A 126880-nucleotide genomic window follows, 5' to 3' on the forward strand; every position below is an offset into this window, starting at 1 on the left:
TCACACCGGACACGAATAGAGCGTCTAGCGCGAGTGATTTCAATGTTAAGTCGATGCAAAGACGTGTGATGTGCGTAAAAAATTCCTGGGGCGAAAAAAGAAAAATTCCTTTCTTTTTGTGCATTCACGCGTTTGTCGCGAATTCGCGTCTGCCTCCCGAGTTGAAAAATCTGAACTTCTGCGTCGATTTGCGCCGCGTTAACCAATCAGGAGCCAGCTTGCTGCTGTCACGTGGTGAAGTAAATATTTTATCACATAAAAATTTGATTTTAATATACGAGACATTAATTTTGTATGCTATTTATTCCATATCTAATCTAGATTATATGAATCATTATTATTATTATAATGTAAAGAGAACCAACATACTTTAGTGCAAGAACATAGTTCGTGTCTGGACAGTGTTGTGTGAGGGGGGAAAAATTCACAGGACAGTTTAATCACTTTTGTAGTAGCTTATGCTGGCTCCATTTATTATCATCAAAACAAAAATAAATTACAGATTAGGTGGGTGAGGGCGAGGTTGATCCTCGCTCCAAAGCAGGACAACAGGTCATCAAACTGGATGCGGGACAGCCGGAAGTACCGCTGAAAGCGGCTGTCATCCAGGCGCAGCTCCTGGAGCAAATGGTGAAACTCGCCAAACTGGGTTCACCTCCGAAGGGTCTGGTGGACCCAAATACGGCGACGATTATCCCTACGCCGCTGTTCTGCTCTCCAGAGCAAATACAGAGCTGTGACTCTCTCGATGAATGCTCGATCAACATTAGCCATCTTGTAAAAAGATGGCCGCCTACAGATTTCGCCTCCAACGCACGTGAATTTCACTCTTGACACAAATGGATTCAAAGTCTACACGCGTATAACTAGATGCGGCAGGCGCGAATTTGATGCTCAATTCGCGTCTGGTGTGAACGCACAGTTAGGACTGAGAAGCATCCAAAAAGACAGTCCCTTGTTGTCGCCACCTACTGGCGTAATGATGCAACCTGCAGAAACAGTCAAAAAAGTAATATTTCAAGTTAGGCTTGCACAGAAAAATGCACAGGTGAACTTGAACCAAGTTACAGTCTCTCTATAATTTCTTGTTTTAATTTTTTTTGCATAAATGTTAATATTAACGTTAAATTTTAACATTTTTTTTTTGAATTTTTACTTAGAATTTTTGTTTGTTGAAAAAAAAGAATCATTGCACATTTTGTAATTTTTTGCTCAAAATGTTATTTTTGTTGACAAAAACGTATGCCATTTTATTCCAACTAAAAAGAGTAAAATAAAAAATATGATAAGATCAACATTTACAATGTTAAGCAAAAAAGTAATTGTCTAAAACCCACTAAAAAATCATCAACCTCCACTTGAACATTTGACAGTGGTTACGCAGGTAACAACTTCATTTTATTCAATATTCCAAAAAAGGTAGCTGAGGAGTTTCCTTCATTGTGCCATGAAAGGGGATGTGAGACAGTGAAGTGACAGCATGAGTCAGGATCTCACCTCATGTGGGCACCGGCTGAGAACAAGTTAAGTTAATTCAAACTTCTCTTCCCTTAACGCCCACTCTGCGTTGACAAACTTTGATCAAAAACCAGCTTTTCATTACAAAATTCTAATGATAACCACTCTAGCCAAGATAGATAACTGACCACAACCAAAACCCCCACCATCTACTTTGATGTTCTCCATCTATAGGTGTCATTGCCTTTACACCTAATGGTCATTTCACTTTCTACAGTTGGACATCTTTGCTTAATAAGATGAATGTGACAAGCAGATAAAAAAAAATCTTTTCATGTAATATGATCATTTTAGCACATGGGCCCACAAACCTGTAATAATGAATTTACTTTTCTACTTCCCAAAGGACTGGATACATTTGCAAACCTGTTACTAAGGCAAGATAAAGCAAAATAATAAATAAAATATAATTTAATTTAATGATAAAATTTAATTTATAAAATAAACAAAGGCTCGCTACTGAACAACCAGTGTAGTATCCAACTAATGACTCAGGTTGTTTCTTTTTAGTGAATCAAACACATATAGCTACAGTTTACAACTATGCATAGCTTAAATCAGAGTAGCTGACTGGTTGTTGAACGTGTAGTTAAAGATACATATAAGGCTATACAATTAAATTACATAAAACATTGTCAATATTTTTGAGACCCCCCAAAATTTCACAAATCACGTTTTCAGGGGAGCCCATGTCTTATTAAGGGGCGCCGAGCCCCCCCCTAGCTCCCCCGTTCGCACTCTGTTTGTGATGGTATTTTCTATAGATATGCTCAGATGGCAGTCTACTAATAACATTAGAGCGACAGCACTAGGAACGCCCACAAGCTGCTTCACAGTACAGAGACTAGCGACATGTAGCGACAAAATCGCTGGCGGTGTGAACGGGGCTTGACTGTGCGGATGAATGTGACCCTTCACAGTAGATAATAAGATAATAATAAGAATATATAAGAAATAAGAATAATAAGAAAATAGATAATAACGAGTGTCTTTCAGACATACAAGCAATATACCATAAGTGTATATATATATATTATTTTTATTTTTTTAAAGATTTATTTTTGGTGTTTTTGCCTTTCATTAGGATAGGACAGTAGCTAGACAGGAATTGAGGTCTCGGGATCGTAAAGGTCCACGAGCCGGGACTCGAACTCGGGTCTCCCGAAGCACAACAGCGAACAGTTGCAATGATCATTTCCAGCACACAATTAAAATATACCTCAAATATATTTGTAATAAAATGCAAATAAATACACTTTTAAAAAATAAACTGGATTTTCACTTCAAGTATATTTTTCTAAAAATATATATTTTTTTAAATAAAATATAGCCTACTAAAGTACAATTATTTTAAAGTGTGTTAAAAGTTGTATTGTGAAAATAGGTAAAAGCAGACTGCTAATATACTTTTAATATATTTAAAGATAGTAAATTTTTGTTAGTATATTTGCAATGTACTATTGAAAAAGGGAATATATTTCAAATACAATAAAGTATACTTTTTTTCACTAGGGGTCCTATGCCATACACACGTCGAAGTACCCGGAGCAACTTTTCTCTTCTTACGGAAATATGATGAGACACGCACTGGCGAGTGACGTATGTACCCAATTTCCAAAACTATCCCGTCAGGTCTAAAATATAAACACTTATAAGACTTCCACGAATGAATCAGGCTAATGATGTATTGACTAATTATTTAAATTGTATTAATTTGGAACAAAAAAAATCATAGTGTTCATTTAAGTTCTTGCTGGTTCCATCCCTACTAAAATCACTCAGAAGTCCAGAACACATAGCCAACCCCCTGGCAGCCAACCACAACAAACTATATGGTTTCAGATACTATAGAGGTTTGATGTTTTATTCCTTTACACTATACAGAAGCTGAGCTGTATGGCCGATCAAAATCAGTCTAATGAATGATTTCATCATTCATTTGATCACCTCTAAAGTCATTCATCATACACTTTATCGGATGCATTCTCAGAGTCTTGCTTCATCCAATCCGACTTCATCAGCCTGCGGCCTAATTCACAATTCCATTCATTAAAGCGGCAAAGTAGACAGAACACTTTGAGACACCGAAATAGAAAGATAATATCTGACATTGTGACATTATCATTATCTGCCCAGAAAATTTTCATCTTTGAAAAGGAGGTGGGGTGTAGAGCGAGAGAGAGGAGTCATTCGTAATGCCTTGTCTGCAGCCCAAGTTAGTTTCTCTGCATATGTGTGGATTTATCCAGACACGTTCCATTTCATCCTGTTAGTTATTAATGAACTCTCTCCATCATCACCATGGCGACAGCACTAACAATCCAAAAAGTAGACAGAAAACTAAATCAGGGCCTAAAGAAAGCCCCTCTTTGAGCATTTCTAAGCATGTGTTGTTAAGTTGAACCTATAAACCTTCATAGTGTAATCTGTAACTTTCATGTCAAGCCGGTTCTGACCCTGGCACTTTCACCCTGACTGCAGCAAGATAAAAGCAAAAATTTAGGAATGCTTCAATCATACTCCTACTGTCATATGTTGCGTGTGTTGCCAGCAGAGGCTGCAGAAGGTGGACTAAAATCATCCTCTATATTTATAGCAGCTATAAAACCTCCTAACCCTGTTGGTAACAAATGTTAGCATGCAACTCATCCCATTTTATATGCATGTTTGTGCGCTTTAAAGATACAAAATCAAGTCTCGCCCTACATTTTTTTCTTGTTGAAGAAGGCTTTTCACTCAGAAATACGTCACAATAGGGAAGAAAGTCTATCTCAACTTCCGTTTCATGTCGACTTTAAAGAGCTCTAGATTTTAAAGTGCCATTGTTGTGGACGCAAACATAGTTATCGATTTTGGTGTGAATTGGACTTATATTGTATCTAAAGCCTTGTTTATTGAACTGTTCTATAAAAGCTAGCTGTTGGTTGTGATTTGTTTTTTAAAAGTCTGTAAGTAAACACTGGGAACTCAGCTGTACTGAGCTGAGCAGGGAGTACATTTATTTTTCTCGCCAAAGGTATAGAAAGAACGTGTTATCATAGCTCAGTATAAAAACAATATGATTTCATGGAATTTCTCCACTATGATTTAAACAAGCATGTGTACGTGTGCATCGCTGCATGTGGATGTTTTGATATCAGTAAGTAATGTGCTGAATTGGGGCTTCCCCCATGTCATTAAAGCACTATCACTGCTGATCCAGCCAAACCACACTCAGCATGCTTTCCTCGCACACTACCTCCTGCACGCATGCACACTATGATAAAATAAACTTAAACAATAATAGCCTTTAGGGCCGGAACAAGCAATGCTGGTGATGTAATCATCCATATTACAATCAATGTAGCTGTTGTGATGATGCTTATGTTTGATTTGATGACTGAGATCAAACTAACTTGTGACATCACAGAGATTCTGTTGAAAGAGACCATGAGTGACTAACACAATAGCCTTTGATGATGATTTTCATAATTGTCCGAATAATTTACGCCACTCAACATTCAAGTACTGTGTCTATGTTCAAAGTGGTTCTAAGTGCCACGTTATATATGAAGGTTTATACAACAATTTGCTTGGGATTTGGTTTTCATTTTGTGTTTTTAGGTTTTATTGACAAATGTTTCTGATCCGACCACATTATCAGTAATAATGGTTTCAATAACAATAATTCACAACCTACCCATCACAGAAAACTTTCTGCATTTTTACATGTTCAAAAAACATCAATTAGTTTTACTTATAAGCCGTTTTCCTCATGGGGACTAAAAAATGTCCCCAAGGACAAGGATTTTGGATATTGCCGTCTTTTTGGGGACATTTTCTCCCAATAATGAAGGGTTTACGAGACCGCACGCACACACACACACACACACACACACACACACACACACACACACACACACACACACACACACACACACACACACGCACAAATTGGTGTAGCATCTACTTTTAAACAATTTTCACTCAGAAATTGCTAGTAAATTTCACAACTAATTACAAACAGATGGCAAGTAACACTTTGAATTATACATGAGATTTTGAAGTAGAAAGACTTGTAAAACATACTCCAATCATCTTTTATTTACAATATTTACCCATTACTCTGTGCAAAATATAGTTAAGTTTAGTCAATGTTATGGAAAGGGCAGCTTGTTAAATGATAAGCACTAAAAGAGGAACAACTCAAGAGGTGATCTGACACTGAAAACATTTCAGTGTGTTTCTATGGGTTTGTTTGGACGCTATTTGAGGACGCTATTTAATATAACGATCCTCTTTCCTTGGTTCTGAATTACACACTTTCAAAATTGCATCCTTCCATCTTCCTTTCTCTCTCATTCTCTCACATCTCGCTCTTTTCTGACTGATTTGATTTGGCCTTATTGGCCCTTACCTGCGTCATCATGTCTTTTTGAAGAGATTCCCATCTGACTTTTAGCTGAGACACGTTGTCAAACACAGACAGCCCTTCCGGAAGGATCTTTGAGACAAACACGGGCAGTCACATCTAATGGGATTTCCAATAGTCAGAGACCCCGGAGGCCCTAAAAATATCACATGCACGCTGAGAGAGTTTACCTACCTTTATGTAGCAAAACATCAGAAAGAAATAAGTCATTTTATATAATGAAAAAAAAATTCCAATGGTAAGCATATTTCGCCATATACAATTTCTAGATGATTATTAATTAATTCTATAATTAACTGATTTTATTTTGAACATAAACTAGCTTGTTAACTAAATGGTTAGTTCATCCAAAAATTAAAATGAACAGAAGCTCAAGCTTGCTTGACGCACAAGAACCAATGAGGTTCATTCTTGTGTTACGCAGCACGTTTGAGCTTTAGCAAGAACCAATGAGGTTCATTCTCGTGTTACGCAGCACGTTTGATCTTTAGCAAGAACCAATGAGGTTCATTCTCGTGTTACGCAGCACGTTTGAGCTTCCGCAAGAACCAATGAGGTTCGTTCTCATGTTACGCAGCACATTTGAGCTTCCGCAAGAACCAATGAGGTTCGTTCTCATGTTATGCAGCACGTTTGAGCTTCCGCAAGAACCAATGAGGTTCGTTCTCATGTTACGCAGCACCTTTGAGCTTCCGCAAGAACCAATGAGGTTCGTTCTCATGTTATGCAGCACCTTTGAGCTTCAGCAAGAACCAATGAGGTTCGTTCTCGTGTTACGCACTAATACGCAGCTTGTTTGAGCTTAAGCAAGAACCAATTAGGTTCATTCTCGTGTTACGCAGCACGTTTGAGCTTCCGCAAGAACCAATGAGGTTTGTTTTTGTGCATCAAGCAGATTCCATTTACTATTTTTGAATGCTCTATGTATGTTTGTTGTCAAATGTTTATATGCGAATAAAAGCCTAAATGAATCTGTTCATCAAAGTGATCTTCAGAAAAACATCTCTTCAGAAAACTTGGATTAAACCACCTTATTCATAAGGATTTGTTTTATGATCTCTTTATGAATTCAAAATTAATCTTTCTGATTTTATTAAAAATATCCTCATTTCTGTTTCGAAGATGAACAAAGTCTTATGGGTTTGGAATGACATGATGTTGAGTGATTGATCACAGAATTTTCATTTCTGGGTGAATTATCGCTTTCAGACATTGAGCTGTTGCAATGATCTTGCAGTTGAGCCGTATTGATTTGTCCCCGTCTCATATTTGCAAATGTATCTGATTTGTCAGCCAGTGACTCACTAATCGTATAAGCAGTAAGTTACTGCTGACCACTCGCTGCCCTTTGCACTGACCTCTCTGAACGTGTGATGTCATTAATAAGAACGGTCTGTGATGACACACACTGATGACATCATATGCTGTCATACCACAACACAAGCAAGTTATTGTGTAGTACATAATGCATAATTAATGCATATACAAACTAAAAAACTCCGTAGATACTACAAAGAAAGAAAGATACTACAAATAAAGCTTGCACATATGGATTTGCTGCTTTGTGTCAAGAGTTTGTTTGTTTGTATTATTCATCATCCCAGCATGTTTCTTCTGTGACTAAACTTGGCAAACAAAACTATTTATACACATCATACATCGGTCATGTTGTTGATACAATCAGAGAGGGACGAGATAGAGAGGAAAGGTAATTAATAAAATATAAAACTATCAATATACAAGCATAGAGTGTGGAGAAGGTCGAGTGGGAAGCCACATCCTGAACGGAGCAAAACTACGCTCAGAGTGGAAAGCATCTCTAAACTTTTAATTGAGGTTCAGTTCTAGTGGCAAAAAAACCCTAAATTTGAAAACTGAGTATTCTCTGTATTTATTTGAAAGTTGTTTGACTGAAAGAAAAAGGTTACTCATATGTTTCCCATGAATGAGTAAAGCTCCTGAAAGCCAATTCAAATTTTGTTGAGAGAAGCTGGAATCGCATGCATTTATTTACAGTGTAGTCGAAGACAGTGATAAAATTCATAAAAAGTGTTTTTTATTCTGACGCTTTGGTCACAATTTAATCTGTTTTAACTTAACTTATAATAATGAAATTATGTAATAAAGTTATACAGCACTACTATTGATGAATCATTTGTGCTTTCTGGCACAAAAACAAAATACAAAACGGTGCTGTTTATGTGTCCCCATTAATACATCATTGAACTTCTTTTTGTATAAAATAAAATAAAAAAAGAATACATGTTCATATGAATATCAGAAAATTATCATTATCCTATTCATTGGCATTAAGTGCGTAATATTTTTCCTGAAATTTGTGTGGAAAACATTTACATTTAAAAAGAAATAATTCAATGCTAATATATGTATATATACACACAAACACACACATACACAAAATATTGTAATCTGATACATTCGTCAAATGATTCTTCAATTATTTCCACCGTGGTTGATGCAGCTCACGATGCACTGCGCCATGTCCTGTCAAGAACATGTTTGGAGTAAGAGGAAACGTTGTGTTTATCAGATCATGCATTTTTCATTCATGTTAAATACATTATTAATGCTCTCATAACATTTACCCTACTTCCTGAACCATTGTTTTATTTTTCACCCCTGGTTTCACATTAATTAAACATTTTGTTTTATTTTTGCATCAACGCAGCCTTGCTTCTGTCATAAACTGTGATGTGATCAGCCATTCATCCTAGACATGGCTCTATCCCAGAAAAGCACAGTTCAACATGACTGAAATGACATGAAATGTTGCGCAGACACTGTGATAATTCATTTTAGGTAAAGTTTCAATTATTGATAAATTGTCTCACCAATCAGATGGAGAGCTACTGAAAACAAGAACAGCTTATATTTTTTAGGTTTGATAGCGTAGAGAAATATGGATCTGTGACATGAATGATTTTCAGTGTGTTTGCTTTATTACCTCATATGGTCTTGATAACGTCTTGACAGCGAAAATGATTTAGGCATCTCTATATCCGGAAAGGGCTCAAGTCTAAAGAAATATGAGCAGATAAAGCTTAAATAATCACACAGTAGGTTTTTAACACGCACTATATCATACGCTCAAATCCTAAGCTATGTTTTCCTCCAAACAAATGAATTGCTTATTTTAATGATGAATTACATTCAATGTACGTAAAGAAAATTGGGTTTTTCAAACTTTGTGATGCTAGGACCTCTGTGTGTGTGTGTGTGTGTGTGTGTGTGTGTGTGTGTGTGTGTGTGTGTGCGTGCGTGCGCGCGTGCGTGCGTGCGTGCGTGCGTGTACGTGAGATTGTGAGGTTTTTTTTTAATCAGAGACTTCAAAGAATGTTTCAACTGCTTTTGTCCATATGAAATGATTTGACCAATGGAAGTCAATGGAGTCCAAACTAACAAACCCCACTGACTTCCATCCCAGACAGCAACATAGTGTCTAGATCCAGCCACATCTGGTACATGTGGATTCAACCCGTATCAGATCTGGGACAACACTATGTGTTTACTATTGTATGGACAAAAAAAAACAAGAATTTTCTTTGTTCAAAATATCTTCTTTTGTCTTCCACCTAAAAACAGCCATACAGGTTTGGGACGACATGATGAGGGTGTCACGGTTTTGGTTCTTTGTGTTTAGAGACTCTTAATGACCTGTTATACTCACAGCGAAGTTCTGTTTCACTCTTTGTTAAGGGTTAAAAATAAGTTTAAAATACCTTTGCAGTGATATACTGTTAGTGAACATCTTGACTTCGCGCACATTGCTGAGAGCGACGTTTAGATGAATATGCAAATATGTGCGGCGCACTTTCCTCTCAATAACAAAAATGACAGCAGTGAGAAAAGCGACGTGAAAGTTCTGCAATTTGGCACTCCAGTCAGTAAAGTCACATTTATTTATATAGCACTTTATACAATGAGATTGCTTTAAACCAAACAGCTTTACAGTATTAAACATCAAAAAACAGTGTCAATGTTGCTTTCAATTAAAATTACACTGCAATTTCTTCTATAAAGCGAATCTCCAGTGTTTATGTTTTCACTTGTGGACATCTGACCTTGACGTACTTAACCGAGGAAAGGAACAGGAGAAGAAGGCGCTTACCTATTACGTAATGGTCCTTTATTTTGTTCTGTTTCTTCTAGTTTCCCTTTGCCTATTTAGTTCTTGTTTCCTCGGTTGTCCTGGTTTCTGAGTATGTTCTCATGTGTTTCCTTGGTACCTGATTATGTTTGCCACCTTTTTTTGTTTAGCTCTCATTGTGCCTATTTATAATAATAATAATCAGATAGCTATCTGATTAATCAAAAACGATTCCATTTACATCTGGTCACATAAATGTGTTTTCGCAAAACGGATATAAATCCGATCTTCAACACGCTATATGCAGATTTAACATTTAACGCTATATGCAGAGTTCATGTCACCGAAAGCAACAGATATCAGCTAATTTCAAAATCAAAGACCGCAATAGGAGAGAGCAGCTAGTAAGATCACTTAGTTTCTTTGCATTTAATGAAGATGATTGTGTGTTAAGCGTCTGCGACTTACTTTCATTTTGATTTGATAGTTTGCATGTTGGCTTGATGAATAGATGCTCAGCTGCTCTTCTGCGGTTATGCGTTCTGCAGTAGCGCCGTCATATCTGGCTATAACATGACATATAGCCTATAACATGCTCTCAAATGTTTAGTTTTTAGCATTGTTGGGATGAGTAAAATTTACATATGTGGTTTCAACAACCATGCATTTACAGTTGTTCAGTTTCGTCTGGAATGGTGGCCCAGACCACATCCTAATGTGGTTTGAGTGATCGGATTTAAATCCGTCTCGAATTCGTTTCGGAGAGCATTTACACCTTCTTTTCACGATTGGATAGCTATCTGATCACAGAAAACAGATCTAGTGACCAGGTGTAAACAGCCCCAAAATGTCTTGTATTAAAACCTTCAGTTTGTTCTGTGTTGTCTTAGTGTTAGAAAGCTGTCACGGGTCCTGCACTATGGATTATCTTCTTTGTTTTTTCTTATGATTAAAGTTTTGTTGCTGCAAATAGATCCCTTGCTCTTCGTCTTGTCTTACCAGTTGTGACAGAGATGATTTTTAAATGATAAATGATTTTTGGGTGTACTATCCCTTTAAGTAAAATATATTTGAAAATAACATGTAGTTTCCCAAATGAAATAACTGGCTTTTATACTTTTAATTGTAATCATTAAAAAACGACCTAAAAAATATGTACTGTATTAAATGACAGTGTACATTTTGTCTACTCATTATTATTAAATGTATACACACTTTGCTATTTTTCCCCCTTTATAACCAACTAACGCTGTCATATTGGCACCTGTTGCTTTCTCTAATTTTCTCTCCTTTTCTCTCTCCTCTCATTTTTTTATAGTGCCCTTTTTTAGAAATACTTCTGTAGCGTGGGATGATAATCTGTTATAATTGTTGACAGCATGCTTTGCTCTTCAGGTTGAATAAAGACCCATCTTCTCTTTCCTGTTTGAACAAAATTTGAACAAGAAGTGCGTCCATGTGTATTGTTGCACAGAAGCAGTGTCATTAGCGTCCCTTCTTAAGCCTTTAAAGTGCAAATGGAGACACCCACTAAAGTGTTCTCCTCAAAGATATCACATATACAGTCAGCCTACACACAATGCCATCCTGCCCGAGATGTTCCTCTGCGATCTCTAATGATGTTTTCTGGGGGAGGGAAGACACGCTGCCCTTTAACATGATGCAGGGCAGAGAATAAGTTTAGATATAGGGAGGAGTCGGAGAGAAGGTCAAACCTTACATCGTCTGGTGGCCAGATCCTAGGAAAAAGACTGACAAACCCACTTTCTTCCCTCCCATGTGTTCGAAAAGGAGGACACTTTACACACCCATGTCAACCGCATGTTTTCCTGCATCTCCAAACAACTTTGGAACTGTCTTTGCTGGCTTGGGAAGCCAAAAACAGAGAAAAAGCAAGTGTTAGATTGCTGTTTGGCTCTGGAATGTTCTGTTTCTTTCCTCCCCAAAAGAAAATAAATCCTTATATAGCCTCTGCCAAAGTAAAGAAAATAAAGGTTAAACTTCAGAAGCATAAAAGGACAATGAGACCCTTTTTTTGTCAAAAAGATGTTTTAATGTTTTTGAAAGAAGTATTTTATGCTCACCAAGGCTGCATTTATATGTTCAAAAGTATTTACAATATATTTAATAGTATTAATGTATCTAACATTTTAATTTATTCCTGTTGCGTTGCAAAGCTGCATTTTCAGATTACTCCAGCCTTCGGTGTCACATGATCCTTTAGAAATCATTCTAATATGCTGATTAAGTATGGTTATGCTGGTCAGTATTTTTTTTTTTTTAGAGAAATTTATACTTTTATTCAGCAAATACTGTAAATGCTGTTCTTTTGAACTTCCTATTCATCAAATAATCCGGGAATGGTTTCCACAAAAATATTAAGCAGCACAACTGTTATCAACATTGATAATAATAAGAAATGTTTCTTGAGCTGCAAATCAGCATATCAGAATGATTAAATTAATAAAGGAATAAATTACATTTGAAAATATATTATAATTATACAAAAAGTATATTACTGTATTTTTGATTGAATAAATGCAGTCTTGGTGAACCTATAGGTGACTTTCAAAAACACACACACACACACACAAAAACTCTTTGTACAGTATATTTTATATTCCTTCAAAGTTGCTTTGGATAAACATGTCTTCTGCAAATGTAAGCTTCAGTTACCAAGCCAAATTAATTGAGTAACACCCAATCAATGTGCTAAAAACCTCTCAGAACAACAACTATCGCCCTAGCATTGTGATATTGCCTTTTATAGCAAGTGACTCACATTTTCTTCAGAAAAAGCTCTAGCTGTAGTGACAGCATACTCTGTTTGATGGAGTCACGACATTGCAATGCACTTGACAGCAACAATTCAATGAAATTGAATATAATTCATGCTAAGAACAACTTTCTGTCTCATCTTTAATATCTCATGGCTAACCTTCTTTGCCTGTAATGTAAATATATCCACATTCACACATCCATCAATCCATTTTTTTTAGTCTTTTTTTTAGTCATCAGCCTCAGAATTAAAGAATAAATTCCTGCTTTCTGGAAGATCTGGGAGTATTTGTAATCACCGTCATCATTTCCTCTAAGTGAACATATCCCTTACATTACGATAAGTGCTGTGGTGCAGTTCCTGTTAGCACCATGGTACTTCCTGCATTATTAGTGGAGATCTATCCAGATATTCTGCAGGCATCAAAACCTTGACATAAACTCTGCCAGTCAAACCAATATTACGCAACAACAGCATTTGTGATGCTTTCAAGGAAATCATTAATAGAGGTTTTCTGACGTCTAGACGGCATGTGCGTTTAAGTGTGTGTGGTTCATCTCCGGTTTCTCTGGAAGAATCGCACTGACACACTCTGCTCTATGATGGGAAAATGTGGCGTTTGGGTCATGTGACTGGGCGGAAGTGGGATGCAGTCAACGTCAGGGATGCTGGGAAAAGCAAAGACCTCTGATTAGTTCTTAGCAGCTCGTAGACAGGCAGCATCACTGCCCTACTGAGCTGATAGACTTCAACTAAACCATCACACAAGAGATCGATAGCGCTGATACGTGTACAGTAAACCATGGAAGGCACAAAGACAGAGACAGCAGTGACACTGAGACTATCAAAGAAAGATTTGCTCTTTCTGTAAACATTTACATGAATCTGACCACTTGAACATTGTTCAAATTCACTGCATGTACTACATTTTGTTTTTAGATACTCACCAGAAAGAAGTTGTAACCAATGATAAACTTAAACACTGAGTAGGGTGTAGTTTATGTGACACGTTTACATCACAGCCATGATTTACTACTTGCTTATACCACTCTGAGGCAAGTGGTATTAGCAACTGGAAAAATTCATCTTAAACCAGTCTAAGCTGGTTTGTTGGTTTTGTTTAGTTTCCCAACCCAGTCAGATTGGTCTGATGGCTGGTTTTATAGTGGTTACACTTACTCTAATGAGAGTTAGTCGACATGTAGGTGCAACGTGACATATAGTCAACAGATTGTCTAAAGGGGACCATTAAAATTAAAATTCAAGTGCCCCTGTAATCTTTAATCAAAATAATGATTAGCAGTTGCTCATTATCATTTAAAGAGACATGCACCGAAACGGGTCGCTATGAACAGAGCTGTTTTTGATGAGGTAAAAAGGGTGTTGTTTTACACAACCATTGAGGAATTTTAACCAAAGTATGTTACAAACTTTACATAAAGACCCTAAAGATTCATACCAACTTGTGGAAAATGGGCATCCGATGACCCCTTTAAGTATTAATAATGATACATAATTTATCCAGGATTTGAAGAAAGTAGCACATTTTAAAGCTATCCAATGTGACCCTGTGGAGGCTGAGAAAAAGTTTGACGATGAAGGAAAGATGTGGATTTGTATTCTTTCTTTGTAGTTTTAACTTGCTTTCTTGGCTATGTCGAGTGCCAGGAGTTTGTAGTCGGATAGTTTGCAGATGCTGCTTGTGAAATCCTATAAAACAAAGTGATCCACAGCTGTGAAAGATATTTTGATATCATCACCATGTTTGAATTAAGCTTACGATTAAGAACAATGATGCACCTAAGCTGCATTATACAGTTTGCCAGACATTTCTCATTTAGGAGAATTTTTTCTCTTTTTCTGATAAACATAGCTCTGCTATGATTTTTGAAGTCTAATATCTTGTTGATTTAATAGTTTTGGCTCACTTTTGCACCACAAAGGTGGTGAAATTAAAGAATGCTCTAAAGAAAGCAGCTGGAGGTTGCACTGGATACTTATTCTGTCAGAACATCACAAATCCTCTGACGTCCTAAAACTCATTTATTTTCCTCTTAAGTACACAGAGGACAGGGCTTTGACATCTCAGCACTCCCCAGGAAGCATAAGCTTTCCAGGAAAGCAGAAATCGCCTGTTTCAGATGGTTCCTGTATAACTCCTCTCATGGTTTGTCCACGGAATCAGCATGGAAATCAGATGAAAACTCACAGCAGTGAAATGCAGAACCAAAGCCCAACTTAACAACAGCTCACTCACTCTGAAACACATGAACGTTCAAGCTCAAGACCCTTGAGGAGTATTGTTAGTGTTGCAATCTTCCAGAAAATAATATAATGTAACCTCACACCTATATGAAACAGAACACATTTTGGAATCCAGAGCTAGATTTCAGCTCATCCGGCGCATTCACTTTCCCATAGAGAGAGAGAGAGAGGGTTGTGATTGATTGAGAATGAAAAGTAAATAATCCTGGGAAGTATGACTTCATGCAGCCTCAGGAGGAAGGTAGTAACTTTGAAGGTTTGCCACTGTTGGTCTCTAAGTGAAACGTGATATCCTCATAATCAAACGCCATCAAAATCACCAATGTTGCACATCAAAAATTCTAAATCATTTTGAGGCCAGAATTATTTGATGAATTGTATAATCCTGAACATCTTCAAAGATGCTTATTATAGACCAATTATGCACACATGCTCCTGCTCAGGACTAGCAACACAAAACAGAAAGCAAGGAGGATCAGAATAATGGCTATGCCGAAATAAACTGAAACTTCCCAAACCCTACCCCACAACTTGTTGTCAACAGATTGTCTAAAGGAGACCATCAAAATAAAGTGTTACCTTTTTGTGCCCCCAATCTTTAATCAAAATAACTTTCCCTCCCTCCGCCAGTGACATCTCCTCTTCTCTGATCACGTGTTTACTGGCGCGAGGGCGAGACAATCTGACACTCATTTGAGATTGACCAATAGCAATCCACAACCATTCAATTAATTCCCCATGGACAAAATCAAGCCCCGCCCTACATTTTTCTTTTTCAAGAAGGTATACATCATATTAGGGAAGAAAAGACTATTGCAACATATGTTTCATGCTGGCATCCCTGATTCATCAGGCAGCATTAAAAGGGTTAGTTCACCCAAAAATGAAAATTCTGTCAGTATTTACTCACCCTCATGTTGTTCCAACCCCGTAAAACCTTATTTTTGATTAAATCTGAGAGCTGGATCACTCCTCCATAGGCTTCTTAAGGGATTGAAACTTGCCAGCCCCGAAAAGTTATTAAAGACATCGTTAAATAGTGCAGGTGACAAACCTGGCTCAATCTTAAGTTTATCAAGCGACGAGAATACTTTTTGTGCGCAAAAAACTTTTTTTACAGTCTATGGCAAAACCCCCCAAAAATAACGACTTTATTTCAACTATTCATTTCCTTCTCTGTGGGCCTCGATTTAGTTCACGTAGTGTAATAGCGCAGTGCTTTTGTGTTGTACGTCACACGTAGGCTCACTATTGCCCAACGCTTCATGTGTGTGAAGCGTGTGACGCATCACTTGGACTATTTTAACAATGTCTTTAATAACTTTTCGGGACTGGCAAGTATCAATCCCTTAGAAGCCTATGGAGGAGTGATCAAGCTCTCAGATTTAATCAAAAATATCTTAATTCGTGTTCTGAAGATGAACGAAGGTCTTACGAGGTTGGAACAACATGAGGGTGAGTAAGTACTGACAGAATTTTCATTTTTTGGTGAACTATCCCTTTAAGTATATATATGTGGTATTAATGATAGGGTACATCCTTTATCCAGGATTTGAAAATGATAACAGATTTTACAGCTATCCGTTGTGCCATGGGGAGGCTGAGAAAAGGTGTGAAGAAGGGAAGATGTGAATATGTCGTTTTAACTGGACTAATTGTAAAGACCTTTTGGCACCCGCCCATCTTTCGTCACAGCTATTACTCCAACCTGCAGATACCCACACTTGCCCTGGGGAATCGGTGTACTTCCCCCTCTACTGGTTAAAGGAAAATACTTCACTCAGACTTTTGGATTTGTGCATCTGATGTAATTGGTAACAAACATCCAAAAACAAACACAATGATATCTATAAAAAACAAACAAAAAAACATTCAGTTTATTCCCATAAATACACAATTTACATGTCCGGCACTCGATAACAAGGATTTTTATAGAAACCATTCAATGGTAACAATAAAGAAATAAGCAAAACCAAGCTCTGGGATGGTCTATTTTTATGTACACAAAGCAGTTGCATAATACAGTTGATGGCTTTGTCCAATAGGTTTTGGATAAGAACAAGTGCCATGGAACGTTTGCTAGTAGGTCGAGTAATCATCCATCAGTATCCTGAAATAAACACTGAAGAACCTTCACCGCAACTTTTGTTTTCACCTCATACTAACACCATGTGTGTCCTCCACCTCTGGGAATTATAACATTAGGAAATGGTGCACGTCCTGTTCACGTCTTCTATTGCGTTTTCTTGTGGTTCTCTCTGGCAGCTTTTCTCTTTAACTGCAGAATCTTCAATTCTGTCATGGTGGAGAAGGTCCTCCATACCCACACAGCCTAAAACACAGAGACTGAGTTTAAATCAAAATCTTAAACATACTTTGTAAACATAATTAGATGAGATACATATTTTAGTATTATATATGAAGAAGAATATTCTTAAAGGAAAATATTACCACAATAAGAACTGTGTTGAGCAAGAGCGGTACAGAGTATACTAGTGATATGAACATTCCTTTTGAATCAAAGTATTGGAACTTTGAAAAAGACCTAAAAACAAAATGCAGACACATTCAGTATATAAAACCAAATACATAACATTATGTCGGTGGGTTTTGGTGGGTGTATAATTACCTACCTCCAATTCATCGCTGCCAACTCATTCAGGTATTCTGCACTGTAAACCATTGTGACTGCAAAACATGAAATACTATGTTATCGGTTGATCACAACATAATATAAAGTGCCTAATATATATACGCGTGTGTTTTATGCATGTATGTACATACATACAAACACATGTCGATTTGACAGCACTTATATATATGGTGGGATAAATATATAATCATATATTTAATATCATTAAATAAATATAAATCAAATTATGTTTAGGGTGCTTTCCCAGTCTAACCACACAAAATTGTTAAAAATAAAAATGTCGTCTTGTAATTTTCGGAAATTTAATTTTGTGTTTCACTATAATTTTCTACATTTACCCTTAACAATTTAATTATTCCAGAAACTCACCCATCAAGAGAAAATGACAGATCTGAAGGCGGTAGTATTTGCAGGACAGGATTGTGAAAGCAAAACAGAAGACATGGAAGGCCAGCAGACAAATCAGCCAGGATTCTGTCCAGTCAACCTGGAAACAAGTTTACATGATGATTATAATTACTAGTTCTTCTAGTAAAAAATCGTTTTCTTTATTTAATTCGGACCACGTGACCTCGGATGTACTGAGAAATAGCGACACAACTAACGTTAGATTATCTTTATGTCTAAGAGAATCAAATGTTGCTGTAAACTTACAGACTGTAGAAAGCTCCATAATGATGTGACGCGAACATTGCTGAATCCATCGATTGGAATGGCGCTGATATTTTTAGCTTTGGACTCAGTCATTTTGTTTGACTACACACCACCAAAGCCGTCTCTGACACCACTAAACCACGTACAACGTAAACACTTCCGCATTCGTCACTTTATTTCTCTCGCGACACAACCTGAAGCTCACCAATGGATGGCGCTATTACGCTTCTTAAACATGTAGTTGATGCTAAGAGCAGTTTATTCACAAACAGTAACATTAAATATTTAATATTTATTGTCAAATAGGTTTTTTCTACATTTTATATCGAAATAAAATAGAATGCCTTTAAATAACCCGCATCGATTTAAAATGAAGAAAAAGAAGATATGTAGGAACGGTTATGTCAAAATAAAAGTTCTCTGCAAAGCTTTATTTTGCAGACAGCTGGGCGCCATGGCAAGCCTACTTACAAATATTATGACATTAAAATAAGATATCAAACGGTGAGAATGTATATGATTATCATATGTATAAAAAAACAGCAGATGTTACAATGTATGGTCAAAGAGAACTATAGCTAGTTCTAACATGTGGTTCTCACTGATGCTGTGTGCATGATGAGGACCCCGTTTATGATTAAGTTTTTATTACTTTTTTAAAAAAACTTTGGCGACGCATTTTTTACACAAATATAGATTTAAGTCTCCCACCTGTTTGTAGTATTTAATAATACAATTTTTAAAAATTTATTTAAGTATTTATGACTTGTGTATGTTTTCTTTAAAGGTGTCTGGTTTATCGTTATTTCCAATTAAATTTTTTATCTAGTTTTAAAAAATCACTTATTATCTGCAATAATTTTATCCCTTGGCGTTTATTTAGTTATTTTTTTACATAGGAAAAGCTTGATTTGTTAAAACCAAATTGAACCTAAATTATTTTGCATGAATCTATATTTTATATATAAGTTTTCTTGGAAATAACATATCCTTACATTTGGATGGTTCAACTGTTTATTGTAATGGTCATTGCAAATACCTACTAAACTGTTCATAAACTGTTTTATAATTATTGTAATTTATATTATATTTACTATTATAGATGACTTATAATTTATGCCTGCATTTAGAATAGAAATAAAGTTTGGTTCATGTTTCGATTTTTTGGTTCATGTTTGTCGCATTCCAGCCAGCGATGACGCGCTTCCTGTGACGCAGGGAGATTTTAAAACATTGTCCTTCTCAGTAATGGCGGCTACGTTCCCTTCGCCTTCGCTAAATAACAATAAATGGTACTTCACGCGCGAACAAATCGAAAACAGCCCATCTCGCCGAGCGGGACTTGATCCCGACAAAGAGCTCTCGTACCGACAGCAAGCTGCTAACCTGCTGCAGGACATGGGACAGCGGCTCAACGTGTATCTTTTTCAGTTTGTGAGGCGTCGTTCTCGGCATCTGCTGACGCCGGTTTGGGCGGCTTGTGTGGCGTTGAGTTTCAACGTTGTAATGACCTGAAACAAGTCTACCAGTAAACACGCCTTTTGTATTGTGAAACGTGTGAATTAAGGCGAATGGAATAAACGATTTCTGTCCCAGTTTTCTGTTTTTTGGGGGTTAGTTTAGGCCTCAGGGCCTAGCTTGAGGTATCTCTCCTACTGAACAATAGCACAGCCGGTGTCATTGCTTTTCCCAGTCTCCGGTGTCCACTATTTTCTTCATTATACCATTTGTTTACACTCCAGTTATAGACTTATATGTTTATGCAATTCCAAAATATGTCTGTTTGTATTGCAATTAAAAATATCCTGTCGGGGTGAGATTTGCCCTGTCTGATACAGTAACAGGACATATAGTAATTGGGGAGAGATTATGAGTTGTCCCGATTTATTTCTAGATTAATTATGATTATCATTCAATTAATGGAGAGCAGTTAAATTCTGTTTTTCCATTTTTAGGAGTGGGTGCTTTCAATCTCCATTTGAATATTGTCAAATATTAATGATTGTTGTTCTAATTAATTAAAATACAAGAATTGGATGTGAATGACAGGCCCATACCACTTTGGGGCGGATGTGTCATTCTAAGCTATGGTGGTTATGAACCTGTTGAAATCTATGGTGGTTATGAACCTGTTGAAATCTATGGTGGTTATGAACCTTTTGAAATACTGCGTTTGTTGATTTGAACAGTAATGCTGTTTCAACATGAAACTGAAGTCGCAGTAGTCTTGTCCAAACGTCTTCTCGAACAAGAAAAAAATGTAGATTGGTACTTGATTGGATGGTTGTGGTTTGGTATTGCTGTGATATCATGTGACTGACAGGTTGCCCCGCCCTCGCGCCAATAGAAACATCATCAGAGAAGAGATTTCGCTATAAAAGGGAGGGGGAGTTATTTTGATGAAACATTACAAGGGTAGGGTACATGAATTTACAACAAAAAAAAATGCACGTATAAATAAATTACAATAAATGCAATATTCCATAAAGAAATCATTTTTGATTTCATGGTGACTTTAAATGCATGTAATGTCAGTGCCATCCTTAACTTTGGACGATCAGGTCACAACTTACAATTAACACTGCCATTGTGTATATGCATCGGTTCTACATGATCCAGTCCTTCACCCGCTTCCACCGAAATGTGTGTGTCTTATCCTTCGACAAGCTTTTTGCTAAAAGTTCATATGAAACAGCTGGCTGGATTGGACAGGAATCTAACCTCTTTGTTAATGTCATGTGTTGCACAGGTGATTGCTCCTGCAGCTCTCTTTTTAGCTGCGAAGGTGGAAGAACAGCCTCGCAAGCTGGAGCATGTGATTAAGGTGACCCATGCGTGTCTCAATCCTCAGGACCCGTCTCCAGACACCAGGAGTGATGTAAGTAATGATAGAAGTTATGTCCGATTTCTTTAAACGGTCTGTGAGTCATTGGTTCAATGTATTTGCTTTGTTTAAATGTAACCTATTAGCAAATAAGTTCTTTTGCAGCAACATTTTTTTTAAAGGAATAATTCACCCATAATGAAATTAATGGAATTTTCCCTTTTTTGAGTGAAATACTTAAAGAACTTTTTTTTTTCCAGAGTCCTTGATGAATGGTGGATTTTCAGTTTTGTTTTTTTATAACCATCTTTCCTGTAAAATTAACTGTTTTCCACCCTAACTAGCTTGACAAAAATTCTTTACCAGCCTTTTTAACTCAATCAGTAATCGTTTTTAGCATATAGGGCTGGGTTAAAATATAGATTTCTCGATTTTAAGTGATTCTCGTTTTGATGAATTGATGTACTTCTTGAATCCCAAGAATCGATCTTATGACAGTTTTCAGTTGATGAATAAACAAAACTTTGTAGCGTGCCTCCCATCCAATAAATCACAATAAGCTTTGATATGAAACAGTCTCAGCTTTCAAATTATGTCAATTTAATTATGAAATTCAAACAATAAATATGTTTTGCCACTCATGAATGTGGTGTGACAGATCGCTATAGTGCAGCTCAGTTCAACTGACCATTTCTTACACATTACTACAGTACTAGTTAAAGCAAATAATCATGAATGAACATCATAAGGTACACCTGAAAGATACAGTACAGCTTACCAAAATCCGCTTCGTGTCTCATGTAAACGATTAATCAGTGTTTCACCAGCGGAAATACGTCATTTAAACAGCTCGTAAACAATGTCATGTAATGTTACATTTACCTCCGAAAAAACATTCAATGTCCATTAACTCATTAGTCTTCTAGAAAAATTTACTCCAGAGAGCAGCATTTTGCTAAATATATGCAATATATTGCATATTCATTTTATTTCTACTTAACCTGTTCAAGTACAGGATATTTGAATATCCGTTATGTTTTGTTAACGGATATTTGATTCCGTTATGTTTTTATGACAGCGACCATTTAAATTTTAATATTTTAAAATGAGTAGAAACAATTGTTATCAAAAAGTTATTATAACATTATTATTATGAAAACTTCATTTTGTGTAATGTAAATATAAGTAGCCTACACAAATTGAAATTGTTACCTTTAATATTATAGTAATATACTTAATCAATATCGAATTGAAATCAGAATCCAATTGCAAGCTTGTGAATCGAAATGAATCGTGAAATTTGTGTCAATACCCAGCCCTAGTATCAAATGTCAAATTTAATTGCAGAACCACAGCATCAGACAAAACATTGCTTTTATTTTGAACAGGTTGTGCAAGCCACAGTTTTCTTATTTCTATATTTTCATTTTGAATCAAAATGATCTCAATTTTTTTTCTCTTAGGTTGGATATGTATAATCTTCTTTCTTCAGTCTTTATCTGTTCTGTTAGTATTATGCATATGCCTCTCACTGTCATATGTTGATGAATTGAAGGGGCATAGCTTGTATAATAAGGTGCTGATTGGCTTGGCGCAAAAAAAGGGTCATCTTAATTTGACGAGAGCGAGTAAACGTGTAGTCCATGACCAAGAGAACATGTGAGTAACCTGCCTGTCCTCTCAATCTCAGACATACCTGCAACAAGCCCAAGACCTGGTCATTCTTGAGAGCATTATACTCCAGACCCTGGGTAAGTTTGGAAGGGCAAGAATGGGTCAGTGAATCACCATACTAGAGAGATGTACCAAATAACCACATTTATTCTCATTCACTGCTAATTCCCGGGAGTCAACAGGACTATCACAATCTCTTAATTAAGAGTCATTACTACTCTCACCTTTTTCATTTCTATTTCCATGTCAGTCTGGCAATGCACCCTTCCTGTGTGTGGTTTATGATGCTATCGATTTTGTATGCTGATCATATTTTGATCTTGAGTACAGTGGTGATGTCAAAAGTACTGGTACTAAATCAAAAAAAAATTAACTGTAACAATCTTTTTGCAGTACCAACCTCAGTCCTCTTGAATGCTTGGATTTTTAGTGCAATAGCATATTAATTTTATAGCATATTAAATCAGGAAATTTCATTGGTAATGGTATCAACTACTGACATTTGTTTATCGGGATAACCCTGGTGTAAACCGTCGTCTGTGTCCTGCTTTGCAGTCCTCCGCTTTGGAAAATTCTGTTCTTGTGCCCATAATGGTAATTTGTTTTGAAAACTTTGACTATAACCAAATCGCCCTACAGGCCACTTGCAAGGAGCTTGGCTCAAAGATATCTCACCAGTCAAGCACAGGAAGCCCCATGTTTGTGATTCACTCACTCATCATGTATATTGTGTGTGGGGAACTTCACCTGTATGAAGAGTCAAAGCACTTCACTGCAGTACAAATAAAAAACTAAGTCTCTCTCTCTCTCATCTCCTCTCTTCCCTTCAGCTTTTGAGATCACCATTGATCATCCTCATACACATGTTGTCAAGTGTACACAGCTTGTGCGAGGTGAGAACCAGCTGCTCACTGTAAACTGTCCTTCGTATTGCTCGGTAATGAGTACTTCTAGCCCACCAAGCTCACAGATTTCACATCTGATCACGAGCTTTCCTTTTGTTCCAGCGAGTAAGGATTTGGCTCAAACCTCATATTTCATGGCAACAAACAGGTATGTTCAGATAGCATTACTTCTGTAGAAGATACCTTACTTGTGTAGAAGTTTTCTCTGTGTACACTACCAGAACTATGTGAGGTTACAGTTACATCAATCTTTAATCCAAGTATGATGAATGAATCTGGAAATAATGTCAACTTGACTTTTTATTTGATGTATTTATTTGAAATACAAACATTTTGTAACATTATAAACATATCACTTGTGATAAATTTAATGTGTCCTTGATTACAAATGTATTAAATTCTTTAAAAAAAATCTTACTGACCCAAAACTTTTGAACGGTAGTTTATGTATGTATTACTGTAGCAATAAATGGTTTCTAACAAATATTTGTTTCTTCTCCTGTGTTTTTGGGTATCTCTGGGTGATCTCATTGCTGCAGTCTCCACTTGACTACATTCTGCCTACAGTACAGTCCGCCCATTGTAGCTTGTGTTTGTATTCATTTGGCCTGTAAATGGTCCAACTGGGAGATTCCGGTTTCCACAGACGGCAAACACTGGTGGGAGTATGTTGACCCCACAGTGACCCTTGAGCTGTTGGATGGTATGTAAATGTAGCTATTGTGTGTCTTTTCAAGTGATTTTCTTTTGAAATGGTTGTCTTTTTAATATAGAGAGAGTTTAATTCTAGAGATCTGGAAACTATGTAATTACTTATCTGTTCAGTGTTTCATTAATGAATGCATCGTGGTTTATTTAGTTCAGTTTACATTTAAAGGCAGTTTTACTAAGATTTTTAGGAAGTAACATTGGACAAAATTTTGGGATTTTAGCCGGGACAAGAAACGATATAGCCATTTAAAGAATTTCTCAAGTAATGTGTGATTTTGCCCCAAGTTGCCCTAAAGATTTTTAATAATGATTTCACAGAGCTCACTCATGAGTTCCTTCAGATCTTGGAGAAGACGCCCAGCCGCTTAAAACGCATAAGAAACTGGAAAGTAAGTCAGTTTGCATCCATTTGAATTATATCTGGATAATTGCAAATACTGTGTGCCTACAAAGTACAGTAGTCAACATTTAAAGTGGATCAAAACCTTTCATCAAAGTTCAAATACATGAATTTTGAACAATATCTATTCTTGTCTTAGGACAACTTTGGTGAACTTTTTTGATCCACTTCAAATGTTGACTACTGCATTTGGCCACTTAAAAGACTTGAAATATTAAATTTTATTTTATTGCATTAAATATCTACTGTAACCAAGTGGCTGTTTTTTTACATACTGTCATTCAGAATTTTGGGGGTTTTCATTCAAGTTTTTTAATGTTAATGTCCCCTATGCTCACTAAGGCAGCATTTATTTGATCAAACATACAGTAAAAATATTAATTTGTGAAATATTAAAATTTAAAATGATGTTTTTCTATTTATATATATATATATGTATATATTAAAATTTCATTTCTTCCTGTGATGCAAAAGTGTATTTTCAGCACCAAAAAAACATTTTTTATTATCAATGTTGAAACAAATTGTGCTGCTTAATTTTTGTGTGGAAACTGTGATACGTTTTTCTTTTTCTTTTCTAGAATTAGGATTCCAGTTCAAAAGAACAGCATTTATTTGAAATACAATTCTTTTGTAACATAAATTCCAAATTCACTGATCGATTTAATGCATCCTTGCAGAATGAAAGGGTTTGAATGAACTGTGTTTTGACTATCCAAATTGCATCCTCATAATCTTTATTTTTGCTTTAGGCTGCAGGTCAAACTGCCAAGAAATCAAAGGTGCAAGATGGTGATCAGTCAGAAGCCATTATGAACATGATCTCAATGGCATCGTCTGACAGCACGTTGGCGGGACTGATGAGCCTCTCCGCCCCTCCCTCCGCTTCTTCCATGGACTCCTCAGCAGATGATCCCAGCGCTGCAGCCTCATCCCAACACTGGCAGCCTTCCGGCAAGGAGCTACCCACTGCTAATGAACTCCATGCGCCTGCTAAGGTCTCTCTGAGTGAGTATCGGGCCAAGCACGCGGATGAACTGGCGATGCAGAAGCGGAAGTTGGAGAACATGGAGGCAAGTGTGAAACAGGGATACGCCACTGCAGCACAGGCCCTCATGAACCAGCAGAGGAAAGAGAAGCACCATCACCACCAGCAGCCCAGCTCTAGTTCCTCCGATCTGAGCAACCCCTCACCTATCGTCCTGAAGATCCCACTGGATGAGCGAGAACGCAGTTCCATAAAGACGCGCTTCCCCGTACGGGGCCAATCAGACGGCGGGGGGCACAGCAGCAGTAGCAGCAGTCGTGGATCCGAGCAGGACATTAAAGTACGGATTCGGGTTCCAGAAAGGCGAAGTGGGTCCGGAGAAGACGGGAAAAGTCGGGAGAAGCACAACAGAGATCGGTCAAACCACCACCACCATCATCACCATCACCACCACTCCTCCTCTTCCACCACTGGCTCTTTATCTGCATCGTCTTCCTCATCCTCAGCACAAAAACACTCAAGTTCTGCCAGCACCTCAGGAAGTAGCAAAAAGGTCCCTGGTGACTCTGTGCGAACGAGCTCTTCGTCATCGTCGTCTCGAAAAAGGACCCACTTGCCAGATCCTTCCACCGGCACCCACCCCTCGAAAGTCAGCAAATCGTCCAGAAACTCATTTCAGTTGCCGACGCTTTCCGGAGTGCCCTCCCACGCGATGGGGCACGGGTCTGACATCCTGAGCCTCTCGCACCATCAGGGAAACTATTCGCACTCCAAGGCGGACAAAGCCGACACGAATGGCCACAATTCGGGCGGCCAGTCCAACGAGTATCAGGACACATTTGACATGTTGAACTCGCTGCTCAGCGCGCAAGGGATGCAGCCGGCGCAACCTCAGATATTTGACTATCGCGCTCAGTACGGAGAGTACCGGTATAGCAGTAGCGCTCGCGGAGGAACCCAGCCGCCACCTTTACCCTCAGAACCACCTCCACCTCTGCCACCCTTGCCCAAATAAACCCGTTCATCCCCCTCCCCACCATTCATCCGTCCACATACACTGATCAGATCAGTCGTCTTTGGGAGTCCTGGGTTCCTTTTGTGCGTCTAACTTTCTGTGATGTTGAGTTTGACAGCGGAGTAATGTAAGGCAAAAAATTTACTTGTATCGTTTTGTGCGGTTGTGTGCGAGCGAGTGTGTTCACAACACCCATCTGTGGCAATAATGTTAAAATAGAACAAAATATTGCAAAAAAAGGCAAAAAATGTTATTTATTAAAAAAATGTACATACTATTTTTGATGTCACTCAGTTTTATATCAGCGCTAACAGAAAAACATAATGGAATTAAGGGTATGTATTACAGAATGAGAGGGACCCATTGTCCTCTTTAAAAAGTGTAACCTTGAATGCAAAAAGAAAAATGTTTTTGGTTTATGTATGGATTTAAGACCTTGCTAACAATATATGTGTCTTTTTTATTGATTATGGTATTTATTATTAGCATTTTAAAACCATAGTTCTTAGCAGTCGTTGCTTGAATGCATCAGGTGATATTTGGATTTTATTTTTATACTGTTGTAACCTGCTTCCCAGTCTGTATTTACTTGATTGATACGTCATGTATGTTTTGAGAATGAACATACGAATCCCCAATATTTGCATCAAAATGTATGTTTCTAATATACGAGTAGTAACTGAAGTAACATTTTGATTTTGTTTGGTAAGTATTTGTGGTCTTTTTTTGTTTGTAACTTTCAGCTTTGTATTCTGTAAATGACGGAAAATTGACACAAATTATTTTTACAATTTTTTTCCCCAAAAACAAGGATATGCCTAATTTGGGAAAGTATGTCTGGTAAACCTACAATTCAGAGCCAGATGCAGTCATTGTTTTAAATGGTTGTAGAACATCATGCTCATTTATAATACACTATACACAACAGTATGTCCAGCTTGTACTTGTTTCATCTTTTACTTCTGTTTGTTAATAACACAAACCCAAACGGTGTTAGACACAGGCTATTTGTCATACTACGATGTAACTGGCTTACAGTGAATATGAAGCTGCGATGGACAAAAGTACAATCTGATAAAAACAAATATTCCACCAATTTTCAGTTGAACTAATTTTTTTTTATGCTTCTTTGGTTGAAACAATGATAGTGGGCCATGCAAATATTGGTTAACTAACAAACTGGTGAAATTCATTCTGTGTGCATTTATGAACTGGTGGTACTTTTGTCCATCATACCCTTTTTTACATCATATTAAAGTGAAAGCCCCCCCCCCCCCTCCTATTTTCTCTGCCAAAACTATGATTTTCTTTGGTAGAACACAAAATATATTTTGTCTGTATAGTCAATAGGGTCCACTGTTTCTTGATCCCCAACATTCTTCAAAATATCTTCATTTTTGGATGAACTATCTCTTTGAATATGGCGTCCATTTTATGGTCTGTTAGGTTTGTATTTCTATCTGTCTCAGTTTAAACACTCAAATCAGCACTTATAGATTGAATGGCGAGCATACTGACTGCTCATGTTTACTTGTTGCAATACCTCCATTTTTGTTTAACATTAAAGTGCGTTTTCGCCATGTTGTAATTACCGTAATTACGAGATTTTCAGCTCAAAATTGCAGCTTGGATGGGAATTTTCTGAGAGCTCTTACTTGTACCATGTGACAGCTGTACCACCTTTAGGCATTAATACTTTTGCCATAGACATGCATAATTCCCAGTCCGAGGACGTGAACAGCTCTGAATAGAACGTCACGTGTTGTCATTTCGAGATTACGGTAATTACGACAAAGCGTGAAAGCTGCATTATAACCGTAACAAGGTCATTTTAGTGTTTTCAAGTGATAAGCCATGCAATCCTGATTTATGAAATCTTGCATGAACGATACAGTGCACATTAAAACTGATAGGGTTTTGAGCCAATCGTTTTTTACCTTTAACAATATTGTCTCCATATTCATATCTTGCTTGATCATGTTTTTGTATGCAGTTAATAGCACAATAATGCAGATTACTATATGGATCAGTCTCTGTAACTTTCCTCCTCTGATTAAATGGCATGACTTTCATTGATCAATTTACAGACAAAAAAAATGGAAGCATGAAATTGAGTTTCTACTGTGAGTAAATTTTACTTTAATAAATGTTGCGTTCTTTTATTAAGATGTTAGCAGGGATTCCTCCATAATTTGACCCCTTTCCTGATTGTGCCTGTTGATGATGAGGAACATTTCAGGAATGTTGTGAAATTAAATGTAACACTATAAGCTATAAAAGACCTGTCACAGTTTTGGCATATATTCCTTATATGATGCACTCCTCATGTCCTGTCCCTGTTTTATCATTTCTAAGTGTAATTTGAAGTTTTAACATGTTTTAGTTTTGTGTTTGCTGGTGTCTAGTCTGCTTCAGTAAGACTAAAGAGAAGGCGTTTTGTGGGTCTAATGCAATCCATGTCACCACTGTATTTTCTATGTACCTCCATTCTCAAGAATATAGCGTTTTATCAAATGTATATACTGTTTTCTGTGTTTTAGTGGTACCACATGAACTCTCAGGTTTTGAATTGAATTGTTGGGGTGTTTCTTGTCAGAAGTTAAGGTTTGCATTTTTGTGAACTCGGTTCCTTTTTATAAATGTGGTTGATGTATAATAATGTTTTTTGAGAAACATACTTGTGGGTGTTTTTCTTACCGATTGCAGTGTAAATTGTTGTAATGTGACGGACGTTCTACTCAAGCTTCTGCCGTAAAATTCCCTTTTCCGATTTTTATACGACAACTTGACCAGTTTTGCTTCCACCTGATGTCAACAACACCTTTATGGTTTGCCTTTGAATTCAGTGCTGGAATAAAGAGATACAAGAATAAACCAGGAATGTTAAATGTGGCTATTCAGAACACAATTTTGAAAATCTGAAACCATTCTGAAAAGCCGAAAATCTGGGTTAACCAAGAAGTCACAAGAGCTGTTGTAATCCTGATTAACTTTCCATTCCAGGCATTGTTGTCTAGATGTAATGTGTAACTTATTGTTTTATTGACGCCTTATTATTGAACATTATCTGGATTAGTGGCATAATTCAGATTTTATATTTCACCCCAAGATCAAAAGAAAAATTATTAAAAATTTTTACATTTATAGTATAATGTACCAGTAAGACATTTTCCCCATCCTTATAAGTGCAATTCAAAAAATGTGCTACAACTATTTCACTGAAATTTAGTGCTAAATTGAACCTGTTAACCTCTGTGCATTAGTATTCACGTAATGTAATGATTCTTGCGGACTTCACAGTGAATGAGTGCCCAGACCTGAACAGACTCTATTGTTCTTGGAGTCAGCATCCTTGATCTCGCATGACTCACCAGCCGCCTACAGCAGGTTTGACACAATTTACCCTTCATTCGCATTTAGCATTGTTTCTCATACACATCTCAAAACGAACACTTGCAAGCTTATCTTACCAAAACTCATTCTATCGCATTTGTAAGGATTGGTAAAAAAAAAAAAAAAAGGCAAAAAAACGTAAGATGCTTATGGCCACTGACCCAATTAAGAAAGAAAGCCTTAAAAAGCGTCAGATTTCCAGCCACATGCAGTGCTCCACTGATATCACATGTAAGTATTCTCAAGCTTGGTTCCTCATTAAAAGAAGCTCAGCTTAGAAAAGAGCTTGTAATCTCAATGTGACTCTTAAAAAGAAATAAGCCTCAATATATCAAATAAAGTATTTTACATTCTTAAACAAAAGGTTGTTCAGTGGTTGTTTGCAGCGCTTCTTTTTATAGTTCTTTTTATCTTTTACATTTGAATATTATTTTTTTAAATCTATGGTTATTGATGTTTTCTTACAAGTACTTCGAATCTATATTTTGGTTTTAGGTTTCCCCTTATATTTTTAATAATAAATTACTTTAGGTTCAAAGTGGAACCTTTACTGTTTTTTAAGTGCACATGCACGGCTGATCAGTATAATTCATAAATGAGTTTAATCAATTAGTGCAAGTAATATTTAATGGAATTGTAATCTGATAACTCTTGCACAGCATCACTGACATGCACGTCTGTGTGTCGTATCAGCATCCCCGACACCTAGAAGCTTAGAGCCGATGACAAGAAACTCGAAGCTAAAGACAAAGAAGCCCAGAGCTGACTACACCTTTGATTGAAAGTGTGATTATTATTTTTTATACTTTAATATTGAAGTTTTATTTGCCCTAGCACTTTCGTTTATTATAAAAAGAAAAGTAACCAATTAAAATAAATTTAATTGATTACAAAAACTGCTTACCGAGGCTTTGATTTTTATTGTTTAAGACTTGAGGAAAAGCATACCACCGAGTCTTCTGATTAAATTGTAACCATTTTTAATGCTTATAATTTAGGCCAGACTTGAATTAGGCTACTTTACCTAACCTGAGAATAAATAATAAGGTTAAAGGTGTTAAGATGAAAGTAGCCTGTGAAAACTGTGTGTGTTTGTGTGTGTGTGTGTGCATGGTCTTAAGTTATGGGAGGGGCTATTCAGCCACAGATGTATGATGTGGCTTTATAAAGAGCGATCCTTCTGAAGCCGAAAGTCATTAAGGTGCCAATAACAAAGTGACACAATGAAGCTACTTTCAAGAATACTGATAGTGACCTGTTTGTCTGTGGCTTTAACAAGTAAGTAAAGATTATTTCAATATTATTTATATTTATTGTGTTTGATTAATTAGACGCAGCACCATGTTCTTGTGTATCATACTTGGAATTGTGTTTACCAGCATTTATATTTAGTGGAGGTTTTTTTTAACTGCATTGAAAAAAGAACACAGGTTATCAGGAAAGTCGAAAGAAAATTAACTTAATAGTTCACTATTTCAATGAATGTTGCTGGAGGGTATTCTTTTGTCTTTGCTGGACAGTTAAAACCTTCCCTAATACAATTCCTAAACATTAGATTGAGATTTAATAATGGTAGATTTAATGCTGCATGACAATGTGCTGATCTCCTTGACCCCCTTATATTCATTAAAAGTATGTCTTGCAATTTTCCAAGATTAGATGCAATGTGCATTAGCTAATCAGATCAAATAGGAAATAATGTATCCTATGACTTAAAAATACAAAATGGCCCACAAGCATTACTGTAATATGACAAGTCTTTTATACCTATAATGTAATGGTTTTGATTGGCACAGGACCAGCTGTTTCTTCGTTTCAATCATTCAAAATTCTATTGCATTTAGATTTTTGAGTTATGCTATTCGCTTTGATCGGAGAGCAAGCCTGTCATTTATGCAGTAAAACCAAAAGTATGGTCACATGTACAGCTGACCATCACATGCACAGGATTTGGGGTCACATTGCAGAAAGTGTGCTAAATATTTTATCCGGTCACATGCCCAGAATCTCATTCTCTCAAACAATTGTAGACTTTAAAGTTTGTAAGTAAGGCAGTCAGTCATTTAGAGTTTAAGGGCTTTCAAAGCCTTTTCTCTCAAATCATTTTCAGTTTCCACCAAAAAAGTTCCCCAACTTTTCATTTCTGCATAAGGACAAGTTGACAGAAGCAACTCGAAACCCAGATTCAATCAATATCAGACATGGAATACAAAACAGTTCCCAGTGTTGAAAGAAGGAGACCCACTCAACAAAAACAGCTGGACAGGTAATAAAACTCAGTCAAGAAATATATTTTCTACATCATTACATCACACACTTAAATCAACATGTTAAAAAAAAAAATTTAGTGTTCTGTAGCTCAAATGGTAGAGCATGACGCTAGCAACCCCAATGTCATGGGTTTGATTTGCATTAATTGATAAAAACTTATATTTTGAATGCAATGCAAGGTGCACTCTTAAAAATCAAGTGAAGCATCAGTTCTGGCAGGTCACGTTAGTCAAGCTCACATCAGCTGACACTCAGCTGATCCACGTCTACCTACAGTATGGAATACTACGCCTATCACTGTATTCATATATAAGCTCCTACAGTATTATCAACTGCTATCGCGTTTCTCAGGAGCCAATTCCCTCCTCCATCCCCAGCTCCTCCTCTCGTCAGTCAGGATTTGGCATTCTGATTCCCCCTGAATCAGACTAAAATTCTCTAATTATGTTCTACATTAAAATTAATGAAATGATATCTGCAATATATGTTGGTTCTGTTCTGTTAACCCTAAGGGGGGTTATTGCTGCTCTTACGTTCTTGCCCAGAACAGAACCATACCGCCAATCCAAACTGTATGCTAATTGACAATCGTATTAGACGATGGTGGTCCTGACAGAAATATAGGTTCTTTATTGGCATCTTTGGTTCCATGAAGAACCTTTAACATCCATGGAACCTTTCCATTCCACAAAAAATTCTTAATAGTGCAAAACGCTTCTTTAAATTATTAAAATACTCTTCACACTAAGAAAAAAAGGTTCACTAAAAGGTTTGAGGAACCTAAAATGGTTCTTCTATGGCATCGCTGTGAAACCCCTCTTTGTCAAATGCATAAATGTACATTTCTACAGGTGGACAATTGAAGTTTGAAGTGGGAAATGATGCACCCACCTTGACCGGTGCCAAAATCACCTTCACCATTGACATTGTGTTCCCTCACAACCAGAAGGTCCTGCCAGATGGACAAGTTGTTTGGGCAAAAAACGGCACTATCAACGGTATATTTCTATGATCTTTATCTCACCCTATTTACAAAGATGAAAATGTATATTCTGCTGCCAGTACTGTGACCAACAAAAGTTTAGTTGTATTAATAATAATGCACAATTATGTCAACTTTCTAATTAAGGCACACAGTTCCATGAAGGAGAGCCTGTCTATCCTGAGGAGAACTCTGTAGATGCATGGAACGCTGTGTTCCCTAATGCTCCTCTCCTTTCCAGACAGGCGGACAAGCAACCTCCCTATGTATTTGTATGGAAAACCTGCGGTAAGGAAAGAAGCACTTACTTTACAGTAATGTGCAGTTATCTCACCTACCTGACAATCCGCTTTTGCGTTTGACAGGTAAATACTGGCAAGTGCGAGATGGCCCTTCCTCATCGTTGACCATCGGCACTGATGATGTTCCTCTTGGCTCTTATATGATGGATGTTGTCATCTATCACTACAGGCAAAAAGATAAATTCATCCCTATTGGATATGCATCCACACAGTTTAGTATTACAGGTAAGCATAATGTAAACAGAATGTCGATCTTTTATTTAGTTTGGTTTTCAGATTTAATTAAACTATTTTATCCCTGTGTTTCTAGACCAGATTCCCTTTGCGGTTTCCCTGACTCAGGTAAATGACAAAGATAAAGGCGATCGGAAATTTATCCAGAACAGAGCGGTAGCCTTTAGCATCACCCTTCACGACCCCAGCCAATACCTGAGCAAATCTGACGTGACTTTTAACTGGAATTTCGGGGATGGCAGTGGCACTGTAATCTCCAGGGAACTCACCGTCACGCACACTTACATGGCATCTGGTGCCTTCAAGCCTCAAGTTGTCGTACAAGCAGCTATTCCGGATTCAACTTGTGCAACTCCACCAAACCTTCCGACTGAGATTCATCCCACTACCAACACCCTCACCTCTGAGAGCCTCATTGTCCCGACTGAACACATCACTACAGGTGCACAGCATTGTTCTATGTAGTGTGTGTGCACACGTTTGTCTATACTTGTGAGGGCCAAATGTCCTCACTTTTATAGTGAAATATTATAACAAACCACATAATATTTTTTTTTTCTTTTGTACGACATTTTACTGGTCCTCAGTTAAAAAGGCTTATATATTGGTCAACACATGTGTTTATTTAAATTAGTGTTTCGCACGTGTTTCTGTGTGGGTTATGTTTGGGTTAGGCAATAGAAGATATCATTAACCTGACATAAAATCAATGGAAGTCTATGCAATGTATACTAATATAATATAGTGAAATGTGTGTGTGTGTGTGTGTGTGTGTGTGTGTGTGTGTGTGTGTGTGTGTGTGTGTGTGTGTGTGTGTGTGTGTGTGTGTGTGTGTGTGTGAAGAGATTCTAAAATACTACAGACAGACAGACAGATAGATAGATAGATAGATAGATAGATAGATAGATAGATAGATAGATAGATAGATAGATAGATAGATAGATAGATAGATAGATAGATAGATAGAATCGTCAACTAGTCGTCAGCATTCAAGTAGCCTATTTCAAACAGTAGGCTAGCTTCATCAGCTCGGACTGTCGTAGGCTAGCATATTTATTTCACTACTAACAACTTGTCATGTAGGCTATAGGCTACTTAAAATAATTTAAAGTTAGTGACTTACTTTTTCGCGGAATCAATAGAATACTCAAGCTCTGGGGATCACATACCGTTTCTTGGCTCGTTATCGAGACCAAATTTGGAGAGAGACTCGCTCCGACTATTCATTGAATCAGTGAATTGTCGACTGTCTGCAATCAGATCACTGTAATTCGCTATAGTTCCCCGTGATTATTGAACATCTTTAACAGGTTCCTCGAAAGTACTGTAGGTCGATTTTAAGAGATTCGTGTGTTCACATGAATCGAACATCTCGGTTTCGGAGCGATTCGATTTCTTTTGTTCGAAATAACGAGAAACGAAACGATTTATAAAATGTAGTAGAGTAACAGTAAAAAATTATACTGTAAAGTTAAGATTTAAGAAAAAATGTCAATAAAAATAATATCCTAAGTTTGTTAGCTACTGACCACCACTGTTTATTCTGTGTGAAATACGGAGAGCATAGAAAAACATCAGTGATAGTTCTGGCCAGAGTAAAACTCAAAGTAATTATATTTATATTTATGAACAGATCATGCTTTCAGTCAGCCTTCAGCTCCCATTCTGAAATCCACTCCTGCTTCTACAATGAAAACCATTCCACCTGCACCTACAAATGATGTTCCAACAAGACCCAGCCTTGAGAAGGTCTTTAACCTCCGATCTGGATCTAAGATAACATTGAATACTGTGACAAAGACAACACTGAAGACAACTAGTGAGTTGCAGTTTTCTCATTTTTTTAATATTCAGAGATATTTTGAATTATAGCTAGTTAATTATATTAATTTAATATTAACTATAAATGATGTGAATATATATATATATACATATGAGTTTCCAAAACATCAGCTGCTAACATGGAGGCGATTTTGGACGAAGACACAACTGACTGTGTGATTTACCGTTATGGATCCTTCGCAACAGATATTGAGATTATCGGTGAGATTCTTTATTTGACCACTTGTACTTTAATATGATGCATTATAGACCTTCATTGAAGAATAATGTATGTTTGTATCCTCAGAGGGCATTGAGAGTGTGCAGATCGTCCAGGTGGCTGTAGCTAATGGTTTTCTGCTAACAGAGATGGAGCAGAATGCTGTTGATTTCACTGTTTCCTGCCAGGGAAGGTGAGGTCTGGCAAAGCATGAAGTTGGAACCACAAACTATAGCCTGATGGAGAATTCATGACCTTACCTGCTCTTTTTAGCCTCCCCACTGAAGTGTGCACTGTAGTGTCGGATGCAGACTGCCATATGCCAGTTACGACCATCTGCAATGCTGTGAGCCCCTCATCAGACTGCCAACTCATCCTTCGACACTTCTTCAACGACTCTGGGATCTTCTGTATCAATGTGTCTATGACGAATGATGTCAGCCTGGCTGTCACGAATGCCAGGGTTAATATTAACATAGGTGAGTTTATTCACTATTGAAATGTCATGCATGATGAGCCAGAATGAGAACAGTTCTTCAAAAGGCTCATAGAATTATTGTGCTATTGAATCATCTTGATGTCTCAATCTTGGTGCCAAATTTGTCAGGTTCTAGGTTGACATCTGCAGGTGTCGTTGCCCTGTTTTTGGGCATCTTGACTGTTGCATCAGCATTGGGTGCAGTGGCTTTTGCATATAAGTGAGTCATTTTAACACAGCGTAATATCCATGCACTGATTTATTTAGCTGGCATGAATCATTCATGAATTATTATTAAGTATTCAAACTGTTCCTTTAGGTTTCCTAAAGCTTAATCAGTAATCAAATTGGTGTGAACATTAACTGGTAAAACTAGTTGGAAAACAATAAACTGGTCTTATTTTTCCACTTTTCTAGACGTCTTAAAGGGTATCAAAGGCTGACTGAGGTCCCTGCATGCCAATCCAACAACACTGGCGTGAGCTCTGTGCCAGCGCTCTTCTGGAGCATGATGAACCAGCAGACGGTGGATCAGAAAAAAGGAGTAGTGTGAATTTTACTTTAAAACCAATTAAAATTGACCTGAAAAAGAAATGTTATGTTAGCACTTTTTTGAAGTGTAAAAGCATCAACCTTTTTTACTATTTCATTTCATTTTTTTAATCTTTAATGTTTAAATTTAAATTTGTATACACATATTTGACCCCAAATCATTTTCTACAAAAACTTGTTTTTAATTATAGCATTTGTGTAAAATTTTGTACTTTAAACTTGAAGAGGAAACAACTGTCATTTGAGCCAACAAAGCATATTTAACAACATGTTGACAGTTAAAGGATCTTTGGAACACTATCCATGCATTTTTTTAACACAATTGAATAAAATATCAAAAAAGCTGCCATTACTTTCTGGCCTCATTATCTTTGATATTGGTGTCTACAATCAATTTAATTAAGGTTTTTCACTATGAGACCTTTTAATATCATAACCTGCTTTCCTTCTTTCATGCAAGCATACCAATGCCGTAACTCATTTGCACCTCCCTAAAAACCTAGAATGGCCTTAATACCGACTGCTGAGTGACTACTAATCTACTTTTCCTTCATCTGAAGTTGTTGGAAGCCAAACAAGCTTAGTAAGCAGATTACTTGTCTTGAATGCCCAGAATGTCTTAAAACCAAAAGCCTATGTTAACCTCCACAAAAAAAGATTTTTAAAGCATTGCACATAGACAGATTTTTGATCACCATCAATTTATTCAGTCAAAATTTGGCAAGCAAATTCCACAAATAAAAGTCATACTGGCCATATAAATAAAACAACTCATCAAGAATGTGTCTCTAACATTTAGGAGTAGACTTTACACTTGATACCTCATGTATATCGTTTGTAAATTAACGGTCTACTGTTTTCAATCTTAGACATTTAGTGACCATTTTAATACTCCTCGCCCTCTTCCTCTCCTTCACCCTCGATGGAGTCGACACCGACCTCCTCGTAATCTTTCTCCAGGGCAGCCATGTCCTCTCTGGCCTCTGAGAACTCGCCCTCCTCCATACCCTCACCCACATACCAGTGCACAAAGGCACGCTTGGCGTACATCAGATCGAACTTATGATCCAGACGAGCCCAGGCCTCAGCAATGGCTGTTGTGTTGCTCAGCATGCACACGGCCCTCTGCACTTTAGCCAGATCACCTCCTGGAACCACAGTGGGAGGCTGGTAGTTAATGCCAACCTTGAAACCAGTGGGACACCAGTCCACAAACTGGATGGTGCGCTTGGTCTTGATGGTAGCGATTGCAGCGTTCACATCTTTGGGCACAACGTCACCACGGTACAGCAGGCAGCAAGCCATGTACTTGCCGTGACGTGGGTCACATTTCACCATCTGATTGGCCGGCTCGAAGCAAGCATTAGTGATCTCAGACACAGAGAGCTGCTCATGGTAAGCCTTCTCTGCGGAGATCACTGGGGCGTAGGTAGCCAGCGGGAAGTGGATACGAGGATAAGGCACCAAGTTGGTCTGGAACTCGGTGAGATCGACATTGAGGGCACCATCGAACCTGAGGGAGGCTGTGATGGAGGACACAATCTGACTGATCAGCCTGTTGAGGTTGGTGTAAGAAGGACGCTCAATGTCGAGGTTCCTACGGCAGATATCATAAATGGCCTCATTGTCTACCATGAAGGCACAGTCAGAGTGCTCTAGGGTGGTGTGGGTGGTCAGGATGGAGTTGTAAGGCTCTACCACAGCGGTGGAGACCTGAGGAGCAGGGTAGATGGAAAACTCAAGCTTGGACTTCTTGCCATAGTCCACAGACAGACGCTCCATCAACAGAGAGGTGAAGCCAGAACCGGTTCCACCACCAAAGCTGTGGAACACCAGGAAACCCTGGAGGCCTGTGCACTGGTCAGCCTGAGAAGAAAACCTGTTGGTCAGTAACACAACATAATATATAATTCATTTTATGATTGTTTATTTACAACTACTTACCAGTTTGCGAATCCTGTCCAGCACCAGGTCAATGATTTCTTTTCCAATAGTGTAGTGACCACGAGCGTAGTTATTGGCTGCATCTTCCTTTCCTGTGATGAGCTGCTCAGGGTGGAACAGCTGACGGTATGTCCCAGAGCGCACCTCATCTGAACAGACGGGTCATGAGTAAATGTTTAGTAAACTGAGTACTCTGACACACAATATCACAGATAAAATGAAGTCTTATCCTCTTACCAATGACAGTGGGCTCCAGGTCTACAAACACAGCCCTGGGGACGTGCTTTCCAGCTCCAGTCTCACTGAAGAAGGTGTTGAAGGAGTCATCGCCTCCTCCGATGGTCTTGTCACTGGGCATCTGTCCATCCGGCTGGATGCCATGCTCAAGACAATAGAGTTCCCAGCAGGCATTGCCAATCTGGACTCCAGCTTGACCAACGTGGATGGAGATGCACTCACGCTGTAGAAGGGAATGGGGAAATAATTTTTTATAGTTTTTATAGTTAACAACAATAAGCCACAAATCTTTTCATAAGGTCGCTGGCTCTCAAGCGATGCTGAAAGGCTTTCTTTTGCTCATTCTGTTGTTATTTGAATGTGTTCAATATTTAGGTACAACAATGGACATCTGACTGACATTGCATCAGAAATGCACCACCATAAATGCGCTGTAAAAACCCGCTTGAACAATATTTATCTTAAGGACAGACATACAATAAGTGAACTGGCATAGTAAAGACTTAGGTTACCAAAAAGGAAGAACAAAGAAAGCAGTCAGTTCTCTTTATTCAAAGGGAATGAGGCAGCAGAATGGGAACGAGGCAAATGCCCCACCCACACAGAAAAGGCTTGCCAGACCATGTCTGACTAGCCGTTAAAAGAGAACAATAAAAATGATGACAGAAATCTACCTTTTCCCATTTATCTGTCATCTTAATGGTCTAAGAAAGAGTATGGATTTAAATTTTGGGAGCATTTATTAAGGTAGGCTTTTAGATGCAGAAACTGAATGACATTTTCTCAAGGGCTGTGTCCACTATTTTATGGGAATTCAGAATATTCTTTGATTAATATGGATTTTTAATGATCAATTCTTGAATATTTATATTTGGTCAATGCTATCTCGAATATTTGGTTGAATCGTGGAATTTCCCTAAAATTCCACGATAAAAACTAAGGCAGTTCCCAGATAGGCTATTCAATAAAAACAACATCAGCAAAATAATCAAATGCATGAAAACATTTAATGTAAAATCTCAATGGAGACAATAACAGCTGTGGAATAGAACAAGAATAGAAATCCAGTCATCTGCTGCACAGGCCTGACATGAGCTTCTGCAGACAGCTGCAGTCCCCACCCAGTTTACTCCTCATGCAGATGGGAGGAGGGGTGGATGCAAATTTCAAGAAAATTCTGTTAATATCTGATGGGGGAAAAAATCAATCTATTTGTGCATTTTTTGTTAAGACATCATTTAAGTCACATGTATTAATTAAAATACATGGTGATTTAAATTATACAGCAATTGCAAAATAATACATATTATATCGTATATAATATATAATAATTGAGACAGAGATAACGCACACTGTTTTGAAAATCATATTCAATGCATAGGCTACGTAAAAAATAAATCACTTCATCATGTCAGATGGTTTTGGAAATGCACCCTCAAAACAGGTGTACTACTAGGCTAAATATTATTTATAACCAAAAAGGGTTTGTGCATCATGCAAAATTGATTATGTTATTTATAACGGCATTCGACCATCAACGCGGAATTTCGAGCATATTCTGAAGGCACCGTTATGAATGAATGAATTGACGAATGGGTGAATTTTATCTGGATGGCGTTTGCAAGGGCATTTATAAACTAGATGTCAGTACGATTAACATTTTTATAATAACATTTTTAACTGTAGCATTCTTTACATTACATCATTTCAGATTATTTGCAAAAATAAATCTTTGCAGGCGTCACGTCGTCGCAATGTCGCGAGCTTTTCCTCCATTTTAAGGAAAGGGCGCGCGCTGAATGACAAAGAAAAGCCGCTCGAGCCGCTTTGAAGATTACCAGATGAGCATTAAATGACAAGCACATTTGGGACGAAACCCTTTGCCGCGTCAATGTTTGAAAGGGAAAGAAAAATAATTATAGGGTACTCACCATTGTTCTGGAGGGGATGGAGCGATGAGGAGAATATCAGAAGGCAGGCAATTGCTTTTTTGGGGAGTATACTGTGAGTACACTGTCCAAGATTGAGTCAGTCAGTTGAGGATGAAGGGGAGGAGTTGAATGAGCATGACGACGGAACATGGAAAAGAGATTAAAATGTAGCAAGTGTTTTGTCCAGTATAAATCAGTGCAATGCGTATCAGATATTGCTTTACCGACTAGTGCATTTTCTAGTTTTGACATACAGGAATATGAACCTGTTAACATCATTTAGCCTTGTAGACCTGCACGTTTCCTTTCACACATGCAATCAAAACACAAGATTATTGTGACATGTTTAGGAAACATTTCAAAACAAAATAGAATGATAATCGTTTTAATAATCATTGAATTTACAGACAATGTAAGATTCATGTTTCAAAACGTCCTTATATCTGCTGAATGAAAACTATCAGTTAGGACACATTTATACATTTATTGTCTATTCAATGTGTTATTAAACCTATGATAAATGAAGATATGAAGCCATTCTAGATATCATATTGTAAATGATAGGCTACTGTAAAATCTAATTTGATGTAGGCTAGGCCAACACAGAAATGCTATGTACCATTTACTACTGTATTGTATATCATACCTTGTGACTTATGCCTGCTACAGACTGGGATTTTGGCAAACCTATAAAATCATTACAAATCACACAGAACGACATGGATCATACACGTGGTGTAACCAGAATTTCATTTGGGAGGTGGGCCACTATATATATATATATATATATATATAGGTTTGCCAAAATCACAGTCTGTAGCAGGCATAAGTCACAAGCTATGATATACAATACATATATATATATATATATATACAGTGGTTAAATTGGGCCGGGGCTCTCCGGGGCTCAGCCCCGGCACATAAGCCTGCTTGTTTGCAGTCAATTGCCTACTGGAAATTATGTCACATAAAATTTGATGAAAGTAATGCTTTTGAAAACATATTTATGACAATAAATTAAAGATTTTTGAAATGGCATGTCTATTTTGTCTCGGCGGAGCTGAGAACAATCGGAACACGGCCGTGTTCTTGTTCAGCTGCTTAATCTCGTTGTCAGTCGACCATGATCGCGCACCGCTCGCGCACGCGCATCTAGGTGACACGGATAAATGTACGCAGCAATATATAATGAATATTCCTGGGAGATTCGTAGTTGCGCGGGAAGTTGAAGCACGGAAAAGTTCCAGAAATGTACAAAAAGTGCTCTGGCCTTGAATGACAAGGTAATTAAATAACCAAGACTAGGTTGACCATGTGATTTTTCTCAGGAGATGTTTTGAGCATTTTACTGAACGCACCTGATTATCAGCAAACTGCCGAGAGAACTGCTAGCAGGCTACTCAAAATAAACTAGCAATATATTCAGTCGGCATATTTGTATTTGATCTGTGTGAATTACATAAATATAAGACTTGCTAGACCTACATTTAGCTACCAAGAAACCTTTCCACAAGGATAGATTGATTTTATTTTTGTGTCTTGTGCATATCTTGATGAGAAATTATGCAGAGTAGGATGAGTGTGTGTGTTTTGTTGTAGTAGTAAAGAGAGAGAATGGGAGAAGGAAGTGTGTGTGAGGTGGACCTGGTCACCACAGACCCAAATCTTCTCAGCTGTTGCTACTGTCATATGCTGCACTGTCTCTTCATGTGGCACATTATGTTTGGCACATTGTATGGGTCACTATATATCATAACAAGGTAATACAATATGTAATCAAGTGATGACTGATTAACAGTAATGTAAATGCTAAATGTCCTAATACCTGTTGATACTACAACAATGCAAAGTATATGCTCTTAACCTTGCAGTTTTTCACATATCATGTAATACTCAATTTCTCCATATCTTTGCACAAAACTCTCCAGAAAGTGCTATTTAATGTTTTTTTTTTTTTTTTAATCCACGAGGGGGTATACCCCCAGAGCCCCCTAGGGAGAGCACCCCCACATGATAAATCCCAATTTAACCCCTGTATATATATATATATATATATATATATATATATATATATATATATATATATATATATATATATTGCTCTATCTTTTTCTCTGTCTTTTGTAGATTAACATTGAGGACAAAGACAGCCGTAGGTTTATTAGGCTGCTGTTACTTTAAGAGCTGCATGTGTTCAACATAGGCCTACTGTTACACACGAGTTATCCTTTCAACTGTTTACATTCACTTAAAACATAACCGACTATGTTTCACATGGATACTTACGGAGCCCCTAAAGGGACGCGGTGGTGAAAAAAAATTAGGATGGGAGAATTTTTTTTAAAAATCTTTTGCGTTGCCCCGAGAAACTTTGCATTCCCTCGCAAAGATATTTTCTTCCCACTCAAAAGTGTTGCATTCCCACACAAATGTTTTGCGTTCCCTCGCAAAGTTATTTGCGTTCCCTCGCAAAGATATTTGCGTTCCCACGCAAACCCTTTTGTGAGCTCGGACAGACACTTCCTGTTTAATGTCCCGCTGGCAGTGCATCAGAGCTCCGTACGTTAATGGAGCGTTTCATAGTGTTTGAACTTGGACTCAAATATAAAGAAATGCGGTCAGTGTTTAACTCAAGGAACTTCCCGGATCAATATTCTTGAGCTAAACCTTGTTAAAACACAAACGACACCTACTTACAATCCCAGTAACCTAGACAACGAGCTACAACCCAATTTTCTTCAAAACGAGCTTTATAATATAGGCTAAATGGATCTTGCAGGCGGCTGAGAGACAAGTCAAGGGACCATCTGCAAAGTGGAATATAACCCAACAAACGACTACGGCATCAACTCATATTCAAAAATACAAAAATAGTCATTAACTTCAATGTTACAAACTGTAGTGCCACCCAATTCAGCTTACACATCAATGGTGACCCACCATTACATTCTTACATTCTTATGAGTTCTTGCTCTTCCCTGGGAATCGAACCTATATGACCTTAGCATTGCATGCACCAACGCTCTACTGTTTGAGCTACAGGAAAGCTAGTATGGGAAGTAATTGCACATAAAAAATAAGTAGGGTTATTATTTACACAAAATTATATTGGTACTGTGTGCAGCTAGTTACAATCATAGCTTATTCATTATATCTGCTTACTGAATTTCGATGGCATTACACTGTATAACAGTGTGAAGTTATTGATTTTATTTAATAAAAAATCATAACAACCATGTTTTTAAAAAAAATCAAACTAAGTATTGTAGTATAACCAGCAGGAGAGCGGTGATGTGTGAACTGAATTTGGCCACAATGTCATAGTGAAGCTATAGAATATGTTTAATAATATAAAATGTGCAGATAGGTTTGGGATTTGAACTTTGCAGACGGCCCCTTATTTGGACTTGTCTCTCAATCGGCTGTTTAGAGATAAATTTATATTATGAGGAGAATTAGCTCGTTGTCTAGGTTACTGTGATTGTAAATAGGTGTCGTTTGTGTTTTAACAACGTTTAGCTCAAGAATATTGATCCGGGAAGTTCCTTGAGTTAAACACTGACCTCATTTCTTTATATTTGAGTCAAAGTTCAAACACTATGAAACGCTCCATTAACGTACGGAGCTCTGAAGCACTGCCAGCGGGACATTAAACAGGAAGTGTCTGTCCGAGCTCACAAAAGGGTTTGCGTGGGAACGCAAATATCTTTGCGAGGGAACGCAAAACTTTTGCGTGGGAACGCAAATAACTTTGCGAGGGAATGCAAAAGTTTTGCGAGGGAACGCAAAAGATTTTTTAAAAAATATTCTCCCATCCTAATTTTTTTCCACCACCACGTCCCTTTAGGGGCTCCGTAGTACACTTGCCTATGCAGGCATTTTGACATCATTTTGTGTGAATTTGTCCGTTCAAGCGCTGAGAGGCAGCTTTCTGAGATCCGGATCCGGATGTTTGTGCACAGAAAACTTCTTGAAAATGTCAATTTAGTTTTAGTTCAAATGACGCATTTGTGCTAAGCGAGTGATCATCATGCAAGCATGGTAAACATGATAAACAACATAAAGTGCGCTCTCTCTCTCTCTCTCTCTTTCTCTCTCTCTTTATCATCAGTTAACGTTACTAATATGTGAATAAAAGCCTACAGTAAATTCAAACTGTTCATCATAAATGATTGTCTTTTCAGAAAATTTGGACTAAACCTCTCAATTCATATGGAGTAGTTTTACAATCTCTTTATGAACTTTTTGAAGCATCAAAGTGGTAGTTGCGTAGCTGTCAATGGAGGGACAGAAATTAAATTAAATTAAAAATATCATCATTTGTGTTACGAAGATGAACGAAAGGCTTATGGGTTTGGAACATAACGAGGGTGAGTAAATTATGACATAATTTTAATTTTTGGGTAAACTAACCCTTTAATGCATCTACTGTAGCTTGACATTACATTAATGAGAACTGCATGAGAACACAACAGTGTGAGATGGCTTACAGCAGGGATCACGTTCATACAGTCTGACAAGCAACAGTGTGCACCCAGCTTTAGCCTACTGTTTGAGAAAATATTGCATCATGTTGATACCAATAAATATTATTTTTGACCAATACTGAATAAAATAATAATTGATTAGGTTAAGAGACCAGCACATAACAGCAAATACCATAGCAAACCATATTGGATTTGTTATTGTCAACAGCGACATATTCAACAAATTTTTTATATTGCCTTTTTAAAAAATTGACTTTTTTTTTGTACAGTGTTGAGTTTGTCAAGTCAAGTCAAGTCATCCTCATTTATATAGCGCTTTTAACAATGTAGATTGTTTCAAAGCAGCTTTACAGAGATAAACATATAATTTAAGGTAACAGAGATTGGTTTGGTTTTACAGTGGTTCTTGAAAAATGTTTTTTCCAGCTAAAGTTAGTTTTGATTGATTCACTTTCGTCTAAATGATCATTTGTTATTAAATTAGGGGCCGCTAAGACGACACCGTTCTCTCTAAACAGACTTTAAACGTGAACCTGTGATAGACGCTGATGGCGTTCTCATGCGCATTTAAGAATTTATTCTATAGTTATGTGCGTTTGAATATATGTGCGCAGGTTTGTAATTCCTTACAAACCATGCCTAAACAAACTACTTGTCTTGTCTATAAATTTTGATGCAGAATTTTATTTTATCTTATCACTTTGGGTAGGTACGCGAACCGAAAAATTCCACAACGCTTTATCTGTAGAGTGGTATAGGGATCCTCCATAGGGAGAGGCTAGTTGGCACTTCAGCACTGCATTGTCATCATTTGTGAACGCTACACTTTAAAGGTGCAGTGTGTGATTTTTAGCGGGATCTAGTGGTGAGGTTACGAATTTGCAACCAACAAAAGTTACAGTGGCCGACAGGAAAATATGTCATTGTCTGAGACAGCAAAGAATAGCCAGTTCAGCAATGAGGTTCTTTACAAGGATAAATTAAGATACTATGTTTACTTAATTATTCAGTAAAACTATATGTTTTTGCGAATATTATTGTTACTTGTTCATCATTGTGTCAGTGTTTTATTCGCTGAACTAAGCTTGCTTCCTTGCACGAAGAGCAACATAGTAACGAAACGCGTTTGTCTATTTAGGGCTACTGTGGAACATGTCGGCACATTTCATTGTAAGGGGAGCCGCGGTGTATGTAGATAGAAACTGCTCATTCTAAGGTAATACAAATATAACGATTCATTAAGTAAGGTCTTTATACACCCCTGAAAACTTATTTTTCAAGGTAGTGACGAAACGCGCTCTGTAGCGCTGTTATTTCGCTGTCGGCTACAGTAGAAACATGACGACACAATATGTCGACCTCCATAGAAGGGGGTGCCCACGGTTATGGAGATATAAATGTCTCATTCTAAGGTAATAAAAACATAACGGTTCATTATGCAAGGTCTTTATACACCACTGAAAACATAGTTATGGATCTTATACTGCATTTCTGTCAATAGATCCTCAGAAATATTGAACAATGCACTTTTAAAGTATAAAATCTCGGAATGTAGAAACAGTCACACAGATGCTATCAGACTGGGCCTAGTGTTGCATGGTACCATGAACCCTCTCACTGTCCTGCTTGCAGTCTCTCCTCCCTCTGTGTCCTAGATTTTGTTGAAATGATGTCATCGTATTTGTCACGTGGGCTGTCAATGCCAGTGAGCTGTTCACATCTGCTGGGTTTCTGAAAAACTGGAAGTCTGTTTGTGTCTGAGTACAACCATCGGTTTGAACCTGCTACTACTTCCCCAACTGAGTCTTATTTCCTTATGTTTAAATACATGTCTCCTCAGGGGTGTGTCCTTTCACCTCTCCTTTATATTCTTTATTCTGACGATTGCCGCAGCCAGCATGAAAATAGACACATTTTAAAATTTGCAGATGATTCTGCTATTGTCAGTCTCCTCTCCAATGAGGAAAGTGATCATAGTCCTGTTGTGGATGATTTTGCACTCTGGTGTGATAGGGCATTCCTTCAACTAAATGTTGAAAAGACAAAGGATATGCAGATTGATTTTAGGCGTAAGTCATCAACTCCTCAGACCACTATTATAAATGGGAAGAATTTGTAGAAACATATAAGTATCTAGGCAGTTTGATTGACAATAAGTTGAATTTTAATTCGAACACTGAAATGCTTTGCAAAAGAGGCCAACAAAGACTGTTTTGTCTTCGCAAACTGTCAAAATTTCGTGTAGATAAGACTCTCATGACCCTTTTTTATAAATCATACATTGAGTCTGTTTTAACATTCTCATTAATTTGCTGGTATGGTAGTCTCACTGTCAAGGCCAAAACGTCTCTCTCCAATATAGTGAAGGTCAGCAGTAAAATTATAGGTGTCCGGCAGAGTAGCCTCTCTGACCTGTATGATAGACAGGTAGTTAGGAAGGCCAATGCAGTTATCTCTGATAGCTCCCACCCCCTTCATTCTGAGTTCCAGATATTGCCTTCCGGGTCTCGGTACAGATTACCTCCAGTGTAGAATAACAGATACAAGCATTCATTTGTCCCGAGAGCCATCATGTTCATTAATTCAGCCCGGAGGAGTAGACAGACTATAACTACTAAATAGTGATGGGGTTATTACTATTATGATATGTATAGTATTGCTTGTTTTTGATGATGTTGCTGCTGAAATAGGGATGGTTATGGAAATGTTGCTTTATTATGAATTGTCAGATGTTATTTTAACAATGGTTTTATTGGTCACAATTATTTTTCTCAATACTCTGTTTTATATCCAGGGCCTGTTTTTGTCTTGTATTTGTGCATCTGTGACTGTCCTGTCTTTATCTTGCTGAAAAACCAATTGCCCTATGGGGACAGAATAAAGTCTAAAGTCTAAAGTCAGAATACATATATAACGGTACAACCTTTAACTATATCAGTTAATATAATCAAACTTTCATTTAAATCACATATTGTTTCCCAATTCGTACGTGTGCTTACAACATAACAAAAATCTTTTAAAAAAAGCGAAGTATTCCATTAGAAAGTGAAGTCCTATTGGCTGGAAAACTGCAGGGAATTCTCACAGCTGAGAATAGGATGGGAGGGACGGGTCTGTGTGCAGTTGCCAGTGGTGAGCAAACTTTAAACATAAACCAGTAACCCTATTTGGCATTATGCCATTGGCTATGTGTACTTAATGTCAGTCTGTAACTCATAATAAATGAGTCATGGACTTTTTTACATCAGCTAAATGCTTGCAGTTCTCTATACACATGAATACAGTATTACTGCTTTTGTTGTTAGTAACAAGACTCCATACTTTTTAAAGTCATCATAACATCAAAACTGACCATTCTTGTTTTTTTATGGAATATTGCAGTATTTATAACAAATTATTTATCCATGCATGGATAGGCATAATTTGTGTGCCCTCATAATCTTTAACTAAAATAACTAGCCTTTACATCTTCTCTTCTCTAATGACGTGTTTACTGGTGTGATCGGGGGACAACCTGTCAGTCACATGAGATCAAAGCAATACCAAACCTCAACCATCCAATCAATTTCCCATGGACAAAATCAGGTCCTGCACTAAATTTTTTCTTGTTCGAGAAGCCACTTTACTCGAATACATGTCACAATATAGGGAAGAAAAGACCAGTCCTAGCACCAGGACAAATGACTTGGGCGGGCTTTTATAATTCTCAGGGGGGCTTGTGTGAAAATCGGGAGAGGAGTGTAATTTAGCCTACTTGTTTATTTATTCATTTATTTAATAATTTACTTGATTTTATTATCATGGAATATGACGCGCGCGAAATGTGAACCATCATTTTGCGAGCAATTGTTGATTAAAAGAAAAAGAGTTGAGATCATCATGGGGATAGCCTGGAAAAGATTATTGCAACTTCCATTTTTTCCCTCAGTCTTTAACTTCAAGATGTTAGGAGGTTATTAATCCAATAAATAGCTTGAGAAAACCTTAAGAAGAGCATAGTTTACTTTATGTTCACTGATAGCCTATTCTATTCTGTTTACACATACATCAAGTGACATAAATGAAGTATCAATAATCTGTCTAATCTTTATTTAAACTCTATTGTTCAACTTCTGATATCAAAATGTAGCAAAGGTGTAGATAGCAGTTAACATCTGGAAGTAAATGTGGAAGAGAAGCTCTTAATCTAATGAAAAGATAATCGTATCATGTCTGTCAGTATTTGCATATCAATTTGCATATCAGTATTTTATCTTCCTGTTATACCCCCTTGGTCATGCAGGATAGCAGTAGCCCTTTTTTACGCCTGCGTCATTGACAATATTGATTTTTGGTTCTTGTCTTAATGGGTTGTGCACTGCAGTGTGCAGGATCAGAAATTACGCTGAAAAAGCAACAGAGATGCAATCTGTCTCAGAGCAGTTGATTGTATATGGCATAAAATCTTGCCTACAAAAATTGCTAAATTAAAGGACTATATATATATATATATATATATATACATACCTACATACAATAATGCAAATGTTTAAAAGCATAATCACATTAAGAATGAGTCATTTAAAAGAATACCAATAGGTGTATAAAATACTGAAAAAATGTAAGAATTAAAGAGAATTCCTAGCCTGTAGGAAAGCATTATTATTCTAAACATGTACGAGGAGCAATGTGAGACTGGTAGGCATATTGTTTTCACTGTTCAAATGTTGTTAGCAACCAGCTTATAAACAGTGAACACTCATGCATAAAAAAAGAGAGAGAAGAGAAAATGTAAGAATAGGCTAGTGGTTTTATCTATAAATAGGCTAAAGTAAGAATTTTGCATTTATCAATGACAATTCAATAAGTCTAAGAGGTTATATGCATTGCAGAAGTATGACAGCAGAAAAAATGCATGCAGGTAACCATGGCAGAAGACAAAAATCTCCTGAGACGATCACCATCTTTCAAAGGCCTACGACCATGTCTGGCTCATAAAATATATTGAAACTGGAAAACATAATCTTTTGGGGCTCGCATGAAATATATCAGAGGAAATGTACCTTTATCCTCATAATATTGCATTTCACTGTGTTTATACTAACCTAACTCTCAATTTCAGTGTTTCACTGTCTCCTATACTGCCAGTCGAGAAGAGAATAGCTGAAAATATTTACTTTGGGCCACTTGTATTTAAGATAATATACATTTCATCATTCATTCATAATTTATTGATTCTCCCTAATTATAGCCTCCACTTATATCAGAAGGTCTTCTAGTTATGTGGAATTCACAAACAGACCAGCCAGTCAGGTGGCTATAATTAAGAGACAACACAGCATTTATCATTTAACTTTTTCTCAGGGTTTTCTCAACATTGCATCGAATCAACTCCTAATGAACACATTAAATATTATTTATATTATCACTCCGTGAGTCATTTAACCATAGTGTTATGTCTTTGGAAGGCTTTTGTCTTTCAAATAAATTTTTAAATTATTATTTTTAAATTATTATTTTTTTCATTTTACGTTTCTATGATTTACATAATTATAGCTTTTCATTAAACTCACAAACCCCCTGGACTTCAATCACAAACCCTATAGGAAACACTAATGTAGTGAACTTCATAGTTGATAACAAAGACTGGGATATATTTTCTTCATCTATGTATTTTTATATCAATATGGTAAAGATTATCCTATTAAAAAATGTGTAATGTAATGGATTACATTACTAACTTGTCATAATTTGGAATCAGTAATGAGCACTTTATATACATATATATATATATATATACAGATCAAAAACATTAAAGGATTAGTTCACCTCAAAATGAAAAATTCCTAATAATTTACTCACCCCAATGCCATCCAAGATATCCATGTCTTTCTTTCCTCAGTGGAAGAGAAATTACGTTTTTTGAGGAAAACATTTCTGGATTTTTCTTCGAATAATGGACATCAATGGCAACCAACGTTTTGAAGTCCAAATCAATGCAGTTGCAAAGGTTTTTGAAGCGCTTCAGCTGACTGTGCTCGATCGCAACTGAGGAGGAGGGTCTTATTTAGCGAAACAATACGTAATTTTCAAAAAATAAAATTATATATATACTTTTTAACTACAATTGTTCGGATTGTGCTGATCTGCAACGCGCCGGGAACTACGACATCACTTTGAAAGGTCACGCTCAATGTCGCCGCCGGAAGTACCGCCCCACTGGTTACAAAGCGACTGTGAGAAGGAGGATAGTTCAAATTGTATTGTACGTTGAATGACATATTTATGTTTTTTTGTCATATTATTGTTTAAAATGGTCCTTACGTGTGCGTATCCTGGGTGTTTAAATCTTTTAAGGGGGCGGTACTTCCGCCGGCGCCGGCAACATCGAGTGTGATCTTTCAACATGATGACGGCGCGTTGTAGATCAGCTCAATCCGAACAATTGTAGTTGTTTTTTTTTTAAAATGACCTATTGTTTTGCTAGATAAGACCCTCTTCCTCAGCTGCGATCGTGCACAGCCCGTTGAAGCACTTCGTAGACCTTTGAAACTGCATTGATTTGGACTTCAAAACGTTGGTTGCCATTGAACGTTGGTTCATTTTTCGACGATTAAATGTTTTCCTCAAAAAACTTATTTTCTCTTCCACTGAGGAAGAAAGACATGGATATCTTGGATGCCATTGTGGTGAGTAAATTATTAGGACATTTTCATTTTGAGGTGAACTAATCCTTTAAGGTTTTTTTAATGTTTTTGAAAGTAGTCTTCATCTCACCAAGGCTGCATTTATTTGATCAAAAATACAGTAAAGAAAGTAATACTGTGAAATATTAATAGAATTTAAATGAACTGGTTTCTGTTGTAATATATTTTAAAATGTAGGCTAATTTATTCCCATGATCAAAGATGAATGTTCAGCATCCTTACTTTCATTATTCAGCATCATTACTTTTGGCCAGTAGTGTGTGTGTGTGTATTTATATATATATATATATATATATATATTTATATATATATTTATATATATATACTCTGCTGACAGAATGTGGTATTGCTGTAACTAAATAGGGCCAGATGGAAGAGTGGGTATTAAAAAGGATGGGCCATCCCCTCATTCCCTGCTGGGGCAGCTGCATCCTCCCCCTGTGTGCTGCTATTCAGATTCAGGGTCATGTGATCTACACATAATGGCCGTTAATGTAGGCTTGTGTGTTGGATACTAGTCAGTATCTAAGCAACTCAGTTATTCATCGCCTATAGCAACGGCTGGAGGATGGGAGGAGGGAATGGGGGGGGGGGGGCTTTGGGTGTCCTAGTCCCATCATGGCCTATATTCTTAACGCCTATGCTGGGTCATTTCATCCCATATGACTCAACATTTTTAAGAAAATATTCAAATGCATTTGTATTCCTTTCCTGAAGAGGAATACTGAAGGAGATGCTGAATAAAGGCTGCTGATTTTCATAAACTATAGACTATTATTTCTTGAGTTAGTGTGTGTGTTTGCTACATCCTGTAAATCCTTTATATTTTGACACAAAGCCTTACAACTTCCTTTTTCACCCCAGGTTATCATATAGTAATTTCAGCCCATTTCTTATTTTAATTTGCTAAATTGCACCTTGGATAGGCTATATACAAAAGTCCCTAATTTCGGTCCTTTTCTAAGCACAATTTAAAGAATGGGAAAAGAATATGTGATTACTCACTCCAAAATTTACCCTAGGCTAATCTCCTAAAAGGGGCAGAAGGTGTCAAAGAGAACAGATGGAGAATGGGTTGATCAAGTTACACAAAGTTGCTTGTACATAAAGGTTTATGTATACAAGGTGTTCGTCAAAAATTATTTATAATGTAATATGATACAAGTGTTTTAGAGTCATTAAAAGCATAATGGGAGAGGTAAGGGAGAACAACAAAACTTGATACAAATTTTAAAATCATAATTTCACAATTTCTAGCAGCTGAATACAGCAGTGTTCCTTAGACGTGATAGTTGAATTGAAATAAAATCTTTGATTCCTGGACAATCATGTATTGGATTAAAACGTTATTCAGTATTTCAGATGTATTGGGTGAGGTTCTGGGAGGTGTCTCGCTAACCCTAATCTTTCTGACAACCAATAGAAAGGAGTCTAGCCTTCTAAACTTGGCAGAACTCATCGCGTCTGACCAATCAAATGTGAGAAACGTAGTTGCCAGGACAGCACGTATATAAAGTGAGGTCAGTCCGTTATAACGTTATTATTCTTACATCGACCCCTAGTTGTCGAACTGTAAGATCTCTCCGTTGAGAATCTTTCTCGCCCGAACAAGCAACACTTCCAGAAACAATGGTGAGCACAATTTCATATACCTCATATTGCTTATTTATAGAAAAAATAATTTTCATTCAACGCATTTACTGTGTAATGTAGCCTATTGTGCGTATATTAATATGTCGGGTATAAAATAGAATATGGAACAAGAAAATACACCTTTATACGTATTCTGCAAAAAAAAGCGGTAGGCTACATTCTCAAAAATGATTTTGTTTTGTAAATAATGTATTTAAAGGTTTTTTATTATTATGCTAATGTATGTATTTAACTGTGTGCATTTTACGTGTAGTCATTGATGCATTAATAACCAAAGAAACAATGTGAAAAATAAGAGAGGTATTATTAGGGATGTGATGCACGCTAGATCGAGACAACAAAGAGAATAGAGCCGCATAAATGATCTGGGTGTAGGCGTCTCCTCCATACTGTCCGGTATGGTGTCATTTTGAGTCATGGACAAAAAAATAGATTCAGTGCCTCCCACATGATATGGTCATTGGTCACTTATTTATTTATTTATTTTAATCATATGACCTAAAAGTTTATTCGAGGGACGAGTAGTGCGATTAAATTTAAAGTGATAGTTCACCCAAAAAATGAAAATGGTGTCATCATATAGCTACTCACCCTAAAGTTGTTCCAAATCTGAATTAATTTTTTTAACCAAACAGTTGATGGGCCCAATTGGGTCCATCAACTGTTTGGTTAAAAAAAAATCTTTTTTTTTCCCATCAACTGTTTGGTCATACCACATTATTAAAAATATCTTCTTTTGTGTTGAGCAGAAGGAAGAAATTCATACAGGTTTGGAACATCTTGAGGGTGATAAATGATGACACAATTTTTGATTTGAACTATGCCTTTAATTATTCTCAGAAATCGTATCAAATTTCAGGGCTGTTGGTGAGGCTGTTAAATATTCATGCTGATGCCTGCAGCATCACTAATGCAGCTGATGGACATTACCAGTAAACCAGCAGTTAAGGGTGTAATGTGATCTAACGATATCTAACATGATATCTCACTGGGATATGACTGCACCGAAACAAGATATACAGGCTGTGTAGCCTTAGAAGTTTAGATGTGAGATGAAATAAATAAAGCTTCGCTTCACAAGTCAGTTATATTTACATGTTTTTTTCTTTAGTTAGATTTTATACTTTGCCCTTTCCTTCACAGCGTGAGTGCATCTCGATCCACGTTGGTCAAGCTGGAGTCCAGATTGGCAATGCCTGCTGGGAACTCTATTGTCTTGAGCATGGCATCCAGCCGGATGGACAGATGCCCAGTGACAAGACCATCGGAGGAGGCGATGACTCCTTCAACACCTTCTTCAGTGAGACTGGAGCTGGAAAGCACGTCCCCAGGGCTGTGTTTGTAGACCTGGAGCCCACTGTCATTGGTAAGAGGATAAGACTTCATTTTATCTGTGATATTGTGTGTCAGAGTACTCAGTTTACTAAGCATTTACTCATGACCCGTCTGTCCAGATGAGGTGCGCTCTGGGACATACCGTCAGCTGTTCCACCCTGAGCAGCTCATCACAGGAAAGGAAGATGCAGCCAATAACTACGCTCGTGGTCACTATACTATTGGAAAGGAAATCATTGACCTGGTGCTGGACAGGATTCGCAAACTGGTAGGTAGTTGTAAATAAACAAACATAAAATGAATTATATATTATGTTGGGTTACTGACCAACAGGTTTTCTTCTCAGGCTGACCAGTGCACAGGCCTCCAGGGTTTCCTGGTGTTCCACAGCTTTGGTGGTGGAACCGGTTCTGGCTTCACCTCTCTGTTGATGGAGCGTCTGTCTGTGGACTATGGCAAGAAGTCCAAGCTTGAGTTCTCCATCTACCCTGCTCCTCAGGTCTCCACCGCTGTGGTAGAGCCTTACAACGCCATCCTGACCACCCACACCACCCTAGAGCACTCTGACTGTGCCTTCATGGTAGACAATGAGGCCATTTATGATATCTGCCGTAGGAACCTCGACATTGAGCGTCCTACTTACACCAACCTCAACAGGCTCATCGGCCAGATTGTGTCCTCCATCACAGCCTCCCTCAGGTTCGATGGTGCCCTCAATGTCGATCTCACCGAGTTCCAGACCAACTTGGTGCCTTATCCTCGTATCCACTTCCCTCTGGCTACCTACGCCCCAGTGATCTCCGCAGAGAAGGCTTACCATGAGCAGCTCTCTGTGTCTGAGATCACTAATGCTTGCTTCGAGCCGGCCAATCAGATGGTGAAATGTGACCCACGTCACGGCAAGTACATGGCTTGCTGCCTGCTGTACCGTGGTGACGTTGTGCCCAAAGATGTGAATGCTGCAATCGCCACCATCAAGACCAAGCGCACCATCCAGTTTGTGGACTGGTGTCCCACTGGTTTCAAGGTTGGCATCAACTACCAGCCTCCCACTGTGGTTCCAGGAGGTGATCTGGCTAAAGTGCAGAGGGCCGTGTGCATGCTGAGCAACACAACAGCCATTGCTGAGGCCTGGGCTCGTCTGGATCATAAGTTCGATCTGATGTACGCCAAGCGTGCCTTTGTGCACTGGTATGTGGGTGAGGGTATGGAGGAGGGCGAGTTCTCAGAGGCCAGAGAGGACATGGCTGCCCTGGAGAAAGATTACGAGGAAGTCGGTGTCGACTCCATCGAGGGTGAAGGAGAGGAAGAGGGTGAAGAGTATTAAATGACAGAAAGAAGTGTGACATCTAGGAACCATGAAATGGGAAAATTTTATGAAATGAAGATTAAATGAAAATTAAAACTCACAACCAATAAAAATCATGTTGTTACAGTTCTTTTGGACATCTGAAATAAACCTTCTTTCAAACTATTTAAAGGGTGTCTTGTGTTAAATTGTTGTGTATAATTATATGAATAATGTATAACAGATATAGCAATGGTGTTTTAAAGATCAACCATCAAACAGGTGAAGTATAACTTTATTAAAATGTATAAAAAGTATTGAGAAAAAAAAGTGGGAAAGCATGCTTAAAGGAGAACTCCAGCGCAAAATGAACCTGGGGTGTAATAACACATTGGTACCGAGTCGACTGTTCTCTGGGATTTGTTTTCATGATAATCGAGTGTAAAGAGTTTTATCTCTAAAAACTGTTTAGCTTATAACGCTAGTATATGGGGCATATAATAAGTAAAAAGAGATCGCTAGTTAATACCACTAACAAGGCTCAAAATAGCCCCACAATAACAGGATAGCTTAATGAGGGTCTCTACATACAAACCGAAGCACTGAGAACTTTGTAAGTGTACAGACAGTTTAATAATAATATGCTTTATAAAGACAGTACCATCGCGTATACAGGCAGGAGCCATCTTTGGGAAACAGCCCCGACCAGTCGAACCACTGACGCCGTGCTAAGTGAGCTGAACTGTGAGATTCCAGATCACAGTTCAGCTCCTAGCACGGCGTTCGTGGTTCGACTGGTCAAGACTGTTTTCCAAAGATGGCTCCGCGATGGTACTGTCTTAATGAGGGTCTCTGTAGAGACCCTCATTAAGCTACCGTGTTAGTGTGGGGCTATTTTGAGCCTTGTTAGTGGTATTAACTAGCGATCTCTTTTTAGTCTGGCGTTATAATTTATTTGCTTTCAGTGTACTATGGAGTGGGTAAAACTGTTTTTAATGGCAGGCTAGCAGATACCGTTGACTCGCGCTAGCCTAGCACCGGCGAACTGCAACTGGAAGGACTGGATGAAAATTTTTCAAAACTGTCTCCACTGATAAATAACACCCAGGCTAACTTGGAAATGAGGTCCGATGTGCAAAACCGTGAACCTACCACCCCTTTAAGTTCAACCATTTTTCAACATGAGATTTAATCAGTATGCCTATAGGGCTCCTGGCTATAAATTTAGGTATGGGTAGATTCTGGTCTTAGTGCTAGTTTACGATACACCTTTTGTAAGCTTTATATTCCAATTGCTGAACACACCAGACAAACTTTTGGCAGAATTAAAGAATAAACAAACTATTTCTCCTAATTTACCATCCAAAAAGCATAACCTATGGCTGCCAACTCTCACGCTTTTCGTACTTTTCATATGCTCTCACACATCCGTAAAAAAAAAAAATAGCGAAGCAAAGAGGAAACTGACAACGACAGACAAGAAAGAGCAGGTTACTTTTGATATTAAACAAATTCTCAGCTCTCAGATTCTTTCCATTTTATTAAGAAATTCAAACAATAAATACCGTTTTGGCGCTTGTAAATGTGAGATGACAGATCGCTAGAGCTGCTCGTGAACCGATCATACTCTTTAGTTAATAGTAGCCTAAATAAACACGAATGAACAATAGGTATTTTTACCCCTTTCCATAATTCTCACTAAGCTAAAAAGTTGGCAGCCCTGCATGAACACTACATGTAGAGCAGCATTAGCCTAACATTCTGAACATTGCTGCAGTAAATTACAATAATTTTAATGGAAGACTTTTTTGACTATTGTAACCATTTTTATTCTTTACGATAGGGTTTTAAAACAGATCAGATCTCTTCTTTGCTGCAACATTTCCATGAGAACAATTCAGCCTGTGTAACTATGTTGGCAGTGCAGATATAACGTTATATTTCATAGAAATGCCATCATTGTGTGGTATTCTGAGGAATAAATATAATTATCATAAAATGAAGGGAAAAAACTGGGTGTATTTTACTCATGAAAATTAAAACCATTATCCGAATTACTGAGACAGTTTAGCCTACTCATGCCAAGTCTATGATTAATAATATAAATGCTGCCTTTTTTTAATGGCAGGTAATTATTATGAAAGCAAATAATAATGAATGTTCTTATTGTCACAGACTTGCTTTACTGGTAAGCTAATGAAAAGTATGCAAAATAAAACAACCATATATGCCCATAATTATGTACAGTGCTACACACCCTATTTTAAACAAAACAAAAACCAATTTAAGACAAAATAAGGTTAATTTTCTCTAATTGTATTAAAATGTCCCATTTATGACCAACATTCATCATTACATACTCAAGTTTGTGTCGCCTTGGCTTGTACAGATTTTCTAAAACAAACGTTATTGTTCAATGGTTAGAATCAGCCAATGGGGTGTCACTGATTCTCAACAGAGCCAATGGGAATGTGACAGGAAGCGCAATGTCTCCTCGCGCTCGCTCCAGCCTTGTGACGACTGACAGAAAATGTATAAATATTCCCACCCCGCATTATCCAGACACTTCATTCTCTCACTAGACTCATAAAAGTCAACCTGTGAGAGCGTTCATAACAGAAAAAAACTACGGTTTTCTATCTACTATCTATTTAAGCGAAATATTCCTTTTTAAAAATGGTGAGTATAAAGCTGTTTTTAAATTGTGTAATTTATGAAAGAGGTATTGTTATTTATCATTAAGGATGGGTGGTTTTACGTCATCTGTGGTTAACTTACGGTTCTTTTACTGTGCATTTAAAATTCTTGATTATTATTTTAACATTTAGGTGATATACTTTGGTTCCGATTTTTTTAAGCATCAAACATAACCTGCGAAATAATTTTGGTCTCATTTAAATATTTGGACTCGAGGTTTATTATTTATTTATTATTATCATTATTATTTTTACTTTTTCGTTTTCATTTTTTTAAACACTTTTAACTGATTGAATGCCAAGGAAAGCAGTTAAAATCTTCTATCTTTAATAGAAACATGAAGTCCATGAAGCGTAGTATAATTTGGCGCACAATTCATTAAAAAATGTGCCATTTTCTACCTTGAAATGACATATAAAAACGCAAATCTCATTATCAAGGTCGCTGTAAAGAGGTAAGAGGATTTACTGACGTGTAACGTTACAGTGAAACATCCTCCTTTTGTTCTGATTCTGCACAGTCACTTCTTTAGCAGTGTGCTACCGGCACAGGAAGTGAGTCAGGGGGACCACGTGCGTTCTAATGAAACTTGATGAATTCCAGTGCTCTTGTGTCAAGAAATTTTAGCCTTAATAAGTTCCTCATGGTTACGCTTTGTGGCCATCTGGTTTATGCGCATGACCAGCTTAAAATAGAGAGGTGTTTAACCCAATTCAGATTTGTCTAAGTTAAAATTGTATACAATATACTGGCCTTAAATGCCCTTCCATTACTAAAATTAACTTGTACCTTGGTTTGAGTGCTGTTTTACATCGTGTGTGTTTTAAATTCCATTTTAAGTGTTCAATGATATTCTTAAAATATGTTTTTGCACTTCTAATATACTTTAAGATTTGATGATGTAATTTTAAAGGAATGCAGGCTACACTATAATAAAACAAAGCCAACCTGCCCCCCTTCTTTGAAACAAGGGCTGGTCTGTTTCATCAGCTGTTTGTGTGGTCAGGGATTTGTGCAACTAAAGCAGTTTCTGATTCGCAGCGGAGGCGTTTTCTATCAGTGCTTCAATGCAATACTTAAAAAAAATGCTTAGGTACACAAAGATTCCATTCCTGTATATGTTAACTTGCGCATGAAAGCCTTTTGTTTGTTTTACGAACTAGTAAAAGTGGTTTTAATTTGTGAAGATGTGCAACGGAATGGTTAAATCATTACTTGCAATTAAAGAATGTTGACTTAAAGGTTGTATCAGTGATTTCAGGCCCAAAAATAAATGTCTAATCTTTCCTAACAATCCGCTAGCTGCCCGCCCCATAAGCATGCCGTCAAAAAACCTCGTCTCTGTAGGCAGCGTAGGCTCTGAGATCTGCACACAAAAACAAATGGGACAACCACCACTCAAAACCAAAATAAAGTGTTCCAACCATTTACTGACAGGGGTGGGTGTTGTGAGGTTTTGCGCTCGTGCACGGCTGGACGCGAAATCGGAGCAACACCCGCCCCTGTCAGTGATTGGTTGGAAAACTGTTTATTTTGGTTTTGAGTAGTGGTTGTACCCATTTGTTTTTGTGTGCAGATCTCAGAGCCTAGGCTGCCTACAGAGACGCGGTTTTTGGACGGCATGCTTATGGGGTGGGCAGCTAGCGGATCGTTAGGAAATATTATACACATTTATTTTTGGGCCAGAAATCACTGATACAACCTTTAAGGTGTGTAATGTCTATAAATCTATCTCCTCTCTTCACAGCGTGAGTGCATCTCCGTTCACGTTGGTCAAGCTGGAGTCCAGATTGGCAATGCCTGCTGGGAACTCTATTGTCTTGAGCATGGCATTCAGCCAGACGGGCAGACGCCCAGTGACAAGACCATCGGAGGAGGCGATGACTCCTTCAACACCTTCTTCAGTGAGACTGGAGCTGGAAAGCACGTCCCCAGGGCTGTGTTTGTAGACCTGGAGCCCACTGTCATTGGTATGAAGAGGATGTATTATTTTGTTATAATATTTTCTACCATTATGTTTAGTTCTCTAAATATTTACTCATGACCCGTCTGTCCAGATGAGGTGCGCTCTGGGACATACCGTCAGCTGTTCCACCCTGAGCAGCTCATCACAGGAAAGGAAGATGCAGCCAATAACTATGCTCGTGGTCACTACACTATTGGAAAAGAGCTCATTGATCTTGTTTTGGACAGAATTCGCAAACTGGTGAGTCATTTAATTTACTTCAAAGGCATTGTAATTTAATTGTTGAATTATGTTTAATTAAAATAATACTTAATTGTCTTTTTAACATAAATCATGTCTTTCAGGCTGACCAGTGCACAGGCCTCCAGGGTTTCCTGGTGTTCCACAGCTTTGGTGGTGGAACCGGTTCTGGCTTCACCTCTCTGTTGATGGAGCGTCTGTCTGTGGACTATGGCAAGAAGTCCAAGCTTGAGTTTTCCATCTACCCTGCTCCTCAGGTCTCCACCGCTGTGGTAGAGCCTTACAACGCCATCCTGACCACCCACACCACCCTAGAGCACTCTGACTGTGCCTTCATGGTAGACAATGAGGCCATTTATGATATCTGCCGTAGGAACCTCGACATTGAGCGTCCTTCTTACACCAACCTCAACAGGCTGATCAGTCAGATTGTGTCCTCCATCACAGCCTCCCTCAGGTTCGATGGTGCCCTCAATGTCGATCTCACCGAGTTCCAGACCAACTTGGTGCCTTATCCTCGTATCCACTTCCCTCTGGCTACCTACGCCCCAGTGATCTCCGCAGAGAAGGCTTACCATGAGCAGCTCTCTGTGTCTGAGATCACTAATGCTTGCTTCGAGCCGGCCAATCAGATGGTGAAATGTGACCCACGTCACGGCAAGTACATGGCTTGCTGCCTACTGTACCGTGGTGACGTTGTGCCCAAAGATGTGAACGCTGCAATCGCCACCATCAAGACCAAGCGCTCCATACAGTTTGTGGACTGGTGTCCCACTGGTTTCAAGGTTGGCATCAACTACCAGCCTCCCACTGTGGTTCCAGGAGGTGATCTGGCTAAAGTGCAGAGGGCCGTGTGCATGCTGAGCAACACAACAGCCATTGCTGAGGCCTGGGCTCGTCTGGATCATAAGTTCGATCTGATGTACGCCAAGCGTGCCTTTGTGCACTGGTATGTGGGTGAGGGTATGGAGGAGGGCGAGTTCTCAGAGGCCAGAGAGGACATGGCTGCCCTGGAGAAAGATTACGAGGAGGTCGGAGCTGAGAGTGTGGACGGAGAAGATGAGGAGGGAGAAGAATATTAGAAGTGCTTTTCAATTCCACTGCCTGTTCTGTTTCTTGTCCATTGTCATTTTTATGTTTCCTTTTTCTTCACTTTCCAGCTGTCAACTGGCTAAAAGGTCAATGTGACAAACACAGGGCGGGGTCAAGCTCCGTGAGAGAACGGCACGAGGCCGGTGGCGTGATTGATGATGAGCGACACCTGCGCATTGTACGTCTCATTCTCTCTCGACCCCGCCCTGCTTGTCACAGTCAATCTTGCATTTTATGCTCTTGAAAGAAATAAAAAGTTGTATAATTACATGCTCTCCTGTTTTCATTCCGGTCTTATGACCCTATACTTTCTCCCCATCTTGGGGATGCATCTTTGTTGCATTGATTTGATTTTAGGTAAATTTTACACCACAGGCTAAGTGAGTTGATTTCTTTCAATACAACATCATACAGTGAATTATTATTATTATTATTATTATTTTTTTTAAATCGTCATTTTAAATATTGAATACTCAATTTACAACAATGTAATTGAGTGTAGTATGATCTGTCTGCTTTGTTTTGAAGGCAGAGGGCAGTATTGCTGTACAAATAGCAGTTCTAATGTGTTGAAAAGTGCAGCACAGTAATTAAATGTGAATTGACCGATCTTTCTTGTATGCTTTCTATTGCTTCTGCAAATGCTTAAGTGTTGACGACTTACCACTTTACCGGAGTGAAATATTCTTTCATGTTCCAGAGTAAATGGTGTTACAAGAGGCCTGTCAACCACCCTAATCTAAAATTGGGCCTGGCATTCAGACCCTGTCAGGGGAGAATATGTCAAGCTGGCGGACAGGTGGCGTTTAAATATATATTCTTTGTTCCCACTTGCCGCTTCTTCAACAAGAGAAGATTCAACAGAATATATTCTTTGTTCTCATTTGCCTCATCATCGATAGACATTTAGTGGTATTGAGCTGTCAGAGGGCAAACTGCAGATAATGACGGAAATGCGGTGTAACAGAATGCTTCTAGAAACAGAACGCTGGGTGAACATCCTGACACCCAAAAGTAAAGAGATTGACAGATGTGGAGTTGAAGAAAATTTATTTAAATTGTGTGGTGAATTTTCTTTTACTGTAAGTGCTGAAACACAAGAAGCAAAGTGAGGAGGGAAATTTGCAGGAACTTTCAAATAGAGAAAACCTCAAGTAATGAAAGGTACCATAACCATGCTGAATACTATTTCTTTAATTATTAGCTAATTGTAATGCATATGCAAGTCATGTTACGGAAACCATCTGATGAGCAACTTGTATTTGTACAGCTTGAACTACAATTCTCTTTGAGAATACAGCATTTATTCTCAACAAATACATCTTTAAACTTTTAAGGTTGCAAACTAGTGTAAAAAGCTAAATGTGATTTTAAAGCAAAATGGTTAAAACAATGGGTTAAAATCTGTATTTTCAGTCTCTAATTTGTAAATTCAGAATTAGGACTTGTGAATGAGTCGGATACAACTATTCTAGATATGACTTTTTATAACACCCCTATATTTAATCAATAAATAACGTTTTGGACAGTTAACCGCAGTATTTCCAATAAGACCTTTAATAATTTGAGGTAATATTTACCAGTCTAAAAGGGGTAAATTTAATATTTTTAATACTGCATTAGATAAAATAATGAGATGTGCATTTTTCTGATAATGTACATAATTTAGAAATGTACAAAACTCAAATGTCCACACATGCATAAAAGATTTGGGACATGTACATTTTCACTTAGTTTGTTGCACAACCTGGTTTGGACATTCTCAAATTCTCTTACATACGGTTTTATGTGTAATGCAGGCAGAAAAAAAATGCTGAAGAACCATCACAAATTCACAGTACAACAGTTAGTAAGCCACAACATTTCTTTTCTGGTTCCATTCAGTAAATAGTGGTATTTTAATATTCTTTTTTAAAATCTCTCATGGCAACTTTTGGAGGCTCTCTCTATAGGGATGCTTCAGCTTAATAAAATAAACATTTTCATATTAAACCATTCTCATAACAACTTTTTATACCAATTGTATACATTGTTTTCAGCCATGTTATTCTTTGTCATGCAGGGGAGACTTTAAGACATTGAATGTGCATACAGCATCTGAGATTGTGGTGCATTACACTACCTGGTGTTAAAGCAAAAGTGCACTGGTGGATTTTATGTTTGTTCTAGCCATTTAAAAGAATTAAAAAAAAACAGTATTGATTTCATTTCGTAATGTCATAACTATTTTTTTATTCTCCAAAGATGAATATTATGTACTAAATGACATCTTCTGCTCTATAGGATATGTGACATGATTCTGAATGTGCACAATGTAAATTAGCCCTTATTAGATGATTCGCTTCCAGCTGCATTAGATTTCAACAAAACTGTTAAATGCAGCAGTACCTTTCACAAACAAAGCAAATGCTTTATTTTATAATGTTCAGGCACTGGGACACACCGATCATTTGCGAGCACTCGGTCCAACTGCAGATGGCAAGCATCTGAGTAGCTCAGGAGGGCTGCTCTGAAACTGGATAACGCAACAACAGAGCCGTTAATGGAGCGCAGTGCATCCTCACAGCTCCCCACGGTAGTTTCTTTCACCAGGATGGTTTTGGCTAGAAAAAGGTGTGTGTAATAATACCCACAGTGTTTTTACAAGGGGAAAAAAACAGTTGCATTTAATGAAAGCTCTCAAAATTTGCAGAATAGAGGTAGGATATGCTTACCTTAGGCTTTGTCATCTCAAGACAATATGTGAACAAAAAGAATTGCCAAACCAATGTTCAGGAATATAACCATGCAGATCATAATCGTGTTTGGCCCCTAAGAAAAAAAAAAAGAGTTCACAACCGTTAGTGTCTGTTGTGTGAATCAAATGATGGTGATCCAGGTGGCATTTACTTGTGGAATTGCACTTTACAGCAGTTTAGCTCCAACTCTAAATAACCACACCTTAACCAGTAAATCAAGCCTTCAGGATTACTGGAAATTTCCAGGCAGGTGTGTTGGAGCTAAACTCTGCAAGAAGGTGGCCCTCCAGGAGCAAGATTGGACACTGCTGTCTAACCGCAGGAGTGTCCAATCCTGCTCGTGTAGGGCAAGTGTGTTGGGTTAGGTTGGAGCTAAACTCTATACAGGACACTGGCCCTCCAGGAGCAGAATTGGACACCTCTGTTTAAGAGGGACCATAGAAATAAAATCCCCAATTTTTCAGATGCAATGGGTAAAAGTCCTTCAGCTTGCGAATAATTTTTTTCTTCCATACTAGGAGCAGCTGATCGGTGTGGCGTATGCATGCTCGGTGTGCCACAAGATGCTGCTGTGACGCAATGCAATACTGGGTTTCTGACAGACCACAAGAGGCTTTCTAAAGGTGAGAATTTGTTATTTTGAGGGTTCAGCCCTGAATAGATATGCCTTATTGTGAATAATGTGGTCCGAGGAACCGGGGCCAGGGCCAGATTTAAAAGAACACAATCTGTTTAGAATAGCAGATCTGTTTAGAAGAGCTGTTTAGAAGAATGAGCTTTCTCATTCCATGGCCCAATGGGAGGACATCTGAAACTAAGATAGGCGGGCCACTGTACTCTAAATTGAGATTTACAGATTAATGCAAGGAAACAGGCAAAGGTTATAAAAAGCAATTTTGTTGAATTTGTTTTTGTTATGCTATGCAAGTTTGGAAGTATGTCTGCAATCTTTGGGAAGTCTAGTTGGATTCAAATATTTATTGAAAAGCCCAATTGAGACCTTACTTTTTATCACAAAGAATATCAAGGTTTGATTTGTTTACCTCATCTAGCTCCAGAGACTCTTGTGTGGCTTCACTAGTGGCTTTCACAATAGACCTCTGCCTCGCCTCAATTTTGGCCTCGACCTTGGCAACTGGTTTAGCAACCGGCTTGACAACAGGTTCTTTAGGTTCTGATTTAGGCACTGACTTGGGCTCAGGCTTTGGTGCAGCTTTTGGGGCAGGGCTTGGTTCTCGTTTCGGTAAAGGTTTAGTCTCAGCCTTGTTGGTTAATTTCTTCTCCTCCCTGACTTCTGTCCAAGATCTAGGCTTGATTTCTGTCATCGAAGCTGGGCGCTTATTTACAGGCTCCCTTGTTTCAGCTCTATGTTTGACCTCAGCTGCCTTTTCCTCTGGCATGACTGCTTTGGAGGACGGCTTAGGAGCAGGGTTAGGTGGTTCTTCTTCGTCAGTGGAGTGGACGAGGCTGGTTCTTACTGGCATTGCAGCAGGGACAGGTTCTGCTGCTTTTGACTCTGAGTCCATTTTCTGCAGGGCTTTGATTTCCAGGTCTGAACCCTGCTCTGCTTTGGCACTTTGGCGGCTTGGGGTACGGGATGGGGCCTTGCTGCTGGGAGCAGAATGCTCCTCAGGAGGGGCTGCTGGAGCGGGAGCAACAGCAGAAGTAGAAGACGGGGTTGTGGGTCTACTGCTCGGCCTACTACCTGCTCGACTGCTGCCTCTGCTACCACTGCCTCGACTGACCTTGTCTCCATTCCAGTTGCCAGGGCTCAAGAGATTTGGATCTTCCTTGCTGGGTGCCTGAAGGACAATGACTGGAGTGGGTGAGGGGGTACGTGCAGAGTTAGAGCTTGGTCTTGGACTTTCCCTCTCATGCATGAAGGGGCTCTCTGAGGGTGTTGGTTGGGAATCCTCACCCAACAAGGGCAAGGGCTTGTGCATCCCAATGTCCGTGTTCTCATGCCTCTCAGCAACCTCCTGCAGGGCTCGTTTTTTCAGATACTCAGGACCTGAGGAACACCATGTGATGCATGTATTATTACAATATAGGTTCAATAGATGATATTGATAATGGCTGATAATAATTTAACTCGTTTTACACATACAATAAATATTGAATGATAGTTTTAAAGGTGCACTAATTAAATGCTTATGTTTTCCAGGCTTTTATTTGTGTTCCTAAGCAACCAATACAATTAGGCTCTCTGCTGCCCCCACAACATAAGTTGATGTTCTCTGGAAAATGTTGGTGTTTGAGGTAAATTCATCTTAGGCTTTTGTTTAATAACCTGTGATATCCATCTTGTGCAGAATAAAATGCCTTTTCTAATCACTGATATGACCACTGTACATTTACGGTCACTTTTACAGTTGATATTTACAGATATTTACATTAAATTGGGGGGAAAAGGGTCAAAAGAACAGTTAATTTCTTGAGATATAAATGTATCTTTATTTTTTCTTTTTTTTTCAATCTTTCATTTAGCCATTCCTGACAATTGCTTGGTCTCATATTCATGCTCAAAATATAGTATCATAAAGGAGTGGATGATAGAATAGACTGCATACTATAACTATTTTAGTTTTGATTAAAATTCTTGCAAGTGCTGGCAGTTATGAGATAATTGGAAGTGCATGCATTAATGTATTTGAGGGTTTACTGGAGTCCATGTGCTGCCTCACTGTCTGTCTATCTCTGAATATTTATCACATTATCACATTTCTTTTCAATAATTTTCACAAAAGCGCAAAAGAGGCCTATACTGTATTTTAAACAATGAAACACAAGACCAGGGTCTTGAATAACATGTTCAGTTTCAGGCTAACAAAGGCCAAGAATGCAACCACTCAGAAGAAAGATGAAATGTGATCGCTCTTCTTCAGCTTTGTCTAAGATTTTGGAGACAGACAGTGCCAAAATAAAACCATCAAGAGCTTAGCAGTGCCCTTCAGATGGACAGACAGGAACACGGTGAGCTGATGAGGGGCTTTTTTGTCGCAGCAATCTAATCCTGTTTCAGAGATGTTTGCATGTGTTCTTTAGGGACTAAAAAAATTATCAGCACATAGACTGTTCTGTAATGAATGCTGCCGTACAGCAAATCTGACTTTGTCTGGATTAACAAGCATACATGCTACATTTACTTCTCTGAGCTCACATCCGTTAATCAAACCCACCGTCATTGTATCGGGAGGATCTTAACCAGCCTCCGCTCCTGTGGCCTCTGTTGATATACATTTAGCAAACAATCAAGTCTTCTACCTACCTGGTTGATGGAAGGAGGGAGAGAGCTCTCTGGCAACCACACGAGCTATACTAGACTCATTGTTAGCAGCGATAGCCGACTGTTCCGCGGCGTCACCTTTGCTTTTGGCATGGGCCGTTCTGTGAAGAGGGAAAAAGTATTCAGTCATTGGTATTAAATCAAATGCTGGGAAATAAAGTTAATGTTGTGGTCAGGAATGAGATTGGTAGGGGGAAATGGTGTGACAACTTATAAAACTTATTTGCCCTTTAAAATGTTGTTAAATAATGTGTTTACCAGGGTTGGGCACAATTCAGAATAGTGGAAGAATTGTGTTCCTTTCAATTCATGGGTGTGAATTTGAATTGAATTATCCACACCCTACAGGAAGTTGAAATGGAATGAAAGAAGCTGAATTGCAATTCATAGAAATTCAACAATGGTAATGCATTCTGGGAAGTGTTCTTCCCCAATTAATTGAATATAAGTTGATATTTATAATTTCATAAATATCTATTTTTAATTTTATGTAATAAATTACTTGTATGTATGGGCTAATGTTTACATATACATGTTTATGTATATTTATACTGGCAAACTTTTTTAAATTAAAAAAATTGCAGCTACATTTCTTTTAAATGTCAATTAAAGGCATTCTCAATTCTATTCTGAATGGTGCGCATCCAGCTTACATATTTGGTAGATGTTTTTAACCACTCGCAGATATTTTAGATACAAATTTTTTAATAATTTTTTATGTTTTTTTGTTTTTGTTTTTGTATCTTCTATTCCCTGTGAGCCAAACCACAGTCTTGGCATTGTTGTCAATAAAACCAAAATAGACATGTATTAAGACTGTACGTTAACACCTGTCTACAACAGATGCATACATGTAATATGTTGTGGCAGTGTTTTAGAGGTGCGCACTATTAAAGGAAAACTTTTATTAATTTCTGCCATTAGATTATTATTTTCATGTAGCAAAGATACCATCTTCAGTTCTCATATAGTTGCACTATTTGTTATGTTATGAGAGGAAAGGCATGTGACCGTTTTCCGTAAAATTAGAAGTGTATTTGTCTAATTTCAACCCATATCTTGCCAGTGGAACTAGAGCAACCTAAGACATCCCGCCTCGTCTTTATTTAGAGAGATGGGTTAGCGGTTGTCTGCACTATAAAAAGTAACATTAAAATCCCCTCAGCATTTAGGAATCCCATGCAGTACCCATCCAAGTCAGTGCATTAGAACAACAATAATACTGAAGAATGTTCCAGAGAACGCCCTACTGACCCAAGAGCTGCAAGTGTTTGGGTTGCTCGCCGTGTGTTTGACTTGAATACAAGAGGAAGAAGTGTGCTGGGGGGTCGTATGACAGGGGGGTTATTTATAGCAGAGGAGGGTGTCCTCTTCACCCATTGAGCCGAAACTAAAATAAATCACTCTTTTAACACCCTGCGCCTCACAGTGAGAGATGAGTACTGCTGTGATAGGACACGCTGCTTTAAAGAAGACTACCATTTATTTTTTACCGCATGCACTGATTACATTCTTGAAATAAATTATTCATGTGTTTTATTGGTGTTGGTCACATTAAGAATTACTGCACTGCAAAATTACAGTGCAGGCCACAAAACATTAGTTACAGTTTTTCCATATTTACACATTTTTTTCAAGCAGTAGTGCAGAAATAATTTTTTTTACGCATTTATTATTTTTAACAACGCCTAGGTTTGCATTTAAAGTATGTATAAGTGCTTTTGTAACATGTCTGTCTTTACGCATGCAGTAAAGATGGCAAACATTCACTCTTAACCATTTTGTTAGTCACTTTGATTAAAAACTGCTTTGTGGTATTTACTCTGTGATATTTTCCATACTGTAATTTCATCCTGAGTTCAAAATAGCCCTACCACTTAAAGACACTACTGAGGGTGGCTGTAAGTGGAACGTTTAGAAAAGTTCAGACCCTCCCACTGATATGTCATAGATATACATTTACAGTAATGTCTGCATTAAATTCTTGGCAGGTGCTTCCATAAATTCTCTACTAACCAACTATTTCTTAATGCTGCCATGTGCAATAAAAAAAACCCAATACATTTAAAATAACATTATAAAATCATGGTTTCAGCCAAAGCAACCTGTTCAGTGTATGTTATGAATGTATTGTTCTGCATTATTAGGTTGGTTGCTTGTTGACAGATCTGTGATAGATGCCATTTTATGCAAAGATACTTTTAAAATGTGTGATTTTAGTAATAATGAAACCCATTGACTGTAAATCCATTAGCGTACAAATCAAGTTCTATTTTAGTAATGCTTCTCATGTGGGAATGACTATCCCACTGTATATCTGTCTTTGCAATTTACCATGTCACACCGCATTACAGGTCAGCGTTTTAAATATATGATGTAGGCTATGTATCAGAATATGACCAATTAAATATATGTTTTTTTATTGGCTTGCATATGTTTTTAAAAACATTTTGTACTTAGATCAAAAGTTTTTTGTGATGGTGTTGTCCCCCTCATCTTTAAAATTTTATCAGCTGACAAATTTCATATCACATCCTGACCTTTTGCATGACTGTTGATAGTCTTTACCGTTAGAGCAGAAAGAATCAGTTCAATGACTGATGTTAGAATCACTCTTGGTGATGAATGATAGTAAGCTATGTTGTAGCAGCAGAAGTATTATCTCATAAACTTTCTCTAATCTCTGAATTGTTTTTCTTTAGATCCATCATGTTTGCCATCCTTATTTTATTTGCATTAATAAGAAAATATTTACTTAAAAATGCAGAAAAAGCTTAAAAAGCACTATAAAGTATCAAAATCTATAAATATGCATCCGGGTATCATGCATTCTGATAATCACAATAAAATGAGCTGCAGTGCCTGAGTTCAGGATAAGCAGGGTGTTGTACAGCTATGTACTGCCAGCCTTCTAACTCATTTGCAGGATAGGCAAAATTTATATCCCATGAAACGATCCGACACCATTGCTGGCGCATTTTTTTTACTTGATACCATCAAGAGCTCTTTTGTAATGGTTTACCAAGATCAGCTCAAAAGAAAACAGGACTTTCACGGTATATATTGTATATTCATATTTATATATAGATAATTAGAAAATATACAATACTTGTATCTATGTTAGTTAATTATATTTCTGGAAGAATGTGAGGGTGGTAGATTACATCAAGTTCGTCTGTGTGAGTGTCTAAGAAGCTGAGGATAGAGGCTCTCAGCTGTTGCATTCCCCCATGATTGTGATATAGCAACAGTGCCTGTCCTTTTTTAGGCAGGCCTCCTTTTCTGACACCAGACCCATGTGCGTCATTTACACCTAGTGCTGTGGCCTCCCGAGGAGTCTCGTCTTCCCTCTGCTGTTTTAAATACACTATGATTAGAGCAAAGGGGCTAACCGGCACCTGGACCCCACTGAAAAAACTCTACGGCCAATAGTTTTCGTTTCTGATCTCACTACACTGGCAGAGGGCAAGGAAGTCTGGTACACATCGGATAGGGGGTTGCAGATATGGGACTAAAATAGTAAAAAAGGTAAAAATAGCATTTTTTTTATTTACTTTATTTTTATTTATTTTATTTTTTATTCCCATTGTGGGGCATAAATCCTAAATGTAAGAAGGATCCCACCTACCATATACTATTGTTGCCTGGTTCATTATAAAAAATAACCAAATAAGAAATACCTTGATTTTTAGTTGTTTTAACTCATTTCCATGCTTGTTTGGTTTTAAATAAATTAGTTTAAGTTCCCTAGAGTGCCCCGGCCCCCTAGTTGAGAACCACTGTAAATTATAGGGTATTGGGATTTTTTTATATGCCATACACCATTCGGAAGTAGAATAAAAAGTGTTTCTGTTTCTGCTTATCACACTTTGACCTACTGAATGACAAAAGAAAAGTTACTGCCAATTTCACTGTAGACAGTTGTGTTGTTCTCTCTGATTTTTTTGATCTATAAACAATGATCTGATTTTTGCATGACTGCACATGAAAAGTGTCATGGATGTGTTTATTAACAATAGTTAATTTGAACAATCTTTACTTAAACGTTACTTGAATGTTATTCTATGAAGGTAAAATGATGCCAAAAAGATTTGCATGCGCAGGGTAAGATTTATGAAAGAGTATTTAAGATTGCAAGGCGTAAATTTAATTTGCATGCATAAGAGAAGCTTTGTAAATCCCCTTTCAAGTGTAAGAAAAAAAATAACAACCTATAAACGGAGCAATTCCAAGAGTCCTCTCATCATCGGGGCTCGGGCCCTAATCAGATAAAATCAGTAAATCAAGAGTCAGTGAGAACCTTATTTGATTGGCTACTTAAAGACGATGGACCCGCCTTGTTTTTCAAACACTTGAAGTTGATTTACACCTTTACAAAGCCTCTCTTGGGCATGCAAATTTCCTTTACACTTGCATTCTTATGTACACTTTCAGAAATCTTACCCATGCACAAACAAATCATTTTGGCATAATTTTACCTTCATATATTCTGGCAGATATAAATGTTTTGCTTATGTATAAGAAATGAGAACAATGAAGTCTTGTTTTTTATTCCTTAAAATGTGGGCTTTAATTGACTGGTTTTCTTGTCTGTGTGCATTCAGGTTTAAGTCTGCTGTCAGGTTTTCATCTTTAGTAATGCATGAATTCATTTTTATGGGATGAGCATCAACAGCATGCATTTGATGACTGAGAATCTTGGGCTGTTTGTCTTTGGTTTGTGCATCTCCTTACAAGGAGGGAAGATTTTATCAAAGCTGCTGCACCTGAATTTGGCTTGCTGTTTATAACCGTTAGCATCTGATAAACTGCAGATGCTGTCAGGACTGTGTGGAAATCTAAATATTTTATCCTGGAGGGAAGCTGTATTATTAGTGTCAGTGCGTTAGACTCCTCTTTATCATGTCTGGAGTTAGGCCTAGCCACCAAGACGCCACGAATAGAAAAGAAGCTTAGCATGTGGCCTGCTTTGAGACTGTTTGTTTCTCCATTTGGACAGAGGTGCCAACACCAAGGTGGTATCAGGATGTTTTTTGTTCTCCCACAAAGCACATCCTCTGGCTGGCAACTATGTGTAAGTATTGACATATTAGTTAACTATAAATTCATTGGGGGAAAATATATATTTAGTTTTTTATAATTATATATAAGTTATATAATATACACTGCCTGTCAAAAGTTTGGAATAATATTTTTTTTAAAATGTTTTGAAAGAAGTTTTTAATGCTCGCTATAGCTGCATTTATTTGATCATAAATACAGTAAAAAAAACAGTACTATTGTTTTTATTATTACAATAGCCTATAAAAGAACCTTTTCATCTTAATATATTTTCAAATAGAATTTTATTCCTGACTTCTCAGCATAATTACTCTAGTCTTCAGAAATGATTAATTACTTATAATATTATTATTATTTTTACTGTATTTTTACTATTATTTTATTTTTATACTGCCTTGATCATTCAGTGTATATTATCCCTTATATATAAGGATTCTATGTATCAAGGAGGATATATTATATGTATAAAACAATGTATACATTCATATATTGTATGCATTCACTTTTCCATTATACACCCAAACAATTATGGCAAGTTAAATTATTTACCTTGAGTTGGCGATTTCGGCCTTCTGTTTTGCTATGGCAGCTGCCCTCTGGGCTCCCTCCACACTTCGCTCCACTTTCTGCTTAATCTTAGTGCCCTTCAGCTGAATCACCTTCTTCTTAGCAGACTTCACCAGCAGGTTGTTAACATACTTGCCTTCTTCTTTTCCACCCTCAACAAAAGTGGTACACCCATAACCGTGACGTTGGTTGTTCAGCCATTCGCCCTCATATTTAAGCCCACTAGAACGTTCACTGATCCCATAACCTGACCGCTTGTCGTTTTTCCACTCTCCCATGTAGACTTCAGTGGTGGTGGCATCAATGTCTGACTCCACGGGGGGAAACTCTTGACCTTCACCTTCCCCTTCACTCTCACCCAGGCTAATGGTGGAGTTGGCATCGCTGGCGGCAGAGCTAAGAGCTGACTCACTCCGCAAAAAGCTGATCTTGCTCTTCTGGCTAGAGAGGGATGTGCGGGAGTCAGACTTCTTCAATTTTCCAAGAAGTGAGCCACGGCGGAAGAGGCTTCTCTTCTTGGGCTTGACCGCATCTGGGTCCACTTGCAGGCTGAGGGCAAAGCCGCCACGAGATGGGCCCAGAGGCATGGGTGCGTTCACCATGGTCTCCTGGCCGGATGCATTGGTGGCGGTGATGACCGGGACGTCCTGCTGCAGGAGCGTCCCATTGCTGTGTTCACTGCGCAGGGAGCTCAGAGAGTTCCGCAGCGGAGAACGCACCACTGCTGCCATGCCGTAGGGAACGCTCTGACGCACCCCATAGCCGTGCCGCATGCCACCAGTGAACTGGCCCTGGAAGGTACCTGTATTGCCAAAGACATTAATCAGGCAACGTTAAAAACATGGTTCACCCAGAAGTGAAAATTCTGTCATGTCGTTCCAAACCTGTATGACTTATTTTCTTCAGTGGAACACAAAAGAAGATATTTTGAAAACTGTCTGTTTTTCTTTTGTCCATATAAAAATTATATTTCAAAGTTGTGGAGATTATTGGAGAACGTTTTACAAGAAATACTATCTTAGTCTTTCTACTTCCAAATTTCACATTTAATTTAACGTGTTAAGACGCGTTCACACCTATAACCAGTGTTGGGTGTAATTACTAAATAATCTTATTACTGTAATTGAATTACTTTTCCCTTGAAAAAGCAAAGTAGGGGTTTACAATAATTTTTATGTAATTTAATTACAGTTAATTCTTATGTAATTGCATTAAATACTATATGGACTATAGAACAAATCTATATAAAACAATAGTGGATTTAGCATCAAAATTTAATATCTACTGTTAAAGTGTATGTTTTTAATGTAACTTTCTCCCTTTACACACTTTGGTGAATTGAAGAATAATTTATGCAATTGTATATTGTTTATTTGAAAGAATTAAAAGTGCATTTTCACATCTATCGTTTTATTGTTCGACTGGTTGAGGTTGATGTGTGATTTAGGAAGTAATTAGTCATAAGTAATCCAATACTTTTTACAGGGAGCAATTAGCACAGTAATTTAATCACACTGTTCAAGATGTAATTAGTAGCTAGTAATTAATTACTTTTTTAGAGTACCCAACACTGCCTATATGTTATGTTTCAGTCCAATGATGACGGAGATTCAAATAGAAGTGTCTTTATAAACAAAAAGTAAACTCAGGTAATCCACAATGATGCAAGACAGCATGCAAGCACAAACACACAAGCAATACCAGACAATGAACTGAATGCAAGGAGGAACAAAAATATACAGATATAATGAATTGAATACAGACAGGTGTGCTCGTTAAATTAATATCCATGGCGAATGATTAGTGGCGGGAAACTGAAACAAAAGAAATGGGTCACATAATAGTGACTGAACGCCCCCCACCAGAAAGGTGCGGCTTTGAGCCGTAACAGATAGACAGAGGGATAGGGAGGGTGGGGGCTCTGGAGGTGGACGAGGGGCTGGCGAAGAACCAGACCTAGGCCACGGGGACTGGGGCAGAGCAGACAGCAGAACGACCCCTGGAAGAGCTGATGGTGGACACAGCCATGGAGGGTCTGACAGTGGAAGGAACCATAAAGGAGGCGATGGAGGAATGACGCAGGAGGAAGCGCAGAGCACAGATGGTACACAGGCCCACGGCAGAATCAATGGTATGAGGAGCCAGGGTGGAGTTAGAAGCCCAACCGCTAGCGATGGAGCCGAGAGGTCTGGAGACACGAGTGAACCCGAGGCGATGACAGAACCGGACGACACCATAGGATCAGGCAGAGCAGCTGCGAAGAGCCAGTGAGGTGGAGCCAGGGTGCCGATAGACTGAGGCGACTCCGGTGCGTCCGAGGACCAACGTGGATCCAAAGGGAAGACAGAGCCTGATGGAGCCGAAGGGGAGGAGGGATGAAGCACAAGAGTCCTGGAAGTCCGCACAGGCAGACCAAGGTGGGGCAGAGGGACGAGGGTGCCTGTTGGAGCCGAGAGGGCAGGGAGCCATGGTGGAGGTTACAGGTCGTTGGGCCGAGGTGGAGTTATGGGAAAGGTGTCCCGAAGTGCAGCCAGAGAATCCATACACCAAGGCAGAGCTGGTGCCCAGCAGATCCAATATGGGAAAAAACTTGAAGGGTAAATGCAATGGTGGAGTCGAGGGACTGGAGGGCGCAAGTGAAGGTGGGGCCAAGAGACCAGCTAGGGCAGAGAAAGTGGGAGAGGGAGGAAGGGTGTGTGTTTTGAGGAAGTTTTAGAGCTGAACCAGTGGAGAAACAGTCTTTGAGCTGAACAGGACCAGCGGCAATGAAGGCTTTGTACTGTGCGGAATCAGCAAAGGAAGGCTGTATTCGTCCTAAAACTCCTCTCTATTTCCCTTTGGCTCATATGTAGAAGTCGGCACACAAACCTGGTCAGACTGGGCGGCAACATTCAGCCCCGGGAAGGACGTGACTTCCAACTCTGGCTCCGTTGCAGGCATTGGCATTAGCTCAGGGTCCGTGGTGGGCTTCAGCATGTTCTCCAGTTCTGCGGTGGGCTCAGGCTCCTTTCCTTTTGTGGGTGAGTGCTTGCGCTCTGCAGTGGTCAATAACACATCCATCAGCTGCAGGTATGCACACTGCAGACAACGGAGGATCGCCTTTTTCCAGGTTGCTTTTCCCATGTCTGGTAAGTCAAGGGGGTTGTAGACCCAATTTTCACTGTTACGTCCCATGGGTAACGTTTTATCTAGGGTAAGGGAGTAAACTACAACATCATCTAAGTAGACTTCACAGTTAGAGATTCCTGACAACACTTGCTGCATTAACATTTGGTAAGTTGCAGGAGCATTGCGCATCCCGAAGGGCATAACATAGTATAGCAGCAGGTTGTCAGGGGTCACAAAGGCAGAGATCTCAGATGCACGGGAAGTTAATGGCACTTGCCAATAACCTTTCAGTAGGTCAAGTTTCGTTACAAAGTGTGCACTACCAATCCGGTCAACACAGTCCTCCATTCTTGGCAGAGGAAAGGAATCTGGCTTTGTCATGCTATTTATCTTGCAATAATCTGTGCAGATAATCTGTGTGTCTTGTTTAGGTACTAATAAACAAGGAGAACTCCAAGGACTATGGCTAGGTGTGGCAAGACCATGCATGCTTTAAAAGATACTCAACTTCCCTTCTCATCGCGTCTTGCGTTTTTTTGGATTAACACGCTACGGGTGTTGCTTTATGGGGGGGCTGTTACCTACATCTATATCATGTTTGATCATAGAGGTTCTGCTGGGAAAATCAGAAAAGAACATGGGGTACTTATTAATCAACTGAATAAGAGCTTATTTTTGACCTTGAGGCAAGTAGGCAAGGTACTCATCAAATTGACTTAGCACAGTTGAATTTTTAAAACATTCAGCAGGTAATTCACCCACATCCGGGTCATCAACAGAAGAGTAAAGAGCAGCAGGCAACACCACACCAGGCTTAACAGACACATCTTCCCTATTAGATGTAATTAATGCCTCACACTTACCTACATAAGACTTTAACATGGCAAACTCTGCTCTTTTTCCTACGATCTGGGGTAGAAATGATATAGTCAGTCTCACTCAACTTTTTCTCAACACTGTAGGGACCAGCATGGTCTTGTCACCTAAGTTGGACCTTGCAGTCAGTTGACTAAAGCAAGCTGAGTAAGAGTAAAAGTCCAAGAGAGATTCTTACTCGCTAAGTTGATGAGTGTCGCTGCAAAATCCATTTTCTTCTCAATTTGGTGGTTCGGTATTCTGTCACGTTACAGTCCATTGATGATGAGGAAGATTTAGATAGAAGTATTTTTATTTAAACACAAAGTAAACAATGATGCGAGACTGTGTGCACGCACAAACAATACCAGACAACGAACTGATTGCAAGGAGGAACCTAAATATACAAAGATAATGCACTGAATACAGACAGGTGTGCTCGTTAAATGAATGTTCATGGCTGAATCCGAAATCACCCCTAAATACTCAATCCCTATTCCTTACATTAGTCCACTAACACACTGTCCACTTACAGGACTGAATGAAAACGAGGGAGTGAATTCAGACGGTCGTTGAGTGTACATTGGCTGTACACTAGTTATTGCGGTGCAATGTGAGATCGAATGAGTGCACTCGATAACGTCCTCTATGGTTTTGGACACCACTGCAAATGGATGTCCCCTCGAATAATGCCCTATATGAAGGTATAGGGGATGATTTCGGATTCAGCCCATGACAACGGATTACTGGCAGGAACAGGAAACAGGTAACAGAAGAGAAACAAACCAAAAGTCCATGAAAATGAAAATAAAGCTAAACTGAACATAATGGTGCCACTATAACAATAATTAGATTAGCATCCACACAAAGGGACGATAATGTATTTTTTTTAAGAGTGCGCTGCATTTATTCCATCTGCTCTTAAATGCTTGCATTCTTTAAAGTCAGGTAGATTCTGATTGGCTGTCAATGTTTTATTGTTCATCATCTGAAAAAATGAAACTTTCTGAAAGTGATTCCAATGATACTGTTCTTCTTTGCCGTTATAGTTGCAGTGTGGACTTCTCTATTCTCATGGAATTAGAAAGATGATTAAAACTTTATAGTTATCCTTAGCTATCGTCTTTGGTGAGAACAGGCTTTTACCGTTTCTTTAATTATCTGGGAAATTTACAAACAATTTGTGAGTGAAAATGGTTTCATAGTAATTTTTTCTTTCTTTCTGTGTAGCAGTTAAAGTCAGTGGTCTCCAATGTTGTTTTGGACTCCACTGACATTCTTCAATACATAATCTTTTGTGTTCAACAGAAGTAAGAAAGTCATACAGGACATAAGTGAGTAATTGATGACAGAATTATCATCCCTTTAACTAAACTCCAGATTGTATTACAACACTGCATTGTATTCAAATTCAGGCTACCCGTAAGCTCATTGTCACTTCAGGCATGAGAGACAATGGTATTTGCAGCGGTACAACTGCTAGCGTGCTGTGTCTTTCATAACTAGCTCTGGGGTAATAAACTACGTGTGGTTATTTATGTCAAGGGGGCTTGTGGGTCCAGTGCTGTCATTCAACACAATGTCTGAGATCCATCAGTCCGCAGGGTATTGGTAATATATGGTAAGCCTATTTATTGTGCCTTTATTCATACAGTGCTGCACTAGCACTTAACATTACTAATAGTGATGACTAAGCTACCAGGTCAATAGATACAGAAAATATAGGAAAACACCTACACTAGACACACTCTTAAAATGATGTAATTGCATCCTTTTCAGCCAATAAACAGTGCCCGCAGAATATATTTGGACATTTAGGTGTACTTTGAAATCTATGAATTTTAATTAAATTTTGGTGGATAAGTCAGTTTTCTACAGGTATTTTTCATCACAGTAACTATAAACATATTTCACTAATGTTTGATGAACCCAAAGTGTTCACTTGTATTGTTGAACAGTATATTTTTGTCATACTGTAAAATATATTATGGTATAAATAACGTATAATCTTATATTATATATCCTAATGTTATTTTGTTTATTGTTTTATTTGAAAAATGTTCATGTGCTGCTTGGTTTGATATTTTGTTATTTAATGCAGTGACATCCATACAATCTTAAGTGTGGCTTAAGCATCCAAATACTTTTCACAGTCACTACTGTATATGCACAAAATTATGCGCAAAGCTAAATCTATAATGTCAGAACTGCTGATTAGCCCCAAACATAACACCGTGGTGTTGTTGAAATTGACACTTAATTTAATGACTAAAAATGTAAAGGATTTAAAAGAAGGGAAAGTCAGTCGACGTAACAGCCTGTGGCTCAACAAAAGAAAAACAACTTGGCCACTAGTGAATGAGCCTTTTTATTTGTACTCACACCACACGTTAAGAAAGAACAGGATTTGTGACACTAATTTGTAACCACCCTCCATTCTGCACTGGCAAATGTTTCTTAGCAATAGGCATTTACCCAAAAGGCCATCTGTGGCAACACCAGGGTTCCATCAGTGTAAGCCTCATGTTTATACTAACATGTTTTCAGTGAATGACTGTTCATCTGAATGTAATAAAGATTGATTTTTTAGAGATATATTCATATGAATCTTTTAGCCACGTAAAAGGACCAGTGTTCGGAAAAGTTACTTTTAAAAGCAATGCGTTGCAATATTGCAGTACTCTCTTAAAAAAGTAGCCTAACTAATTGCATTTTTTTATGGAAAGTAATACAGTACATTACTTTTGTGTTACTTTTTCTCACCTGCTTGCTTGTTTGTTTTTAATGTAAATGTAGAGGCCTTTCACACCAAAAGTGAAATGAAAAAGGCTGAAGGAAATGCAAATTCACGTCTGTATGGTAGAGGGCGCAACTCAAACAAACTTTTTAGCTGTGCTGCAATTCTAAATTGCAGAAGATTAGGACAAAGTAGAAGAAAGTTTGATACTCTTACTTCAGCAATAAAAACAACAGCAACAACAACAAAAAGAAACACAAACGTGATGTTTATCTACGGTCATTGTTGCTTATTAGTAGGCTATGGTTGAATTGGGTCATCGAAGATCAACAGCATGCACAGTTAATAAAGTGAGATAACATTCATAAAGTAGGTCTATATTTGTGATATTTAGCATATATTTAGCATATATAATTATTCCAGGTTTGTGTAATATTCTGAGTTTGCATTTCCTGTTTTTATTCATTTTGAGGAATACTGAATCTTTTTGTGTGCAAGTGAGATGAGTAAATGCATGCTCACATTTAGTCTAAAACTACAGTAACCATCATGTTTTCACAGCTCACACAACGCCTGCACTTCTGATTTCTCTCAGCATGGGGACAGGAAGAGCTGTCAGTCAACAGATAGGAAAACAAAGCAGCTTGTGTTACTCATTTAAAAAAGTAACTCAATTTTTTTTTATTTTTTTTTACATTTAAAAGTAATGTGCTACTTTACTAGTTAGGCTACTTGAAAAAAGTATTGTATAGAAATTACAGTATTGTAGGCTAGTATGCATGATGTGAAATTTCTTCACACAGTGATATGATCTTTCTAAAAAATCATTTTTATTCATTATTTGAATCAAAAGTTAAGACATTTTATACAAAATTGGATTGAAATGCAAAATAACCATTTCCAAGATGACTTGAATCTTTCTTGCTAAAACGTCTAAAGTAACAAGGTAACGTGACAAACATAGTGAAGTAATGTGTGGCTAGGGCTATAGGCTACTGTGAAACGCTTACCGTACAATACAGTTTGACGTAGCTACTATTTTAAAACTAGATGAGTAAAGTTGGAAGTTGGAAGTTGACTTGAGAAAGCTAGACCAGAAAGTTTGAAGTAGTTTTAACAGCTAAGGTTTTGAGTTTACAGGCTTTCATTTTAATCAGATATTATTCACTAAATTGTGTATGTATTATTCCATCGATTCCAGTATTCCATTCTAAACATAGTCACTCTATTTAGTGCACTAGCTAAGCTACTTTTTTAGCGTGCGGCAACATATCGCGACCAGTGGAACAAACGATTCATATGATTCGGTTTTTAGGGAATCAAAAACAATATAGGCTTCAGCGCAACCAGTTTCATTTGATTCTCGAACGAATTCTGAGCCGGTTCCTTTTTGGGGGGATCAAAACCACGGAATTATTTTATCTCAATTGAATGATTTTTTCTTTTTTCTTTAATGGAATAGCCTATATTACCACATTTCTGTTAGTTTATTATTTTTGTTCATAGTTAGCAGGCTAATTATTCTATTAGCCAACATTTAGCCTATTTCTGATTTGTAATAATGTGTTTTGTTAAATTCTGAAATTAGTCTCTGTTCTATTTTAGCACAAACATACTAAGGACAGTGAATACAAATAAGAATAGAATTTTACTATCTGAGGATTTTAAGTAGCCTACACTGGAAAAAAAAGTAGCTGCTTTTAATTTTTAAGTAGGCTACAATCAACTTGGATGTTTGTCATCTCAACTTAAATTTCATTAAACTGACTTGTTGCATCTTGTATAACTTATATATTTTTTAATTGCTTGACTTATTTCGATGAGTTAAAGCAATGTAAAAAAAAAAGCATATGTTAACATAACTTATTGATCATATCGTGTTTTACAGTGTACTCGTTTTAAGGACTCAATTCCAGTCGGAATTGGAAACCGACTCCTTGAACTCCTCACCCCCGGTGTAGGCATTGCGTTACATACTAACCCATGTCTTAAAATGTCAGCTCACAGTATGCAGTTTGAACTCACAAAAGTACATTCTCCGACCTTACCGCCATCCGCATAGGTCTCCGTGCCATAACCATCCTGCAGTCCATTATTCCAAGTGCCCTCGTATCTGGCACCGCTGCCCTGACTGATGCGCGTCCCGTATCGGCCTTTGAATCCGTGCGTCCATTCTCCCTTGTAGATCCAGTGTCCTTTGGTCTCCACACCTAAACCATGACGCTTCCCCTGGGACCAATACCCCTCGAATGTGTTTCCACTCGGCCAGGTGTAGACTCCCACCACCTCGAACCCGTAATTCCAGGAACCGGAGAACTCTCCTTGTCCTTTCGGTCCGGTACAGATCCCGTGCCCGTGCGCTTTACCTCCCTCCCAGCCTCCACAATAAGCTCCGCCATCATCGAACTCAAAGCGACCTCCGCTCATCACTCTCAATGCAATTACTTCTAACTTTTAAAACTTTCAGATATGACTGAAAATCAACAACAACGAACGACTTAATCTCTATCAGGCGCTTTTAAATCCATCTTTCAAATTCCATAGATGCGTAAAATGGAGAGAAGATCTTTTCCTGGTGCTGAACTTGTAGAATCGTCGTATAGGCTCATCATTTATTGATAGGTAGGCTATATCCTTAAAATAAACGTCCTAATGCTTCAAGTTGAAATGACTTGGGAGAGGGAGGATTGTTGTTGTTTGTTTGGTTTTAAAAAAAAAATTGTTACATGATATTGTTTGAGTTTATCTATTTAATCAAATTGTGGAGCCAGTGGTCTTTCATGGCTTTCAACCCCTCTCCCCTCTCCCTGCCTCCCCTCTTTGCACTTGGTGCTGCTGGAAATGTGTTTGCAGTCCCAACAAGGCTACCAGATCCCAACACAGTTCCAAAAATACAGGCCAATCGGCCCTCAGCACCCAGGCACTTTTAAAAGTGCTGCCAGATCACTTGCAGAATAGGGTTTGGGCTCAATGTCCATATCAAGGGTCGGTGGAGTCTGTGTCTGTTATTTTAAGTGTTTATTTTTTTAGTTTATAAGTTAGATAGCAGAAACTGTTAATGCATCCTTTTTTCTTTTCTTTTTTGCTATACAGGACACACTGCTTACACACTTTTTTAGAGTAATAAAGACAAAATGAAAAGGGAAAAGTGGAACAGTGAGTACACATCATACAGTAAACAGATCATCCAGTCACTGGGTCAAAATTTGACCTTTTGTGTTTTGCAGAGTTTAACTGAGTAACATCAGTCTAATAGTGCAATAAAAATGACAAATATTATATTGCATCTAAAATGATTTCTGTTGTATTTTATTTTGGTATTCTGATTATTTATGTGTTTGTTTGTTTGCTTATTTATTTATTTATAAGATCTTTATTTTATTCTCCTCTGTTTTCTTTTATTTTCCTTTCTTTACTTTTTAACTTAACTTAACTTTTTTTTTTTCCTGGCACTTGTTTTGTACTTATGTAGTATCATATCCTACATGTTAACAAGCACGTAAATTAAAGCTTTGTTGACTCTGATTCAATAAATATATAAGCATATAATTAGACAATGATGTTGTTTTTAAAGTATTTTAAACTGAAGATTTATTTATTTATTATTTATTTATAATATTTACTATTTATTTTTTCCTTTTATTTTAGTAAATTTTTTCTTCTTTTCATTTTGTTCTTTGTTTACTTAACTATATCTTTTTTGTCTGTGTTTCCTAACACTTTTTTATACTTATGAAATATTATGGCCATGTTAACCAAAAAAAAAAAGATCTAAATAAAAGCTTAACTAACTGACTCTATAAATAAATAACCACAAGTCTATAGACACTGGTGTTGTTTTTACAGTAGTTTAAAACTGAAGATTTTAAAAACATGTATTTATTTATTTATTAATAATATTCTACTATTTATTATTTTCCTATTGTCCTTTTTCTTCTTTTCAATTTCTTCTTTGTTAACCTAACCATATTTTTATTTTAAATTTTGTCTGTGTTTCCTAACACTTTTTTATGCTTATGAAATATTATAGCCATGTTAAAAAAATTTTTTTGAATGAAAGCTTGACTGACTTTATAAATAAATAACCAAAAGTCTATAGACACTGGTATTGTTTAACAGTATAGTTTCAAGCTGAACTTTAAAAAAATATATATTTTCTCTACGGTAAAATGATTTGTCAGTCTTGGTCTTAGTCGAGTGATTGTTGAACAGAGGCCAGCTTGCATTTATTATCCATGCTGATAATGCTGACAGAAAAACCTGTATTAGCTCCACTTGATTTCACAGAAGAGATTTAACATGCGTGGAGGGAAACCGCGCCCTCTGCTGGTTTCGATTTAGTATTGCGGTTGGCAGATGTAATTACAACAATATTCACTCTTACTAAATCTTTATTTAACAGAACACACCACATCGTTTGAGACCAATATTTCACAGCCAGTTTATTTTGCATTTTAAAAAACATTTATTGTATCCTATTTTTAGGCTAGTAGTATTTACAAAAAAAAAAAAACTCTTCTATGATGGGCATGTTTCATTTTTTGTTATTATCTAAAGTAAAATAATTTTTAGGCGGTTCACCATTCAAGGATCATATTGTAATAAAAACAAAAAAAAACAGTAAATATAATTTTTATATACATATATTTAAATGTTCAAATCAGTGTTGTGTAACCAATATGCAAATGTATCACAGAGAAGACCCCTGCATACCCTCATGACTGTCTCAGGACTTTTTAAAATATAACAATAATAATTTGTATAATAATAATATTATTATACACATTATTGTGTATTAATGTAATCATGTGTATATAATAATAATAATAATAATAATAATAATAATAATAATAATAATAATAATAATAATAATAATAATAATAATAATAATAATAATAATGTGTAAGGGAAAATAACCAACATTAAAACAAATATGACATTTATGCATTTTGAACTAGATCTCCGAAATGCTTATTTTGCATGAATAATAATTTGCCCTTCTATAAATGTATCGCGGACAAACAGAATAAATGATCAGGTCGAAAGTGCGGCTGCCGATGGTGTCGATGATGCCTCTGTTCGTGGTGCTGAAACCTCCAGGCGCTCGTCCTCTCTTTCTCTCTCTCTCTCTCTCTCTCTCTCTCTCTCTCTCTCTTTCTCTCTCCCTCTCCCCCTCTCTCTCTGCTCCTCTCTCACACGCACAGAATCCTCTGTCATGGCGTCTTCCAACAATGTTACTCCCACCAACTGTAGCTGGTGGCCCATATCAGCCATGGACGAAGATGGTAAAATCACAGACGGAGAGGAGAGTCAAGAGCCCACGATAGAACACAAGCCATACAACAAAGACCGGCTCGTTCTGTATCACTGGACTCAGTCCTTCAGCTCTCAAAAGGTAAGAAAAACACAGCATGAAAATGGTGGGTGAACCTATACTATGCAGTGGGACCAGTATTGCCAGACAGACAATATTGCGCTTTTTTCTGGGTGGACGCGTGTTTTATTGGCCTATACCTGTCTGCTCCGTCCTGTGTGAAGACATTACGAAACCTCAGCAGAAGATGGAACATTTTGACTACAGTGGCTCTAAGTAAACCGCATCATAATATCATCGATCAGTTTTATGCATAGTGTCTATCAGATTGGTTTAGGGGCAAATAAATAGCGGATTTAACTGTATATAATGGGCACAAAGCTATTGTTGAAGAGTTGCGTGATGCTTTGCTCTGGAGGATGATGGAACTCAATGGAATGAATAAATTATTCATTAAAATGAAGGAGCTTTGTGAAAAACAAACGGTGATTTCGTATTCTGCTGTCAATTGCTTCGTGCACATTTCAGTCAGGGTCTTATGTGTCCCTCATGCTTGTGTATACAATGACTTTAACAATTAAAACCAACTTTTAATGGGTTATTATAGACATTTTTATTAACATATCAGCAACAAACCAAAAAAAGAGTACATTTCTCTTAATTTTAAGTCTCTTTGGCCGGTGTTTTCATCTTCTCCCTGCTGTAGGCTATTATATATTATAATTATTTAATTTATTTTTGAAATGTTAACATATATATTCGTAATAAATATGAGACATTTACACAAACACACACTATTTCACACACACACACACACACACGCGCACACACACACACACACACACACACACACACACACACACACACACACACACACACACACACACACACACACACACACACACACACACACACACACACAGATGTATATGTATGTGTGTGTGTATATATATGCATATATATATATATATGCACAATCTAATTCAATATGATATAGTAGTTTTACCAATCAAATTGCACATATATTATTGCTTTAAATGTTTAGCCTATACATATTTATGTTTTTTATACATTTGTGCATATTTTAAATGTAAATAAATACATAATTTAGAAATAAATACATTTATGTATATATAAATATAAATAAATACAATATTTATTTCACAAATCACACAAACACACATTATATATATGGATATGTAATATAATAGAATGTTTTCCAATCAAACTGTGTGTGTGTGTGTATACCTGTATGTATATATATATATAAACTAGAAACATTTATAGGCCTATATGTATGTATAAGCGTTAAACTGTCTTTTGTCTTTGTAGTAAACACATTGTAGTGTCATGACCTTGAGGCTATAAGGCTAAATGGCTAAATATGACCGTCAACCCTTTTTTAAAGGCATTGCAAATTACAACATATATGAAATGTTAAACGTAGCATGAGATGCCACAATGCAATTTCTTAAGACTTAAAGACATTCTTTGTCTGATAAATTGTTTATCCTAATAAGATTTTTATTTAAAAAATCACTGGAAAAATGGAAAAGGCCCCATATTTGGTGGAATAACACACCAGGTGTGAGGCTTATTATTTGTTGTTCAAGAGATGCGTCTCTCCACAGTCAGCCTGCTGTTGCTGTTTGCATGATTTGAATGAATGTCACGTGTTACCTAAGCTAAACCTGACACCTGACAACAATATTAAATTGACCATAACACTGGTGAGGCTCACATCGCAAAGTGATTCATTTTGCTGATTACAGTAGTTACAAACTCGCATTGAAAGCTTAGCAAAAAATCAATGACCTGCCAAAATCCATCTCCTATTTACTTACCAGCAGACTGAGAAATAAAGTTAAACATGGGAAAGCTTCACACCACTGAGTGTTTTTCTCTTGATGCCAATTACTTTTTTAACTCCCTTTTTATAGAAATATTAATTGGAGAACATTTACTAGAGATGAGCATCAAAACAGCCCTGTCATCTCAGAAAATAGATTGGTGCTGCTGACCTTTCAATATCACTGCCTTGTTGTAACTTTGTTTTGTGATGAATGGTATTGAATCAATGTATCTTCTTGGTAAAGCTGTAAAAGGTTACGCCGGGGGTGCTAACTTTTGACTTCAGCTTGGAGTGAGTGATTCTCATCATGCGATTGCGATTCTATTTCAATGTCGATTCAATATTCATTTGGATAGTACATATACATTTTCCTCAAGGAAAAAAAATCGAATGTTGTAAACTACACAGGGAAGCCTGTCAGCTGGTATATTATTATTAAAGGTTAATTAATAACTGATTTGTAAGGCAAGGCAAGTTTATTTATATAGCACATCATTACATGCACTATGGCAATTCAAAGTGCTTTACATCGAAAGGAATACAAATAATCACAAAATAAAAGCAAGGATAAAACAGTTATTCAAAATGCTTTACATAGAAATGAATTAAAAATAATCACACTATGGCAATTCAAATTTGTAGACAATTGCATTGCTCTTTTTATAATAATAACATAATGATAATACATTGTAATGGTATTTGAGTAAAAATAAAATGAATATGTAATATAGTGCATAATGTTATGCAAAACATTAAGTGTACATTTTTCTCGCTAACTACAGTATAGGCTAGTTTATGGTCAATGACTTTTCAGATGTAAATGTAACCTTAACTGACTCATTGTTTTCAATGTTTTATGCCTGGTGGTTGACACACTGATTGAGCGACTACATGAGACATGATACATTTCAGTAAGTTGTACTGGTTCTTTCGACATACCCTCTGATGTCAATTCAAGTTTATTTTGTACTGTAACTAGTAGTATTGAGGTAGATATCAGTGAAGATATCACCGCTTCACTTGAACTGAGGCTCTACAGCGACATTAAGAGTGCCAAAATGGAATTTATTGTTTGAATTTCGTAATAAAACGTACAAAGTTTTAATGCTGAGACATTCATATCGGAGGTAACCCGCTCGTCAGTTTGTCAGCGCTTTGTCTCATGTTTTTTTCACTGCGTGTGAATACGTGTGGTGTGTGTCGTGAGAACAGTGTTAATTGCGTGACGGTAAGCTAGGCTAATGCTGGCTGAGCCTTTCCCAGTTGATTATTTTGTGTCTGTTCAAATCCAGACATTGCACAGTTGTTGTGAAGTGCTTTATCAGATGTGTCAATTGGCTTTGCAACACTTCCCAGGCCTCAGCACACATTGCTCAAGCTGCTGATTGATGCTTTTCACTCATCAGTCAGCGCTCCTTGTTTTATCTCGATCGATTAATCTGGTTTTGTAGAAAGAGACAGGATTGTATCTTTAATGCTACTTCTAACCAGAAGAAAACCGGATGCATGTTGTATACTAAGCAAGTAGCCTATATGTTCTCTTTAAATACGTATCTGAATCATATTGTGTTGTTTAGCTTAATGCCAAAATATCAGGGCTCAGGGTACAAAATCTCTGAACAGACAGCAAGGCTTTTTTTCCCCCATATTCCCATATTATGTTTTATTAATATAGTTCTATATGCATAGTTGCTATAGTTACTGCAGTAGACCTTTAACGCTTAAAAGAAAAGGTTCTAGAATCTTAAAGGATTCTGTCAGGTGCTTTATGTAATTAACCTTTTAGGGTTTCCCATCATAGGAACATTTTATTGATTTAGTTTGAATTTATTTTTCATTTTAATTCAATTTTATGAATTTAGCAGCTTGTAAACATACTTCATCACTTAACATGAAAGTATTTAAGACATTTATCCTTATTTAAAACCTTTTTGGCATATCTGGTTCTTTAAAATGTTGGGTTCTAGAAGCCCTTTGAACCTTTTTTCCAGTGTAGAGAGTCACTTTTTTATACAAACAGGCAGTTTAAAACTTGCAATGTCACATTGGTTATCAATGTTTACAGCCAAATAATAACAACAACACCAAGAAATTTTGAATTACACTGTGATAAAAGCAATCTGAAGTTTTATAATCTACTTTCTAACAGCTGGCCAGCCGGACATTTAATTAAAACCTGAATGCCTTCCAAACTTGATTTTAATGATTGTCAAATAGATACAACGTTGAAAAAAATACAGTGGAAAATCTATCAACTGTACGTAACCGACATGAAGTTGGACCAATCGTCTCAGACCACTGTGATAATGCTTTTATTTAATACAGTTGTCTTCATTACAGATTATATTATCAGCAAAGAATACTACTGAAAATGTAGAGCTGAACTGCAAAACAAAGAATTTTCTAGTATTTGATATTTAGTTTTAATGACGACATTTTCTTTTTCAAAATTCTAAAACTCCGTCTTGTGGCGGCATGATGTCATGATGATGTCATGTGTGTGTTTTCTGGCAGGTGCGTCTGGTGATCAATGAGAAAGGGTTGCTGTGTGAAGAACGGGATGTCAGTATGCCCCTCACTGAGCACAAGGAGCCTTGGTTCATGAGGCTCAACCTAGGGGAGGAAGTGCCAGTTTTCATCCACGGAGACACTATCGTCAGTGACTACAACCAAATCATTGATTATATAGAGACCAACTTTGTCGGAGGTATGGCTGACAAACCACTTACTCATGACTGCAGAAAGATACCTTGCTTGTTACTGTACCTAACGCTCTATGGCAGGGGTGTCCAATTCTGCTCTTGGAGGGCCACTGTCCAATACATTGTTTAGCAACAAATTGCCTCAACACACCTGCCTGGAAGTTTCTAGTATGCTTAGGTTGTGTACGAAATCGCATTTACCCTTATTCACTATTTCCTACATTAGTCCACTAAAGTCAACTTGATGGAGTGAATGAAAACGAGTGAGCGAATTCGGACACCGAGTGCCTATGGTTTTGCATAGTTGTGTTTAATAATTATTGAAACGGAAGCAGCTCCAGTAGCAATGATAAGATTTATCTTAAACTCTGTTGTGGAAACTAGGATGGATAAACTTTAATAAAAAATAATAATAATCAATTAAAAAAGGAATTTATACCTATATGATATTACGCCATAGCCATATTGGACCAGTGGTTTGGAATATGGATGATTAATCTGTGGGCGCAATCTTCTGGCGAGACGCGGGAATTCATTTAGCGCGCAACTCTGAAAGTGCATTATGGGTATTCTCTAGCCGTCAAGCGTACATCTGTTGGACACTCGTTACTGTACGTATAGTACATGTTAGTAAAATATGCACTCTTCTTCTTGTTGCCATATGTGTGTAGAAAGTTAAAGATAGGCCTAAGAAATTCAAGCACTAAATCACTATCAACTGTAGTGCATTACATTTTCTCTCACACAGTTGCATGACTATGTGTCATTTTGAATGTCTTCACAGTTCGAGTGTGGGAGTGATTTCACCGAAGTGTTTTCTGATCCAAGATCACTTACTCAACTGAGAAGAGCTGAGCGTGGTCACTCAATCTCTCAATGGTCTTTAAGAGATTTAAACAGAGACCTCTGAACTTTAAATTGAGTCTATATGTTATATGTTTCTGGCTAAAGTAAATGCAAAAGTTTAATATTTAGTGCATTGCAGACACTAAAAAAAGCCTAATACTCTGAATGTATAAATATAGTACATAAACCATTTTGCATGACGTGTAAAAACCTGCTTGACACATTTACCGTATGATTCTCTTTTTCTTTTGCTGTGGATGGTGTTAATAAGTTCATGTCCTTAAGAACAACGTGTTGTCACACGTGTTATCCTAGATTATGCTACTGTTCCCCGTTTACACGGATCGGCGAAAACGACTAAAACTGCTGTATTATTCATGCCAGGCCAGTAGTTGGCGATGTCACTTTGTAAAGAAACACTACGCGCCTATTAGAGTGAACGCGTATTACGCATACGCATGACGTCACCGTTTTCACAAATTTGCATTTTTATTGTTTACACCGAGACGATAACGGTACTGTTTCCAAAAATTGCACTTTGAAACTTGTTTTCATAAGTGTGTGTTTTCAGGTCCCAAATGAAGCCCCAAATGAACAGCCAAAGCGCATTAAAAGTTTTCTGTTTTTATTTGAAAATGGTGTCGTGTGATCGGCCCCTTAGTGACAATGCAGATTTTCATGTTGTTTGTCTTGGTGATATGGCATATTTCAGCTGTTTTTGTGCTAGAGAAATAGAGAGATATTTTGGTTTATCGGAGATTATCGGATGAATTGATCTTCCACAGTGAGCTTGGAGAGCTGCAGGTCAGCATCCTAAAGGTGCAGAGCCGTGTAAAATGGGATATTACTCATTTAAAAAAAAAAAGGTATCTACCAAAAGGGGCAAGAACTTTGACCAGACAAACTTTGAGACTATTCAATTTCTTGTGTTATAGTTATATTAATATATATATATATATGAAAAGGTGAATCATTGACCAATTTGGAAATAAAAGTGCATCTGTTAACATGCACCCCATTTTAAGAAAAGAAAAGGCATATCCAAACTAAAATACTAAAATAGATGACAGTCCATCAAATTTCACAAAATTGACCTACTGTATGACAACTAAATTGACCTTGTTGCTGTTTAGATACTAAATGCAGCCTTACATTTTATCATGTTCTATTTCACATTTGAAGATGATATTTCTAAAACTCTGTGTTTTATTAAATATTTTTTAAGATCATGCCATGTGATTTTATTTAGAGAAGACTCTAAAATGCTAACTGTTGCTTATTCACACCCTCTAAGCATTCACACAGTCTGTTATCTCTATTTTATTCACTGCAGGCAAAAGTGGCCCAAATCTGATATTTTTGCTCATATGTGTCTCAGTATTTCTCCATTCATGTTTTGTCTAACCCTGCACACATTCATACCTCTCCGGCCAGGCTATATGGCCAGATCAGAATAGTCGTGGGTATATTAATGTATATTAAAATACTTTGTGTGTGTTCTTTGTTCTTTCAGACACAGTAGCACAGCTGATTCCGGATGAAGGCACTCCACTGTATGAAAGGGTACAGCAGTACCGTGAGCTGCTGGATGGACTGCCCATGGATGCTTACACACATGGATGCATCCTGCATCCTGAACTCACAATTGACTCCATGATCCCAAAGTACGCCACTGCAGAAATACGTAGTAAGTGATGCTACAATACAGTGCACCATTAATTCTAGAGATACTGTACAAAATTGCAAAGTACAAAATAAAGGCATCTATGGCATCAATTTCTTGACATCTACGGTTCCATAAAGGACCTTTATCATCCATCGATCCTTTCCATTAGACAAAAGGTTCTTCATAGGGGGAAAAGGTTCTTTGGAATTTTCAAATTAGATTTAGATTAAAGTCTTTAGATTTTAGATGATTCAAATTAGGGATGTGCCCGAAGCCTAATTCGGAAAGGCACGAACAATGAGTAACGCACACTACGGAGCCCCTAACAGGACATGGTTAGGCTTGCTGTGGTAGTCGCTTACATTACAGTACATCAGATTTCACTTATCATACAGAGATAGTAAGGAGAGATGACTGACAGGATGCTGTCGGAGGATTTAATGTGCAGCAGATCCTGAGTATCATTGAGAAATGTCTTATCTTGTAAAATGTGTGGTCAGTACTGACGCTCCCTAGAGTATGTGTGATCGCGAATTTAAAAAAGTCAAAGTAAACAGCAAGCATTCATTCAAAAGCGATTTCAAAACCTCGCATATTGATAGTGGCTCCCTGATGCCCACAAATTATATACAATAAAACTACCCAACTGTATATTTATGAGAGAACACAAAAGCAATGAAGTTTTTCCTCCCATCTTTTATTTTTTCCATCACCATGTCCCTTTAGGGGCTCCGTTGAATGCCTCCTTTCCTTTCCAGTATTCAGACACAGTATTCAGCTTCGGGCACATCCCTAATTAAAATGTTCTGCACACTTACTTACTACAACACCTTACCTAACAGTCTACTACAGTCTGCTTATACTCTAATGAGAGTTGGTTGACATGTAGTTGCAAAGCTATTTATAGTTAGCAGAATGTTTTAAGTGGACCATTGAAATAAATTATTAACCAAACCCCTTTTTTGAATCTTTATTTTTAAGTGTGTAGAAAACAAATTCTATTTCTTTGCAAAACCTGTTTAGTCTGGGAATCCCTTTATTTCTCAGATTTCACGTTTTGAAGCAAATTGCTGTCTCAAATGTTGACTGTAATGGGACATCCTCTCACTAAAATGCTCTGATGCTGCCCTGTTTATTCAGAGTTCATCGATATTAAATCCAGTGTAAACCTGCAATGCTCACCTATTACGTAATGTGCCAGTATAATGTAAATTGGTCCAGCCAATGTACTGCAGCATAATAAATTGTTATGGAAACCCAGCATAATTGCAAATAAATCTCTTTTATGGTTTACAACTTGGAAGGAGTCCCTTTGATAGGTGTTGTTTATCACAGTCACTGCTTTGATTTTATGTGTAAAGTCTTATTAAATCCCTTAATTACTTGTCAGGAACATTAAAACTTTGCAGAAAGTAGTGCCAGTTCACAGTGTGCCACACAACAGTTACAGTTTTAACTATTGTACTCATAACCCATCACGAAGGAATTCCTAAGGCTACAATCCCTGGGGAACTTTACAGATATCTGGGGTTTTATGATGTAAATATGTAACCAGATGAAAGCTCTCTTACTGACTTAGATATTCTGCTCTGATTTCTCTCAGGACATTTGGCCAATGCAGCATCTGAACTGATGAAGTTGGACCATGAGGAACCTCAACTCACAGAGCCATACCTCTCCAAGCAGAAAAAGCTCATGGTAAGCTAGCAGTTTTACATGCATACATATCTTATGTGCAGTCATATCTTAATCTGGAAATGAAATAATAGCTTGTCATGACTCATGATCTTAAATACTTACATTTGGTAGGCGAAGATCTTAGACCACGACAATGTGAACTACCTGAAAAAAATTCTTGGAGAGTTGGCAATGGTGCTAGACCAAGTAGAGGCAGAGCTGGAAAAAAGAAAACTGGAATATCAAGGTATGTTTTTTGTTAACGTTTTTTTCTGTCTTAATTTCAATAAATAAAATAAATAATAATAAAATAAAAATAAAACAACCCCAATAAAATAAATGATCATAACCTTATTTTAAGTTATTTTACTTTATTTAAAAAATTAAGCCTTATTTAATAACCTTATTTTAATATTTAACCATTAAGATCATGTTTAAAAATATTTAAATTTGTATTTTTTTAAGAAAAAAAACTACATTAATTAAAATGAAATTAAAATATATTAAAGTTTACATTAATTAAAACAATGTTATTTTATTGCATTTATTATTAGAAAAAAAATACAAACTATTTTTAAACATAATCTTTATTGATTTTTCTTGGTGCATTTTGTCATGTTATTCCTGTTTATCTCATGTAAATCACAATAATTCACATTTGTTGTTCTGTGTTCTTTTACAATAGAAATATTAGCTTTGAGAACTGCTGTTTTATGATCTTACTTTTTGAAGAACATCTACAAGTTGTCTTTCCTGTCTACACAGGTCAAAAATGTGAATTATGGCTTTGTGGACCTACTTTTACACTAGCTGATATTTATCTTGGAGCCACATTGCACAGGCTCAAGTTCTTGGGACTCTCAAGGAAATACTGGGAAGACGGGAGCCGGCCGAACCTGCAGTCGTTTTTTGAGCGGGTGCAGAAGCGCTACGCTTTCCGCAAGGTGTTGGGGGACATCCACACGACCCTGCTCTCGGCAGTTCTACCCAATGCATTCCGAATGGTAAAAAAGAAGCCGCCGTCCTTCTTTGGGGCGTCCTTCTTAATGGGCTCTCTCGGGGGGATGGGCTATTTTGCCTATTGGTTTTTAAAAAAGAAATACATGTAGTGAATGTGCTCTTGTAGTGTTTTGTGTCTGTGTTTCTGTGCGATGGTTGAACTTTTCGGTAACTGTTTTACGAGAGCAGGAAAATCAAGACAATATACAGAGGTCAACACTATTACTTACTAGGGTGAATACTTCAATTAATATATAATGAGAACATTCCAAGACTAGGAATTATCCTTAACAGCACCTTCTCTGGTAATTGATGCCTTCATTTTTTTTTATGATTTACTGGTTTATTTTATTCATATTGGGCTTGCATACAGCATAACCATTTTCTGTTGTTCTTTCCAACTTATAAACACTACACATTCTGACATTTAGGACACCTGTTTTCGATTATAAGGTATAGCACAACGGCCAAAGTGTATTATAAACTTAAATCCCAAAATATTGTTTGTTAAAGGTGCAGTAAGCAATTTCTGAGAAAGTCCCTGTTCCAAATGGCACACTTCATATGCACTCGCGGTCTTGTGGACTTACAATGGCCTCCGTGTGCGTGTTTCTGTTATGTCCACAAAACCGTAGGGTGTCCCATTTGTCATTTTAGTTTTCAGAAGTATGCTCGAAGTGCCGTATTTTCGGCCAATATGCTCCCTCAATGCAAACATTTTGGTCAAAGCGGCATTACATCACAAAAGTGGATGGAGTGAAAGATCGCAAGGGCATAGGGTTCTAATTGGGACAGGGCCAAACACCAGGCTGACGTGCTTTTTGGGCCAATACATCTCATACTTTACTTTTTTTTTTTGTCTGAACGGCCCATAAAACTCGAACATCGGCGGCCCATTCGTTTAGTTTTGTTTAATTGGCGGCGCTGGGATCTTTGTGCCGGTGTAATGCATTGGACAAAAAAGTCAGCATAGGTTGTTTTTTTCTCACAGACCGACCCATGAAAGGTCCTTCAAGTGGCTGATGAGGATAGTCAGGAGGATAAGGAGAAAAATTAGTGAGTGAGTGTAGAGAACTGTGGTAAGCAAAACTAAGCTACTTTCAGAACACTTAGGCTATGAGTGTAGGAACCTATTACCCAGTTACGTATTATTTCTACATCTGCATATTTGATGATTACGCATTTTACTAGAATTGTAATGAGACGCATTTGTAAACCATGTTTTCTGCCAAAATAAAAGCTTGATGCAGTTTCCGTTAAAATAAAAGATCATTTGTTTATCTCTTTCAAATATAGAAATTACTGTCATAGGATTAATATTATAACTATTATTATGTAGTAGTCTAATGTAGACAGACACTATATCACAACTAAAAGAGTTTTGAGCTTTTCTATGTTCAATTTGCACACTGAATATGGGTTAGAGCTCTTAATTTTGAACTCTCAAAGTGCACCAGATTGATGAATTTAACATTAAAAAGCACAACATTTTCTCAACATTTTTCACAAACCCTTCTAGAGGGACAGAAGTCCACTTACCACAGATTTACCAAAAATCTTGTGTGAAACACTGGTATTGCTATGCTAAAGCAGCTTATAGCTTGTTTTAGGATTCATCACTGTGGAGTATAGTTCAATTGTATTTTAAAATTAGTAGATATTTCATCTGTTAACTCTTACTCATTCCTACTCACCCATTCATTCAGTGCTGAACATGACAGATGCAGGTGCGACTCTCAGCGTGAAAGATGTTCCGGACAGTTGTAGGAACCCGGCAAGCAATTTTGCGTGTAAAAGACGTCTAATAGCCGTCCAAACACAGCCCAGACGTCTAGGCTAAAACAAGGCAAAATTTGGGCTATCATTGAAAATGTAATAGAAGTCTAAACCATAGCCCAATAATAGACTAGTCATCAATTAGATAACAAAGAAATGAAATGAGTGAAGAAATCAAACCAAACACCTTGTAATCACTGTTTACTTTGCTTACATGATGGAATATCATACATCTAGCAAGTTATTTTGGTAAAAACCACATGTAACCAAACTCAAGATTATTTTGGCAAGAAGTGGGGTACTCATAGGCAGACTATATCGGGTCTATAGTTAACCTAGACAGTGAAATGAAGACTATTGCTTGCTGGGAATTGTCAGTGTCCCGATCAGGCCAGTGCTGCATGGTCTGGAAAGTTTATGATTTGCACGTGTTTTCAAGCCTTGCCAATTTAAGCATTTAAGCAAAAGAGAACTCACACATGCTGTGTGAGAAGTTTTGTGGCGCACACACCCGGAGCGAACACAACTGCAGGCTTTTAAACGGTCAAATTCACACAAACTTATCTAAAAATTCCTGCCTTTGCGAGTATCTAAGTAAAAATAGTCAGTTATGGCTTAAGTAAACAGTAGAGAAAGAATGCATGTGTATCATTATATTGTATCCCTGCATTAGTCTTAAAGTGACAGCAGTGTTCTTATGTCAGTCAAACTACAAAAGACAAAGAAATCACTCCCTGTTCTTCACTGAAACATGTTTTTGTAACTTTAATAAGGATGAACCTTTATTTAATTTGTAAAGTGAAGATTATATGCAGTGTTATTTTACATTTGATTTGAAATTTATATTAAACGTGTTTTAGCTGTGGTATCGAAATTGGAATTGAGAATTGTTCAATTTTACTGGTATCTAAAATTTTGGGTGTCATAACCTTATTTATTAAAATACAAGGATACATGGTCAAAAAAAAAACCCTATTTTACTTATTTATAACTTTCTTAGTGGTGGGGCCAGTGAAAATGGAATCATTGAATTCAGTGAATCAAATCAAGAATCGAATCAAATTGAGATCTTGTGAATCGTAATCGAATCAATACCCAGCCCCTACCAAACACTGTTGATATTTTATATCAACCCAAACAAACAGACCCCTCCCTTCATTGCTCCACCCCTTAGAGCCTTAGAAGGTCTTTAGCGTCCTTGTTAGCGCACCCACCTCCCATACTGGATGGTGAGTAGAACCGGAGGGGTAATATTGGTTACGTGACCCATATTAGGGGGGTGAGTTTAACAGAGGCCAGTTAGTGAGAGCTGTGCCGGTAAACCTCACTCCCCTGATCTCAAGAGGCGCATTAGCGACTGATGCTAGAGACTGCGGCACCGACCGAATTGCCTTGATACCATCGAGTCTTGTCGTTAGGAACCAAATTTCGATACCTAAGTGGTTAATCTCGCCAATGTCAGTGTGCCAACAAGCGTGCAGCATGATTGGCTGTGGTGAGGCATCAAGGAAAAACACTAGTTTACGGCGGTTAAGCCCAGAGACGTGGCTCACACGTGAGGCTGGTGTGTGAAAGCGTCCTAACCCCCATAGATTGAAAAGATGTGGAAAAGTGTGCGACAATAAAAAAATATTTGCGACAAGATAATTGCTGCCAAGACCAGAAACACAACAAATCTGATGAAGCACTTGACAGTGCACGGAATAAAATTAGAGCAGAAAGTGGCTCCGTCTTCGACTGCAAGAACTGGAGCGCGTCACTAATGAACTGAACCTCAGCGTATAGGCTTCTTGTCTCACAGACATGAGAAATAAGCATATAGAAAATTTGAAATGTGTAATTTTAAACTAACCAATTTGAATCGAAAACAAATACTCTCTGATTATGTAATCTAAATGAATGGTGCATTTCTCTCTATAGGCGCGCGCACGTTCACTATACTGCGGAGATGACGAGTCAGCAATGTCAACTTGCCAACACTGACTCAAAAAACACTAGTTTATTAATAAACAATTAAAATGTCTCCTTGCAATTATTTCCTGACACATTCATTATCATTAGGTTACTTTTGCCAGTGCTTTGCGGCAAGCTTTATATGTGCGTTTGAGCGCGAGGCATATACTCTGCCCCCAAAAATAAAACCAAAGTTTTATTAGGTCATATGTAATGTAATCTTGTTAAAACAGATTTCATAAAAGTGGTATCGAAAAAAGTATAGTATAAAAAATAGTGGTATCGATATCAAAAGATTTTTGGACGATACCCAGCCCTACTCTTTCTGCAGTCTTTCTTCAAATCTCCCTCTTGCTCTCCCTCTTTCCTCCCCATCATGAGTGTATACGCCCCCTACTGCTGATTGGCAACAGCATTTTCCAGAAATCGCTTACTGCACCTTTAAAGTACCCTGAATTCTTAATTAAGCATCTTTTTATGTATTATCAGCCATTGATGGGTTTCCAAACACTTTGCACTTAAAAGACTCAAAATTCTGAGACTATTCTGCAAAACTTGTCAGCCTTCATTCACTTTTTTAGTGTACATTTACATGTGAAAAACTGTTCATTAGCAGAATCCAATGCTGTGCAATTTTCAGTCCTAGCAAACATTTCACAGGCCTAAATCTTTAGAATATTACACCATCTTACCAAGAATGCAAAAACAGAGAACACAAAAGAGAAGAGAATGTTTTCCTCATACAAGACTGCCAATCTAAGCATTTTCTTTCTATGTCAACATTTTTTTTTAGTTTTTTTTTTATCACTAGCAAAATTTCTCAAAAGTCTAAACCACAGAGTGAGTAAAGTTTCTTTCTTGAAACTTTGGTGGTGTAGAAATGTGAATGTGAAGTGCCAGTTCTGAGTGTAAAAGATACTGGGACCTTTGGTGTGAAAACAAACACACCATTATATTCAGTTACAAAACTAGGCTTATAATAACAATCAAATGGCCATTTAAACTAGCATATACATTTTTAAGCATGCAACTGTTTGATGCAATGGGTTTATAGCCAAAGACAATGACAGTTTTTTCTTTCTTTGTAAGTTTTCAGTAATGATCAGAAAAAAAGGAGTTTGTGTACATTCTCTTTCTTAAGTCATCTTAATTTGACTTAAAAAACTGTGAGACCATTAAATGTTTGCCAGCAAACTCAAGAATATAACTGAATATTATATGAAGTTCTATATCACCTCACACACAAGCCATATACAACTGTGCAAATGTATTAATACTCTATTATTTCATTTATGTACTGCTGTTAGTCATTTTCAATACTATAACTGTACAGTAAGTCTGAGATTAATATCTAAAACACCTTGAATCTCACATAAAATTACACTTATTATGGAATGTTGGATATAAACTGAGATAAGTGGTGACCCCTACTCTAAAACGGAATGACTGAAAGTTAAATTAATACATGAAAAATATATTAATATCTGTGGTCATTAGACTTCACAATAAATTATTTTATTTTGTAATTTTTATTTTTATATTTTTAAAATATGCATTTATTTACAGTGCTTTCTAAGATGTTTGTTCATGAGCCTTAATTTGTTCAGTTGCCATCGATTTCAATAAATGAAAATGCTTACCTTAACCTTTTCGTATGGTCTGTGTGCAAAACAAGCTAGATATAGAAATGATCTCATCTCATCTTGGCATAGTGTTATCAATGCCAAGGTTTGATGCATGAATTGCTAAAAAATTTATACTGTACCTTGAATGCATTAACACAATGTAAATCGCTTAAAAAAATCTGCCAAATGCATAATTGCAGTGTAAATTGAGTCTTTATTGCAAAATAACGTTTAATTGATTAACTGATCATATTCAATATTCAAATGAAGTGTAAAATACCCAAACATATTTTAATTTAAATAATCTGGTATTGCTTATTCTTTTTTTAAAGTATAAACATAATCAGATTTGAAGGTGTTTATTGGTACTATTGACATTGCAGTTAAAAGAAAAAAAATAAAGCCATGTTCTTTCCAATTAGTTTTACCCATAAATACATTTGTTTAACTCAGACAACATTCATAAAGAAAACAAAAGCATACAAAAAAAAATAACCCCAGTCCTTATATTGAAATCCAGTGTCCGGCTTTCTACTACTCAGATTTCTCCCTCTAATTTGGTCCCCTCTAGTCTGAGGTCTGCATCATTCCTGCCCACAGTGAAAAGGCTGACGACAGCAAGCAGAGCGGCCAGCATCATCCCCGCACAGCCTGCAAACATGTGTCTGGTGCCACTGCCAGCCTCACCCGCACCGGCCCCTGACACCTCCCCGTGAAGAGCCAGCAGTCCCAGGCAAGCCAGGAGGTGAAGAGGCAAACGAAACCAAGCCAGCACGGCAGCTCTGCGTTCCATGGGAACCACGCGGCCCTGGAGAAAACTTACCGCCGGGAAATAAAGCCCGCAGGCTAGTTCCAGCAGAAGGAAGGCAAGAAGAGATTCCCTAGGCCGGGGCTGGCCGGGCACAGTGGAGAACGTCAGCATGAAGAAGGCGAAGAAAGCTAGTAGAACGGCTAAGCAGAGCAGGTGACCGGGTTGGAGTCGATAAGGGGCCGACGTGGCCAGTCGGAAAAGCGTGGAGCCGGCCAAGCTGGCCGCCATCAGACTGGAAAAAATGATTCCTAGTGGCGGGCCGTGTGGGTCCAGTACAGGAGTCCAAAGAAAAACAAATATATAGAGAACGCTTTCAAAAAGTGCCTGCACGCCACCCAAAAGCATTACGCGGCGGTCAGACAGCAAGCAGCGCAGGCCGTCCACACAGCCACGCCAGAAACGGGCCCGCGTTGACATTTGCAACTTGGGGGCGTTTAGAGGGTTTAAAAGGGGGGCGTTCTTGTCTCCGTGTGCACCCTCCTGTCTGTCCTCCTGACCCCATTCGGACAGCACAAACCAGGCACAGGCAGCAAGGCTTGGGATCGCCAAAAGAAACGGAGCGACCGGCCCCAGCCCAAGCCATTCGGCAAACAAATTCGCCACCAGCCCGGCACCAACTGCCAGTCCGTGATTCCAATTTGCGACTTTACCGAAGGTAACAGGAATCCATTCTTTGGGAAAATCATGGACGTCAACGTGACCATGCACATACCAGGCCTCAAACGTGGTGGATAGCAGAGAGGTGGACAGGCCTCCTAGAACACGTCCTAGTATGAGCACAAAATAGTCTTGTGACAGCTTGGTAAAGCAGCATATAGAATAGGCCAGGCAGAAGAGGAGACACGTCTGTCTTCGGCCAAGAAACTGTGGTAGCCAGCCGGCCACTGGGGCAAATAGCACGCAAGAAGCCAGACCGAATACATATAGGATGGCGATCTGAGACTCCAGGAAGTTGTAATGTCGATACAGTTTATATAGGTAAGGTCCCTGCAGCCAGTCTGCCCATAGGGCCAGGAGATACGCCTTCAGAAAGAGCTTTTGAAAACGCTGGAATGCCGGATTGGCGACAGCTGTCTGTGTGGCCTGGAATGAGGTGAGACGACGGGCTGCAATCTCTAAAGCCACGCACAGTCCTGCCAAAACTATAAATGCCAGGTATGCTGTCACAAACATGATGAACAAAAGTTTTCAGGTGACTGGAGAAATCCTAAATAATCCTAGATCGTCATCCTCCTGCAGCTCTTGGTGCAGTGAAATCTATAGTTCATCTGAGGAAAGAGAAAATTTAAAAATTATGTAAGCAGTGCACTATATAGACCATAAATGTTAATAAAGATGGTTTTGTACCAAAACAATTCTTACCAAAAATGACATTCTTCATCGTGCGACTTCTGGATGAACCCAATGGAGAAATCATCATGTCAGACTGACAGCTTGACTTCTGAAATGAGCCACATGGTTACTATCAATGCATTATAGATAGATAGATAGATAGATAGATAGATAGATAGATAGATAGATAGATAGATAGATAGATAGATAGATAGATAGACTTAAATACACCTACCTTACTCTTAACATTGTCCAAAAGAGTATGCAAAGTCTTCGCTTATTGGGAGATAAAATACCTTTTCTATGCCATGATTTCAGACGATTTTACAGCATAAATGTCTCCAATATTTGCCTATCTGCTCTACAATATCCGTGTGTGTTTCCGGGTTACTCAAACATAATGACGCAAAATACACGAAGGACGTCTTTGCGTAGCTTATAAATATTAATGACGTATTACGGCGTTCAACCCAGTAAGGTTCTCTGATTGGTTACAAAGCAGAAGTTAGCAACGAATAATTAGCCAGAGCAGAATAAACGAATTCTTCTGTTGTCAGAGATTGACTGACAATATTAATCACGGTATGTAGCAGGACGCTTTAATCAAGTTTACCAAGCAACGTTGAATTAAGCGTAAATGAAACGTAAGAATGAGTATATTCATTTTCTTAAATTGAAATGTCATTTCGCTACTGTGGGTGGCCACACGATGTCAATATAACACCGTTTACTATGTTAAGCAATGTCTTGAATAATTTTATGGATGATATCTCTAATGGCTCTCAGATTAGCTAAAGACAACACAATACCACTAAAATATGACAGCTTCTACAAAGAAGTTTTTAAAGCATAAGAATAATGATAAAAAAAAAATAATCTGGCTACATGTATGTGTTTTAACTGATTCTGTTAGAAATAAAGACTAAATAGCCTATGTATGATTTCCCAGTGTCCTGAATTAAAGTGGATTAACTCGGTTTGAAAACCAAAATGTGACTGACAGTTTCAGGCCAGTTAAAATTATTTCTGCATCACTTTAAAAAGCTCCTGACATAAAGTCTACTGAGGAAAAACATGACAACCATTAATGGTTTGTCTACTTATTTATCTTTAGAAAGAATAAAGCATGCATTGATGCTGCAATATGTAACATCTGGCAAAGCTCACCAAGCTGCATTTATTTGATCAAACATATACTGTAGTAAAAAATAATATATTATTGCCATTTAAAATAGCTGTTTTCTATTTTAATATATTTTAAAATAAAATGCATTTATGTGATGCAAAGCTGAATTTTCAGCATCATTACTCCACTCTTCAGTGTCACATGATCCTTCAGAAATCATTCTAATATGCTGATTTAGCGCTTGAGACACATTTCTTATTATTATCAATGCTGAAAACAGTTTTTGCTGCTTAATATTTTTTTGTGGATACTCTGATATATTACCAGTTTGAGGCAAGTAAGATTTGGGGATGCATAAAAAAGTGAAATTTTAGACATTTATAATATTACAAACATTTCTATTTCTTAATTAATGCTGTTCATTGAAAAAAAAAAGGTATAATGTTTTCCAAAAAAAATGTAAGCGGCAAAAACTATTTTCAACAATAATAACCATTTAGCACCAAAAAATAACTGTTTTTACTGTTTTGCTGTATTTTTAACAACTAAATGTCACAGGTAGTGTGTGTATAGCTTTAAAAAACAAACCAGACATCATCAGAATAGATAATCTTGTATTTATATTGGTTCTACAGAAGAAAACAATTTACAAAATATACATTTCTATTGAATAACATAACTTTATCAGCCAAAATAAAAATCAACTTAACTGATCAAATCAACCACATGGCAGGCAGTCCAAAATGCCTTCTTGACATGGTTTGTGATCTCAGTAAATGCTGTACAGACACTGTGCTGGTGCCAGAAGTTCAGGGGCTCGTTCTCACAACACATAGATAAACAGTCCATTTCTTACAAGGCACCAGACGCCCCCGTCTCATTCAAACACACGACTGCGAATCCCTCATTCTCTGAACAGGCAGTCAAATCAATGTAACTGTGCAGTATTTTCAGTAAACAACAAAACATAACATGCATAGGAGAGAATGCTGGTTGTGTATCCTTAGATTTAGATATATTCTTAAAGGAGAATGTATGGAAATATACTTTGACATACTGCATTCAGCTTGATGATGATAATAAAAAACCAAACAAACAAATATGACAGCTTTATCTAATCTCAAAAGTTAAAATGTTACAGTTGTTTCTTTTATTTTTTTAAAAAACTTAAATGTTTGTTGCAGATACAGTAAATCTCCTGTAGTTAAATGTATTCTTTATCGTCTCAAACTAAAGTTTTAATGTGATGTAAGTGTATAAGTGATATCTATGACTTATGTACATGGTATTTCTGTCCCTTTCTCAAACACACAGGCACATACACTTAAACAATTGGCTTTAAATTGTCCCTAAAATTACATTTCTACTGTATACATGGTCTACTTGACTAAAGACTGTGTATTTCACTTTGCAGGCAGTAAAAAGAAATGACCCGTTTTTTTGTTTGTTTTTTTTGGTCTTCAAAAGTTCTGTGGTAAGCTTATTTATAATGATATGACTGGCAAAACTTCCCCTCGGATAAATATAATCAACATTGTTCTCCAGGCGAGCTGAATAAAAGGGCAATGCGTGTATGAAAATTATCCATGGAAGCTTAAATGAAGATATAGTCTTGTTTAGAGCTTGCTGAGAGCCATCTGTTTATTGTGTTCCTCATTAACAAGCATCATAACCAATGGCTCCAATGGGAACACGCTCAACGTCTCCCCCTAAAATGAGCAGTCTTTCTCTTAACCAGAAAAGGTGTTCTCTGATTGGCCAGTGTTGGCCTTTGTTTGAGTTCCAGCTGCAGCGACTGATAGCTCAGGGATCGATACGGAAGGCCAGCAGCTTGTCGGAGTGAAGGTTGTTGAGGGTGCGCAGGTCTGGAAGACGCAGGAGCAGTTTGGGAAAGAGGGAGTTGTCGTCGGGACGGCGACGGTTGACTAAGGTGCGCAGCGCTCGGAGGAGTCCTTCCTGTAACTGTTCGACAGCCATAAAATCCAAAATGCCAGAGCAATCTGTGGATAAATGAAAAACCATTTATTATCCAAAACCAAAAGAAAAATTATAAATATTTAAAATAAATTATAAAAGATTATAAATAAATTGTGTATATATAGTCATAATATCTGTTACCTATAAATAAGATTTTTCAAATTTATTGCTATTCAATATTGTATATTTAATTATACAGTAGATGCATATATTTGGTTGATTGGGATTTTTAGAGTTTTACTTGATTTTTTTGTTTTTTTTTAAATTTTTATTACATTTTTTGTCTGTTTTTTTTCTCCATACAATGAAAGTCAGTGGGGTTCAGTGTTGTTTTTATTTTATAGATAGAAAACTGTTGACAAATTCTCCAAAATATTTTCTTTTGTGTTCTGTAAAAGAAAGAAATGTATACCGGTTTGGAACTGAATGAAAAATGTGTTATAACAGTTATTTTACAATAAAAATTTTGGCTTATTTATCTGACATTTTTGGGTTATAGGCTAGATCATAAATAATAATGATCTTAATATTGCATTTAATACGCATCGCTATTATAAATAATTAGTTCAAATCGTTAATACTAAGCATGAGAATGATTATATACTGTCTTTCCCACTGAAAGCATACCCTGTGATTCATACCATAGCAAATAGCACTAATTAACTAATGACTCTGATTGCAGTGTTGCTCTCACCTGCAGAAACCAGCACCACAGCCATGAAGAGTGCCAGCTCATCTGACTCCAGGCCCAGACAGCTCAGCTTGGAACTGAACTCAAACATGGCGTCCAGCAAGGAGCCCATACCCAGACCCCTAAGGGTGCCCAGCGGGTATGTTTGCCCATTCAGAAAAGTCAGTGATCGTTCTTTATGGTTGAACAGTGAGCAAAACCTCACCATAAGAACCTGCAAAAGGCAACAAAATAAGATGGAAGTGAAAAGACTGACCCAGATGATATGTGCATTTTTAAAAAGACAACAACAAGTTAGCATTTAGGTTGATGTCCCTAAGGGGCTTAACACTGCACCACACATTGCTGTGTTTGTTTTGAGTGATTTGACAGGTCAACCTTTGGCTTAACCAATGGCATGAGTTTGAATTAGGACGAATTGGGAAATCTGTTTGGGTAGTGCTCTTTAATAGCAATAAAAGGGATGTAAAAGGTCAGGGGAATTAAAGGGGTTATGTAATCAGTACCTGGAAAGTGCCTGCTTTGAGCAACATGACTTGATCATGCTGGCAGAGCTCCTGGAAGCCTGGAATGCCCTTTGCGAATTCGACCACTTCACGTACAGCCGGCGTGAAGCACTGTGAGAAAGACTCCCACACCTGCTGACTGGAGACGCCAGGTGCTGACACGGGGCATGCGTTCAGTGGACAGGCCTGTGAGAGAGGCAGCATAGACTTTTTTTTTAGCACATATGCTTAATTCATTGGTATATTCTTGTATTTTGATCTTAAATTATACTTAAACGTAATATTCGTGCTATAATGAAACATTCTCATTTTATAAATCCAGTGCTGGGTAGTAACTGATTATATATACACTGGGTTACGTAATCAGATTCCAAAAAATAAATACTTGTAATTAGATTATTATATTTGAAAATACTCTTAATCAGATTATTGTTATTTTTATATTAGTTACATGATTAATGAATATTCAGAAAATGGCAGTAAATTATTCATAATTCATTGATTCTCCCCAATTCTTTTTTTTAATCTTTTTAATTTTCTATTCAAAAAAATATGATTGCTTATCTATGTTCGCAATGTTTTGTGGAATTGCACACACAGGCCAGTCACTAGTCAATATTTAATCTTTTTGTGTGTGTGTGTGTGTGTGTGTGTGTGTGTGTGTGTGTGTGTGTGTGTGTGTGTGTGTGTGTGTGTGTGTGTGTGTGTGTGTGTTTTCTTTTAATTTAACATATATAATATTTAAAGGGATAGTTCACCCAAAGATTTTCAATTTAGGAATCCCATTTAGTTCCTTCACAAACCCCAATTCAGGAAACCCTGACATAATGTAACGTTTAATGCACTTTATGTTGTTGATTACAAAAAATGCCATAAATATTAATTCTCTTTGTATTTTTATATCAATACTGTACAAGATTAAACTAAGCTAAACTTATTAAACAAGTTAGGACAAAAGTCATCTAAAAGTAATCTAAAAGTAGCCAGATTATATTACCTAAAATGTGTAATGTAATAGAATTACATAACTACAATTTTCATGATGAAATCTGAATTCAGTAATGGGCTCGATTTTGTAAGTAATCTACCAAGTACTGTAAAACATTCCTCACCAGCACTTTGGAGCCAGCAGCCAACTTGAAAGGACACGAGGCCTGGCTTTGGGACTCTCCGGCCACGTAGCTGTTGTAATCGGCGTGAGTGGGTTGTGAGGGCAGGCTAACACTAGACTGGGAGTGATTTTGGCCGAATGAAGGCGCGTAGCTGTACCGACTGTTGTCCACCAATGAGACCGGGCATTTGCTGTCGCTGGAATCAACTGGGCAGCTAGGCGGTGCTGAGAAGCTTTCATGGGTAGTTGCGTGGTACCCTGCGAGAGGGTTTGCATGAGGATAGTTGCTGTCCTGAGAAGGGCTGTTTTGAAAGGTGCTCGTTCCGCTGTTGCCCGCACGCTTGTGGTCCTGCGTGTTTGTGAAGATGTTCTGGTAGGCTCGGGATAAAGCACCAATAGCCTCTTTGGATTGGTTCTCGCTGGGGCTGGGAGGAGGTTCACGTGGTGGGGAGGTTTCCATGCCCATGGTGGAAGATTCGTTGAGGCTGTTCATGTAGCTCTGCATCTCATCCAAAAGCCGCTGCTTCTCTCGTTTAGGGATGCGGCCGAAACGCACAGCTAGGGGTCAGAGAGAGAAACAATAGGTTTAAAGACATTAAGTCGCAGGTTTCTTTCTTAATAAATTCATTTGCCATTATTATGCCTACTTCATCTGTGCATTTTATTTTAAAGAAAATGTTTTATCATAATGCAATAATTTTTTTAACTTCGGAATAATGTAATTTAAAGAGATAGTTTACCCAAAATTGAATTGGAAAGTCAGCTACTCATGTTGTTTCAAACCCTGTATGACTTTCTTTCTTTTGTAAAACACAAAACAAGGTATTTTGGAGATTTTCCAACTGTTTTTGTCCATACAAGGAAAGTCAGTGAGGTCCAAAACAACATTGAACATTAATTAATGTAAAATAAATTAATTGTATGAACAAAAAAAAACACTTTTTTCCCCCCTTTTTTTTTTTACAAAGTATCTTCTTTCATATTTAACAGTCAGGTTGAGTAAATAATGACATAATTTTCATTTGTGGGTGTACTATCCCTTTAAATGCATTGTGAATTTTCATTTCATGTTGTCTTTATTTTTGAGACTTAATAAATATCTGGGATGTATTAAAGACAATTCATCTGAAATCGAGGGGTCCTATGCAAATGACTGATAAACCAGGACATTAAGAGATCCTGCTTATTAGTAATCAAAATGTCCATGACACATTTCTTTTATAATAAAATGCATGTTGCTACCAGAAATAACCTAGTGTGAAAAAATAAATGAAATATTGACTGAAGATTGCTTTGGAAGTTTTTGAATAGCACAGCCACCATGTAAGAGACAACTCACTATCCAGTACTGACAACGGTATGATGAATTTTTGGTCATCGTGGTGTAAAATATGAATGAACATTAAATGCGTCAGTGTTGTTTTCTATGCTTTTACATCTTTTAAAATCCCCTCACTTATTTCTCCATCACCACCCCTCTGTTAAAAATCTGTCAGCTGTTGAGTCTAAAAATAGCACCATTGCAACAATGTGTTAACTCCCCCCACTCTTCAACTCTCTCTCTGTCACTACCTCCCCTTCCTATCTTCATCCCTATGCTACTCTCACTCCTCTCTGAAGCTGTAAGTAGGGCAGTGGGTCAGGCAGAACTTGATGACAATGCCACGGTAATTGGGAGAGAAACTAATGATTGTGATAAGGAAAGGAGAAGAGAAGAGAAGAAAAGAAAAGAACAGAAAAGAGAATAATACGTCATTTGCCAGATTGAGGTGACAGTAGACGTAAGGGTTTGTGGTCTATACTGGTTTTACCAGATGTGAGAAGGATGCTCAATATATCATATAAGTATCACAACACCTGTAAATGAGAAAATGAGCCAAGAACAGGGGGAAACATCTGTTTAGCTTTCTGTAACAACATGCATTGGTTGTGTGCATTACCCTTCAGCATGATAAATATGGTTAAATACACCATTCAGAATTCAATTAAAAATACCTGTTGAATTGCAATTCAATTTCTGAATTTCAGCTCAGTCAGAATTTGGGAAGTAAACAAGATACAGAAATTTGCACTTCAAATTTGAATCTTCAAACAAATAACTATGACTAATTTTAACTAGAAGAGCAAAGTTAAAACTTTAAATGTTGATTTGACAAAGCCTTACTTTAAAATTATTTTAAAAGTTTATGGCAACACTTCATTTCCCAGAATGCATTGCCTCTTGAATTTCTTTCAGGTGCAATTCAGTAAATTCCTATTCCTGTCATCCAGTTAAAATTCCAATTCAACCTCCTGTGGGGTGTGGCCAATTCAAATTCCAACACAACAAATCTGAATTTAACTTGAACTTGAACCAGAATTCGGTTTAAAATGTTGGTATGAATCTGATATCAAAACAACAAAGGTTCATCCTCTGCAAAACAATGTGTGATATATGGCGCTTTTCCACTGCATGGTACGACTCGGCTCGGCACGGCACGGCTCGGTTCGCTTTAGCTCGGTTTGCTTTTTCCACTGCAGTTCGTACCGCTTCAAAGTGGGTGGGATTACGACTGATAGTTTATCAGCTCCTCGGCAACGTCTAAACTTCGTCCACTTGACCACGATTCAGCAATTTATTTTTTGGACGTTTTTTTTCTTTCTTTTTTCTTCAAGCAAGTAAAGCAAGTAGTTTTAAAACAGGTGCTACAGCGGTGGCTGTTACTGGCTATTTAAATCTAGCGGGTTTGATGCCTTGCAAATACAATGACGCTGGTAGTGACGATTCTGTCTGACCAATCAGTTATCTGCAGTGTTTTCACGTCACATTTTAGTATCGGTACGGTACGCTTGGAACCTCAACAGAGGTGGTACCATTTAAAGCGAGCCGAGCCGTACAGTACCATGCAGTGGAAAAGCGCCACAAAGTGAACCGTACCGAGCCGAGCCGTACCGTACCATGCAGTGGAAAAGCGCCAAAGCGTACCGTACCGAACTGTGCCGTACCGTACCATGCAGTGGAAAAGTACCAATATAGCTGCACTGATTACTTGTCTGCGCAAAGGCAAGATCATAGCGGAAGTGAAACCATGCCGGCCCATCGTGTCAAACCAAACATCTGTTTGTATAACACAACCAAAATTAAACAACTGACTGAAGTGAAGTGAAATCAGGGCGTCTTCTTTATTGTGGCATTTGAGGCAGTTAAATGAGGTTTTCCTGTTTGTGCATGATAACCCGTCAGAGAAACAGGTTTCTAGGTTGTGGGCTCTAGCACTTTCAAGAACCATGTTAAAAATGACTGTTTACCTCCCTCACTTTGCACCCAATGGACTCGTTTCTGTTGGTGCCCTCTTAGAACAACATCCAGTGCAATCCTTGATCAATTGCCAACCCTACACTGTCACGCACATCTGCTGGTAAACACTGCATGAAATGCCACTGAGAACCTGACAGAAGTCAAACCCAGCTTAAATAGGTCACAATGTACTAGTATAATATGGGTGCCAGTTTATTTTGCTACATTTCTTGAAATTTTCATCATATTTATTTATTCCAGTGTTTTTAAAGTTAAATCACAGCCGAAGGCAAATGGATGAGGCATTGTTCTTCAGAAGAGTTCACATGTGTGTCTTTTTCTGCATCCCTTGCTTAATTTTTGCTGCAGAACAACATTAATTGCTGAGGAAGTTATAAGGGCATGAGCGAGGTAATCAAGTCGCCCGTGTTCCAATTTTCTCAAAATAATTCCTGTATTTGCTGCAGTTTTCCAGATGACAGATAGCTTCAGGGACTGCGTGACTCCATCCCTCATAAATCATTGTCTCTAGGAGGGATTGGGAGGCAGAGCTTAGGGAACGTGTGAGGGGGAAGGGTAAACCGATGGAGAGAAGGAAGCGAGAAAAAGGAGGGACCACAAAGGGCCAAGCTAGAGATGGAAATGAGTGCACAGCCAAACTAAAAGAAACGTGCTTTCTTGAAAGTTACCAATGGTGCAAGTCTAAAAGAGGAAAGTAGGTTGAAGGGGGCGGGTGTGGTGCTGGCCTGAAGAATGAGATGAAAGTACGACTTTCCGCTATTTGTCATATGTCAGTGACCTGATAACCTCCTAAAATTCTTACCGTCGCGGGACATGCCAACAGACAGGCATTTTTTGAAGCGGCAGTGTTGGCAGCGGTTGCGGTTCATGCGCATTATCAGGCAGTTCTCGTTCTTCACACACATCTTGTAGTTAATGTTCTGCTGAATGCTACGGCGGAAAAAGCCCTGCAAAAATGAAAGACAAACATTATAATAAACCACAATCCTAGAAAAGACTTATGTACAGTATGTTTATTTTATCAGAGGCTCATTATGTCTTACCTTGCAGCCTTCACATGCGTGGACACCATAGTGGAACCCTGATGCAATATCTCCACAGACTTTACAAAGGAGCACCATGCCTCCTGTTTCTGCTCAGATAAAAATAGAAACATGGAGAGAATGAGGTCAGGATGTAAAAGAACACAAAGAAGGTGTCCTAAATAATAGGGACTCATTATTCTTTTGTGAAAGAAGATGCTGACTGAGTGTGTTGCGGGTATTAAAAAGGGAAAATACTTACTGGTGAACGTGCCAGTGAATCCACAAGGCCTTTTACCGGCGATTGGATGGGAGTAGCTGTGCGGGTTTGATCCTGCCGTGGAGTTATTGTAGATTTCAGGGAACTGAAAGACCCGTTTTGGAGAAGGTGGCGATCCAATACTTCCTTGCTGCTTGAGTGCCCCAATCTCAGTGAAGGTGACCTCCTCTGGTGAAGAGGGCTGGGAGTGGGAAGATGGAGACTGGGTTTGATAGCCACTAGATGGGCTTCCTGGGCTTGGACAGGCACTGCCATTGGTACCAGCGTAGAGTATCACACTCCCTGTAGAAACACAAAAGTATATAAAGCCCTTGACTGAATGTTTTTTTTTTAAATCGAACTTTAGTCAATCGCATAAATTATAAATGAATTTAAACTGATTCTTTAAAACACCTTGGCTTTAAACATGTCAAATCCCTTATCAAAAGTTAGGGTTAATTGTTCTGTCATGACAACTCTCAGAGAGTTTGGCATGGTAATAATGTTAATGTGTTTGGTCTTGGTGGAATAGATCTGTTACGCAGCTGCTGCTGCTGCTGCTGCTGCAGAACAAGTACGGGACTTGCCACTGCCAATACAGATAACATGCTTCTATGAGCAAGAAAGACATGCTGCTGCTGGACAAGCATTCAAGAATCACCCCCATAGCAGATCTATACAGGTGGAGCTGGGGAGGTGGAGAGTTTCTGAAAGCGTGCCGCAAACTGCTACAGCAAACAATAGGCAAGAATTAGAATGTTATGCAGCAAGCACATTGCCTACCAATTCAGTGGGAACCAATCAGCTGTGCCCTAGATGATTTAATTGCAAGCAGATAGGGTTAAGGACTTATGAGCCTCTGCCTAGAGTTTCATGACAGAACTTGTTTTTTCACGAGTCCCAATTCAGGTTGTTGCATTGGCTAATTTGCAAATCAAATCAAATTCGATTCAGTCCGAGTCGTTTGTGTTTCGACTTAACTGATTGACTGAAAATCTCTGATTCAAATACTGGCAACAATATCGCGTGCCTCTGGTCATCTGTCAGGTAAATATGGTCATTGTATGCAAATTATTTTATATAAAAAATGCTTACAGCACCTTTCAGAAGGAGATTATGTAGGCTAATAATCTAACTGACTGGGGGTGAGTGATGGTCCCTCAGTCAGAACGATCTCAAGCGCTAAAAATAGTGACGGCTGCACAGCAACAGTGCAAGTGCAACGTTCCCGTTTGATGATATAACCCAGGATGTGTTGTATGTTTTGGTTTTAATATACATTTTTATTTGGCATAGCCTAGCCTAATAGCCTAATAAAATGGTATCTTAAATAAAACCGTTGGCTTGTTTTATTTTCATTTCCCCGCAGGTTTCAGGTTTTCTCCCTCTGATTTTCTGCACATCCTCTCCGGTCATGCGCGCAGGATGAGCTGAGACACGGTCTCACGTGTTCACAAGCTCTCCAGCCTCTCCTCTCCAATAATAGCCCTGGCATAGTGCCCCAACCAAACTCCACAACACCTGACCGCCTCCTCACATGGATTCCTGACACCGTTCCTGCCCAAACTAAATCCGCAGTCTCGTGTAAACCGCTACAACAATCGCGAGTCGCGAGCATCAAAAGCATACACAGGGGGCGCGCACCGGAGGATGCCGTGTCAGCTTTGCAATGATGTTACAGTTCCCACACAGATGCATTGCCTGAGAGAACGGGAGTCACGTTTTGTTAGAATGTGCACTGTGGCTTTCTGTTTAACTTTTTAAACAACCCGAGGACACATGTCCACCAAGAGAATGTGATCTAGAGCTGCACTGTTCAAAATGTTTCGGGAATCACTGGCACCATGACTCTTTAACAATGTACAGTAATCCATTAGTGGTTTTCAACAGGCACAATATTTATTCATTATATCATCCTAAACAAAATGGTTTTTGCTTGTGAAAACAATGAGGTTGGCCTTACAACTTTCATTATTTAAGCCAGTAGTTCTAGGTAGTTGCTTACTGTCAAAAGTAAAAATAGCTCATGTTTTGATTCCTATGTTCAAGGCCCCTTTTCAGTCCACGTTTGGGTGATTTTTTGTTATTGTATGGGAATAAACTGTATATAAGATGACTAATGGCAGACATGTTCTCAGGATTCTGCACAATTTGAGTTATCAGTAATATATAGGCTACATGGCAAATTGTGTACTTAGTTTTGAATAACCTTAAATGCTCTAGCACACACCACTAGAATATATTGATTCACACTGACACAAACCAAGAGTGCATTTAATGAGATAGTTGACTCAAAAATTCTCTGAACATTAACTCAACATCATGTTGTTGCAAATGCAAATCTATTTTTAGTTTTTCCCAGTGCAACTATCCACTTTTATTGTGTGTTCCTGATTGATCTCAACATGAGGATGAAAGTAAATGATAAAAAAAATGTAATTTTTAGGTGAACTATGCCTTTAGTACCTACTGTGTACAATGAAAAATAACAATAGGGTACATATTTCCTTAAGCAATTTTCCTCTTACTATCTTTCAATCTGTGTTTTATGGTGTACCCATAATTTGGAACCCTTATGCAGTAAACAAGTTCAAACTACCATCAAATATCTGCCCTGCTCCTTTGTGTGTGTTTTCTCATGCTGCACTCAGTATTTATTTATGCTCAAGTGTTTTCGTGATCCCTCCACATGCACGTGCAGCACTGGGACTTATTATTGACATACTACTGGATTTTACAGCCTTGTGATAGTGAGCCCTACCTGAGCTATGCTACTCAGCCCTGTCCATGCTTAGTAACCCCACCTACATACACAGAAATTCTCACACCTGACACACACAAGGCCACAGAGTTAAAGCGACAATGACATTAAGGATAACAGAACATGCCCCATAATAGTGAGGTGCAGCTGTACTTATTTCAAATGATTGCAAAACAATCTAAAACTTTAATCTGAAAAGGGTAGGTGCGATATAATTTTCTTTGTCCTGCCCTTTATGAAAATAATCATCTTGTAATGAGAGGGACAGTGCAGCAGTTTCTACAAGCTACAGGAGCCATGCACACCACACGTCATTGCAAGTCTGTATAAATTGGGGTCAGTGGAAACACCAGCATTAATTGAAGAATCAGCAGGTCTCTGGCAGCTCTTTGTGAGCTTAGGCAACCCATGCAAACACTAATCTGCTAGTGAGCTGAGACAAGCGTAGAAACGTGAGGACTTTGCAGGGACAATAATTCCCTCCTCCCTGACCTCAAACACTGACATGGTCTCCCTCCCTCCCTCGAGGAAAATAGCTGAAATGCTCTACCTTGCATGACCGCATGCTTTGTGCATTTGACTTCTACATCTTATCTGCATACGTGACGGTTGGGGATGCAAGAAATTTGTGCATATTCCAATTGTATAAGTAAAATTATGCTTTCATTTTTTTAAACACTTTTTGTTTTGAGTAGAAGCATGCAGTTTGTTTGCTATTGAAGGAAATATGCTAACTTATTTATAATATTATTTATTAATTGAGTTAATACAGACAGAACTGTCATTCTAAAGTGGGTCAAAAGTGCATAAATATGGACCATTTAAAGCAAAGAGTTTTCAAATTGAGTAAGAATATTGCATTTTTGTGACAAATTTGTGACAAATATTTTATTTATTATTGTTCATATCTCCTTGCAATGTAGGCCTATATTAAGTAGCCTATAGTTTGTATTTGCATTGAAGTTTTGAGTTTATAGCTTGCTCACATGGTCGACATGCACTATAGAAGCTGCTTTGAAACAATTTAATTGTTTAACAACAGTTTAATTGAATTAAACAAAATTATCTTATAGGGTAGAAAAAGGACACACAATATACTTAATACAAAATAAATATTTTCCATTATGTTTCATATTTTCATAATATGTTCTGGCTTTAGTTGTCTACTATGCTGAGCATTTTGCACACACTATTACTATATGATCATATAGCACCTGTTAGATTTTAGATAGATAATCAAAGTAAAAAGAGGTCCTATGCAATACAAATGTTTAAAAGCCTAACTATAAAATCCTAAACTGCCCTCAAGTAAAACGCTTGAGTAAAAATGTACGTTTGGGTGGGGCATTTCATACAATACAGAATGTTCTCATGCTGTCATGAAGCTGTTTATGCGAGCCGCTCCAAAAAAAAGTTGCATGAGGCGGGAAAACGTGATGAGGCGCTACACTGACAGCATGAAATCGCTGACCCACTGACCAACCTCCCCCTTTCTAGCTTACAAACTGCAACCAAAACATAGAATCACTGAAAGAACGAAGCGGTGAGGGCGGGGGCGTGAAAATCACGCGCCGCACGCGGCTGAAAGAGCGCATGCACGTGAGGACGATTGTAGGCGCGAGGGATGCGTTCAGTGGGAAGATGCGCGCGCCCCTCGCTCCTCTCTTATAACCCAAAAGCTCTATAAAATAGAGCAAGCGGCTATATCGAATGGTGGGGGTGGATGGTCCGTTATCCGGCGTAAATCGCATCTGGAACCTCTAATTCACCTTGTATGAACTGGTGTTAACTGAGTAGCCTATAGACTGAATGTGTGATGTGCATTTAATCACGAACATGTTCCAGAGCGCCAGAAACGTCATAGCCATAATTGTTGCTTTTCACGAAGAATGAAAATAAAGCTTGCCATATAATGAAAATAATTCAAGGCCCTGTTGTTGCACAATAGCTCACATCACATTTTCAGCAGAGATTTCATAAGCGATTTTCTAAAGCATTGGAAGTGAGTAGGTTAGTAAACCAAACCATAATTGCCATAGTTCAACAGTTTTGCATAAGGGACAAAAAGTTGGGGAATAAAATGGTGTAGGCTACCAGCTCCAGTAGTCCTTTTGAAGATGAATGTCGATTTTCTATATATATATCTGATTTAAATCCCTAAATGACTTTTAATGGTCAGGTCAATATTTTTGACCTGAATGACAGCAGTTTATTTTGGTGTTACGTTTGGATACCTGAAAACATTTTTATTGTATAGACTACATCAGAATTGCTCTACTCCCTCCATGTAAATAGAGATGCTACCGACCTTTTATTATTTTTTACCAGTATCAGACTGAATCTGCTTATAGGCTATGAATGTAGATACTCATATTTCAAGTTTCAAATATACTGTACATTAAAATGATTAAGCCTGATTTCACTTGCAGCATGTGAGTGTGAACAGTGTTTTTTTTTTAACGGTTGTGTATATATAGTATAGGTAACAAACATTATCAGTATCTATCAGTCAAAATTGCGATATTGTTGCATTCCTAACACAAATCCATGTGGGTTGGATCTAAACTCAAAGTCACATGTATGAGTTGATGTGTGGCAAGCCCTTTATTTACTTCTGAGTAAATAAATCTGTTTCCTTGTTTCCTGTTGTCTGCCACTCAAAGGTCATGTGTTCGGATGTTATTATTTCCCTGTCTTTAATGACTTTATGCACCATGTTATTGTATTCCTTGTATTCAAACGCAGAGTTGAGAGGGTGCGCCATGCAGGCATGAGACAATGTTTCCATCACCTGTTCTGGAACGTGACTGCAGCTTTTGTAAATGAACCAGCCGTAAATTAACATTGAAGTGGACTTGGTTGACTGAGCCAGCCTGTAATTGGCCCTTGGCTAACCTCGGTAATGAACCACTACCCAAATCAGCTTAACTGGTTAACCTCCTTGGGCGAACGCTATAGTGCACGCTCAAGTAAAGTTAAATGATTAACTTTATGAAATATTGCATTAGTTCCAATGTTCCTCAAGAGCCCACCAACTCTCCCTGAGTGCTGGGACTGTGAAGGATGTCTCTTGACTTTGTTTTTTGTTTTGTTTTTTTGCTTTTCTATTTATATTACATTTGCATAAACAGCTTGTTTTGAATATCTCATATGATTAATGGCCATACTCTGGTTTACACTGGTGAAGTGTGTTCATAAGCCAGAGCCAAGTTTAACAGCCCTCTTATCTCTAGCTTGGACCGTCTACACGTGAGTTTGTTTTCAATGCTATAGCAGGAAGTTGTTAGAACATGCGCGTGTTATTAAGCAGATTCCATGAAAGCAATCACAGAGTTCATGACAGCAGTTACAGCAGTTACTCAAAGTATGGTACTGTTTATCTCCATCATTTATGTGAATCACACAGTAGACTGATACTATAAATAGATGCACTTTGTAGTCTTTATGCTGCACTCATGAGTCTGCCCAGCGCAATCATCAAAGCAAGCCAATACCTTCATGACACATGCTTAGATCATCTATTGCAAACCAGTTTGTATCATATAATTCATCACAACACTGTAAACCCCCTTTCCCTATTAATATAGTTCATATAAAGAACATAAACCCTTCTCTGTTAACTGCATTGTGCATCTAAACAGTTTAATCAGACAAAAGCATAATTACACAGCATGAAAATATGCTTAATTATGAGCTAAGCGTTTGCATGAATTGCCAGAATATTTACAGTAATGATTAATATAACTAAATTTGTTAAGATGCACAGCTATATCAACAAAAAACATTGCCACCAATAATCTATAAATAATAATAATATAGGTCACAATTCAGATTAGGGTCCAATTCTCACTATTAACTAGGACTTTTGCCTCAATAAACTCCTAATTACTGCTTATTAATAGTTAGTAAGGTGGTTGTTAAGTTTAGGTATTGTGTAGGATTAAAGCATGTAGAATATGATCATGCAGAATAAGTGATTAATACGTGCTTTATAAGTACTAATAAACAGCCAATGTAATATGCATGCTAATAAGAAACTAGTTAATCGTGAGAAATGTACCCAAAACTAAAGTGTTATCCCTTATTCAACCTAATCATGCACTGAATTATTTTCATGAATTTATTATTATTTAATATTTTTATTATCATTATTTTTTGGTGTTAAGCACAATTACCAACATAAATACAACCAATGTTATTTTTGTTTTCTTATTTTTCCTATAAAATAATCGTAATATAATAATATGCTATATCAGCAAGTAGAAGAACAAGAAGAAATGTGTTACTTACCAGGACTATCCATCCTTGATAAGCTTTTCAAGATCCTCTGTCTTCGGCAATCTTGTCTTCAAGAAAGTCTGTGTCAGTATGTTGAAGTCTGGTGAAAAAGTCACGAATTGCCAGTGCAGCCCAAAATATCTCTCGCACAGAGCGGAGCGGAGCCAAATAGTCGTTCGAAAATACAATCTGTCACAGGTGTGCAGATACTGCTACCTGTCCTGTGTTCCTCTGTTCCTGAGCTAGTGTGAAGGTCGCTGTAGGTATGCCTAGTGGTAATGTCTCATTGCCATCAGCCTCTCTGTGGGACTGTCAAACTTCACTTCCACTCCTAGCCAAGCACACACCCTTCCACACCCACATAAATCACGTTTTCAGGTGACTGGCAAATGTGACTAGATTTAGGGAAGCCGTCAACCTCTGTTGTTCTCTTTGACGGGGATTTATCTCACTCTAAACGTGCCCATGATCTCATAGCTTTCTCTTTTCCTCTTGATCCCAGCGTGCATGTTCATTGGCGGGATTGGAAGCGGCGAGCTGAGCTGGATGTGCTTATTCGAGCGCGCTACGTGCTGGTAAAGCCACGCTGCATGTGCCCTCCGCATGTGCCTCTGAAAGCGCTGTCCTACTGACACACATATTTTTTTGCAAAACACAGCGTGAGATCAGGGGACATGAGAGGCACGCACATGTACTGCAGGCGGGGCTTTGCGTGACTTCTGCCGCGCGCTTCTTTTAAAATATCTTCCGTCATGTTAATTATGCATGAGTCATGGCATAAAAAACTTGAATTGTATATAAGATGATATAGTCATGTAGACTATTTAAGAAAGTAAAATATAAGATAGGCTACACAATTTAAAAGCATTGTTTTAACCAACAAATGTTGCAATCAATAATTTTTATAATTTTTTTTAAATGTGACAATTGCCCCATAACATCCGACAAAATGCTCTGATCTAAATCAACAATCTAATTTTATTGTATAGCTGATTCCTGCCTGAATCTATGCTAGTGTGGGTTTTGTTGTTCACTTGCTTACCCAATAGGCTACAGCAAAAATATGATGATATAGGAATTTTAGATTGGAGGACAGAATTCAAAGAATGTATTCCGATTTAAGGCGGCTTTGAAACAACACACACAACCCCCTGCTAGAGATAAACAAAAGCTTTGGATTTAAATGTGTACAATTACTGAGCTAGCCTATCTAGCCTAAGCTCTCTTGTAGCAACTTCCCATTGTGACAACTAGCCCCGGTCGACTGCCGCACACACTCTCCACAGTCCACACACATACACGCGCGCGCTGTGTTTTCGTGATTTATGGGGACCTTTCATAAACATAATTATTTTTATACTGTACAAACTGTATTTCATATCCACTTACACTAACCGTACTACCTCTATACCCACAACAGAAAACTTTCTGCATTTTTATATTTAAAAAAAACATTACTTGGTAAAATTTACATACACAAGGATAAGGATAAGGATATCGATAAGAAATATCGAGTTTAAACTGAAACAAAGGCAAAACAGCGGCCTCTTGTGGTCAATGGACACGCATTGCTGTTTTTACACCTAATCAAAAACTTTTTAGCCTATAGGGCCTATGCTGTTGTGGTAGTTATTGAACAAATATTGGGCAAAATATAATTATATATATTTTACTTGGCATAAAAAATACTGGATATTTGGTAATATAAAATGATATAGCCTGTATTTTTTAAATAGTTAAAAAGTTAAAACCGGAATGCGTGTTGTCTTAAGCCGAATTAGGCTTTTTAGAATTAAACTTAATATAAACTCGACCAATCACTTTATCCTTACAAAGCCTTATAAACTGTAAAAAATAAGTATTATACACTTTAATATTTTCCAAACTAGTGTTGTGCTAATTGTATGAAGTTTTAGGTTAGCCTAGTCAAGAATTACAAAATAATCCAGCGAAACACAAAATTCCCATTTATAGTGTTTATAAACAATCAAAGTGCGTAAATTTTAGAATAATTATAATGAATCATTATGAAAGGGTTCTTGTTTACAGTGTTTTTTAAAATTATTTTATTTTTCCTTACAGTGCTTTCTAATACTGTCTGATGGCTTGATGCTGTGGCTTTACGTTGTACTTCCTATGTTGACCGCTAGGTGTAGCTTTAATGCAAGAATTGTCTCTTAAGGCCCTACAACTTCAAATCTTAATTTAGCATTATGCCACACCAATAGATCACTCACAAACTTCCCTTTCAATTTCTTCCTCAATTCTTAATATATTACATCTTTATCGTGAAACCACTCGCCCTTCCTCCATACACACAAAATATGCCTATAAATGTGTACTCAGTATCTGAGATAGTTTGTGGTATCAGTAGGCAACAGAAGAGAGAGAGACTGCTATGTTAAACAGGCAGTAAGCAACTCAACATACAGGCTAATGAACCTCCTTTCAATGACTTTATTTGGACATTGAGAAGAATCCAGTCAGACATGAACCTTTTTGCTGTTCTGAATCCATAAAAACCCTGTTTACAGCTTGTGCGCTTGACACTTTGACTTAAATGATACATTTCGCACAAGATAGAAATAATCTGAACAGAATGCCTCGCCTTTCGTAAACCCTGTTTCTGTGGTGTTTTGACAGTTGCCAGGGTTAATTGGCTGTGTTAAATTTGGAGATCTGTTCCACAGCAATGAACCCATGACTGTGGGCGACTTGTGCACCGAGGAACATGTTATGGCAGGGCACGCCGATAATTACAGAGAGAGCGGCAGTGTTTGGGAATCGAACAGGGGCTCCTGCCAACATGCACAGAAACACCTTGTGCCTCGGGCTAGCCAGACAGCCATCAGTGTCTGTCATCTTTCTGTTGCCCTCTCCTGCCCACCAACACTTATATATTACCTGCTCAAACTCTTTCGCTCTTTTATTGAAAGATCTCTGTTTGTGAAGTCATGCCAGATTCTCTGAGGCTGATGAGCAATTTAACAAGTTTAAACCAAGCTCTCTCGCTATAGTGTGGTGAAGAGGAATAGAGGAAAGCGTAGATGCGACTTACAAAATGCTTTCAGATTCAAAATGCTTTCAGATTAGAGGCTATCCTGTTATGATTTATAACTTCTTAAAGGCTTATTGTTTCCCCAAAAATGAAAATTCTGTCATCATTTACTCACCCCCACATGTCGTTCCAAACCCATAAGACTTGCGTTCATCTTCAAAACACAAATGAAGATATTTTAATAAAATCTGAGAGATTTTTGTCTCTCCACAGACGACTTTGACTTTTCAAAAAGTTAATAAAGCTTTATATGATGAACAGATTGATTTTAGGCTTTTGTACACATATAAACATTCATCAAAGCACACATCAGATATGATAAACGGAAGCTCAAGCATGTTCGCTTGACGTTCGAGAACCAATGAGGTTTATTCTCGTGTTACACAGCACATTTGAGCTTCAGCAAGAACCAATGACGTTCATCCTCATGTGTGACGCAGCAGGTTTGAGCTTTCTTATGTGAATAAAAGCCTAAATTCAATATGTTCATCACATAAAGCGATCGTGTCAATGCATATGAATTCGTTTTTCGATCTCTTTATAAAGAAATTTAAGTGACAAAGTTGTAGTTAGACTGTCAATGGAGGTCTTATTTTGTAATCTGTTCCTCTATGTTTCCCGTTAGGTTACGGGTAGGGTTAGGTTTAGGGTTAGACGGTCTAGGAAACAAAGGGGGAACAGACACAACAGAGGGACATAAAACTCTCAGATTTAATTTAAAATATCTTCAATTGTGTTCCGGAGATGAACAAAAGTCTTATGGGCTTGGATCAACATGAGGTTAAGTAATTAATTATATTTTTTTTCATTTTTGGGTGAACTAATAACCCTTTAAGGGTTCAACCTGTGTTTTATGACTTTTTTAAAACAAATGTGACAACTTGCCCCTATATATTAGGACAAAATTCTCTTATCTGATCTGATCACATTACAAAAAATGTACCTTAGTTTTCAAAGTTGTAAATAAAGCAAAAGCTTAGGTCTATTAGAGTACATTTTCCAAGAAGTACTTCGAAAATCCTTCACTCAAAAACATAAGCTGTTGAACGAACTTAATTAAATTAAGGAAAGCTTTTCCACGAAAATGATTTATATTTTTCCAACAAAATCTAATTTGTTTTAAATTATTTGTTGTAATCCTGTTGTATGAATTTAAATTAATTTAGTTATTCCTGCTAGATAATATTTTGTCAGGTTGACTATATTTAATTTTTGCCCTCCCTGAAATCACCAACATTTTAATTTTGGCTAATTTGACTCTGCAGTTATATCCAATGATAGGAGCTATAAGTGTTCAGTTTAATTATAATCACTTTTTAACAGAGCAATATTGAATATTACCTATGCAGGTCTGAAATTGAGGTTTAATGCATATATAGAGTATATTGAGAGCCAACAGCCCTAAACTAAACACAGACACCACTCTTCTGCATAATGGTAACCACAAAATTCAAAAACATTACACAAAGTCTTCTAAGTTTCTAACAATACTGAATATTAAACATTAACATTAACTAACAACATCTTTCCATTTACAGAAAAACACATAAAATAACACTTTAATCCCTAAATTTACCCTCCTACTGCAGTACCTTGCAAAGCATGCTGGGAACTACAGATCCACTGCCCAGTTAGTTGTCAACAAAAATGATTCATGTAGTTTTCTCACAAATTAATTAAGTAAACTTCAGTTTTAAATATATTAGGTTGATTGAACACAATTAAATTAAGTTGTGACAAAATATTAAACAATTGTGTTACTCTTGCTTATTTTAATTAATTAAATTTAACAATAGGCAAAAGTTAATTTTTTGAGTGTTGCTAAATTAAATTAGATGCCATTTCTTATTAATTATTGTGAAATTTACTAGACATTTCTGAGTGAACATTGATTCAAAGTCTTTCTTTTTTTCAGTGCACAATGGCAGTTTTATTTGCTAAGGAGAAGGCATTGAGAAGGGGACCTTTCCTTTCGAGCACAAAGATTTGCCTCAATTACTGAATTGCTTCCATATGTGGATCTGGCAGTTTCTCCTGCTGCCCCCTCCAGCCCCTCTCTAGCTCCTTCCCTTCTTTCTCCTCGTTCACTCTCTCTCCATGTCTTTTAGCGACTTCCTTCCCCGACTTCTATCTGTTTTTTAACCGTAGCCTACTATAGCCTATTTCCCCGCCTTGCTTTCTTTCCCTTAGTCCTGCGAACTGTTTTTGAAAAGCCTTCCTTTTAAAACAAAGTCCGTCTTAATCAGAACATCCTGGTACTTTTGGCAGTGCGCTTCACGTGTGCTGATTCAATCAGTGCGAGAGAGCCAGGGACAGAATGCGCGTGGATCAGAAAACTAAAGGGGTGGGGAGAGAGAGAGAGAGAGAGAGAGAGAGAGAGAGAGGGGGGGGGGGGGGTAATAGGGAAAGGTGGAAAATGAGAAGCGAAGGAGAGCTAGAAAGCGAAACGTTTTTTGACAGAGGTCGGTTCAAAGAGGGTTCATGGTTACATCATGGCTGATCGTGAGGAAAGTATAGACAGGAGGGCCATTCACCTTTCATTGGACACATATGTTGGAGGGTAGGCTCATTTGCATGCGCGAATTGGCACTCTGTGAGGGTCTTTTCCACAACTCTGCTTGGACCTCCAAAGCGCGCTCGCGTTTTTGACTCGCGTAGGCCTACACAAACATACACAAATAAGTGCAAGCATGCACACACATGCAACCGCAGATACATTTTTGAAATGTGGCTTATACATTTACATGAACTTTAATGCAAAATATACACCACAGCGTGACCCTTTTTTCCCCTTAATTCTTTTCCCAAAAGCTCTCTGTGTTGTTTCCACCCGTGTATGTTATTTTTTTCATGTCTGTTGGAGTCTAAATGTGTACATTTTGCCAGGCGGAATGAATGAGGTCTTTTATAGTCGTGCTTTGACTTTGAAATTGAAAACTGATGCTTTCCGTGTGCGTGTTTATGTATGTCTTCACGTGTTCGTGCTTCTAGTAAATTGACGTTTTGCTTATTTGCGCGCGAGGGGTGCGCGCGCACATGTCCGCCTCTCGCTCTTTCAGCATGTCTCGTTGCAGCACAAAACTTCACATGACATCAATCTGCATGCAAGGAAATAGTGATCTCATTACAGACATCTTGTTCCTGATTAAAACCTGCCATATAGCCACCAGCCTC

At 37.8% G+C, this 126880-nt stretch overlaps 10 protein-coding genes across 15 annotated transcripts; 5 read left to right on the forward strand and 5 right to left on the reverse strand.

Annotated features, from left to right (window-relative positions):
- Positions 1-16939: 16939 nt before the first annotated feature.
- tmem18 (transmembrane protein 18) lies at positions 16940-18500 on the reverse strand. The gene is made up of 5 exons (XM_077218129.1): positions 18389-18500; positions 18104-18221; positions 17715-17769; positions 17533-17626; positions 16940-17413 (listed from the first exon to the last, which is right to left on the reverse strand). The coding sequence occupies exons 1-5, from the start codon at positions 18479-18481 to the stop codon at positions 17315-17317; spliced, it is 459 nt and encodes a 152-aa protein (XP_077074244.1). The 5' UTR covers positions 18482-18500; the 3' UTR covers positions 16940-17314.
- A 1060-nt stretch (positions 18501-19560) lies between these two features.
- ccnt1 (cyclin T1) lies at positions 19561-29779 on the forward strand. 2 transcript variants are annotated; one of them, XM_077218918.1, is made up of 9 exons: positions 19561-19806; positions 20950-21031; positions 21138-21266; positions 22903-22963; positions 23717-23779; positions 23894-23939; positions 24331-24494; positions 24821-24891; positions 25655-29779. In XM_077218918.1, the coding sequence occupies exons 1-9, from the start codon at positions 19637-19639 to the stop codon at positions 26903-26905; spliced, it is 2037 nt and encodes a 678-aa protein (XP_077075033.1). In that variant the 5' UTR covers positions 19561-19636; the 3' UTR covers positions 26906-29779. The 2 variants fall into 2 exon arrangements, with proteins under 2 accessions (XP_077075033.1, XP_077075032.1); XM_077218917.1 differs by having other exon boundaries at positions 19595-19806; positions 23717-23939.
- A 1662-nt stretch (positions 29780-31441) lies between these two features.
- pmelb (premelanosome protein b) lies at positions 31442-37510 on the forward strand. Of its 3 annotated transcripts, none has more exons than XM_077218941.1 (12): positions 31490-31576; positions 32451-32564; positions 33421-33567; positions 33699-33839; positions 33917-34078; positions 34164-34529; positions 35721-35906; positions 36026-36130; positions 36216-36321; positions 36402-36607; positions 36736-36826; positions 37024-37510. In XM_077218941.1, exons 1-12 carry the CDS (start codon positions 31522-31524, stop codon positions 37157-37159), a joined length of 1815 nt encoding a protein of 604 aa, XP_077075056.1. In that variant the 5' UTR covers positions 31490-31521; the 3' UTR covers positions 37160-37510. The 3 variants fall into 3 exon arrangements, with proteins under 3 accessions (XP_077075058.1, XP_077075056.1, XP_077075057.1); XM_077218942.1 differs by having other exon boundaries at positions 36041-36130; XM_077218943.1 differs by lacking the exon at positions 32451-32564 and having other exon boundaries at positions 31442-31576; positions 36041-36130.
- Positions 37511-37842: 332 nt separating this feature from the next.
- Positions 37843-41565, reverse strand: tuba1c (tubulin, alpha 1c). The gene is made up of 4 exons (XM_077219043.1): positions 41271-41565; positions 39340-39562; positions 39103-39251; positions 37843-39024 (listed from the first exon to the last, which is right to left on the reverse strand). The coding sequence occupies exons 1-4, from the start codon at positions 41271-41273 to the stop codon at positions 38044-38046; spliced, it is 1356 nt and encodes a 451-aa protein (XP_077075158.1). The 5' UTR covers positions 41274-41565; the 3' UTR covers positions 37843-38043.
- A 12347-nt stretch (positions 41566-53912) lies between these two features.
- On the forward strand, positions 53913-56905 carry LOC143726042 (tubulin alpha-1A chain-like). The gene is made up of 4 exons (XM_077219027.1): positions 53913-54075; positions 55240-55462; positions 55551-55699; positions 55778-56905. The coding sequence occupies exons 1-4, from the start codon at positions 54073-54075 to the stop codon at positions 56756-56758; spliced, it is 1356 nt and encodes a 451-aa protein (XP_077075142.1). The 5' UTR covers positions 53913-54072; the 3' UTR covers positions 56759-56905.
- Positions 56906-59195: 2290 nt separating this feature from the next.
- Positions 59196-62982, forward strand: LOC143726054 (tubulin alpha chain-like). The gene is made up of 4 exons (XM_077219040.1): positions 59196-59398; positions 61164-61386; positions 61474-61622; positions 61727-62982. Exons 1-4 carry the CDS (start codon positions 59396-59398, stop codon positions 62702-62704), a joined length of 1353 nt encoding a protein of 450 aa, XP_077075155.1. The 5' UTR covers positions 59196-59395; the 3' UTR covers positions 62705-62982.
- A 765-nt stretch (positions 62983-63747) lies between these two features.
- Positions 63748-83942, reverse strand: jph2 (junctophilin 2). Its single transcript, XM_077218349.1, has 6 exons — positions 83115-83942; positions 74349-75168; positions 68721-68839; positions 66496-67463; positions 65429-65525; positions 63748-65317 (listed from the first exon to the last, which is right to left on the reverse strand). Exons 1-5 carry the CDS (start codon positions 83491-83493, stop codon positions 65445-65447), a joined length of 2367 nt encoding a protein of 788 aa, XP_077074464.1. The 5' UTR covers positions 83494-83942; the 3' UTR covers positions 63748-65317; positions 65429-65444.
- A 2186-nt stretch (positions 83943-86128) lies between these two features.
- gdap1l1 (ganglioside induced differentiation associated protein 1-like 1) lies at positions 86129-101496 on the forward strand. The gene is made up of 6 exons (XM_077219072.1): positions 86129-86461; positions 90747-90939; positions 93294-93467; positions 95050-95144; positions 95256-95370; positions 95889-101496. The coding sequence occupies exons 1-6, from the start codon at positions 86282-86284 to the stop codon at positions 96230-96232; spliced, it is 1101 nt and encodes a 366-aa protein (XP_077075187.1). The 5' UTR covers positions 86129-86281; the 3' UTR covers positions 96233-101496.
- Positions 101497-101670: 174 nt separating this feature from the next.
- Positions 101671-104052, reverse strand: slc61a1 (solute carrier family 61 member 1). 3 transcript variants are annotated; one of them, XM_077219069.1, is made up of 3 exons: positions 103855-104052; positions 103650-103728; positions 101671-103555 (listed from the first exon to the last, which is right to left on the reverse strand). In XM_077219069.1, the coding sequence occupies exon 3, from the start codon at positions 103458-103460 to the stop codon at positions 102015-102017; it is 1446 nt and encodes a 481-aa protein (XP_077075184.1). In that variant the 5' UTR covers positions 103461-103555; positions 103650-103728; positions 103855-104052; the 3' UTR covers positions 101671-102014. The 3 variants fall into 3 exon arrangements, with proteins under 3 accessions (XP_077075184.1, XP_077075186.1, XP_077075185.1); XM_077219071.1 differs by having other exon boundaries at positions 103916-104039; XM_077219070.1 differs by having other exon boundaries at positions 103860-103997.
- Positions 104053-105342: 1290 nt separating this feature from the next.
- Positions 105343-121362, reverse strand: nr1d4a (nuclear receptor subfamily 1, group D, member 4a). Its single transcript, XM_077218852.1, has 8 exons — positions 120661-121362; positions 113613-113912; positions 113372-113460; positions 113131-113275; positions 109032-109588; positions 107920-108105; positions 107417-107627; positions 105343-106745 (listed from the first exon to the last, which is right to left on the reverse strand). The coding sequence occupies exons 1-8, from the start codon at positions 120671-120673 to the stop codon at positions 106549-106551; spliced, it is 1698 nt and encodes a 565-aa protein (XP_077074967.1). The 5' UTR covers positions 120674-121362; the 3' UTR covers positions 105343-106548.
- Between the last annotated feature and the right edge of the window lie 5518 nt (positions 121363-126880).

The sequence above is a fragment of the Siphateles boraxobius genome, unplaced genomic scaffold (genome assembly GCF_051911475.1).
Source record: "Siphateles boraxobius isolate OS27281-9 unplaced genomic scaffold, OSU_SipBor_1 77, whole genome shotgun sequence".
Classification (NCBI taxonomy): domain Eukaryota; kingdom Metazoa; phylum Chordata; class Actinopteri; order Cypriniformes; family Leuciscidae; genus Siphateles; species Siphateles boraxobius.

Excerpts from the sequence above, each read along its gene's own strand:
- tmem18 (XM_077218129.1), bottom strand. The coding sequence starts at position 18,481 with ATGACTGAGTCCAAAGCTAAAAATATCAGCGCCATTCCAATCGATGGA. Across the intron at positions 18,222-18,388 it reads TATGGAGCTTTCTACAGTCT|GTTGACTGGACAGAATCCTG; the intron begins GTAAGTTTACAG and ends ACTTGTTTCCAG. Across the intron at positions 17,627-17,714 it reads TTGGCAGCGATGAATTGGAG|GTCTTTTTCAAAGTTCCAAT; the intron begins GTAGGTAATTAT and ends TTTTGTTTTTAG.
- ccnt1 (XM_077218917.1), top strand. The coding sequence starts at position 19,637 with ATGGCGGCTACGTTCCCTTCGCCTTCGCTAAATAACAATAAATGGTAC. Across the intron at positions 21,032-21,137 it reads TCACCCGCTTCCACCGAAAT|GTGATTGCTCCTGCAGCTCT; the intron begins GTGTGTGTCTTA and ends TGTGTTGCACAG. Across the intron at positions 22,964-23,716 it reads CATTATACTCCAGACCCTGG|CTTTTGAGATCACCATTGAT; the intron begins GTAAGTTTGGAA and ends TCTTCCCTTCAG.
- pmelb (XM_077218941.1), top strand. The coding sequence starts at position 31,522 with ATGAAGCTACTTTCAAGAATACTGATAGTGACCTGTTTGTCTGTGGCT. Across the intron at positions 33,840-33,916 it reads ATTTGTATGGAAAACCTGCG|GTAAATACTGGCAAGTGCGA; the intron begins GTAAGGAAAGAA and ends TGCGTTTGACAG. Across the intron at positions 35,907-36,025 it reads GACAACACTGAAGACAACTA|TTTCCAAAACATCAGCTGCT; the intron begins GTGAGTTGCAGT and ends TATACATATGAG.
- tuba1c (XM_077219043.1), bottom strand. Across the intron at positions 39,252-39,339 it reads CCTGGAGCCCACTGTCATTG|ATGAGGTGCGCTCTGGGACA; the intron begins GTAAGAGGATAA and ends CCGTCTGTTCAG. Across the intron at positions 39,025-39,102 it reads TGGACAGGATTCGCAAACTG|GCTGACCAGTGCACAGGCCT; the intron begins GTAAGTAGTTGT and ends TTTTCTTCTCAG.
- LOC143726042 (XM_077219027.1), top strand. Across the intron at positions 55,463-55,550 it reads CCTGGAGCCCACTGTCATTG|ATGAGGTGCGCTCTGGGACA; the intron begins GTAAGAGGATAA and ends CCGTCTGTCCAG. Across the intron at positions 55,700-55,777 it reads TGGACAGGATTCGCAAACTG|GCTGACCAGTGCACAGGCCT; the intron begins GTAGGTAGTTGT and ends TTTTCTTCTCAG.
- LOC143726054 (XM_077219040.1), top strand. Across the intron at positions 61,387-61,473 it reads CCTGGAGCCCACTGTCATTG|ATGAGGTGCGCTCTGGGACA; the intron begins GTATGAAGAGGA and ends CCGTCTGTCCAG. Across the intron at positions 61,623-61,726 it reads TGGACAGAATTCGCAAACTG|GCTGACCAGTGCACAGGCCT; the intron begins GTGAGTCATTTA and ends CATGTCTTTCAG.
- jph2 (XM_077218349.1), bottom strand. The coding sequence starts at position 83,493 with ATGAGCGGAGGTCGCTTTGAGTTCGATGATGGCGGAGCTTATTGTGGA. Across the intron at positions 68,840-74,348 it reads GCCGAAATCGCCAACTCAAG|AACGGCCCATGCCAAAAGCA; the intron begins GTAAATAATTTA and ends CCCTCTTCACAG. Across the intron at positions 67,464-68,720 it reads TCCCTCCTTCCATCAACCAG|GTCCTGAGTATCTGAAAAAA; the intron begins GTAGGTAGAAGA and ends GGTGTTCCTCAG.
- gdap1l1 (XM_077219072.1), top strand. The coding sequence starts at position 86,282 with ATGGCGTCTTCCAACAATGTTACTCCCACCAACTGTAGCTGGTGGCCC. Across the intron at positions 86,462-90,746 it reads AGTCCTTCAGCTCTCAAAAG|GTGCGTCTGGTGATCAATGA; the intron begins GTAAGAAAAACA and ends GTTTTCTGGCAG. Across the intron at positions 95,145-95,255 it reads CCAAGCAGAAAAAGCTCATG|GCGAAGATCTTAGACCACGA; the intron begins GTAAGCTAGCAG and ends TACATTTGGTAG.
- slc61a1 (XM_077219069.1), bottom strand. The coding sequence starts at position 103,460 with ATGTTTGTGACAGCATACCTGGCATTTATAGTTTTGGCAGGACTGTGC.
- nr1d4a (XM_077218852.1), bottom strand. Across the intron at positions 108,106-109,031 it reads CTGCTGGCTCCAAAGTGCTG|GCCTGTCCACTGAACGCATG; the intron begins GTGAGGAATGTT and ends CCTCTCTCACAG. Across the intron at positions 106,746-107,416 it reads TGTGGTGCTGGTTTCTGCAG|ATTGCTCTGGCATTTTGGAT; the intron begins GTGAGAGCAACA and ends ATTTATCCACAG.